Source organism: Somniosus microcephalus, chromosome 4 (assembly GCF_052327205.1).
Source record: "Somniosus microcephalus isolate GS21.2 chromosome 4, FLI_Smic_1.0, whole genome shotgun sequence".
NCBI lineage: Eukaryota > Metazoa > Chordata > Chondrichthyes > Squaliformes > Somniosidae > Somniosus > Somniosus microcephalus.
This window is the reverse complement of record NC_140990.1, coordinates 148267852-148412030: the sequence shown is the minus strand read 5'-3', so window position 1 is coordinate 148412030 and position 144179 is coordinate 148267852.

The window sequence follows — 144179 nt, the reverse complement described above, 5'->3', positions numbered from 1 at the left end:
CACAGGGTTGGAATCCCCATTTACAGTCCCAAGGTTGGAATATCCATTCACATTCCCAGGGTTGGAATACCCATTTACAGCCCTAGTTTTGGAATCCCCATGTACAGTTCCAGAGTTGGAAACCCCATTTACAGTGCCAGGGTTAGAATCCCCATGTACTGTCCCGACGTTGGAATCCCCCTGTACACTCTTATGGCAGGAAACCCCATGTACAGTTCCAGGTTTGGAAACTGCATGTATCGTCTCAGGGTCAGAATCCACATGTACAGTCCCAGGGTTGGAATCCCAATGTATAATCCCAGGTTTGGAATCCCCACGTACATTCCTAGGGCTGGAATCTCCATGTATTTTCACAGGGCCGGCAACACCATGTACAGTCCCAGGACTGGAATCCCCATGTACATTCCCAGGGTTGGAAGCCCCATGTACAGTCCCAGGGTTAGAATCACCACCTACACTCCCAGTGTTGAAATCCGCTTGTACAGTCCCAGGGTTGGAATCGTCATGTATAGACCGATGGTTAGAATCCCCAGGTACAGCCTCAGGGCTGGAATCCCCATGTACAGTCCAAGGGTTGGAATCCCCATGTACAGTCCCAGAGTTGGAATCCCATTGTCAGTCCCAGGGTTGGAATTCCAAATGTACAGTACAAGCGTTAGAATGCCGATGTACACACCCAGTGCTAGAATCCCCATGTACAGTCCCAGGGCTGCAATCCCCATGTACATTCCCAGGGCTGTAATCCCCATTTACAGTCCCAGGGCTGGAATCCCCATGTAAAGTCCCAGGGCTGGAATTTCCATGTACAGTCCCAGGGTTGGTGTCTGCATGTACTGTCCCAGGGTTAGAATCCCCATGTGCACGCCCAGGGTTGTAATCCACATTTACATTCCCAGCGCTGGAATACTCATGTGCAGTCCCAGGGTTGGAATCCCCTTGTGCAGTCCCAGGGCTGGAATCGCCATGTACAGTCCCAGGGTTAGAATCCCCATGTACAGTCCCAGGGCTGGAATCCCAATGTACATTCCTAGGGCTGGAATTCCCATGTACATTCCCAGGGCTGTAATCCCCATGTACAGTCCCAGGGCTGGAATCCCCATGTCCAGTCCCAGGGCTGGAATCTCCATGTACAGTCCCAGGGTTGGTATCCGCATATACTGTCACAGGTTTAGAATCCCCATGTGCACGCCCAGGGTTGGAATCCTCATTTACAGACCCAGGGCTGGAATAATTATGTGCAGTCCCAGGGTTGGAATCCCCATGTGAAGGCCCAGGGCTGGAATCGCCTTGTCCAGTCCCAGGGTTAGAATCCCCATGTACAGTGTCAGGGCTGGCATCTCCAGTTACAGTCCCAGGGCTGGAATCCGCATGTACAGTCCCAGGGTTGGAATCCCAATGTACAGTCCCAGGGTTGAAATCCCAATGTACAGTCCGAGGGTTGAAATCCCCATGTACAGTCCCAGGTTTGGAATGTCCAGGTATACTCCCAGGGCTGGAATCTCCAATGCATTCCCAGGGTTAGAATCCCCATGTGCAGTCCCAGGGCTGGATTCCTCATGTAGAGTGCCAGGGTTTGAATCCCCAAGTACAGTCCCACGGCTGGATTCCCCAGGTACAGTCCCAGGGTAAGAAACCCCATGTACAGTCCCCGAGTAGGAATCCTCAAATACAATCCCAGGGTTAGAATCACCATGTGCATTCCCAGTGTTAGAATCACAATGTAAAATCCCAGGTTTGGAATCCCCACGTACATTCCCAGGGCTGGAATCCCCATGTACAGTCAGAGGGCTGGCAAACCCATGTACAGTCCCAGGGCTGGAATCCCCATGTACAGTCCCAGGGCTGGAATCCCCATGTACAGTCCCAGGGTTGGAATCCCCATGTACAATCCAAGGGTTAAAATCCCCACCTACACTCCCAGTGTTGAAGTCCGCTTGTGCAGTCCCAGGGCTGGAATCCGCTTTTTCACTCCCAGGATTTGAATCCCCATGTACAGTCCGAGGGCTGGAATCCCCATGTACAATCCCAGGGTTGGAATCCCCAAGTACAGTCCCAGGGTTGGATTCCCCATATACAGTCCCACGGTTGGAATCGTCATGTACAGACCCAGAGTTGATATCCCCATGTACAGACCCAGAGTTGATATCCCCATGTACAGTACAAGGGTTGGAATCCCCAAGTACATTCCCAGGGTTTGATTCCCCATGTACAGTCCCAGGGTTCGAATGGTCATGTACAGACCAAAGGATAGATTCCCCAGGTACAGTCCCAGGGCTGAAATCCCCATGTGCCGTCCCACGGCTGGAATCCCCATGTAAAGTCCCAGGGTTCTAACCCCATGTACAGACCCAGAGTTGGTATCCCCAGACCAAAGGATAGAATCCCCATGTACAGTCCCAGGGCTGGAATACCCATGTACATTCCCAGGGCTGGAATCCCCATGTAGAGTCCCAGGGCTGGAATCCATATGTACAGTCCCAGGGCTGGAATCCCCATGTACAGTCCCAGGGTTGGGATCCCCATGTACAGTCCCACGGCTGGATTTCCCTATGTACAGTCCCAGGGTTTGAATCGCCAGGTACAGTCCCAGGGCTGGAATCCCCATGTGGAGTCGCAGGTTGGAATCCCCATGTACAGTTCTAGGAGTTGGAATCCCCATGTACAGTCCCAGGGTTGGAATCCCCATGTACAGTCCCAGAGTTGGAATCCACATGTACAGTCTCAGGGCTGGAATCCCCATATGCAGTCCCAGGGCTAGAATCCACATGTACAGTCCAAGTTTTGGAATCCCCATGTACAGACCCAGAGTTGGAATCCCATTGTACAGTCCCAGTGCTGGAATCCCCATGTACAGTCCCAAGTTTGGTATTTCAAATTTACAGTCCCAGGGTTGGAATCACCATGTACAGTACAAGGGTTGGAATCCCCATGTACACTCCCAGTGCTAGAATCCCCATTTACAGCCCCAGGGCTGGAATCCCCATGTACAGTCCCAGGGCTGGAATCCCCATGGACATTCCCAGGGCTGGCATCTCCAGCTCCAGTCCCAGGGCTGGAATCCGCATGTACATTCCCAGGGTTAGAATCCCCATGTACAGTCCAAGGGTTGAAATCCCAATGTATAGTCCCAGGGTTGGAATCCCCATGTACAGTCCCAGGTTTGGAATTTCCAGGTAGAGTCCCAGGGCTGGAATCTCCAAGTACAGACCCAGAGTTAGAATCGCCATGTTCAGTCCCAGGGCTGGATTCCCCATGTACAATCCCAGGGTTTGAATCCACAGGTACAGCCCCAGGGCTGGAATCCCCAGGTACAGTCCCAGGGTTAGATTCCCCTTGTACAGTCCCCGAGTTGGTATCCCCATATAAAGTCACAGGGTTGGAAGCCCCATGTACAGTCCCAGGGTTAGAATCACCACCTACACTCCCAGTGTTGAAATCCGCTTGTACAGTCCCAGGGTTGGAATCGTCATGTATAGACCGATGGTTAGAATCCCCAGGTACAGTCTCAGGGCTGGAATCCCCATGTGCAGTCCCAGGGCTGGAATACCCATGTACAGTCCAAGGGTTGGAATCCCCATGTACAGACCCAGAGTTGGAATCCCATTGTCAGTCCCATGGTTGGAATTCCAAATGTACAGTCCCAGGGTTGGAATCCCCATGTACAGTACAAGGGTTAGAATGCCCATGTACACACCCAGTGCTAGAATCCCCATGTACAGTCCCAGGGCTGCAATCCCCATGTACAGTCCCAGGGCTGGAATCCCCATGTAAAGTCCCAGGGCTGGAATTTCCATGTACAGTCCCAGGGTTGGTGTCCGCATGTACTGTCCCAGGGTTAGAATCCCCATGTGCACGCCCAGGGTTGGAATCCACATTTACATTCCCAGCGCTGGAATACTCATGTGCAGTCCCAGGGTTGGAATCCCCTTGTGCAGTCCCAGGGCTGGAATCGCCATGTACAGTCCCAGGGTTAGAATCCCCATGTACAGTCCCAGGGCTGGAATCCCAATGTACATTCCTAGGGCTGGAATTCCCATGTACATTCCCAGGGCTGTAATCCCCATGTACAGTCCCAGGGCTGGAATCCCCATGTCCTGTCCCAGGGCTGGAATCTCCATGTACAGTCCCAGGGTTGGTATCCGCATATACTGTCACAGGGTTAGAATCCCCATGTGCACGCCCAGGGTTGAAATCCTCATTTACAGACCCAGGGCTGGAATAGTTATGTGCAGTCCCAGGGTTGGAATCCCCATGTGAAGGCCCAGGGCTGGAATCGCCATGTCCAGTCCCAGGGTTAGAATCCCCATGTACAGTGTCAGGGCTGGCATCTCCAGTTACAGTCCCAGGGCTGGAATCCACATGTACAGTCCCAGGGTTGGAATCCCAATGTACAGTCCCAGGGTTGAAATCCCAATGTACAGTCCGAGGGTTGAAATCCCCATGTACAGTCCCAGGTTTGGAATGTCCAGGTACACTCCCAGGGCTGGAATCTCCAATGCATTCCCAGGGTTAGAATCCCCATGTGCAGTCCCAGGGCTGGATTCCTCATGTAGAGTGCCAGGGTTTGAATCCCCAAGTACAGTCCCACGGCTGGATTCCCCAGGTACAGTCCCAGGGTTAGAAACCCCATGTACAGTCCCCGAGTAGGAATCCTCATATACAATCCCAGGGTTAGAATCACCATGTGCATTCCCAGTGTTAGAATCACAATGTAAAATCCCAGGTTTGGAATCCCCACGTACATTCCCAGGGCTGGAATCCCCATGTACAGTCAGAGGGCTGGCAAACCCATGTACAGTCCCAGGGCTGGAATCCCCATGTACAGTCCCAGGGCTGGAATCCCCATGTACAGTCCCAGGGTTGGAATCCCCATGTACAATCCCAGGGTTAAAATCCCCGCCTACACTCCCAGTGTTGAAATCCGCTTGTGCAGTCCCAGGGCTGGAAACCGCTTTTTCAGTCCCAGGATTTGAATCCCCATGTACAGTCCCAGGGCTGGAATCCCCATGTACAATCCCAGGGTTGGAATCCCCAAGTACATTCCCAGGGTTGGATTCCCCATGTACAGTCCCAGGGTTGGAATGGTCATGTACAGACCAAAGGATAGATTCCCCAGGTACAGTCCCAGGGCTGAAATCCCCATGTGCCGTCCCAGGGCTGGAATCCCCATGTAAAGTCCCAGGGTTCTAATCCCCATGTACAGACCCAGAGTTGGTATCCCCAGACCAAAGGATAGAATCCCCATGTACAGTCCCAGGGCTGGAATACCCATGTACATTCCCAGGGCTGGAATTCCCATCAACATTCCCAGGGCTGTAATCCCCATGTAGAGTCCCAGGGCTGGAATCCATATGTACAGTCCCAGGGCTGGAATCCCCATGTACAGTCCCAGGGTTGGGATCCCCATGTACAGTCCCACGGCTGGATTTCCCTATGTACATTCCCAGGGTTTGAATCCCCAGGTACAGTCCCAGGGCTGGAATCCCCATGTGGAGTCGCAGGTTGGAATCCCCATGTACAGTTCTAGGAGTTGGAATCCCCATGTACAGTCCCAGGGTTGGAATCCCCATGTACAGTCCCAGAGTTGGAATCCACATGTACAGTCTCAGGGCTGGAAACCCCATGTGCAGTCCCAGGGCTAGAATCCACATGTACAGTCCAAGTTTTGGAATCCCCATGTACAGACCCAGAGTTGGAATCCCATTGTACAGTCCCAGTGCTGGAATCCCCATGTACAGTCCCAAGTTTGGTATTTCAAATTTACAGTCCCAGGGTTGGAATCACTATGTACAGTACAAGGGCTGGAATCCCCATGTACAGTCCCAGGGCTGGAATCCCCAGGGACATTCCCAGGGCTGGCATCTCCAGCTCCAGTCCCAGGGCTGGAATCCGCATGTACATTCCCAGGGTTGGAATCCCCATGTACAGTCCAAGGGTTGAAATCCCAATGTGTAGTCCCAGGGTTGGAATCCCCATGTACAGTCCCAGGTTTGGAATTTCCAGGTACAGTCCCAGGGCTGGAATCTCCAAGTACAGACCCAGAGTTAGAATCGCCATGTTCAGTCCCAGGGCTGGATTCCCCATGTACAATCCCAGGGTTTGAATCCACAGGTACAGCCCCAGGGCTGGAATCCCCAGGTACAGTCCCAGGGTTAGATTCCCCTTGTACAGTCCCCGAGTTGGTAACCCAATATAAAGTCCCAGGGTTGGAAGCCCCATGTACAGTCCCAGGGTTAGAATCACCACCTGCACTCCCAGTGTTGAAATCCGCTTGTACAGTCCCAGGGTTGGAATCGTCATGTATAGACCGATGGTTAGAATCCCCAGGTACAGTCTCAGGGCTGGAATCCCCATGTGCAGTCCCACGGCTGGAATCCCCATGTACAGTCCAAGGGTTGGAATCCCCATGTACAGACCCAGAGTTGGAATCCCATTGTCAGTCCCAGGGTTGGAATTCCAAATGTACAGTCCCAGGGTTGGAATCCCCATGTACAGTCCCAGGGTTGGAATCCCCATGTACAGTACAAGGGTTAGAATGCCCATTTACACACCCAGTGCTAGAATCCCCATGTACAGTCCCAGGGCTGCAATTCCCATGTACATTCCCAGGGCTCGAATACCCATGTACATTCCCAGGGCTGTAATCCCCATTTACAGACCCAGGGCTGGAATCCCCATGTAAAGTCCCAGGGCTGGAATTTCCATGTACAGTCCCAGGGTTGGTGTCCGCATGTACTGTCCCAGGGTTAGAATCCCCATGTGCACGCCCAGGGTTGTAATCCACATTTACATTCCCAGCGCTGGAATACTCATGTGCAGTCCCAGGGTTGGAAGCCCCTTGTGCAGTCCCAGGGCTGGAATCGCCATGTACAGTCCCAGGGTTAGAATCCCCATGTACAGTCCCAGGGCTGGAATCCCAATGTACATTCCTAGGGCTGGAATTCCCATGTACATTCCCAGGGCTGTAATCCCCATGTACAGTCCCAGGGCTGGAATCCCCATGTCCAGTCCCAGGGTTGGAATCTCCATGTACAGTCCCAGGGTTGGTATCCGCATATACTGTCACAGGGTTAGAATCCCCATGTGCACGCCCAGGGTTGGAATCCTCATTTACAGACCCAGGGCTGGAATAGTTATGTGCAGTCCCAGGGTTGGAATCCCCATGTGAAGGCCCAGGGCTGGAATCGCCATGTCCAGTCCCAGGGTTAGAATCCCCATGTACAGTGTCAGGGCTGGCATCTCCAGTTACACTCCCAGGGCTGGAATCCGCATGTACAGTCCCAGGGTTGGAATCCCAATGTACAGTCCCAGGGTTGAAATCCCAATGTACAGTCCGAGGGTTGAAATCCCCATGTACAGTCCCAGGTTTGGAATGTCCAGGTACACTCCCAGGGCTGGAATCTCCAATGCATTCCCAGGGTTAGAATCCCCATGTGCAGTCCCAGGGCTGGATTCCTCATGTAGAGTGCCAGGGTTTGAATCCCCAAGTACAGTTCCACGGCTGGATTCCCCAGGTACAGTCCCAGGGTTAGAAACCCCATGTACAGTCCCCGAGTAGGAATCCTCATATACAATTAGAGGGTTAGAATCACCATGTGCATTCCCAGTGTTAGAATCCCAATGTAAAATCCCAGGTTTGGAATCCCCACGTACATTCCCAGGGCTGGAATCCCCATGTACAGTCAGAGGGCTGGCAAACCCATGTACAGTCCCAGGGCTGGAATCCCCATGTACAGTCCCAGGGCTGGAATCCCCATGTACAGTCCCAGGGTTGGAATCCCCATGTACAATCCCAGGGTTAAAATCCCCACCTACACTCCCAGTGTTGAAATCCGCTTGTGCAGTCCCAGGGCTGGAATCCGCTTTTTCAGTCCCAGGATTTGAATCCCCATATAAAGTCCCAGGGTTGGAATCCCCATGTACAGTCCCAGGGTTGGAATCCCCATGTACAGTCCCAGGTTTCGAATTCCCATGTACAGTAACAGGGTTGGAATTCCCATGTACAGTCCCAGGGTTGGAATCCCCATGTACAGTCCAAGTGTTGGAATCCCCATGTACAGTCCCAGCGTTGGAATCCCCATGCACAGTCCCAGAGTTGTAATCCCCATGTACATCCCCAGGTTTGGAATCCCTATTTACACTCCCAGGATTGGAATCCCCATGTACAGTCCCAGGGCGGGAATCTGCATGTACAGTCCCAGAGCAGGAATCCCCATATACAGTTCCAATGCTGGAATCCCCATGTTCATTCCCAGGGCTGGAATTCCCAATGCACATTCCCAGGGCTGGAATCCCCCTCTCCAGTCCCAGGGCTGGAAACCCCATGTGCAGTCCCAGGGATGGAATCTGCATGTACAGTCCCAGGGCTGGAATCCCCATCTACAGTCCCATGGCTGGAATCCCCATGTGCAGTCCCAGGTTAGGGATTCCGATGTACAGTCCAAGGGTTAGAATCCCCATGGGCAGTCCCAGGGTTGGAATCCCTATTTACAGACCCAGGTTTGGAATCCCCATGTGCAGTCCCAGGGCTGCAATCCCCATGTACAGTCCCAGGGTTGGAATCCCCATTTACAGCCCCGGTTTTGGAATTCCCATGTACAGTTCCAGGGTTGAAATCCCCGCATACAGTGATAGGGGTGGAATCCACTTGTACAGTCCCAGGGTTGGAATCCCCATGTACAGTCCCAGGGTTGGAATCCCCATGTACAGTCCCAGGGTTGGAATCCCCATGTACAGTCCCAGGGTTGGAATCCCCATGTACATTCCCAGGGTTGGAATCCCCATGTACAGTCCCAAAGTTGGAATCCCCATGTACAGTCCCAGTGTTGGAATCCCCATGAACAGGCCCAGGGTTGGAATCCGCTTGTATAGTCCCTAAGTTGGAATCCCCATGTACAGTCCCAGGGCGTGAATCTCGTAGACAGTCTCAGAGTGGGAATCCCCATGTCAAGTTCCAGGGCTGGAATCCCGACTTACAGTCCCAGGTTTGAAAACCCCTTGTACAGTCCCAGGTCTGGAAACCTCATGTAAAGTCCGAGGGCTGGAATCCCCATATACATTCCCAGGTTTGGAATCCCCATGTACAGTCACAGGTATGGAATCCCCATTAACAGTCCCAAGGTTGGAATATCCATTCACAGTCCCAGGGTTGGAATATCCATTTACAGCCCTAGTTTTGGAATCCCCATGTACAGTTCCAGGGATGGAATCCCCATGTACAGTGGGAGGGTTAGAATCCCCATGTACTGTCCCAATGTTGGAATCCCCCTGTACACTCCCAGGGCTGGAATCCCCATGTACAGTCCCAGGGCTGTAATTCCCATTTATAGTCCCAGGGTTAGAATCCCAATGTACAGTCTTATGGTGGGAAACCCCATGTACAGTCCCAGGTTTGGAAACTGCATGTATAGTTTCAGGGTCAGAATCCACATGTACAGTCCCAGGGTTGGAATCCCAATGTAAAATCCCAGGTTTGGAAACCCACATACATTCCCAGGGCTGGAATCACCATGTAATTTCCCAGGGCTGGCAACACCATGTAAAGTCCCAGGGCTGGAATCCCCATGTACAGTCCCAGGGTTGGAAGCCCCATGAACAGTCCCAGGCTTAGGATCACCACCTACACTCCCAGTGTTGAGATCCGCTTGTACAGTCCCAGGGCTGGAATCTGCTTGTACAGTCACAGGGTTTAAATCCCCATGTACAGTCCCAGGGCTGGAATCCCCATGTACAACACCAGTGCTGGAATCCCCAAGTACAGTCCCAGGGTTGGAATCGTCATGTATAGATCCAGGGTTAGAATCCCCAGGTACAGTCTCAGGGCTGGAATCCACATGTGCAGTGCCAGGGCTGGAATCCCCATGTACAGTCCCAGGTTTCGAATTCCCATGTACAGTAACAGGGTTGGAATTCCCATGTACAGTCCCAGGGTTGGAATCCCCATGTACAGTCCAAGTGTTGGAATCCCCATGTAGAGTCCCAGGGTTGGAATCCCCATGCACAGTCCCAGAGTTGTAATCCCCATGTACAACCCCAGGTTTGGAATCCCTATTTACACTCCCAGGGTTGGAATCCCCATGTACAGTCCCAGGGCGGTAATCTGCATGTACAGTCCCAGAGCAGGAATCCCCATATACAGTTCCAATGCTGGAATCCCCATGTTCATTCCCAGGGCTGGAATTCCCAATGCACATTCCCAGGGCTGGAATCCCCCTCTCCAGTCCCAGGGCTGGAAACCCCATGTGCAGTCCCAGGGATGGAATCTGCATGTACAGTCCCAGGGCTGGAATCACCATGTACAGTCCCAGGGCTGGAATCCCCATGTACAGTCCCACGGCTGGAATCCCCATGTACAGTCCCAGGTTAGGGATCCCGATGTACAGTCCAAGGGTTAGAATTCCCATGGGCAGTCCCAGGGTTGGAATCCCTATTTACCGTCCCAGGTTTGGAATCCCCATGTGCAGTCCCAGGGCTGCAATACCCATGTACAGTCCCAGGGTTGGAATCCCCATTTACAGCCCCGGTTTTGGAATTCCCATGTACAGTTCCAGGGTTGAAATCCCCGCATACAGTGATGGGGCTGGAATCCACTTGTACAGTCCCAGGGTTGGAATCCCCATGTTCAGTCCCAGGGTTGGAATCCCCATGTACAGTCCCAGGGTTGGAATCCCCATGTACAGTCCCAGGGTTGGAATCCCCATGTACATTCCCAGGGTTGGAATCCCCATGTACAGTCCCAAAGTTGGAATCCCCATGTACAGTCCCAGTGTTGGAATCCCCATGAACAGGCCCAGGGTTGGAATCCGCTTGGATAGTCACAGGGTTGGAATCCCCATGTACAGTCCCAGGGCGTGAATCTCCATAGACAGTCTCAGAGTGGGAATCCCCATGTAAAGTTCCGGGGCTGGAATCCCAACTTATAGTCCCAGGTTTGAAAACCCCTTGTACAGTCCCAGGGCTGGGAACCTCATGTAAAGTCCGAGGGCTGGAATCCCCATATACATTCCCAGGGTTGGAATCCCCATGTACAGTCACAGGTATGGAATCCCCATTTACAGTCCCAAGGTTGGAATATCCATTCACAGTCCCAGGGTTGGAATATCCATTTACAGCCCTAGTTTTGGAATCCCCATGTACAGTTCCAGGGATGGAATCCCCATGTACAGTGGGAGGGTTAGAATCCCCATGTACTGTCCCAATGTTGGAATCCCCCTGTACACTCCCAGGGCTGGAATCCCCATGTACAGTCCCAGGGCTGTAATCCCCATTTATAGTCCCAGGGTTAGAATCCCAATGTACAGTCTTATGGTGGGAAACCCCATGTACAGTCCCAGGTTTGGAAACTGCATGTATAGTTTCAGGGTCAGAATCCACATGTACAGTCCCAGGGTTGGAATCCCAATGTAAAATCCCAGGTTTGGAAACCCACATACATTCCCAGGGCTGGAATCACCATGTAATTTCCCAGGGCTGGCAACACCATGTAAAGTCCCAGGGCTGGAATCCCCATGTACAGTCCCAGGGTTGGAAGCCCCATGAACAGTCCCAGGCTTAGGATCACCACCTACACTCCCAGTGTTGAGATCCGCTTGTACAGTCCCAGGGCTGGAATCTGCTTGTACAGTCACAGGGTTTAAATCCCCATGTACAGTCCCAGGGCTGGAATCCCCATGTACAACACCAGTGCTGGAATCCCCAAGTACAGTCCCAGGGTTGGAATCGTCATGTATAGATCCAGGGTTAGAATCCCCAGGTACAGTCTCAGGGCTGGAATCCACATGTGCAGTGCCAGGGCTGGAATCCCCATGTACAGTCCCAGGTTTCGAATTCCCATGTACAGTAACAGGGTTGGAATTCCCATGTACAGTCCCAGGGTTGGAATCCCCATGTACAGTCCAAGTGTTGGAATCCCCATGTAGAGTCCCAGGGTTGGAATCCCCATGCACAGTCCCAGAGTTGTAATCCCCATGTACAACCCCAGGTTTGGAATCCCTATTTACACTCCCAGGGTTGGAATCCCCATGTACAGTCCCAGGGCGGTAATCTGCATGTACAGTCCCAGAGCAGGAATCCCCATATACAGTTCCAATGCTGGAATCCCCATGTTCATTCCCAGGGCTGGAATTCCCAATGCACATTCCCAGGGCTGGAATCCCCCTCTCCAGTCCCAGGGCTGGAAACCCCATGTGCAGTCCCAGGGATGGAATCTGCATGTACAGTCCCAGGGCTGGAATCACCATGTACAGTCCCAGGGCTGGAATCCCCATGTACAGTCCCACGGCTGGAATCCCCATGTACAGTCCCAGGTTAGGGATCCCGATGTACAGTCCAAGGGTTAGAATTCCCATGGGCAGTCCCAGGGTTGGAATCCCTATTTACCGTCCCAGGTTTGGAATCCCCATGTGCAGTCCCAGGGCTGCAATACCCATGTACAGTCCCAGGGTTGGAATCCCCATTTACAGCCCCGGTTTTGGAATTCCCATGTACAGTTCCAGGGTTGAAATCCCCGCATACAGTGATGGGGCTGGAATCCACTTGTACAGTCCCAGGGTTGGAATCCCCATGTTCAGTCCCAGGGTTGGAATCCCCATGTACAGTCCCAGGGTTGGAATCCCCATGTACAGTCCCAGGGTTGGAATCCCCATGTACATTCCCAGGGTTGGAATCCCCATGTACAGTCCCAAAGTTGGAATCCCCATGTACAGTCCCAGTGTTAGAATCCCCATGAACAGGCCCAGGGTTGGAATCCGCTTGGATAGTCACAGGGTTGGAATCCCCATGTACAGTCCCAGGGCGTGAATCTCCATAGACAGTCTCAGAGTGGGAATCCCCATGTAAAGTTCCAGGGCTGGAATCCCAACTTATAGTCCCAGGTTTGAAAACCCCTTGTACAGTCCCAGGGCTGGGAACCTCATGTAAAGTCCGAGGGCTGGAATCCCCATATACATTCCCAGGGTTGGAATCCCCATGTACAGTCACAGGTATGGAATCCCCATTTACAGTCCCAAGGTTGGAATATCCATTCACAGTCCCAGGGTTGGAATATCCATTTACAGCCCTAGTTTTGGAATCCCCATGAACAGTTCCAGGGATGGAATCCCCATGTACAGTCGGAGGGTTAGAATCCCCATGTACTGTCCCAATGTTGGAATCCCCCTGTACACTCCCAGGGCTGGAATCCCCATGTACAGTCCCAGGGCTGTAATCCCCATTTATAGTCCCAGGGTTAGAATCCCAATGTACAGTCTTATGGTGGGAAACCCCATGTACAGTCCCAGGTTTGGAAACTGCATGTATAGTTTCAGGGTCAGAATCCACATGTACAGTCCCAGGGTTGGAATCCCAATGTAAAATCCCAGGTTTGGAATCCCACATACATTCCCAGGGCTGGAATCACCATGTAATTTCCCAGGGCTGGCAACACCATGTAAAGTCCCAGGGCTGGAATCCCCATGTACAGTCCCAGGGTTGGAAGCCCCATGTACAGTCCCAGGCTTAGAATCACCACCTACACTCCCAGTGTTGAGATCTGCTTGTACAGTCCCAGGGCTGGAATCTGCTTGTACAGTCACAGGGTTTAAACCCCCATGTACAGTCCCAGGGCTGGAATCCCCATGTACAATACCAGTGCTGGAATCCCCATGTACAATACCAGTGCTGGAATCCCCAAGTACAGTCCCAGGGTTGGAATTGTCATGTATAGATCCAGGGTTAGAATCCCCAGGTACAGTCTCAGGGCTGGAATCCACATGTGCAGTGCCAGGGCTGGAATCCCCATGTACAGTCCCAGGGTTGGAATCCCCATGTACAGACCCAGAGTTGGAATCCCATTGTCAGTCCCAGGGTTGGAATCCCCATGTACAGTCCCAGGGTTGGAATTCCAAATGTACAGTCCCAGGGTTGGAATCCCCATGTACATTCCCAGGGCTGGAATTCCCATGTACATTCCCAGGGCTGTAATCCCCATGTACAGTCCCAGGGTTGGAATTCCCATGTACAGTCACAGGGCTGGAATCTCCATGTACAGTCCCAGGGTTGGTATCCGCATGTACTGTCCCAGGGTTAGAATCCCCATGTGCACGCCCAGGGTTGGAATCCACATTTACATTCCAAGGGCTGGAATACTCATGTGCAGTCCCAGGGTTGGAATCCCCATGTGCAGTCCAAGGGCTGGAATCGCCATGTACAGTCCCAGGGTTAGAATCCCCATGTGCAGTCCCAGGGCTCGCATCTCCAGTTACAGTCCCAGGGCTGGAATCCGCATGTACAGTCCCAGGGTTGGAATCCAAATGTACAGTTCCAGGGTTGAAATCCCAATGTACAGTCACAGTGTTGGAATCCCCATTTACAGTCCCAGGTTTGGAATGTCCAGGTACTGTCCCAGGGCTGGAAGCTCCAATGCAGTCCCAGAGGTAGAATCCCCATGTGCAGTCACAGGGCTGGTTTCCCCAAGTAGAACCCAAGGGTTTGAATCCACAGGTTCAGTCCCACGGCTGGAATCGCCAGGATCAGTTCCAGGGTTAGAATCCCCATGCACAGTCCCCGAGTTGGAATCCCCATATACAGTCCCAGGGTTAGAATCCCCATGTGCATTCCCAGTGTTAGAATCCCAATGTAAAATCCCAGGTTTGGAATCCCCACGTACATTCACAGGGCTGGAATCCACATGTACAGTCCCAGGGTTGGAATCCCCATGTACATTCCCAGGGATAGAATCCCCACCTAAACTCGCAGTGTTAAAATCCGCTTGTGCAGTCCCAGGGATGGAATCTGCTTTTACAGTCCCAGGGTTTGAATCCCCATGTACATTCCCAGGGCTGGAATCCCCATGTACAATCCCAGGGTTGGAATTCCCAAGGACAGGCCCAGGGTTGGAATCCCCATGTAAAGTCCCAGGGTTGGAATCGTCATGTACAGACCAAGGGATAGAATCCCCAGGAACAGTCTCAGGGCTGGAATCCCCATCTGCAGCCCCAGGGCTGGAATCCCCCATGTACAGTCCCAGTGTTGGAATCCCCATGTACAGTCCCAAGTTTGGTATTCCAAATATATAGTCCCAGAGTTGGAATCCCCATGTACAGTACAAGGGTTGGAATCCCCATGTACACTCCCAGTGCTAAAATCCCCATGTGCAGTCCCAGGGCTGGAATTCCCATGTACATTCCCAGGGCTGAAATTCCCATGTACATTCCCAGGGCTGTAATCCCCATGTACAGTCCCAGGGCTGGAATCCCCATGTACATTCCCAGGGCTGGAATCCCCATGTACAGTCCCAGGTTTGGGATCCCCATGTACAGTCCCAGGGTTAGAATCCCCATGTGCAGTCCCAGGGTTGGAATCCACATTTACAGTCCCAGGGTTGGAATAATCATGTACAGTCCCAGGGTTGGAATCCCCATGTTAAGCCCCAGCGCTGGAATCGCCATGTACAGTCCCAGGGTTAGAATCCCCATGTACAATCGCAGGGCTGGCATCTCCAGGTACAGTCCCAGTGCAGGAATCCGCATGTACAGTCCCAGGTTTGGAATCCCCATGTGCAGTCCCAGGGTTGAAAACCCAATGTAAAGTCCCAGGGTTAGAATTCCCATGTGCAGTCCCAGGGTTGGAATCCACATTTACATTCCCAGGGTTGGAATAATCATGTACAGTCCCAGGGTTGGAATCCCCATGTTAAGTCCCAGCGCTGGAATCGCCATGTACAGTCCCAGGGTTAGAATCCCCATGTACAATCGCAGGGATGGCATCTCCAGGTACAGTCCCAGTGCAGAAATCCGCATGTACAGTCCCAGGTTTGGAGTCCCCATGTACAGCCCCAGGGTTGAAATCCCAATGTACAGTCCCAGGGTTGGAACATCCAAGTACAGTCCCAGGGTTAGAATCCCCATGTGCAGTCCCCGGGCTGGATTCCCCATGTACATTCCCAGCGTATGAATCCCCATGTACAGTCCCAGGGTTGGAATCCACATGTACAGCCGCAGGGTTGGAATCCCAATGTAAAATCCCAGGTTTGGAATCCCCACGTACATTACCAGGGCTGGAATCCCCATGTATTTTACCAGGGCTGGCAAGACCATGTACAGTCCCAGGGCTGGAATCCCCATGTACAGTCGCAGGGTTGGAAGCGCCATGTAAACTCCCAGGGTTAGAATCAGCACCTACACTCCCAGTGTTGAAATCCGCTTGTGCAGTCCCAGGGCTGGAATCTCCTTGTACAGTCACAGGGTTTGAATCCCCATGTAAAATCCCAGGGCTGGAATCCCCATGTACAATCACAGTGCTGGAATCCCCAAGTACAGTCCCTGGGTTGGAATCCCCATGTACAGTCCCAGGGTTGGAAATGTCATGTATAGACCCAGGTTTAGAATCCCTAAGGTACAGTCTCAGGGCTGGAATCCCCATGTGCAGTCCCAGGGCTGGATTCCCCATGTACAGTCCCAGGGTTTGAATCCCCATGTAAAGTCCCAGGGTTGGAATCCCCATGTACAGTCCCAAAGTTGGAATCCCCATGTACAGTCCCAGGGTTGGAATCCCCATGAACAGGCCCAGGGTTGGAATCCGCTTGTACAGTCCCAGGGTTGGAATCCCCATGTACAGTCCCAGGGCGGGAATCTCCATAGACAGTCCCAGAGTGGGAATCCCCATGTACAGTTCCAGGGCTGGAACCCCCATGTACCTTCCCAGGCTGGAATCCCCATGTACCTTCCCAGGGCTGGAATCCCCATGTACATTATCGGGCCGGAATCCCGACTTACAGTCCCAGGTTTGAAAACCCCTTGTACAGACCCAGGGCTGGAAACCCCATGTAAAGTCCCAGGGCTGTAATCCCCAAATACATTCCCAGGGTTGGAATCCCCATGTACAGACCCAGAGTTGGAATCCCCATGTACAGTCGCAGGGTTGTAATCCACATTTACAGTCCCAAGTTTGGAATATCCATTCACAGTCCCAGGGTTGGAATATCCATTTACAGCCCTAGTTTTGGAATCCCCATGTAAAGTTCCAGGGTTGGAATCCCCATGTACAGTGCCAGTGTAAGAATCCCCATGTACTGTCCCAACGTTGGAATCCCCCTGTACAGTCCCAGGGCTGGAATCCCCATTTACAGTCCCAGGGTTAGAATTCCAATGTACAGTCTTATGGCAGGAAAACCCATGTACAGTCCCAGGTTTGGAAACTGCATGTATAGTCTCAGGGTCAGAATCCAAATGTACAGTCCCAGGGTTGGAATCCCAATGTAAAATCCCATGCTTGGAATGCCCACGTACAATCCCAGGGCTGGAACCCCCATGTATATCCCCAGGGCTGGCAACACCATGCACAGTCCCAGGGTTGGAAGCGCCATGTACAGTCCCAGGGTTAGAATCACCACCTACACTCCCAGTGTTGAAATCCGCTTGTACAGTCCCAGGGCTGGAATCTGCTTGTACAGTCACAGGGTTTGAATCCCCATGTACAGTCCCAGGGCTGGAATCCCCATGTACAATCCCAGGGTTGGAAACCCCATGTACAGTCCCAGGGTTGGAATCGTCATATATAGACCCAGGTTTAGAATCCCCAGGTACAGTCTCAGGGCTGGAATCCCCATGTGCAGTCCCAGGGCTGGAATCCCCATGTACAGTCCCAGGGTTGGAATCCCCATGTACAGACCAAGAGTTGGAATCCCATTGTCATTCCCAGGGTTGGAATCCCCATGTAGAGTCCCAGGGTTGGAATTCCAAATGTACAGTACAAGGGTTAGAATGCCCATGTACATACACAGTGCTAGAATCCTCATGTACAGGCCCAGGGCTGGAATCCCCATGTACATTCCAAGGGCTGGAATTCCCATGTACATTCCCAGGGCTGTAATACCCATGTACAGTCCAAGGGCTGGAATCCCCATGTACAGTCCCAGGGCTGGAATCTCCAAATACAGTCCCAGGGTTGGTATCCACATGTACTGTCCCAGGGTTAGAATCCCCATGTGCACGCCCAGGGTTGGAATCCACATGTGCAGTCCCAGGGATGGAATCGCCATGTACAGTCCCAGGGTTAGAATCCCCATGTACAGCCCCATGGCTCGCATTTCCAGTTACAGTCCCAGGGCTGGAATCCGCATGTTCAGTCGCAGGGTTGGAATCCCAATGTACAGTCCCAGGGTTGAAATCCCAATGTACAGTCCTAGGGTTGGAATCCCCATGTACAGTCCCAGGTTTGGAATGTCCAGGTACAGCCCCAGGGCTGGAATCTCCAATACAGTCACAGGGCTGGTTTCCCCATGTAGAGTCCAAGGGTTTCAATCCACAGGTACAGTCCCAGGGCTGGAATCCCCAGGTACAGTCCCAGGGTTAGAATCCCCATGTACAGTCCCCGAGTTGGAATCCCCATATACAGTCCCAGGGTTAGAATCACCATGTGCATTCCCAGGGTTAGAATCCCAATGTAAAATCCCAGGTTTGGAATCCCCACGTACATTCCCAGGGCTGGAATCCCCATGTACAGTCCCAGGGTTGGAATCCCCATGTACAGTCCCAGGGTTAGAAACCCCACCTACACTCCCAGTGTTGAAATCCGCTTGTGCAGTCCCAGGGATGGTATCCCCATGTACAATCCCAGGGTTGTAATGCCCAAGGACAGGCCCAGGGTTGGAATCCCCATGTACAGTCCCAGGGTTGGAATCGTCATGTATAGACCCAGGTTTAGAATCCCCAGGTACAGTCTCAGGGCTGGTATCCCCATGTGCAGTCCCAGGGCTGGAATCCCCATGTACAGTCCCAGGGTTGGAATCCCCATGTACAGACCAAGAGTTGGAATCCCATTGTCATTCCCAGGGTTGGAATCCCCATGTACAGTCCCAGGGTTGGAATCCCCATGTACAGTACAAGGGTTAGAATGCCCATGTACACACCCAGTGCTAGAATCCTCATGTACAGTCCCAGGGCTGGAATCCCCATGGACATTCCCAGGGCTGGAATTCCCATGTACATTCCCAGGGCTGTAATACCCATGTACAGTCCCAGGGCTGGAATCCCCATGTACAGTCCCAGGGCTGGTATCTCCAAATACAGTCCCAGGGTTGGTATCCACATGTACTGTCCCAGGGTTAGAATCCCCATGTGCACGCCCAGGGTTGGAATCCACATTTACCGTCCCAGGGCTGGAATACTCATGTGCAGTCCCAGGGTTGGAATCCCCATGTGCTGTCCCAGGGATGGAATCGCCATGTACAGTCCCAGGGTTAGAATCCCCATGTACAGTCCCATGGCTCGCATTTCCAGTTACAGTTCCAGGGCTGGAATCCGCATGTTCAGTCGCAGGGTTAGAATCCCAATGTACAGTCCCAGGGTTGAAATCCCAATGTACAGTCCCAGGGTTGGAATCCCCATGTACAGTCCCAGATTTGGAATGTCCAGGTACAGCCCCAGGGCTGGAATCTCCAATACAGTCACAGGGCTGGTTTCCCCATGTAGAGTCCAAGGGTTTCAATCCACAGGTACAGTCCCAGGGCTGGAATCCCCATATACAGTCCCAGGGTTAGAACAACCATGTGCATTCCCAGGGTTAGAATCCCAATGTAAAATCCCAGGTTTGGAATCCCCACGTACATTCCCAGGGCTGGAATCCCCATATACAGTCCCAGGGTTGGAATCCCCATGTAAAGTCCCAGGGTTAGAAACCCCACCTACACTCCCAGTGTTGAAAACCGCTTGTGCAGTCCCAGGGATGGAATCTGCTTTTACAGTCCCAGGGTTTGAATCCCCATGTACAGTCCCAGGGCTGGAATCCCCATGTACAATGCCAGGGTTGGAATGCCCAAGGACAGGCCCAGGGTTGGAATCCCCATGTAAAGTCCCAGGGTTGGAATCGTCATGTATAGACCCAGGTTTAGAATCCCCAGGTACAGTCTCAGGGCTGGAATCCCCATGTGCAGTCCCAGGGCTGGAATCCCCATGTACAGTCCCAGGGTTGGAATCCCTATGTACAGGCCAAGAGTTGGAATCCCATTTTCATTCCCAGGGTTGGATTCCCCATGTACAGTCCCAGGGTTGGAATCCCCATGTACCGTACAAGGGTTAGAATGCCCATGTACACACCCAGTGCAAGACTCCTCATGTACAGTCCCAGGGCTGGAATCCCCATGTACATTCCCAGGGCTGGAATTCCCATGTACATTCCCAGGGCTGTAATACCCATGTACAGTCCCAGGGCTGGAATCCCCATGTACAGTCCCAGGGTTGGAATCCCCATGTACAGACCAAGAGTTGGAATCCCATTGTCATTCCCAGGGTTGGAATCCCCATGTAGAGTCCCAGGGTTGGAATTCCAAATGTACAGTACAAGGGTTAGAATGCCCATGTACATACACAGTGCTAGAATCCTCATGTACAGGCCCAGGGCTGGAATCCCCATGTACATTCCAAGGGCTGGAATTCCCATGTACATTCCCAGGGCTGTAATACCCATGTACAGTCCAAGGGCTGGAATCCCCATGTACAGTCCCAGGGCTGGAATCTCCAAATACAGTCCCAGGGTTGGTATCCACATGTACTGTCCCAGGGTTAGAATCCCCATGTGCACGCCCAGGGTTGGAATCCACATGTGCAGTCCCAGGGATGGAATCGCCATGTACAGTCCCAGGGTTAGAATCCCCATTTACAGCCCCATGGCTCGCATTTCCAGTTACAGTCCCAGGGCTGGAATCCGCATGTTCAGTCGCAGGGTTGGAATCCCAATGTACAGTCCCAGGGTTGAAATCCCAATGTACAGTCCTAGGGTTGGAATCCCCATGTACAGTCCCAGGTTTGGAATGTCCAGGTACAGCCCCAGGGCTGGAATCTCCAATACAGTCACAGGGCTGGTTTCCCCATGTAGAGTCCAAGGGTTTCAATCCACAGGTACAGTCCCAGGGCTGGAATCCCCAGGTACAGTCCCAGGGTTAGAATCCCCATGTACAGTCCCCGAGTTGGAATCCCCATATACAGTCCCAGGGTTAGAATCACCATGTGCATTCCCAGGGTTAGAATCCCAATGTAAAATCCCAGGTTTGGAATCCCCACGTACATTCCCAGGGCTGGAATCCCCATGTACAGTCCCAGGGTTGGAATCCCCATGTACAGTACCAGGGTTAGAAACCCCACCTACACTCCCAGTGTTGAAATCCGCTTGTGCAGTCCCAGGGATGGAATCCCCATGTACAATCCCAGGGTTGTAATGCCCAAGGACAGGCCCAGGGTTGGAATCCCCATGTACAGTCCCAGGGTTGGAATCGTCATGTATAGACCCAGGTTTAGAATCCCCAGGTACAGTCTCAGGGCTGGTATCCCCATGTGCAGTCCCAGGGCTGGAATCCCCATGTACAGTCGCAGGGTTGGAATCCCCATGTACAGACCAAGAGTTGGAATCCCATTGTCATTCCCAGGGTTGGAATCCCCATGTACAGTCCCAGGGTTGGAATCCCCATGTACAGTACAAGGGTTAGAATGCCCATGTACATACCCAGTGCTAGAATCCTCATGTACAGTCCCAGGGCTGGAATCCCCATGGACATTCCCAGGGCTGGAATTCCCATGTACATTCCCAGGGCTGTAATACCCATGTACAGTCCCAGGGCTGGAATCCCCATGTACAGTCCCAGGGCTGGTATCTCCAAATACAGTCCCAGGGTTGGTATCCACATGTACTGTCCCAGGGTTAGAATCCCCATGTGCACGCCCAGGGTTGGAATCCACATTTACCTTCCCAGGGCTGGAATACTCATGTGCAATCCCAGGGTTGGAATCCCCATGTGCTGTCCCAGGGATGGAATCGCCATGTACAGTCCCAGGGTTAGAATCCCCATGTACAGTCCCATGGCTCGCATTTCCAGTTACAGTTCCAGGGCTGGAATCCGCATGTTCAGTCGCAGGGTTAGAATCCCAATGTACAGTCCCAGGGTTGAAATCCCAATGTACAGTCCCAGGGTTGGAATCCCCATGTACAGTCCCAGATTTGGAATGTCCAGGTACAGCCCCAGGGCTGGAATCTCCAATACAGTCACAGGGCTGGTTTCCCCATGTAGAGTCCAAGGGTTTCAATCCACAGGTACAGTCCCAGGGCTGGAATCCCCATATACAGTCCCAGGGTTAGAACAACCATGTGCATTCCCAGGGTTAGAATCCCAATGTAAAATCCCAGGTTTGGAATCCCCACGTACATTCCCAGGGCTGGAATCCCCATATACAGTCCCAGGGTTGGAATCCCCATGTAAAGTCCCAGGGTTAGAAACCCCACCTACACTCCCAGTGTTGAAAACCGCTTGTGCAGTCCCAGGGATGGAATCTGCTTTTACAGTCCCAGGGTTTGAATCCCCATGTACAGTCCCAGGGCTGGAATCCCCATGTACAATGCCAGGGTTGGAATGCCCAAGGACAGGCCCAGGGTTGGAATCCCCATGTAAAGTCCCAGGGTTGGAATCGTCATGTATAGACCCAGGTTTAGAATCCCCAGGTACAGTCTCAGGGCTGGAATCCCCATGTGCAGTCCCAGGGCTGGAATCCCCATGTACAGTCCCAGGGTTGGAATCCCTATGTACAGGCCAAGAGTTGGAATCCCATTTTCATTCCCAGGGTTGGAATCCCCATGTACAGTCCCAGGGTTGGAATTCCAAAAGTACAGTCCCAGGGTTGGAATCCCCATGTACCGTACAAGGGTTAGAATGCCCATGTACACACCCAGTGCAAGACTCCTCATGTACAGTCCCAGGGCTGGAATCCCCATGTACATTCCCAGGGCTGGAATTCCCATGTACATTCCCAGGGCTGTAATACCCATGTACAGTCCCAGGGCTGGAATCCCCATGTACAGACCCAGGGCTGGAATCTCCAAATACAGTCCCAGGGTTGGTATCCGCATGTACTGTCCCAGGGTTAGAATCCCCATGTCACGCCCAGGGTTGGAATACACATTTACAGTCCCAGGGCTGGAATACTCATGTGCAGTCCCAGGGTTGGAATCCCCATGTGCAGTCCCAGGGCTGGAATCGCCATTTACAGTCCCAGGGTTAGAATCCACATGCACAGTCCCATGGCTCGCATTTCCAGTTACAGGCCCAGGGCTGGAATCCGCATGTTCAGTCCCAGGGTTGGAATCCCAATGTACAGTCCCAGGGTTGGAATCCCAATGTACAGTCCCAGGGTTGAAATCCCAATGTACAGTCCCAGGTATGGAATCCCCATGTACAGCCCCAGGTTTGGAATGTCCAGGTACAGCCCCAGGGCTGGAATCTCCAATACAGTCACAGGGCTGGTTTCCCCATGTAGAGTCCAAGGGTTTCAATCCACAGGTACAGTCCCAGGGCTGGGATCACCAGGTACAATCCCAGGGTTAGAATCCTCATGTACAGTCCCCGAGTTGGAATCCCCATATACAGTCCCAGGGTTAGAATCACCATGTGCATTCCCAGGGTTAGAATCCCGATGTAAAATCCCAGGTTTGGAATCCCCACGTACATTCCCAGGGCTGGAATCCCCATGTACCGTCCCAGGGTTGGAATCCCCATGTACAGTCCCAGGGTTAGAAACCTCACCTACACTCCCAGTGTTGAAATCCGCTTGTGCAGTCCCAGGGATGGAATCTGCTTTTACAGTCCGAGGGTTTGAATCCCCATGTACAGTCCCAGGGCTGGAATCGTCATGTACAGACCAAGGGATAGAATCCCCAGGAGCAATCTCAGGGCTGGAATCTCCATGTGCAGTCCCAGGGCTGAAATCCCCATGTACAGTCCCAGGGACAGGCCCAGGGTTGGAATCCCCATGTACAGTCCCAGGGTAGGAATCGTCATGTACAGACCAAGGGATAGAATCCCCAGGAACAATCTCAGGGCTGGAATCCCCATGTGCAGTCCCAGGGCTGAAATCCCCATGTACAGTCCCAGGGTTGGAATCCCCATGTACAGTCCCAAGTTTGGTATTCCAAATGTACAGTCACAGGGTTGGAATACCCATGTACAGTACAAGGGTTGGAATCCCCATGTACACTCCCAGTGCTAGAATCCCCATGTACAGTCCCAGGTTTGGAATCCCCATGTACAATCCCAGGTTTGGAATCCCTATGAACAGTCCCAGGGTTGAACTCCACAGATACAGTCCCAGGATTGGAATCCCCATGTACACTCCTAGGGTTGGAATCCCCATGCACAATCCCAGGGCGGGAATCTCCATGTACTGTCCCAGAGCGGGAATCCCCATGTAGAGTTCCAGGGCTGGAATCCCCATGTACATTCCCAGGGCTGGAATCTCCATGCACATTCCCAGGGCTGGAATCCCCATGTACAGTCCCAGGGCTGGAAACCCCATGTGCAGTCCCAGGGCTGGAATCCGCATGTACAGTCCCGGGGCTGGAATCCGCTTGTACACTCCCAGGTTTTGAATCCCCATGTACAGTACCAGGACTGAAATTGCCATGTACAGTCCACAGGGTTGGAATATCCATGTACAATCCCAGGGCTGGAATCCATATGTACAGTCCCAGTGTTGGAATCTCCATGTACATTCCCAGTGCTGGAATCCCCATGTGCAGTCACAGGGTTGGAATCACCATGTACAGTCCCAGGGTTGGAATCCCGACTTACAGTCTCAGGGTTGAAATCCCCATGTACAGTCCCAGGGCTGGAATCCCCATGTGCAGTCCCAGCGCTTGAAACCCCATATACAGTCCCAGGGTTTGAATTCCCATGCACAGACCCAGTGTTGGAATCCCCATGTACAGTCCCAGGGTTGGAATCCCCACTTGCAGTCCCAGGTTTGGAATCCCCATATACAATCCCAGGTTTAGAATCCCCATGTACTGTCCCAGGGGTTGGAATCCTGTTTTACTATACCAGTATTAGAATCCACATGTACAGTCCCAGATTTAGAATCCCAATGTAAAATCCCAGGGTAAGAGTCATCATGAACAGTCCCAACGATAGAATCCCCATGTACAGTCCCAGGGCTGGAATCCGCATGAACAGTCCCAGGGCTGGAATCCCCATGTACAGTCCCAGGGTTGGAATCCCCATGTACAGTCCCAGGGTTATAATCCCAATGTTCATTCTCAGGTCTGGAAACCTCTTGTACAGTCCCAGGGTTAGCATCCCCACCTACAGTCCCAGGGTTGAAATCCGCTTGTACAGTCCCAGGGCTGGAATCTGCTTTTACAGTCCCAGGGTTTGATTCCCCATTTACAGTCCCAGGGTTTGAATCCCCATGTACAGTCCTAGTGTTTGAATCCCCATGTACAGTCCCAGGGTTGGAATCCCCATGTGCAGTCCAAGGGCTGGAATCCCGAAATACAGTCCCAGGGCTGGAATCCCCATGCACAGTCCCAGGGTTGGAATCCCCATGTACATTCCCAGGGTTAGAATCCCCACCTACAGTCCCAGGGTTGAAATCCGCTTGTACAGTCCCAAGGTTGGAATCTGCTTGTACATTCCCAGGGTTTGAATCCCCATGTACAGTCCCAGAGTTGGAATTCCCAGATAAAGTCCCAGGGCTGGAATCACCATGTACAGCCCCAGGGTTTGAATCCCCTGGTAGAGTGTCAATGCTGGAATCCGCCTGTACACTCCCAGGATTTGAATCCCCAAGTACAGTCCCACGGCTGGAATCCCCAAGTACAGTCCCAGGGTTGGAATCCCCAGGTACAGTCCCAGGTTTGGAATATCCATGTACTGTCCCAGGGTTGGAATCCCCATGTACAGTCCCAGGATTGGAATCCCCATGTACAGTCCCAGGGTTGGAATCCCCATGTACAGTCCCAGGGTTGGAATCCCCATGTACCGTCCCAGACCTTGAATCCCCATGTATTGTCCCAGGGTTGGAATCCCGATGTACAGTCCCAGGGTTGGAATCCCCATGTGCAGTCGAATGGCTGGAATCCCCATGTACAACCTCAGGGTTATAGACATAGAAGATAGGAGCAGGAGTAGGCCATTCGGCCCTCCGAGCCTGCTCCGCCATTCAATGTTATCATGGCTGATCATCCAAATTCAGCACCCTGTCCCTGTCTTTTCACCATATCCCTTGATCCCTTTTGCCTCAAGAAATATATCCAAATCTTTCTTGAATATATTTAATGAACTGGCCTCTACCTCCCTCTGTGGCAGAGAATTCCACAGGTTCACCACTCTCTGGGTGAAGAAATTCCTCCTCATTTCAGTCCTAAATGGCTTACCCCTTATCCTTAGAATATGTCCCCTGGTTCTGGACTCCCCGACCATCAGAAACATCCTTCCTGCATCTAGTCTGTCCAGACCTGACAGAATTTTATAGGTTTCGATGAGATCCCCTCTCAATCTTCTAAACTCCAGTGAGTATAAGCCCCATCGACACAATCTCTCCTCATACGTCATTCCTGCCATCCCAGGTATCAGCCTGGTGAATCTTCGCTGCACTCTCTCCATGGCAAGAACCTCCATCCTCAGGTAAGGTGACCAAAACTGTGCACAATACTCAAGGTGCGGTCTCACCAAGGCCCTATACAACTGTAGCAAGACATCCTTGTACCTGTAGTCGAACCCTCTTGCTACGAAGGCCAACATACCATTTGCCTTCTTAACCGCCTGCTGCATCTGCATGCTTACCTTCAGCGACTGGTGCACAAGGACATCCAGGTCTCTTTGCACTTCCCCTTCTCCCAATCTATTGCCATTCAAATAATAATCTGCCTTCCTGTTTTTGCCACCAAAGTGGATAACCTCACATTTATCCACATGATAGTGCATTTGCCATGTTTCTGCCCAATCACCCAACCTGTCCAAATCGTACTGGAGTTTCCCGACACCCTCCTCGCAGCTTACCCTCCCACCCAGCTTTGTGTCATCTGCAAATTTGGAGATATTACATCCAATTCCCTCGTCCAGATCATTAATATATATTGTGACCAGCTGAGGTCCCAGGACCGATCCTTGCGGTACCCCTCTAGTCACTGCCTGCCACTCGGAAAACCACCCGTTTATTCCAACTCTTTGCTTTCTGTCCGCCAACCAGTTCTCTATCCAAGTCAATGCTGTATTGATTTGTATGTGGGTTCAATGACGACACATTCATGAAAGAGATGTCTTTTTATCTAACGTATGTTCAACTCTGTTAACAGCATTACAGGAGACACCATCTTAGAGATCCATCTAAAACGAAACTAAAACTAAACTGCTTGTCTCTCACATGCCCTTTGCTGTTCAGGCATAAATAATCAATCAGGCAAATATGCTGGTAAGGCATAAATAATCAAACAGCCAAATACCATCACTATTTGCTGATATCATTACATCTCCCTTTCTTAAAACAAAAGCATTTTACTTTTATCTAACAACATGTTTTCTTTGTATTACTCTGCATTTTACCTGTAACACTTAATGAACTTACATTATCATTATCATTATCAAGGTTTTTTAACCTTGTTTTGTGTATTCACATGAAATATGTAAGTACACTAGAACTTGAAGAAAGAATAAGATAACATTACTTCCTTCTATAACAAGATCCCTGAAACTTGCTCAATGAGTGTATCAGGAGGCTTCACGTGTCTTGAGGATTTTCTGGTTGATTGTCCTTGAATCTGAGTTGTTGCCTCAGATGATGATTTCTCAGCTGTGTGATCAGGTTGTTCAACAGTATCAGTCTTTTGACCTGCATTGGCTGGTCCCATGAGAAGATCCCGACGATTTCTTCACAGAACAGCACCCTCATCTGTCTGAATGGTGTATGATCTTGGTTGAACTTCACTCAGGACAGTTCCCTTCTGAGTCCATATGTTTGTTTTGTCTTTGAACCTTACTTGGTCACCAGTGTGGAGTTCAGGTAGGTTTTGTGTTCCTCTGTCATAGTAGTACTTTTGCTTTTCTTTCTGTTGTTCTTTGAACTTCCTCACTTTCTCCCCCTCTTTTGTTTTCAGGAGGTTCTCCGGGATGGGTAGGTTTGACCTTAGCAGACGTCCCATAAGGAGTTGGGCTGGTGACATACCACACTCGAGCGGCGTTGTGCGGTATACAAGCATGCTCTGGTAGAAGTCAGTTCCACTGTCTTTTGCCTTGTACATCAGTCTTTTCACTGTCTGGACCGATTATTCCACTAGTCCATTGGACTGTGGAAAGTGAGGACTTGACGTTCTGTGGACAAAGTCCCACTCTTTGACAAAGTGTCGGAAACTTGCATTGTAAAACTGGGGTCCGTTGTCTGTGAAGACCTCGCTTGCCACGCCATGTCTGGAGAATATGGCTTTCATACATGTTATCACAGCATCTGCAGTGGTGGTGTACAGTGTACAAACCTCTGGATACAGGGAGTAATAGTCTGTGACTAAAAGATAGTCCTTCCCTTGACATACGAATAGGTCAGCGCCTACCTTCTGGTAAGGTCTGTCTGGCGCTGGGTGTGGCTTAATGGTTCTACCGGATTGCTTGCTCGATATTTCAGGCATATTGTGCAGTTTGACACTTCATTTGTCACATCTTGGTTGATTCGTGGCCAGTACATCACCTCTCGTGCTCTTTTCTTACACTTTTCGATTCCCAGATGTCCTCCATGGATCCTTTTTAGCATCTCTTTTCTCAGACTCTTTGGGATAACTATTTTACTTCCTTTGTAGATGATGTCTTCGACCACTGATAGTTCCGCCCTGCAGTTCCAGTACTCTGCCATGTCAGGTGAGCAGTCTTGCTTCATGTTGGGCCATCCATCCAAGATGCTTTTCCTCAGTCGTCTCAGTGTTTCATCTTTGTTTGTCTCAGTCTTTATGAGCTCCATTTTTGCATCTGCTATGGGCAGTGCACTTGTGATCATGTCCATGTAGGCGTTCACTTTTTCATCCATTTTGGTGTGTACGGGCTCTCTTGGGTCTACAGCTCTGGACAACGTTTCTGCTGTATACAGCAGCTTAACCGGTGTGTACGCAACTTTCAGTGTATAGCGTTGCAGCCTGATCATCATTCTTTGTATTCTAAGCGGACAGCTATTTAGTGGCTTTTGGAACAATGCAATCAAGGGCTTATGGTCAGTCTCTACACTGATTGCTTGTCCTGACACAAACTGGTGAAATCTTTCACAGGCGTATGTGATGCTGAGCAGCTCCTTTGCTATTTGAGCATATCGCGTCTCCACGTCTGTCATTGAGCACGATGCATATGCAATAGGTTGCCAGTAGTCATATTTTTGCAGAACAACGGCACCGAGCCCACTCTGTGATGTATCTGATGATATCTTGATGGGTCTCGCTGGGTCATAAAACCTCAGAACTGGTTCCTCTGTGAGCAGTTTCTTTAGATCGCTCCATGACTTCTCATGCTCATGATTCCATTCCCATTCTATTATCTTTTCAGTTAGTCTTCTCAGTGGCGCCATCTTTTATGAGAGTTTGGATATGAATTTACCCATGTAGTTGATCATTCCATTAAACCTCTGCACGTCCTTTTTGCATTGTGGCTTTGGCATATTCTCAATGGCGGACATCTTTCTGGGATCTGGTCTGATGCCCTCACCGCTAAGGATATCTCCCACGAATTTCAGTTCTGTCACCCCGAGCTGGCATTTCTCTCTATTCAGCTTCAGGTTTGATTTCCTTGTTGCTTCCAGCACTTTGTTCAGTCTCTCGTCATGCTCAGTTCTCGTGGTTCCCCATACTATGATGTCATCCATTGATGTATCAACTCCCTCCAGGTGCTCATAGATCATATGGATAGTTTTGTGATACACTTCAGGAGCTGAGGCAATGCCAAATGGTAACCTTAGGAATCTGTATCTGCCAAATGGACTGTTGAACGTGCACAGTCTTGAACTTGCCTCGTCCAGTTTCGTCTGCCAAAATCCTGATGATGCATCTAACTTGCTGAAATACTTTGCATTTGCAAACTGTGCCATGATTTCCTCACGTGTAGGAAGCTTGAAGTGCTCTCCCTTTATTGCTCTGTTTAGATCTCTTGGATCCAGGCAAATTCTGAGCTTTCCATTCTTTTTGTCCACAACGACGAGGGAACTCACCCACTCAGTTGGCTCATCTATCTTCTGAATCACGTTCAGGCTTTCCATCCTGTCCAACTCTGCCTTCAGTTGCTTTTGAAGAGCAAACGGAACTTTTCTGCATGGATGTATGACCGTTGGCATACTTTTATCTACTCTGATCGTGTGTTCTCCTGGAAGGCAGCCTAGACCCTGAAATAGGTCGTTGTACTCTTTCATGAGTTCATCATAGACTGTCTCTCCTTTGCTTTCCACAAAGAGGACTCTCTTTACCAGGTTCAGTCTCTCACAGGCTATTAAACCTAGTATGGCCTGCACATCCTTTGGCACCACGATAAATGCTAGCGTGTGCTCTCTGTCCTTGTGTGTCACTTTGACGATGCATCTTCCTTTCACTGGTATATTAGTACCTGAGTATCCTGTCACTTTCACTTTTATTCCATGTAACTTTGGTCTGGGTCTAATTTTCTTAAAATCAGTCTCTGATATCACCTTAACTTGTGCTCCAGTATCCAATTAAAATGGAATGTGTATGTCATTCACTTTTAGTGTCAACATCCAGTCTCTTTTTTCTTTTTTGTTTTCAGACACAACATCTACATAGAACTCCTCTATCTCACTTTCATCTATTGCATGGACCTTGCTTTTTTGTGCTTGGTTCTTGCAGCAACGGGCATAATGGTTGTTTTTGTTGCAACTATTGCATGTTTTACCATATGCTGGACACTTTTATGGTGGATGCTGTGTACCGCATCGACTACATGACTTTTGATTGCCCCTTTCATTTTTGTTCACTGGCCACGCCTCTTTTTTCACATTGGCGCTCTTTTTGTTAAACGGTTTGTGTCCGTTCTTACTCACTGCATCCACATTGCAGCTACTGTCACTGAACAGCTCCTTTGCCTGCAACTTCACAGTCTCTGTAGCCCTACACAGTGCTATGGCTTTTCCCAGGTCTAGATCTTGCTCTCTTAGCAGTCTTTCCCTTAGACCATTATCTGGAATACCACACACCAGTCTGTCTTTTATCAGCGAGTCTGTCAGTCCCCCAAATTCACATGTTTTGCTTCGGTTTCTCAGTTTAGTCACATACTGATCAATAGTCTCTCCCGTTTCCTGTACACATGTGAAGAATCTGTGCCTCTCAAACGTCACATTACGTTTAGGTATGCAGTAGGCCTCAAGCTGTTCCTTTATTTTATCCAGCTTCATTTTGTCTCCATTAGCAGCGAATGTGAAGTTATTATACACCTCCAGCGCTTCATCACTCACGACATGCAAGAACACTGACGCTTTCATTTTATCACTTTTCTTGTCAGCTCCGATTGCTGATAAATACAACTCCAAACGTTGTTTGAACATTCTCCAATTTTCAGCCACATTACCTGTCAACTGAAGCTTCACCGATGAGTGTAAACCTACCGTTTTTTCACTTCGTTAGCTATTCTCCAATGGTAAGTAACGATGTTCTCTTTTGGCTTGCTAATATGTGGAGAGCTGATTTAACTTCAGATTTTTCCTCTTCATCTCTTTCAATCACTTCTGACTTCTGACGCCATGTATTGATTTCTATGTGGGTTCAATGACGACACATTCATGAAAGAGTTGTCTTTTCATCTAAAGTATGTTCAAATCTGTTAACAGCATTACAGGAGACACCATCATAGAGATCCATCTAAAACGAAACTAAAACTAAACTGCTTGACTCTCACATGCCCTCTGCTGGTCAGGCATAAATAATCAATCAGGCAAATATGCTGGTAAGGCATAAATAATCAAACAGGCAAATACCATCACTATTTGCTGATATCATTACAAATACCTTGCCCCCAATTCCATGTGCCTTAATTTTGCGCGCTAATCTCTTAGGTGGGACCTCATCGAAAGCCTTCTGAAAGTCCAAATACTCCACATCCACTGGTTCTCCTTTATCTATGTTCCCCATGTACAGTCCCAGGGTTAGAATTCCCATGTGCAGTCCCAGGGCAGGAATCCCCAGGTACAATCCCAGGTTTGGAATCCCCAGGTACAGTCCCAGGGATAGAATCCCCATGTATAGTCCCAGGGTTGGAATCCCATTTACAGCCCAATTTTGGAATCCTCATGTATAGTCCCAGGGTTGGAATCACCACGTACAGTTCCAGGGTTGAAACACCCACGTACAGTTCCAGGGCTGGAATCCGCTTGTGCAGTCCCAGGGCTGGAATCGCCATGTACAATCCCAGGTTTGTAATCCCCATGTACAGTCCCAGGGCTGGAAACACCAGATACATTCCCAGGGCTGGAATCTCCCGGAACAGTCCCAGGGTTAGAGTCCCCATGTGCAGTCCCAGGGCTTGAATCTCCATGTACAGTCCAAGGGTTTGAATCCACAGGTACATTCCCAGGGCTGGAATCCCCAGGTACAGTCCCAGGGTTAAAATCCCCATGTACAGTCCCCCAGTTGGTATCCCCATGTACAGTCCCAGGGTTAGAATCCCCATGTACAGTCCCAGGACTGGAATCACCATGTACATTCTTCAGGGTTAGAATATCCATGTACAGTCCCAGGTTTGGAATATCCATGTACAATCCCAGGGCTGGAATCCCCATGTACAGTCCCAGGGTTGGAATCACCATGTCCAGTCCCAGGGTTGGAATCCCCATGTACAGTCCCAGGCCTGGAAACACCAGATACATTCCCAGGGCTGGAATCTCCAGGAACATTCCCAGGGTTAGAGTCCCCATGTGCAGTCCCAGGGCTTGAATCTCCATGTACAGTCCAAGGGTTTGAATCCACAGGTACATTCCCAGGGCTGGAATCCCCAGGTACAGTCCCAGGGTTAAAATCCCCATGTACAGTCCCCCAGTTGGTATCCCCATGTACAGTCCCAGGGTTAGAATCCCCATGTACAGTCCCAGGACTGGAATCACCATGTACATTCTTCAGGGTTAGAATATCCATGTACAGTCCCAGGTTTGGAATATCCATGTACAATCCCAGGGCTGGAATCCCCATGTACAGTCCCAGGGTTGGAATCACCATGTCCAGTCCCAGGGTTGGAATCCCCATGTACAGTCCCAGGCCTGGAAACACCAGATACATTCCCAGGGCTGGAATCTCCAGGAACATTCCCAGGGTTAGAGTCCCCATGTGCAGTCCCAGGGCTTGAATCCCCATGTACAGCCCAAGGGTTTGAATCCCCAGGTACATTCCCAGGGCTGGAATCCCCAGGTACAGTCCCAGCGTTAAAATCCCCATGTACAGCCCCCAGGTGGTATCCCCATGTACAGTCCCAGCGTTAGAATCCCCATGTACAGTCCCAGGACTGGTATCCGCTTGTACACTCCCAGGGTTTGAATCCCCATATACAGTCCCAGGACTGGAATCACCATGTATATTCCTCAGGGTTAGAATACCCATGTACAGTCCCAGGTTTGGAATATCCATGTAAAATCCCAGGGTTGGAATCCCCATGTACAGTCCCAGGGATGGAATCACCATGTCCATTCCCAGGGTTGGAATCCCCATGTACAGTCCCAGGGTTGAATTCCCCATGTACAGTCCCAGGATTGGAATCCCCATGTACAGTCCCAGGGTTGGAATCCCCATGTACATTCCCAGGGTTGGAATCCCCATGTACAGTCCCAGGGTTGGAAACCCCATGAACAGGCCCAGGCTTGGAAAACGCTTGTACAGTCCTAGGGTTGGAATCCCCATGCACAGTTCCAGGGTGGGAATCTCCATGGACAGTCCCAGAGTGGGAATACCCATGTACAGTTCCAGGGCTGGAATCCCCATGTACCTTCCCAGGGCTGGAATCCCCATGTACATTCCCAGGGCTGGAATCCTGACTTACATTCCCAGGGTTGAAATCCCCTAGTACAGTCCTAGGGATGGAGTCCCCATGTACAGTCCCATGGCTGGAATCCCCATATACATTCCCAGGGTAGGAATCCACATGTACAGACCCATGGTTGGAATCCCCATGTACAGTCGCAGGTTTGGAATATCCATGTACAGTCGCAGGGTTGGAATCCCCATATACAGTCCCAGGGTTGGAATCCCCGTGTACAGATGCAGGGTTGAAATCCCCATGTACAGTCGCAGGGTTGGAATCCCCATTTACAGTCCCAGGGTTGGAATACACAAGTACATTCCCAGGGTTGGAATCCCCATGTACAGTCCCAGGGCTGGAATATGCTTGGACTGTCCCAAGGTTGGAATACCCATGTACAGTCCCAGGGCTGGAATCGCCATGTACAATCCCAGGGTTGGAATACACAAGTACATTCCCAGGGTTGGAATCCCCATTTACAGTCCCGGTTTTGGAATCCCCATGTACAGTTCCAGGGTTGAAATCACCACGTACAGTCACAGGGCTGGAATCCTCTTGTACAGTCCCAAAGTTGGAATCCCCATGTACATTCCCAGTGTTGGAAAACACATGTACAGTCCCAGGGTTGGAATCCCCATGTACAGTCCTAGGGTTGTAATCCCCGTGTAGAGTCCCAGCATTGGAATCCCCATGTACATTCTCAGGGTTGGAATCCCCATGTACAGTCCCAGGGTGGGAATCTCCATGTACAGCCCCAGGGTAAGAATCACCATGTACAGTCCCAGGGTTGGAATCCCCATGTACAGTCCAGGCCTGGAAACACCAGATACATTCCCAGGGCTGGAATCTCCAGGAACATTCCCAGGGTTAGAGTCCCCATGTGCAGTCCCAGGGCTTGTATCCCCATGTACAGCCCAAGGGTTTGAATCCCCAGGTACATTCCCAGGGCTGGAATCCCCAGGTACAGTTCCAGGTTTAAAATCCCCATGTACAGTCCCCCAGTTGGTATCCCCATGTACAGTCCCGGCGTTAGAATCCCCATGTACAGTCCCAGGACTGGCATCCGCATGTACACTCCCAGGGTTTGAAACCCCATATACAGTCCCAGGACTGGAATCACCATGTATATTCCTCAGAGTTAGAATACCCATGTACAGTCCCAGGTTTGGAATATCCATGTACAATCCCAGGGTTGGAATCCCCATGTACAGTCCCAGGGATGGAATCACCATGTCCATTCCCAGGGTTGGAATCCCCATGTACAGTCCCAGGGTTGTATTCCCCATGTACAGTCCCAGGATTGGAATCCCCATGTACAGTCCCAGGGTTGGAATCCCCATGTACATTCCCAGGGTTGGAATCCCCATGTACAGTCCCAGGGTTGGAAACCCCATGAACAGGCCCAGGCTTGGAAAACGCTTGTACAGTCCTAGGGTTGGAATCCCCATGCACAGTTCCAGGGTGGGAATCTCCATGGACAGTCCCAGAGTGGGAATACCCATGTACAGTTCCAGGGCTGGAATCCCCATGTACCTTTCCAGGGCTGGAATCCCCATGTACATTCCCAGGGCTGGAATCCTGACTTACATTCCCAGGGTTGAAATCCCCTAGTACAGTCCTAGGGATGGAGTCCCCATGTACAGTCCCATGGCTGGAATCCCCATATACATTCCCAGGGTAGGAATCCACATGTACAGACCCATGGTTGGAATCCCCATGTACAGTCGCAGGTTTGGAATATCCATGTACAGTCGCAGGGTTGGAATCCCCATATACAGTCCCAGGGTTGGAATCCCCGTGTACAGATGCAGGGTTGAAATCCCCATGTACAGTCGCAGGGTTGGAATCCCCATTTACAGTCCCAGGGTTGGAATACACAAGTACATTCCCAGGGTTGGAATCCCCATGTACAGTCCCAGGGCTGGAATATGCTTGGACTGTCCCAAGGTTGGAATACCCATGTACAGTCCCAGGGCTGGAATCGCCATGTACAATCCCAGGGTTGGAATACACAAGTACATTCCCAGGGTTGGAATCCCCATTTACAGTCCCAGGGTTGGAATCCACATGTACAGACCCAGAGTTGCAATATCATTGTACAGTCCCAGGGTTGGAATGCACATGTACAGACCCAGGGTTGGAATTCCAAATGTACAGTCCCAGGGTTGGAATCCTCTTGTAAAGTACAAGGGTTGGAATCCCCATGTACACTCCCAGTGCTAGAAACCCCATGTACAGTCCCAGGGCTGGAATCCCCATGTACATTCCCAGGGCTGGAATTCTCATGTACAGCCCCAGGGCTGTAATCCCCATGTACTGTCCCAGGGCTGGAATCCCCATGTATAGTCCCAGGGCTGGAATCCCCATGTATATTCCCAGGGTTGGGAGCCCCATGTACAGTCCCAGCGTTAGAATCCCCAGGTGCAGTCCGAGGGTTGGAATCAACATTTACAGTCCCAGGGTTGGAATAATCATGTACAATCCCAGAGCTGGCATCTCCAGGTACAGTCCCAGGGCTGGAATCCGCATGTACAGTCCTAGGTTTGGAATCCCCATGTACAGTCCCAGAGTTGAAAACCCAATGTATAGTCCCAGGGTTGGAATCCCCATGTGCAGTCCCAGGTTTGGAATGTACAGGTACACTCCCAGGGCTGGAATCTCCAAGTACAGTCCAAGGGTTAGAATCCCCATGTGCAGTCCCAGGGCTGGATTCCCCATGTACAGTCCCAGGGTTTGAATCCTCAGGTACAGTCCCAGGGCTGGAATCCCCAGGGATAGTCCCAGGGTTTGAACCCCCATGTACAGTCCCTGAGTTGGAATCCCCATATACAGTCCCAGGGTTGGAATTCCCATGTATAGACCCAGCGTTGGAATCCCCATGTACAGTCCCAGGGTTGGAATCCCCATGTACACTCCCAGGGCTGGAATCCGCATGTACAGTCCCAGGTTTGGAAACCCCATGTACAGTCCCAGGGCTGGAATCCCCATGTACAGTCCCACGGCTGGAAGCCCCATGTACAGTCCCAGGGCTGGCATCTCCATGTACAGTCCCAGGTTTAGAATCACCATGTGCAGTCCCAGGGCTAGATTCCCCATGTACAGTCCCAGGGTTGGAATCCCCATTTACAGCCCCGGTTTTGGAATCCCCATGTACAGTTCCAGGGTTGGTATCCACATGTACAGACCCAGAGTTGGAATATCATTGTACAGTCCCAGGGTTGGAATGCACATGTACGGACCCAGGGTTGGAATTCCAAATGTACAGTCCCAGGGTTGGAATCCTCTTGTAAAGTACAAGGGTTGGATTCCCCATGTACACTCCCAGTGCTAGAAACCCCATGTACAGTCCCAGGGCTGGAATCCTCATGTACATTCCCAGGGCTGGAATTCTCATGTACAGCCCCAGGGCTGTAATCCCCATGTACTGTCCCAGGGCTGGGATCCCCATGTATAGTCCCAGGGCTGGAATCCCCATGTATATTCCCAGGGTTGGAATCCCCATTTACAGCCCCGGTTTTGGAATCCCCATGTACAGTTCCAGGGTTGAAATCACCACGTACAATCACAGGGCTGGAATCCTCTTGTACAGTCCCAAAGTTGGAATCCCCATGTACATTCCCAGTGTTGGAAAACACATGTACAGTCCCAGGGTTGGAATCCCCATGTACAGTCCCAGGGTTGTAATCCCCGTGTAGAGTCCCAGCGTTGGAATCCCCATGTACATTCTCAGGGTTGGAATCCCCATGTACAGTCCCAGGGTTGGAATCTCCATGTCCAGCCCCAGGTTAAGAATCACCATGTACAGTCCCAGGGTTGGAATCCCCATGTACAGTCCCAGGCCTGGAAACACCAGATACATTCCCAGGGCTGGAATCTCCAGGAACATTCCCAGGGTTAGAGTCCCCATGTGCAGTCCCAGGGCTTGAATCCCCATGTACAGCCCAAGGGTTTGAATCTCCAGGTACATTCCCAGGGCTGGAATCCCCAGGTACAGTCCCAGGGTTAAAATCCCCATGTACAGTCGCAGGGTTGGAATATCCATGTAAAGTCGCAGGGTTGGAATCCCCATATACAGTCCCAGGGTTGGAATCCCCGTGTACAGATGCAGGGTTGAAATCCCCATGTACAGTCGCAGGGTTGGAATCCCCATTTACAGTCCCAGGGTTGGAATACACAAGTACATTCCCAGGGTTGGAATCCCCATGTGCAGTCCCAGGGCTGGAATATGCTTGGACTGTCCCAAGGTTGGAATACCCATGTACAGTCCCAGGGCTGGAATCGCCATGTACAATCCCAGGGTTGGAATACACAAGTACATTCCCAGGGTTGGAATCCCCATGTACAGTCCCAGGGATGGAATCCGCATGTGCAGTCCCAGGGCTGGAATCCCCATGTACAGTCCCAGGGTTGGAATCCACATGTACAGACCCAGAGTTGCAATGTCATTGTACAGTCCCAGGGTTGGAATGCACATGTACAGACCCAGGGTTGGAATTCCAAATGTACAGTCCCAGGGTTGGAATCCTCTTGAAAAGTACAAGGGCTGGAATCCCCATGTACACTCCCAGTGCTAGAAACCCCATGTACATTCCAAGGGCTGGAATCCCCATGTACATTCCCAGGGCTGGAATTCTCATGTACAGCCCCAGGGCTGTAGTCCCCATGTACTGTCCCAGGGCTGGAATCCCCATGTATAGTCCCAGGACTGGAATCCCCATGTATATTCCCAGGGTTGGGAGCCCCATGTACAGTCCCAGCGTTAGAATCCCCAGGTGCAGTCCGAGGGTTGGAATCAACATTTACAGTCCCAGGGTTGGAATAATCATGTACAATCCCAGAGCTGGCATCTCCAGGTACAGTCCCAGGGCTGGAATCCGCATGTACAGTCCTAGGTTTGGAATCCCCATGTACAGTCCCAGAGTTGAAAACCCAATGTATAGTCCCAGGGTTGGAATCCCCATGTGCAGTCCCAGGTTTGGAATGTACAGGTACATTCCCAGGGCTGGAATCTCCAAGTACAGTCCAAGGGTTAGAATCCCCATGTGCAGTCCCAGGGCTGGATTCCCCATGTACAGTCCCAGGGTTTGAATCCCCAGGTACAGTCCCAGGGCTGGAATCCCCAGGTATAGTCCCAGGGTTTGAACCCCCATGTACAGTCCCCGAGTTGGAATCCCCATATACAGTCCCAGGGTTGGAATTCCCATGTATAGACCCAGCGTTGGAATCCCCATGTACAGTCCCAGGGTTGGAATCCCCATGTACACTCCCAGGGCTGGAATCCGCATGTACAGTCCCAGGTTTGGAAACCCCATGTACAGTCCCAGGGCTGGAATCCCCATGTACAGTCCCACGGCTGGAAGCCCCATGTACAGTCCCACGGCTGGAATCCCCATGTACAGTCCCACGGCTGGAAGCCCCATGTACAGTCCCAGGGCTGGCATCTCCAGGTACAGTCCCAGGTTTAGAATCACCATGTGCAGTCCCAGGGCTAGATTCCCCATGTACAGTCCCAGGGTTGGAATCCCCATTTACAGCCCCGGTTTTGGAATCCCCATGTACAGTTCCAGGGTTGGTATCCACATGTACAGACCCAGAGTTGGAATATCATTGTACAGTCCCAGGGTTGGAATGCACATGTACAGACCCAGGGTTGGAATTCCAAATGTACAGTCCCAGGGTTGGAACCCTTTTGTAAAGTACAAGGGTTGGAATCCCCATGTACACTCCCAGTGCTAGAAACCCCATGTACAGTCCCAGGGCTGGAATCCTCATGTACATTCCCAGGGCTGGAATTCTCATGTACAGCCCCAGGCTGTAATCCCCATGAACTGTCCCAGGGCTGGGATCCCCATGTATAGTCCCAGGGCTGGAATCAACATGTATATTCCCAGGGTTGGAATCCCCATTTACAGCCCCGGTTTTGGAATCCCCATGTACAGTTCCAGGGTTGAAATCACCACGTACAGTCACAGGGCTGGAATCCTCTTGTACAGTCCCAAAGTTGGAATCCCCATGTACATTCCCAGTGTTGGAAAACACATGTACAGTCCCAGGGTTGGAATCCCCATGTACAGTCCTAGGGTTGTAATCCCCGTGTAGAGTCCCAGCATTGGAATCCCCATGTACATTCTCAGGGTTGGAATCCCCATGTACAGTCCCAGGGTGGGAATCTCCATGTACAGCCCCAGGGTAAGAATCACCATGTACAGTCCCAGGGTTGGAATCCCCATGTACAGTCCAGGCCTGGAAACACCAGATACATTCCCAGGGCTGGAATCTCCAGGAACATTCCCAGGGTTAGAGTCCCCATGTGCAGTCCCAGGGCTTGTATCCCCATGTACAGCCCAAGGGTTTGAATCCCCAGGTACATTCCCAGGGCTGGAATCCCCAGGTACAGTCCCAGGGTTAAAATCCCCATGTACAGTCCCCCAGTTGGTATCCCCATGTACAGTCCCGGCGTTAGAATCCCCATGTACAGTCCCAGGACTGGCATCCGCATGTACACTCCCAGGGTTTGAAACCCCATATACAGTCCCAGGACTGGAATCACCATGTATATTCCTCAGGGTTAGAATACCCATGTACAGTCCCAGGTTTGGAATATCCATGTACAATCCCAGGGTTGGAATCCCCATGTACAGTCCCAGGGATGGAATCACCATGTCCATTCCCAGGGTTGGAATCCCCATGTACAGTCCCAGGGTTGTATTCCCCATGTACAGTCCCAGGATTGGAATCCCCATGTACAGTCCCAGGGTTGGAATCCCCATGTACATTCCCAGGGTTGGAATCCCCATGTACAGTCCCAGGGTTGGAAACCCCATGAACAGGCCCAGGCTTGGAAAACGCTTGTACAGTCCTAGGGTTGGAATCCCCATGCACAGTTCCAGGGTGGGAATCTCCATGGACAGTCCCAGAGTGGGAATACCCATGTACAGTTCCAGGGCTGGAATCCCCATGTACCTTCCCAGGGCTGGAATCCCCATGTACATTCCCAGGGCTGGAATCCTGACTTACATTCCCAGGGTTGAAATCCCCTAGTACAGTCCTAGGGATGGAGTCCCCATGTACAGTCCCATGGCTGGAATCCCCATATACATTCCCAGGGTAGGAATCCACATGTACAGACCCATGGTTGGAATCCCCATGTACAGTCGCAGGTTTGGAATATCCATGTACAGTCGCAGGGTTGGAATCCCCATATACAGTCCCAGGGTTGGAATCCCCGTGTACAGATGCAGGGTTGAAATCCCCATGTACAGTCGCAGGGTTGGAATCCCCATTTACAGTCCCAGGGTTGGAATACACAAGTACATTCCCAGGGTTGGAATCCCCATGTACAGTCCCAGGGCTGGAATATGCTTGGACTGTCCCAAGGTTGGAATACCCATGTACAGTCCCAGGGCTGGAATCGCCATGTACAATCCCAGGGTTGGAATACACAAGTACATTCCCAGGGTTGGAATCCCCATTTACAGTCCCAGGGTTGGAATCCACATGTACAGACCCAGAGTTGCAATATCATTGTACAGTCCCAGGGTTGGAATGCACATGTACAGACCCAGGGTTGGAATTCCAAATGTACAGTCCCAGGGTTGGAATCCTCTTGTAAAGTACAAGGGTTGGAATCCCCATGTACACTCCCAGTGCTAGAAACCCCATGTACAGTCCCAGGGCTGGAATCCCCATGTACATTCCCAGGGCTGGAATTCTCATGTACAGCCCCAGGGCTGTAATCCCCATGTACTTTCCCAGGGCTGGAATCCCCATGTATAGTCCCAGGGCTGGAATCCCCATGTATATTCCCAGGGTTGGGAGCCCCATGTACAGTCCCAGCGTTAGAATCCCCAGGTGCAGTCCGAGGGTTGGAATCAACATTTACAGTCCCAGGGTTGGAATAATCATGTACAATCCCAGAGCTGGCATCTCCAGGTACAGTCCCAGGGCTGGAATCCGCATGTACAGTCCTAGGTTTGGAATCCCCATGTACAGTCCCAGAGTTGAAAACCCAATGTATAGTCCCAGGGTTGGAATCCCCATGTGCAGTCCCAGGTTTGGAATGTACAGGTACACTCCCAGGGCTGGAATCTCCAAGTACAGTCCAAGGGTTAGAATCCCCATGTGCAGTCCCAGGGCTGGATTCCCCATGTACAGTCCCAGGGTTTGAATCCTCAGGTACAGTCCCAGGGCTGGAATCCCCAGGGATAGTCCCAGGGTTTGAACCCCCATGTACAGTCCCTGAGTTGGAATCCCCATATACAGTCCCAGGGTTGGAATTCCCATGTATAGACCCAGCGTTGGAATCCCCATGTACAGTCCCAGGGTTGGAATCCCCATGTACACTCCCAGGGCTGGAATCCGCATGTACAGTCCCAGGTTTGGAAACCCCATGTACAGTCCCAGGGCTGGAATCCCCATGTACAGTCCCACGGCTGGAAGCCCCATGTACAGTCCCAGGGCTGGCATCTCCATGTACAGTCCCAGGTTTAGAATCACCATGTGCAGTCCCAGGGCTAGATTCCCCATGTACAGTCCCAGGGTTGGAATCCCCATTTACAGCCCCGGTTTTGGAATCCCCATGTACAGTTCCAGGGTTGGTATCCACATGTACAGACCCAGAGTTGGAATATCATTGTACAGTCCCAGGGTTGGAATGCACATGTACGGACCCAGGGTTGGAATTCCAAATGTACAGTCCCAGGGTTGGAATCCTCTTGTAAAGTACAAGGGTTGGATTCCCCATGTACACTCCCAGTGCTAGAAACCCCATGTACAGTCCCAGGGCTGGAATCCTCATGTACATTCCCAGGGCTGGAATTCTCATGTACAGCCCCAGGGCTGTAATCCCCATGTACTGTCCCAGGGCTGGGATCCCCATGTATAGTCCCAGGGCTGGAATCCCCATGTATATTCCCAGGGTTGGAATCCCCATGTACAGTCCCAGGGATGGAATCCGCATTTGCAGTCCCAGGGCTGGAATCCCCATGTACAGTCCCAGGGTTGGAATGCACATGTACAGACCCAGGGTTGGGATTCCAAATGTACAGTCTCAGGGTTGGAATCCTCTTGTAAAGTACAAGGGTTGGAATCCCCATGTACACTCCCAGTGCTAGAAACCCCATGTACATTCCCAGGGCTGGAATCCCCATGTACATTCCCAGGGCTGGAAATCTCATGTACAGCCCCAGGGCTGTAATCCCCATGTACTGTCCCAGGGCTGGAATCCCCATGTATAGTCCCAGGGCTGGAATCCCCATGTATATTCCCAGGGTTGGGAGCCCCATGTACAGTCCCAGCGTTAGAATCCCCAGGTGCAGTCCGAGGGTTGGAATCAACATTTACAGTCCCAGGGTTGGAATAATCATGTACAATCCCAGAGCTGGCATCTCCAGGTACAGTCCCAGGGCTGGAATCCGCATGTACAGTCTTAGATTTGGAATCCCCATGTACAGTCCCAGATTTGAAAACCCAATGTATAGTCCCAGGGTTGGAATCCCCATGTGCAGTCCCAGGTTTGGAATGTACAGGTACATTCCCAGGGCTGGAATCTCCAAGTACAGTCCAAGGGTTAGAATCCCCATGTGCAGTCCCAGGGCTGGATTCCCCATGTACAGTCCCAGGGTTTGCATCCCCAGGTACAGTCCCAGGGCTGGAATCCCCAGGTATATTCCCAGGGTTTGAACCCCCATGTACAGTCCCCGAGTTGGAATCCCCATATACAGTCCCAGGGTTGGAATTCCCATGTATAGACCCAGCGTTGGAATCCCCATGTACAGTCCCAGGGCTGGAATCCCCATGTACACTCCCAGGGCTGGAATCCGCATGTACAGTCCCAGGTTTGGAAACCCCATGTACAGTTCCAGGGCTGGAATCCCCATGTACAGTCCCACGGCTGGAAGCCCCATGTACAGTCCCAGGGCTGGCATCTCCAGGTACAGTCCCAGGTTTAGAATCACCATGTGCAATCCCAGGGCTAGATTCCCCATCTACAGTCCCAGGGTTGGAATCCCCATTTACAGCCCCGGTTTTGGAATCCCCATGTACAGTTCCAGGGTTGGTATCCACATGTACAGACCCAGAGTTGGAATATCATTGTACAGTCCCAGGGTTGGAATGCACATGTACAGACCCAGGGTTGGAATTCCAAATGTACAGTCCCAGGGTTGGAATCCTCTTGTAAAGTACAAGGGTTGGAATCCCCATGTACACTCCCAGTGCTAGAAACCCCATGTACAGTCCCAGGGCTGGAATCCTCATGTACATTCCCAGGGCTGGAATTCTCATGTACAGTCCCAGGGCTGGAATCCCCATGTATATTCCCAGGGTTGGAATCCCCATTTACAGCCCCGGTTTTGGAATCCCCATGTACAGTTCCAGGGTTGAAATCACCACGTACAATCACAGGGCTGGAATCCTCTTGTACAGTCCCAAAGTTGGAATCCCCATGTACATTCCCAGTGTTGGAAAACACATATACAGTCCCAGGGTTGGAATCCCCATGTACAGTCCCAGGGTTGTAATCCCCGTGTAGAGTCCCAGCGTTGGAATCCCCATGTACATTCTCAGGGTTGGAATCCCCATGTACAGTCCCAGGGTTGGAATCCACATGTACATTCCCAGGGTTGTAATCCCTATGTACACTCCAAGGTTTGCAATCCCCATGTACAGTTCCAGGGCGGGAAATTCCATGTACAGTCCCAGAGCGGGAATCCCCATGTACAGTTCCAGGGCTGGAATCCCCATGTACATTCCAAGGGCTGGAATCCCCATGCACATTCCCACGGCTGGAATCACCATGTATAGTGCCAGGGCTGGAAAGCCCATGTGCAGTCCCAGGGCTGGAATCTACATGTACAGTCCCATGGCTGGAATCCCCATGTACAGTCCCAGGGCTGGAATGCCCATGTACAGTCCCACGACTGGAATCCCCATGTACAGTCCCAGGTTAGGAATCCCCATATACATTCCCAGGGTTAGAATCCCCATATGCATTCCCAGGTCTGTAATCCCCATGTATAGTCCCAGTGTAAGAATACCCAGGTACAGTCCCAGTGCTGGCATCTCCAGGTACAGTCCCAGGGTTAGAAACACCATGTGCAGTCCGAGGGCTGGAATCCCCATGTACAGTCCCAGGGTTGAAATCCCCATTTGCAGCCCCAGTTTTGGAATCCCCATGTACAGTTCCAGGCTTGAAATCCCCACGTACATTCACAGGGCTGGAATCGACTGGTACAGTCCCAGGGTTTGTATCCCCATGTCCAGTCCCAGGTTTGTAATGCCCATGTACAAACCCAGGGTTGGAATCCCCATGTAAATTCTCAGGGTTGGAATCCCAATGTACAATCCCAGGGCTGGAATCGCCTTGTACCGTCCCAGGGGTGGAATCAACATGTACAGTCCCCAGGGGTGGAATATCCATGTACAATCCCAGAGCTGGAATCCTGATGTACATTCCCAGGTTTGGAATCTCCTTGTCCAGTCCCAGGGCTGGAATCCCCATGTGCAGTCCCAGGGATGGAATCCCCATGTACAGTCCCAGGTTTGGAATCCCGACTTACAGTCTCAGGGTTGAAATCCCCATGTACAGTCCCAGGGCTGGAATACCCATGTTCAGGCCCAGGGCTGGAATCGCCTTGTACAGTCCCATGGTTAGAATCCCCATGCACAGTCCCAGGGCTGGCATCTCCATGTACAGTTCCAGGGTTGAAATCCCAATGTACAGTCCCAGGGCTGGAATCCCCATGTACAGTCCCAGGTTTGGAATTTCCAGGTACAGTCCCAGGGCTGGAATCTCCAAGTACAGTCCCAGTGTTTAATCCCCAGGTACAGTCCCAGGGCTGGAACCCCCAGGTACAGTCCCAGGGTTAGAATCCCCATGTACAGTCCCCGACTTGGAATCCCCATATAAAGTCCCAGGGTTGGAATCCCCATGTACAGTCCCAGGGTTGGAATCCCCATGTACAGTCACAGGTTTGGAATCCCCATGTACACTCTCAGGGTTGGAATCCCCATGCACAGTCCCAGGGCGGGAATCTCCATGTACAGCCCAGAGCGGGAATCCCCATCTACAGTTCCAGGGCTGGAATTCCCATGTACTTTCCCAGGGTTGGAATCCCCATGCACATTCCCAGGGCTGGAATCCCCCTGTACAGTTCCAGGGCTGGAAAACTCATGTGCAGTCCCAGGGCTGGAATCCGCATGTACAGTCCCAGGGCTGGAATCCCCATGTACAGTCCCAGGGCTGGAATCCCCATGTACAGTCCCACGGCTGGAATCCCCATGTACAGTCCCAGGGTAGGGATCCCCAAGTACAGTCCCAGGGTTAGAATCCCCATGGGCAGTCCCAGGGTTGGAATCCCCATTTACAGCCCCAGGATTGGATTTCCCATGTGCAGTCCCAGGTTTGGAATCACCATATGCTGTCCCAGGGCTGGAATCCCCATGTATAATCCCAGTGTTAGTTTCCCAGGGCTGGCATCTCCAGTTAAAGTCCCAGGGTTAGAATCACCCCATGTGCAGTCCCAGGGCTGGAATCCCCATGTACAGTCCCAGGTTTGGAATCCCCATTTACAACCCCAGTTTTGGAATCCCCATGTACAGTTCCAGGGTTGAGATCCCCACGTACAGTCACAGGGCTGGAATACAATTGTACATTCACAGGGTTGGAATCCCCATGTACAGTCCCAGGGTTGGAATCCCCATGTACATTCAAGGGTTGGAATCCCCATGTACAGTCCAAGGGTTGGAATCCCCACGTACAGTCCCAGTTTTGGAATCCCCATGTACAGTCCCAGGGTTTGAATCCCCATGTACAGTCCCAGGGTTGGAATCCCTATGTACACTCCCAGGGTTGCAATCCCCATGTATACTCCCAGGGCAGGAATCTCCATGTACATTCCCAGAGTGGGAATCCCCATGTACAGTTCCAGGGCTGGAAACCCCATGTACATTCCCAGGGCTGGAATCCCCATGCACATTCCCAGGACTGGAATCCCCATGTACAGTCACAGGGCTGGAAACCCCATGCACAGTCCCAGGGCTGGAATCCACATGTACAGTCCCAGGGCTGGAATCCTCATGTACAGTCCCAGGGCTGGAATCCCCATGTACAGTCCCACGGCTGGAATCCCCATGTGCAGTCCCAGGTTTGGAATCCCCTTATGCAGTCCCAGGGCTGGAATCCCCATGTATAGTCCCAGTGTTAGAATTCCCATGTACATTTCCAGGGCTGGCATCTCCAGGTACAGTCCCAGGGTTAGAATCACCATGTGCAGTCCGAGGGCTGGAATTCCCATGTACAGTCCCATGGTTGGAATCCCCATTTACAGCCCCGGTTTTGGAATCTCCATGTACAGTCCAAGGGTTGAAATCCCCATGTACAGTCCCAGGGCTGGAATCCCCATATACACTCCCAGGGCTGGAATGCCCATATACATTCCCAGGGTTGGAATCCCCATGTACAGCCCCAGGGTTGGAATCCCCATGTACCATCGCAGGTTTGGAATCCCCATGTACAATCCCAGGGTTTGAATCCGCATGTACAGTCCCAGGGATGGAATCCGCATTTACTGTCCCAGGGTTGGAATCCCCATGTGCAGTCCCAGGTTTGGAATCCCCTTATGCAGTCCCAGGGCTGGAATCCCCATGTATAGTCCCAGTGTTAGAATTCCCATGTACAGTTCCAGGGCTGGCATCTCCAGGTACAGTCTCAGGGTTAGAATCACCATGTGCAGTCCGAGGGCTGGAATTCCCACGTACAGTCCCATGTTTGTAATCCCCATTTACAGCCCCGGTTTTGGAATCCCCATGTACAGTTCCAGGGTTGCAATCCCCACGTACAGTCACAGGGCTGGAATCCACTTGTACATTCCCAGGGCTGGAATCCCCATGTGCAATCCCCAGTGTTGGAATATCCATGTACAATCCCAGAGCTGGCATCCCGATGTACAGTCCCAGGGTTGGAATCTCCTTGTACAGTCAAAGGGCTGGAATCCCCATGTGCAGTCCCAGGGTTGGAATCCCCATGTACAGTCCCAGGGTTGGATTCCCGACTTACAGTCCCAGGGCTGAAATCCCCATGTACCGTCCCAGGGCTAAAATCCCCATGTACACTCCCAGGGCTGGAAACCCCATATACAGTCCCAGGGTTGTAATCCCCATGTACAGTCCCAGGGTTTGAATCCTCATGTACAGTCCCAGGGATGGAATCCCCATGTACAGTCCCAGAGTTGGAATCTCCATGTACAGTTCCAGGGCTGGAATTCCCCATGTACATTCACAGGGCTGGAATTCCCCATGTACATTCCCAGGGCTCGAATCCCCATGCACATTCCCAGGGCTGGAATCCCCATGTCGAGTCCCAGTGTTAGAATTCCCATGTACATTTCCAGGGCTGGCATCTCCAGGTACAGTCCCAGGGTTAGAATCACCATGTGCTGTCCGAGGGCTGGAATTCCCATGTACAGTCCCATGGTTGGAATCCCCATTTACAGCCCCGGTTTTGGAATTTCCATGTACAGTCCAAGGGTTGAAATCCCCATGTAGAGTCCCAGGGCTGGAATCCCCATATACAGTCCCAGGGCTGGAATGCCCATATACATTCCCAGGGTTGGAATCCCCATGTACAGCCCCAGGGTTGGAATCCCCATGTACCATCGCAGGTTTGGAATCCCCATGTACAATCCCAGGGTTTGAATCCGCATGTACAGTCCCAGGGATGGAATCCGCATTTACTGTCCCAGGGTTGGAATCCCCATGTGCAGTCCCAGGTTTGGAATCCCCTTATGCAGTCCCAGGGCTGGAATCCCCATGTATAGTCCCAGTGTTAGAATTCCCATGTACAGTTCCAGGGCTGGCATCTCCAGGTACAGTCTCAGGGTTAGAATCACCATGTGCAGTCCGAGGGCTGGAATTCCCATGTACAGTCCCATGTTTGGAATCACCATTTACAGCCCCGGTTTTGGAATCCCCATGTACAGTTCCAGGGTTGCAATCCCCACGTACAGTCACAGGGCTGGAATCCACTTGTACATTCCCAGGGCTGGAATCCCCATGTACAATCCCCAGTGTTGGAATATCCATGTACAATCCCAGAGCTGGCATCCCGATGTACAGTCCCAGGGTTGGAATCTCCTTGTACAGTCAAAGGGCTGGAATCCCCATGTGCAGTCCCAGGGTTGGAAACCCCATATACAGTCCCAGGTTTAGAATCCCCATGTACTGTCCCAGGGGTTGGAATCCTGATTTACAATACCAGGTTTGGAATCCACATGTACAGCCCCAGGGTTAGAATCCCAATATAAAATCCCAGGGTTAGAGTCATCATGAACAGTCCCAGCGATATAATCCCCATGTACAGTCCCAGGGCTGGAATCCCCATGTACTGTCCCAGGGTTGGAATCCCCATGTACAGCCCCAGTGTTAGGATCACAATGTAAAGTCCCAGGGTTAGAACCCCAATGTAAAATCACAGGTTTGGAATCCCCATATACATTCCAAGGGCTGGCTGCTCCATGTACAGTCCCAGGGTTAGAATCACAATGTGCAGCCCCAGGGCTGGAATCCCCAGGTGCAGTCCCAGGGTTAGAATCCCCATGTAAATTCCCAGGGCTGGAATCCCCAGGTGCAGTCACAGGGTTAGAATCCCAACGTACAGTCACAGGGCTGGAATCCCCATGTGCAGTCCCAGGTTTGGAATCACCATGTGCAGCCCCAGGGCTGGAATCCCCATGTATAGTCCCAGAGTTATAATCCCCATGTACAGTCTCAGGGCTGGCATCTCCAGGTACAGTCCCAGGATTAGAATCACCATGTGCAGTCCCAGGGCTGGAATCCCCAGGTCCAGTCCCAGCATTAGTATCCCCATATACAGTCCCAGGGTTGGAATCTCCATTTGCAGCCCCAGTTTTGGAATCCCCACATACAGTTCCAGGGTTGAAATCCCCACGTACACTCACAGGGCTGGAATCCACTTGTACAGTCCCGGGGTTTCAATCCCCATGTACAGTCCCAGGGCTGTAATGGCCATGTACAGTCCCAGGTTTGGAATGCCCATGTAGAATCCCACGGCTGGAATCCCCATGTACAGCCTTGGGATTGGAATCCCCATGTACAGTCCCAAAGTTGGAATCTCCACGTACAGTCCCAGGGTTGGAATATCCATGTACAGCCGCAGGGCTCGAATCCCCAGGTACATTCCCCAGGGTTGGAATATCCATATACAACCCCAGAGCTGGAATCCCCATGTACAGTCCCAGGGTTGGAATCCCCATGTACTCTCCCAGGGCTGGAATCCCCACTTACAGTCCCAGGGTTGGAATCCCCATGTACAGTCCCAGGGTTGGAATCCCCATATACTGTCGCAGGGTTGGAATATCCATGTACATTCGCAGGTTTAGAATCCCCATTTACAGTCCTAGGGTTGGAATCCCCATTGACAGTCCGAGGGTTGGAGTATCCATTTACAGTCCGAGTGTTGGAATCCCCATGTACAGTCCCAGGGTTGGAATCCCCAGTTACATTGCCAGGTTTAGAATCCCCATATACAGTCCCAGGTTTGGAATCCTCACGTACAGTCCCAGGGTTGGAATCCCCACTTACAGTCCCGGGGTGGAATCCCCATGTACAGTCCCAGGCTTAGAATCCCCATGTACTGTCCCAGGGGTTGGAATCTTGATTTAAATTACCAGGGTTAGAATCCCCATGTACAGTCCCAGGGCTGGGATCCCCATGTACAGCCCCAGGGCTGGAATCCCCATATACAGTCCCAGGTTTGGAAACCCAAAGTACAGTCCCAAGGTTGGAATTCCCATCTACAGTCCCAGAGCGGGAATATCCATGTAGAGTCCTAGAGTGGGAATCCCCATGTACAGTTCCTGGGCTGGAATCCCCATGTACATTCCCAGGGCTGGAATCCCCATGTACAGTCCCACGGCTGGAATCCCCATGTACAGTCCGAGGGTTGGGATCCCCATGAACAGTCCCAGGGTTAGAATCCCCATGGGCAGTCCCATGGTTGGAATCCCCATTTACATTCCCAGGGTTGGGATCCCCATGTGCAGTCCCAGGGCTGTAATCCCCATGTATAGTCCCAGAGTTAGAATCCCTATGTACAGTCTCAGGGCTGGCATCTCCAGGTACAGTCTCAGGGTTAGAATCACCATGTGCAGTACCAGGGCTGGAATCCCCAGGTGCAGTCTCAGCGTTAGAATCCACATATACAGTCCCAGGGTTGGAATCCCCATTTACAACCCCAGTTTCAGAAACCCCTTGTACATTTTCAGGGTTGAAATCCCCACGTACAATCACAGGGCTGGAATCCACTTGTACAGTCCCAGGATTTGAAGCCCCATGTACAGTCCCAGGGCTGCAATGGCCATGTATAGTCCCAGATATGGAATGCCCATGTACAATCCCAGGGTTGGAACCCCCATGTAAAGTCTTGGGGTTGGAATCCCCATGTACAGTTCCATTGTTAAAATCCCCACGTACACTCACAGGGCTGGAAGCCACTTGTACACTCCCAGGGCTGGATCCCCAAGTACAGTCCCAGGGTTGGAATCCCTAGGTACAATCCAAGGGCTGGAATCACTATGTACAGTCCCAGGGTTTGAATCCCCAGGAAGAGTCCCAGGGGTGGAATCCGCCTGTACACTCCCAGGATTTGAATCCCCATGTAGAGTCCCTGGACTGGAATCACCATGTACAGTCCCCAGGGTTGGAATATCGATGTACAGTCCCATGTTTGGAATATCCATGTACAGTACCAGTGTTGAAATCCCCATGTACAGTCCCAGGGTTGGAATCCCCATGTTCAGTCCCAGGGTTGGAATCCCCATGTACAGACCCAGAGTTGGAATCCCATTGTACAGTCCCAGGGTTGGCATACGCATGTACAGTCCCAGGGTTGGCATCCCGATGTACAGTCCCAGGGTTGGAATCCCCATGTACATTCCCAGGGTGCGAATCCGCATGAACAGTCCCAGAGCTAGAATCCCCATGTACTGTCCCAGGGGTTGGAACACTGATTTACAATACCAGGGTTAGAATCCACATGTACAGTCCCATTGTTGGAATCACCATGTGCAGTCTCAGAGCTGGAATCCCCAGGTGCAGTCCCAGGGTTAGAATACCCATGTACAGCCCCAGAGTTTGGATCCCCATTTACAGCACCAGTTTTGGAATCCACTTGTACATTCCTAGGGTTTGAATCCCCATGTACAGTCCCAGGGATGTAATGGCCATGTACAGTCTTAGGTTTGGAAAGCCCATGTACAGTCCCAGGGCTGGAACCCCCATGTACAGTCCCAGGGCTGGAATCCTCATGTACAGTCCCAGGGTTGGAATCCCCATGTACAGAAACCTGGGTTGGAATCCCCTTGTGCAGTCCCAGGGTTGGAAACCTCATGAACATTACCAGGATTGGAATCCCCATTTACAGTCCCAGGTTTGGAATCCCCTTGTACAGTCCCAGGTTTAGAATCCCGATGTACTGTCGCAGGGGTTGGAATCCTGATTTAAATACCAGGGTTAGAATCCACATGTACATTGCCCGGGTTAGAAGTCCCAATGTAAATTCCGAGTGTTAGAGTCATCCTGAACAGTCCCAGCGATAGAATCCCCATGTACAGTCCTAGGGCTGGAATCCCCATGTACATTCCCAGGGCTGGAATCCCCATGTGCAGTCCCAGGGTTGGAGTCACCATGTACAGTCCCAGGGTTAGAATCCCAATGTACAGTCTCAGGTCTGGAAACCCCATATAAAGTCCCAGGGTTGGAAACCGCATGTACAGTCCCAGGGTTAGAATCCACATGTGCAGTCCCAGGCTTAGAATCCCAATGTAAAATTCCAGGGTTGGAATCCCTGTGCGCAGTCCCAGGGTTGGAATCCCCACTTACAGTCCGAGGATTGGAATCCCCATATAAAGTCCCAGGGCTGGAATCCGCCTGTACACTCCCAGGATTTCAATCCCCATGTACAGTCCCAGGGCTGGAATCCCCAAGTACAGTCCCAGGGTTGGAATCCCCAGGTACAGTCCCAGGTTTGGAATATCCATGTCCTGTCCCAGGGTTGGAATCCCCATATACAGTCCCAGGATTGGAATCCCGCTGTACTGTCCCAGGGTTGGAATCCCGATGTACAGTCCCAGGGTTGGAATCCCCATGTACAGTCCCAGTGTTGGAATCCCCATGTACAGTCCCAGGGCTAGAATCCCCATGTACAGTCCCAGGGCTGGAATTCACATGTACATTCCCAGGGCTGGAATTCCCATGTACATTCCCAGGGCTGGAATCCCCATGTACAGTCCCACGGCTGGAATCCCCATGTACATACCCACGGCTGAAATCCCCATGTACTGACCCAGGGTTTAACTCCCCAATACAGTCCCTTGTTGTTTGTGATCTACATAAATGATTTGGATGAGAGTGTAAAAGGTATGATCAGCAAGTTCGCAGATGACACGAAAATTGGTGGGGTGGTCAATTGCGAGGAGGAAAGCCTTAGGCTACAGGACGATATAAACGGGTTGGTCAGATGGGCGGAAAAGTGGCAAATGGAATTTAACCCTGAAAAGTGCGAGGTGATGCATTTTGGACGGACAAATAAGGCAAGGGAATACACAATGAGTGGTAGGACCCTAGGAAGTACAGAGGGTCAGAGGGACCTTGGTGTACATGTACATAGATCCCTGAAGGCAGCGGAACAGGTAGATAAGGTGGTTAAAAAGGCATATGGGATACTTGCCTTCATTAGCCGAGGCATAGAATATAAGAGCAGGGAGGTTATGATGGAGCTGTACAAAACGCTGGTGAGGCCACAGCTGGAGTACTGTGTGCAGTTCTGGTCACCTCACTATAGGAAGGATGTGATTGCTTTGGAGAGGGTGCAGAGAAGATTCACCAGGATGCTACCTGGGATGGAGCGCCACAGCTATGAAGAAAGACTAAACAGGCTGGGGTTGTTTTCCTTGGAGCAAAGAAGGCTGAGGGGGGACCTGATTGAGGTATACAAAATGATGAGGGGCATAGATAGGGTAGACAAAGAGGAACTTTTCCCCTTAGTAGGGGGGTCAATAACAAGGGGGCATAGATTCAGGGTAAGGGGCAGGAGATTTAGAGGGGATTTGAGGAGGAACTTTTTCACCCAGAGGGTGGTTGGAATGTGGAACTCAATGCCCAAAAGGGTGGTAGAGGCAGGAACCCTCACAACATTCAAGAAGCATTTGGATGAGGACTTGGAATGCCATTGCATACAAGGCTATGGACCAAATGCTGGAAAATGGGATTAGACTGGACAGGGATGGATGGGCGGCGCAGACACGATGGGCCGAAGGGCCTCTTTCTGTGCTGTAAAACTCTATGACTCTATGACTCTATGACAGTCGGAGGGCTGGCATCCCCATGTACAGCCTCAGGGGTAGAATCCCCATGTACAGTCCCAGGGCTGGCATCTCAAGGTACAGTCCCAGGGTTTGAATCCCAAAGTACAGTCCCAGGGCTGGAATCCCCAGCTACAGTCCCAGGGCTGGAATCCCCATGTACAATCCCAGGGTTTGAATCCCAATGTACAGTCCGAGGGCTGGAATCCCCGTGTACAGTCCCAGGTTTGGAATATCCATGTACAATCCCAGGGTTGGAATCCCCATGTACAGTACCAGGTTTAGAATCCTCATGTACAGTCCCCGAGTTGGAATCCCCATGTACAGTCCCAGGGTTGGAATCCCCACTTACATTCCCAGGGTTGGAATCCCCATGTACAATCCCAGGTTTAGAAACCCCATTTACTGTCCCAGGGTTTGGAATCCTGATTTACAATACCAGGGTTAGAATCTACATGTACAGTCCCAGGGTTAGAATCCCAAAGTACAGTCTCAGGTCTGGAAAACCCATGTACAGTCCCAGGTTTGGAAACCGCATGTACATTCCCAGGGTTAGAATCGACATGTACAGGCCCAGGGTTAGAATCCCAATGTAAAATCACAGGGTTGGAATCCCTATGCACAGTCCCAGGGTTGGAATCCCCACCTACAGTCCAAGGGTTGGAATCCCCATGTACAGTCCCAGGGCTGGAATCCCCATGTACAGTCCCAGGTTTGGAATCCCCATGTACAGTCCCAGGGTTAGAATCCCGACCGAAACTCCCAGAATTGAAATCTGCTTGTACAGTCCCAGGGCTGGAATCTGCTTGTACAGTCCCAGGCTTTGAACCCCCATGTATAGTCTCAGTATTTGAATCCCCATGTACAGTATTAGGTTTGGAATCCCCAAGTACAGTCCCAGGGTTGGAAACCCCATGTACAGTCCCAGGGCTGTAATCCCCAAGTACAGTCGCAGGGTTGGAATCCCCAGGTACAGTTCCAGGGCTGGAATTCGCCTGCACACTCCCAGGATTTGAATCCCCATGTACAGTCCCAGGGCTGGAATCCCCAAGCACAGTCCCAGGGTTGGAATCCCCAGATACAGTCCCAGGTTTGGAATATCCATGTCGAGTCCCAGGGTTGGAACCCGCATGTACAGTCCCAGGATTGGAATCCCGATGTACAGTCCCAGGGTTGGAATCCCCATTTACAGTCCCAGGGAAGAAATGCCCATGTACAGTCCCAGGGCTAGAATCCCCATGTACTGTCCCAGGCTTGGAATCCCGATGTACAGTCCCAGGTTTGGATTCCCCATGTACAGTCCCAGGGTTGGAATCCCCAAGTATAGTCCCAGGGCTAGAATCCCCATGTACAGTCCCAGGGCTGGAATTCCTATGTACATTCCCAGGGCTGGAATTCCCATGTACATTCCCAGGGCTGTAATCCCCATGTACAGTCCGAGGGCTGGAATCCCCATGTACATTCCCAGGGCTTGAATCCCCATGTACTATCCCAGGGTTAGAATCCCCACGTACAGTCGGAGGGCTGGCATCCCCATGTACAGCCTCAGGGGCAGAATCCCCATGTACAGTCCCAGGGCTGGCATCTCCAGGTACAGTCACAGCGTTTGAATCCCAATGAACAGTCCCAGGGCTGGAATCCCCAGGTGCAGTCCCAGGGCTGGAATCCCCATGCACATTCCCAGGGTTTGAATCCCGATGTGCAGTCCCAGGGCTGGAATCCCCATATACAGACCCAGGGTTGGAATCCCCATGTGCAGTCGCAGGTTTGGAATATCCATTTACAGTCCTAGTGTTGGAATCCCCATGTACAGTTCCAGAGTTGGAATACTCATGTACAGTCCCAGGGTTGGAATCCCCATTTGCATTGCCAGGGTTAGAATCCCCATGTACAGTCCCAGGGTTGGAATCCTCATGTACAGTCCCAGGTTTGGAATCCCCATGTACAGTCCCAGGGTTGGCATCCCCATGTGCAGTGCCAGGGTTAGCATCCCAATGTGCAGTCCCAGTGTTAGAATCTCCATGTGCAGTCCCAGGGTTGGAATCCCCTTTTACAATCCCAGGGTTGGAATACCCATTTACAGTCTCAGTATTTGAATCGCCATGTACAGTCCCAGGTTATGAATCCCCAAGTACAGTCCCAGGGTTGGAAACCCCATGTACAGTCCCAGGGCTGTAATCCCCAAGTACAGTCGCAGGGTTGGAATCCCCAGGTACAGTTCCAGGGCTGGAATTCGCCTGTACTCTCCCAGGATTTGAATCCCCATGTACAGTCCCAGGGCTGGAATCCCCAAGTACAGTCCCAGGGTTGGAAGCCCCAGGTACAATCCCAGGTTTGGAATATCCATGTCGAGTCCCAGGGTTGGAATCCACATGTACAGTCCCAGGATTGGAATCCCGATGTACAGTCCCAGGTTTGGAATCCCCATCTACAGTCCCAGGGAAGGAATGCCAATGTACAGTCCCAGGGCTAGAATCCCCATGTACTGTCCCAGGCTTGGAATCCCGATGTACAGTCCCAGGTTTGGATTCCCCATGCACAGTCACAGGGTTGGAATCCCCAAGTACAGTCCCAGGGCTAGAATCCCCATGTACAGTCCCAGGGCTGGAATTCCTATGTACATTCCCAGGGCTGGAATTCCCATGTACATTCCCAGGGCTGTAATTCCCATGTACAGTCCGAGGGCTGGAATCCCCATGTACATTCCCAGGGCTTGAATCCCCATGTACTATCCCAGGGTTAGAATCCCCACGTACAGTCGGAGGGCTGGCATCCCCATGTACAGCCTCAGGGGCAGAATCCCCATGTACAGTCCCAGGGCTGGCATCTCCAGGTACAGTCACTGCGTTTGAATCCCAATGAACAGTCCCAGGGCTGGAATCCCCAGGTGCAGTCCCAGGGCTGGAATCCCCATGCACATTCCCAGGGTTTGAATCCCGATGTACAGTCCCAGGGCTGGAATCCCCATATACAGGCCCAGGGTTGGAATCCCCATGTACAGTCGCAGGTCTGGAATATCCATTTACAGTCCTAGTGTTGGAATCCCCATGTACAGTTCCAGGGTTGGAATACTCATGTACAGTCCCAGGGTTGGAATCTCCATTTGCATTGCCAGGGTTAGAATCCCCATGTACAGCCCCAGGGTTGGAATCCTCATGTACAGTCCCAGTGTTGGAATCCCCATTTACAGTCCCAATTTTGGAATCCCCATGTACAGACCCAGGTTTAGAATCGCCATGTACAGTCCTAGGTCTGGAAAACCTATGTACAGTCCCAGGGTTGGAAACCGCACATACAGTCCCAGGGTATGAAGCCACATGTTCACTCGCAGGGTTATAATCCACATGTTCAGTTCCAGGGTTAGAATCCCAATGTAAAATCACAGGGTTGGAATCCCCATGTACAGTCCCAGGGTTGGAATCCCCACCAAAAGTCACAGGGCTAGCATCCCAATATACAGTCCCAGGGCTGGAATCCCCATATACAGTACCAGATTTGTAATCCCCATGTACAGTCCCAGGGTTAGAATCCACACCTACAGTCCAAGGGTTGAAATCCACTTGAACAGTCCCAGGGCAGGAATCTGCTTGTACAGACCCAGGGTTTGAATCCCCATGTACAGTCCCAGGGTTTGAATCCCTGTGTACAGTCCCAGGGTTTGGATCCCCTTGTACAGTCCCAGGGCTGGATCCCCAAGTAGAGTCCCAGGGTTGGAATCCCCAGGTACAGTCCCAGGGCTGGAATCACCATGTACAGTCCCAGGCTTTGAATCCCCAGGTACAGTCCCAGGGGTGGAATCCGCCTGTACTCTCCCAGGATTTGAATCCCCAGGACTGGAATCACCATGTACAGTCCCCAGGGTTGGAATATCCATGTACAGTCCCAGGTTTGGAATATCCATGTACAGTCCCAGGGTTGAAATGCCCATGTAAAGTCCCAGGATTGGAATCCCCATGTACAGTCCCAGGGTTGGAATACGCATGTACTGTCCCAGGGTTGGAATCCCGATATACAGTCCCAGGGCTGGAATCCCGATGTACATTCCCAGGGTGCGAATCCCCATGTACAGTCCCAGAGCTAGAATCCCCATGTACTGTCCCGGGGTTGGAATCCTGATTTACAATACCAGGGCTAGAAATCACATGTTCAGTCCCAGGGTTAGAATCTCCATGTACATCCCAGGGCAGAAATCTCCATGTGCAGTCCCAGGATTAGAATCACCATGTGCAGCCTAAGGGCTGGAATCCGCAGGTGCAGTCCCAGGCTAGGATCCCCCCATGTACAGCCCCAGGGTTTGGATCCCCATTTAAAGCCCCAGTTTTGGAATCCACTTGTACATTCCCAGGGTTTGAATCCCCATGTACAGTCCCCGGGCTGTAATGGCCATGTACAGTCTCAGGTTTGGAATGCCCATGTACGTTCGCAGGGTTGGAATCTCCATGTACAGTCCTCCGGCTGGAATCCACTTGTACACTCCCAGGTTTTGAATCCCCATGTACACTCCCAGGACTGGAATCCCCATGTACAGTCCCAAGGGTTGGAATATCCATGTACAACCCAAGGGCTGGAACACATATGTACAGTCCCAGGGTTGGAATCTCCATGTACATTCCCAGGGCTGGAATCTCCATGTGCAGTCCCAGGGTTGGAATCCCCATGCACAGTCCCAGGGTTGGAATCCCGACTTACAGTCTCATGGTGGAAATCCCCATGTACAGTCCCAGGGCTGGATTCCCCATGTACAGTCCCAGGGCTGGAATCCCCATACACAGTCCCAGGGTTGGAATCCCCATGTACAGAAACCTGGGTGGGAATCCCCATGTGCAGTCCCAGAGTTGGAAACCTCATGTACAGTCCCAGGATTGGAATTCCCATTTACAGTCCCAGGTTTGGAATCCCCTTGTACAGTCCCAGGTTTAGAATCCCGATGTACTGTCCCAGGGGTTGGAATCCTGATTTACAATGCCAGGGTTAGAATCCACATGTACAGTGCCAGGGTTAGAATTCACAATGTAAAATCCGAGTGTTGGATTCATCATGAACAGTCCCAGCGATAGAATCCCCATGTACAATCCTAGGACTGGAATCCCCATTTACATTCCCAGGGCTGGAATCCCCATGTGCAGTCCCAGGGCTGCAATCCCCATTTACATTCCCAGGGTTTGAATCCCAATGTACTGTCCCAGGGTTAGAATCCCCACCTACAGTCCCAGAGTTGAAATCCACTTGTACAGTCCCAGGGCTGGAATCTGCTTGTACAGTCCCAGGCTTTGAATCCCCATGTACAGTCTCAATGTTTGAATCCACATGAACAGTCCCAGGTTTTGAATCCCCAAGTACAGTCCCAGGGTTGGAAACCCCATGTACAGTCCCAGGGCTGTAATCCCCAAGTACAGTCCCAGGGTTGGAATCCCCAGGTACTGTCCCAGGGTTGGAAACCCCATGTACAGTCCCAGGGCTGTAATGGCCATGTTCAGTCTCAGGTTTGGAATGCCAATGTACATTCCCAGGGTTGGAATCTCCATGTACAGTCCCCCGGCTGGAATCCGCTTGTACACTCCCAGGTTTTGAATCCCCATGTACACTCCCAGGACTGGAATCCCCATGTACAGTCCCAAGGGTTGGAATATCCATGTACAAACCAGGGGCTGGAATCCATATGTACAGTCCCAGGGCTGGAATCCCCATGTACAGTCCCAGGGCTGGAATCCCCATATACAGTCCCAGGATTGGAATCCCCATGTACAGAAACCTGGATTGGAATCCCCATGTGCAGTCCCAGGGTTGGAAACCTCATGTACAGTCCCAGGATTGGAATCCACTTGTACAGTCCCAGGTTTAGAATCCCGATGTACTGTCCCAAGGGTTCGAATCCTGATTTACAATACCAGGGTTAGAATCCACATGTACAGTGCCAGGGTTAGAATTCCCAATGTAAAATCCGAGTGTTTGAGTCATCATGAACAGTCACAGCGATAGAATCCCCATGTACAGTCCTAGGGCTGGAATCCCCATGTACATTGCCAGGGCTGGAATCCCCATGTGCAGTCCCAGGGTTGGAATCACCATGTACAGTCCCAGGGTTGGAATCACCATGTACAGTCCCAGGGTTAGAATCCCCATGTGCAGTCCCAGGGTTGGAATCACCATGTACAGTCCCAGGGTTAGAATCCCAATGTACAGTCTCAGGTCTGGAAACCCCATGTACAGTCCCAGGGTTGGAAACCGCATGTACAGTCCCAGGGTTAGAATCCACATGTGCAGTCCCAGGGTTAGAATCCCAATGTAAAATTCCAGGGTTGGAATGCCTGTGCACAGTCCCAGGGTTGGAATCCCCACCTACAGTCCTTGGGTTGGAATCCCCATGTACAGTCCCAGGGCTGGAATCCCCATGTACAGTCCCAGGGTTGGAATGCCCATGTACAGTCCCAGGGTTGGAATCCCCACCTACAGTCCTAGGGTTGGAATCCCCATGTACAGTCCCAGGGCTGGAATCCCCATGTACAGTCCCTGGGTTGGAATGCCCATGTACAGTCCCAGGGACAGAATCCCCACCTACAGTCCCAGGGTTGAAATCCGCTTGTACAGACCCAGGGCTGGAATCTACTTGTACAGTCCCAGGGTTTGAATCCCCATGTACAGTCCCAGTGTTGGAATCCCCATGTACAGTCCCAGGGCTAGAATCCCCATGTACAGTCCCAGGGCTGGAATTCACATGTACATTCCCAGGGCTGGAATTCCCATGTACATTCCCAGGGCTGGAATCCCCATGTACAGTCCCACGGCTGGAATCCCCATGTACATACCCACGGCTGAAATCCCCATGTACTGACCCAGGGTTTAACTCCCCAATACAGTCCCTTGTTGTTTGTGATCTACATAAATGATTTGGATGAGAATGTAAAAGGTATGATCAGCAAGTTCGCAGATGACACGAAAATTGGTGGGGTGGTCAATTGCGAGGAGGAAAGCCTTAGGCTACAGGACGATATAAACGGGTTGGTCAGATGGGCGGAAAAGTGGCAAATGGAATTTAACCCTGAAAAGTGCGAGGTGATGCATTTTGGACGGACAAATAAGGCAAGGGAATACACAATGAGTGGTAGGACCCTAGGAAGTACAGAGGGTCAGAGGGACCTTGGTGTACATGTACATAGATCCCTGAAGGCAGCGGAACAGGTAGATAAGGTGGTTAAAAAGGCATATGGGATACTTGCCTTCATTAGCCGAGGCATAGAATATAAGAGCAGGGAGGTTATGATGGAGCTGTACAAAACGCTGGTGAGGCCACAGCTGGAGTACTGTGTGCAGTTCTGGTCACCTCACTATAGGAAGGATGTGATTGCTTTGGAGAGGGTGCAGAGAAGATTCACCAGGATGCTACCTGGGATGGAGCGCCACAGCTATGAAGAAAGACTAAACAGGCTGGGGTTGTTTTCCTTGGAGCAAAGAAGGCTGAGGGGGGACCTGATTGAGGTATACAAAATGATGAGGGGCATAGATAGGGTAGACAAAGAGGAACTTTTCCCCTTAGTAGGGGGGTCAATAACAAGGGGGCATAGATTCAGGGTAAGGGGCAGGAGATTTAGAGGGGATTTGAGGAGGAACTTTTTCACCCAGAGGGTGGTTGGAATGTGGAACTCAATGCCCAAAAGGGTGGTAGAGGCAGGAACCCTCACAACATTCAAGAAGCATTTGGATGAGCACTTGGAATGCCATTGCATACAAGGCTATGGACCAAATGCTGGAAAATGGGATTAGACTGGACAGGGATGGATGGGCGGCGCAGACACGATGGGCCGAAGGGCCTCTTTCTGTGCTGTAAAACTCTATGACTCTATGACTCTATGACAGTCGGAGGGCTGGCATCCCCATGTACAGCCTCAGGGGTAGAATCCCCATGTACAGTCCCAGGGCTGGCATCTCAAGGTACAGTCCCAGGGTTTGAATCCCAAAGTACAGTCCCAGGGCTGGAATCCCCAGCTACAGTCCCAGGGCTGGAATCCCCATGTACAATCCCAGGGTTTGAATCCCAATGTACAGTCCGAGGGCTGGAATCCCCATGTACAGTCCCAGGTTTGGAATATCCATGTACAATCCCAGGGTTGGAATCCCCATGTACAGTACCAGGTTTAGAATCCTCATGTACAGTCCCCGAGTTGGAATCCCCATGTACAGTCCCAGGGTTGGAATCCCCACTTACATTCCCAGGGTTGGAATCCCCATGTACAATCCCAGGTTTAGAAACCCCATTTACTGTCCCAGGGTTTGGAATCCTGATTTACAATACCAGGGTTAGAATCTACATGTACAGTCCCAGGGTTAGAATCCCAAAGTACAGTCTCAGGTCTGGAAAACCCATGTACAGTCCCAGGTTTGGAAACCGCATGTACATTCCCAGGGTTAGAATCGACATGTACAGGCCCAGGGTTAGAATCCCAATGTAAAACCACAGGGTTGGAATCCCTATGCACAGTCCCAGGGTTGGAATCCCCACCTACAGTCCAAGGGTTGGAATCCCCATGTACAGTCCCAGGGCTGGAATCCCCATGTACAGTCCCAGGTTTGGAATCCCCATGTACAGTCCCAGGGTTAGAATCCCTACCGAAACTCCCAGAATTGAAATCTGCTTGTACAGTCCCAGGGCTGGAATCTGCTTGTACAGTCCCAGGCTTTGAACCCCCATGTATAGTCTCAGTATTTGAATCCCCATGTACAGTCCCAGGTTTTGAATCCCCAAGTACAGTCCCAGGGTTGGAATCCTCATGTACAGTCCCAGGTTTGGAATCCCCATGTACAGTCCCAGGGTTGGCATCCCCATGTGCAGTGCCAGGGTTAGCATCCCAATGTGCAGTCCCAGTGTTAGAATCTCCATGTGCAGTCCCAGGGTTGGAATCCCCTTTTACAATCCCAGGGTTGGAATACCCATTTACAGTCTCAGTATTTGAATCCCCATGTACAGTCCCAGGTTATGAATCCCCAAGTACAGTCCCAGGGTTGGAAACCCCATGCACAGTCCCAGGGCTGTAATCCCCAAGTACAGTCGCAGGGTTGGAATCCCCAGGTACAGTTCCAGGGCTGGAATTCGCCTGTACTCTCCCAGGATTTGAATCCCCATGTACAGTCCCAGGGCTGGAATCCCCAAGTACAGTCCCAGGGTTGGAAGCCCCAGGTACAATCCCAGGTTTGGAATATCCATGTCGAGTCCCAGGGTTGGAATCCACATGTACAGTCCCAGGATTGGAATCCCGATGTACAGTCCCAGGTTTGGAATCCCCATCTACAGTCCCAGGGAAGGAATGCCCATATACAGTCCCAGGGCTAGAATCCCCATGTACTGTCCCAGGCTTGGAATCCCGATGTACAGTCCCAGGTTTGGATTCCCCATGCACAGTCACAGGGTTGGAATCCCCAAGTACAGTCCCAGGGCTAGAATCCCCATGTACAGTCTCAGGGCTGGAATTCCTATGTACATTCCCAGGGCTGGAATTCCCATGTACATTCCCAGGGCTGTAATTCCCATGTACAGTCCGAGGGCTGGAATCCCCATGTACATTCCCAGGGCTTGAATCCCCATGTACTATCCCAGGGTTAGAATCCCCACGTACAGTCGGAGGGCTGGCATCTCCATGTACAGCCTCAGGGGCAGAATCCCCATGTACAGTCCCAGGGCTGGCATCTCCAGGTACAGTCACTGCGTTTGAATCCCAATGAACAGTCCCAGGGCTGGAATCCCCAGGTGCAGTCCCAGGGCTGGAATCCCCATGCACATTCCCAGGGTTTGAATCCCGATGTACAGTCCCAGGGCTGGAATCCCCATATACAGGCCCAGGGTTGGAATCCCCATGTACAGTCGCAGGTTTGGAATATCCATTTACAGTCCTAGTGTTGGAATCCCCATGTACAGTTCCAGGGTTGGAATACTCATGTACAGTCCCAGGGTTGGAATCTCCATTTGCATTGCCAGGGTTAGAATCCCCATGTACAGCCCCAGGGTTGGAATCCTCATGTACAGTCCCAGTGTTGGAATCCCCATTTACAGTCCCAATTTTGGAATCCCCATGTACAGACCCAGGTTTAGAATCGCCATGTACAGTCCTAGGTCTGGAAAACCTATGTACAGTCCCAGGGTTGGAAACCGCACATACAGTCCCAGGGTTTGAAGCCACATGTTCAGTCCCAGGGTTATAATCCACATGTTCAGTTCCAGGGTTAGAATCCCAATGTAAAATCACAGGGTTGGAATCCCCATGTACAGTCCCAGGGTTGGAATCCCCACCAACAGTCACAGGGCTAGCATCCCAATATACAGTCCCAGGGCTGGAATCCCCATATACAGTACCAGATTTGTAATCCCCATGTACAGTCCCAGGGTTAGAATCCACACCTACAGTCCAAGGGTTGAAATCCACTTGAACAGTCCCAGGGCTGGAATCTGCTTGTACAGACCCAGGGTTTGAATCCCCATGTACAGTCCCAGGGTTTGAATCCCTGTGTACAGTCCCAGGGTTTGGATCCCCAAGTAGAGTCCCAGGGTTGGAATCCCCAGGTACAGTCCCAGGGCTGGAATCACCATGTACAGTCCCAGGCTTTGAATCCCCAGGTACAGTCCCAGGGGTGGAATCCGCCTGTACTCTCCCAGGATTTGAATCCCCAGGACTGGAATCACCATGTACAGTCCCCAGGGTTGGAATATCCATGTACAGTCCCAGGTTTGGAATATCCATGTACAGTCTCAGGGTTGAAATGCCCATGTAAAGTCCCAGGATTGGAATCCCCATGTACAGTCCCAGGGTTGGAATACGCATGTACTGTCCCAGGGTTGGAATCCCGATATACAGTCCCAGGGCTGGAATCCCGATGTACATTCCCAGGGTGCGAATCCCCATGTACAGTCCCAGAGCTAGAATCCCCATGTACTGTCCCGGGGTTGGAATCCTGATTTACAATACCAGGGCTAGAAATCACATGTTCAGTCCCAGGGTTAGAATCTCCATGTACATCCCAGGGCAGAAATCTCCATGTGCAGTCCAAGGATTAGAATCACCATGTGCAGCCTAAGGGCTGGAATCCGCAGGTGCAGTCCCAGGCTTAGAATCCCCCCATGTACAGCCCCAGGGTTTGGATCCCCATTTAAAGCCCCAGTTTTGGAATCCACTTGTACATTCCCAGGGTTTGAATCCCCATGTACAGTCCCCGGGCTGTAATGGCCATGTACAGTCTCAGGTTTGGAATGCCCATGTACGTTCGCAGGGTTGGAATCTCCATGTACAGTCCTCCGGCTGGAATCCACTTGTACACTCCCAGGTTTTGAATCCCCATGTACACTCCCAGGACTGGAATCCCCATGTACAGTCCCAAGGGTTGGAATATCCATGTACAACCCAAGGGCTGGAACACATATGTACAGTCCCAGGGTTGGAATCTCCATGTACATTCCCAGGGCTGGAATCTCCATGTGCAGTCCCAGGGTTGGAATCCCCATGCACAGTCCCAGGGTTGGAATCCCGACTTACAGTCTCATGGTGGAAATCCCCATGTACAGTCCCAGGGCTGGATTCCCCATGTACAGTCCCAGGGCTGGAATCCCCATACACAGTCCCAGGGTTGGAATCCCCATGTACAGAAACCTGGGTGGGAATCCCCATGTGCAGTCCCAGAGTTGGAAACCTCATGTACAGTCCCAGGATTGGAATTCCCAATTACAGTCCCAGGTTTGGAATCCCCTTGTACAGTCCCAGGTTTAGAATCCCGATGTACTGTCCCAGGGGTTGGAATCCTGATTTACAATGCCAGGGTTAGAATCCACATGTACAGTGCCAGGGTTAGAATTCCCAATGTAAAATCCGAGTGTTGGAGTCATCATGAACAGTCCCAGCGATAGAATCCCCATGTACAATCCTAGGACTGGAATCCCCATTTACATTCCCAGGGCTGGAATCCCCATGTGCAGTCCCAGGGCTGGAATCCCCATTTACATTCCCAGGGTTTGAATCCCAATGTACAGTCCCAGGGCTGGAATCACCATATACAGTCCCAGGTTTGGAATCCCCATGTACTGTCCCAGGGTTAGAATCCCCACCTACAGTCCCAGAGTTGAAATCCACCTGTACAGTCCCAGGGCTGGAATCTGCTTGTACAGTCCCAGGCTTTGAATCCCCATGTACAGTCTCAATGTTTGAATCCACATGAACAGTCCCAGGTTTTGAATCCCCAAGTACAGTCCCAGGGTTGGAAACCCCATGTACAGTCCCAGGGCTGTAATCCCCAAGTACAGTCCCAGGGTTGGAATCCCCAGGTACTGTCCCAGGGTTGGAAACCCCATGTACAGTCCCAGGGCTGTAATGGCCATGTTCAGTCTCAGGTTTGGAATGCCAATGTACATTCCCAGGGTTGGAATCTCCATGTACAGTCCCCCGGCTGGAATCCGCTTGTACACTCCCAGGTTTTGAATCCCCATGTACACTCCCAGGACTGGAATCCCCATGTACAGTCCCAAGGGTTGGAATATCCATGTACAAACCAGAGGCTGGAATCCATATGTACAGTCCCAGGGCTGGAATCCCCATGTACAGTCCCAGGGCTGGAATCCCCATATACAGTCCCAGGATTGGAATCCCCATGTACAGAAACCTGGATTGGAATCCCCATGTGCAGTCCCAGGGTTGGAAACCTCATGTACAGTCCCAGGATTGGAATCCCCATTTACAGTCCCAGGTTTGGAATCCACTTGTACAGTCCCAGGTTTAGAATCCCGATGTACTGTCCCAAGGGTTGGAATCCTGATTTACAATACCAGGGTTAGAATCCACATGTACAGTGCCAGGGATAGAATTCCCAATGTAAAATCCGAGTGTTTGAGTCATCATGAACAGTCCCAGCGATAGAATCCCCATGTACAGTCCTATGGCTGGAATCCCCATGTACATTGCCAGGGCTGGAATCCCCATGTGCAGTCCCAGGGTTGGAATCACCATGTACAGTCCCAGGGTTAGAATCCCCATGTGCAGTCCCAGGGTTGGAATCACCATGTACAGTCCCAGGGTTAGAATCCCAATGTACAGTCTCAGGTCTGGAAACCCCATGTACAGTCCCAGGGTTGGAAACCGCATGTACAGTCCCAGGGTTAGAATCCACATGTGCAGTCCCAGGGTTAGAATCCCAATGTAAAATTCCAGGGTTGGAATGCCTGTGCACAGTCCCAGGGTTGGAATCCCCACCTACAGTCCTAGGGTTGGAATCCCCATGTACAGTCCCAGGGCTGGAATCCCCATGTACAGTCCCAGGGTTGGAATGCCCATGTACAGTCCCAGGGACAGAATCCCCACCTACAGTCCCAGGGTTGAAATCCGCTTGTACAGGCCCAGGGCTGGAATCTACTTGTACAGTCCCAGGGTTTGAATCCCCATGTACAGTCCCAGGGATTGAATCCCCATGTCGAGTCCCAGGGTTGGAATCCCCATGTACAGTCATAGGGCTGTAATCCCCAAGTACATTCCCAGGGTTGGAATCCCCATGTACAGTCCCAGGGCTGGAATCCGCCTTTCCACTCCCAGGATTTGAATCTCCATTTACAGTCCAAGGGCTGGAATCCCCAAGTACAGTCCCAGGGTTGGAACCCCAGGTACAGTCCCTGTTTTGGAATATCCATGTACAGTCCCAGGGTTGGAATCTCCATGTACAGTCCCCCGGCTGGAATCCGCTTCTACACTCCCAGGTTTTGAATCCCCATGTACACTCCGAGGACTGGAATCCCCATGTACAGTCCCAAGGGTTGGAATATCCATGTACAAACCAGGGGCTGGAATCCATATGTGCAGTCCCAGGGTTGGAATCTCCATGTACATTCCCAGGGCTGGAATCTCCATGTGCAGCCCCAGGGTTGAAATCCCCATGCACAGTCCCAGGGTTGGAATCCCGAATGACAGTCTCATGGTTGAAATCCCCATGTACAGTCCCAGGGCTGGAATCCCCATGTACAGTCCCAGGTTTGGAATCCACTTGTACAGTCCCAGGTTTAGAATCCCAATGTACTGTCCCAAGGGTTGGAATCCTGATTTACAATACCAGGGTTAGAATCCACATGTACAGTGCCAGGGTTAGAATTCCCAATGTAAAATCCGAGTGTTTGAGTCATCATGAACAGTCACAGCGATAGAATCCCCATGTACAGTCCTAGGTCTGGAATCCCCATGTACATTGCCAGGGCTGGAATCCCCATGTGCAGTCCCAGGGTTGGAATCACCATGTACAGTCCCAGGGTTAGAATCCCAATTTACAGTCTCAGTTCTGGAAACCCCATGTACAGTCCCAGGGTTGGAAACCGCATGTACAGTCCCAGGGTTAGAATCCACATGTGCAGTCCCAGGGTTAGAATCCCAACGTAAAATTCCAGGGTTGGAATGCCTGTGCACAGTCCCAGGGTTGGAATCCCCACCTACAGTCCTAGGGTTGGAATCCCCATGTACAGTCCCAGGGTTGGAATGCCCATGTACATTCCCAGGGACCGAATCCCCACCTACAGTCCCAGGGTTGAAATCTGCTTGTACAGACCCAGGGCTGGAATCTACTTGTACAGTCCCAGGGTTAGAATCCCAACGTAAATTTCCAGGGTTGGAATGCCTGTGCACAGTCCCAGGGTTGGAATCCCCACCTACAGTCCTAGGGTTGGAATCCCCATGTACAGTCCCAGGGCTGGAATCCCCATGTACAGTCCCAGGGTTGGAATGCCCATGTACATTCCCAGGGACAGAATCCCAACCTACAGTCCCAGGGTTGAAATCCGCTTGTACAGACCCAGGGCTGGAATCTACTTGTACAGTCCCAGGGTTTGAATCCCCATGTACAGTCCCAGGGATTGAATCCCCATGTAGAGTCCCAGGGTTGGAATCCCCATGTACAGTCCTAGGGCTGTAATCCCCAAGTACAGTCCCAGGGTTGGAATCCCCATGTACATTCCCAGGGCTGGAATCCGGCTGTACACTCCCAGGATTTGAATCTCCATTTACAGTCCCAGGGCTGGAATCCCCAAGTACAGTCCCAGGGTTGGAATCCCCAGGTACAGTCCCAGGTTCGGAATATCCATGTACAGTCCAAGGGTTGGAAATCCCATGTACAGTCCCAGGATTGGAATCCCCATTTACATTCCCAGGGCTGGAATTCCCATGTACAGTCCCAGGGCTGGAATCCCCATGTACTATCCCAGGGCTGGAATCCCCAAGCACAGTCGGAGGGCTGGCATCCCCATGTACAGCCTCAGGGGTAGAATCACCATGTACAGTCCCAGGGCTGGCATCTCCAGGTACAGTCAAAGTGTTTGAATCCCAATGTACATTCCCAGGGCTGGAATCCCCAGGTGCAGTCCCAGGGCTGGAATCCCCATGTACAGTCCCAGGGTTTGAATCCCAAAGTACAATCCCAGGGCTGGTATGCCCATGTACAGTCCCAGGTTTGGAATTTCCATGTACAATCCCAGGGTTGGAATCCCAATGTACAGTCCCAGGGTTGGAATCCCCATGTACACTGCCAGCATTGGAATCCCCATGACCAGTCCCAGTTTTAGAATCAGCATGTACAGTCCCAAAGTTAGAAACACCATGTACAGTCCCAGGGTTGGAATCCCCATGTACCGTCCAAGGTTTAGTATCAACATGTACAGTCCCAGGGTTAGAATCCCCATGTACAGTCCCAGGGTTGGAATCCCCATGTACAGTCACAGGGCTGGAATCCCCATGTACAGTCCCAGGTCTGGAATCCCCACTTAAATTCCCAGGGTTGGAATTCCCAAGTACAGCCCCAGGGTTGAAATTCTCATATACAGATACAGGGCTGGAAACCCCATGTACAGTCCCAGGGCTGGAATCATAATGTACAGTTTCATGGCTGGAACCCCCATGTACTGTCCCAGGGGTTGGAATCCTCAATTACAGTCCGAGGGTTGGAAACCCCATGTACAGTCCCAGGGTTGGAATCTCCATGTACATTCCCAGGTCTGGAATCTCCATGTGCAGCCCCAGGGTTGAAAGCCCCATGCACAATCCCAGGGTTGGAATCCCGAATAACAGTCTCATGGTTGAAATCCCCATGTACAGTCCCAGGGCTGGAATCCCCATGTACAGTCCCAGGGCTGGAATCCGCCTGTACACTCCCAGGGTTTGAATCTCCATTTACAGTCCCAGGGCTGGAATCCCCAAGTACAGTCCCAGGGTTAGAATCCCCATGTACAGTCCCAGGATTGGAATCCCCATTTACATTCCAGGGCTGGAATTCCCATGTACAGTCCCAGGGCTGGAATTCCCATGTACAGTCCCAGGGTTTGAAACCCCATGTACAGTCCCAGGGTTGGAAACTCCTTGTACAGTCCCAGGGAAGTAATCCCCAAGTACAGTCCCAGGGTTGGAATCCCCAAGTACAGTCCCAGGGCTGGAATCTGCCTGTACACTCCCAGGATTTGAATCCCCATGTACAGTCCCAGGGCTGGAATCCCCAAGTACAGTCCCAGGATAGGAATCCCCATGTGCAGTCCCAGGGTTGGAATCCCCACGTGCTGTCGAATGGCTGGAATCCGCATGTACAGTCCCAGGGCTGGAATCCTCAGGTGCAATGCAAGTGTTGGAATCCCCAGGTACAATCCCAGGGTTAGAATCCCCATGCACAGTCCCAGTGTTGGAATCCCCATTTACAGCCCAATTTTGGAATCCCCATGTACAGTCCCAGGGTTGGAATCCCCACGTACAGTTCCACGGTTGAAAACCCCACGTACATTCCCAGGGCTGGAATCCGCTTTTACAGTCCCAGTGCTGGAATCGCCATGTACAGACTCAAGGCTGGAATCCCCATGTACAGTCCCAGGCATGGAATCCCCATGAACAGTCCCACGGCTGGAATCCCCATGTACAGTCCCAGTGTTAGAATCCCCATGCACAGTTACAGGGCTGGAATCCCCAGGGACAGTCGCAGCGTTCGAATCCCCATGTACACTCCGAGTGTTGGAATCCCCATGCACAGTCCCAGGGTTGGAATCCTCATGTACAGTCACAGGGTTAGAATCCCCATGCACAGTCCCAGGGCTGGAATCCCCATGTACAATCCCACGGTTGGAATCCCTATGTACAGTCCCAGGGTTGGAATCCCCATTTGAAGTCACCGGGTTCGAATCCCCGTGTACAGTCCCATGGTTTGAATCCCCATTTGCAGTCCCAGGGTTGGTATCCCCATGTGCAGTCCCAGCATTAGTATCATCATGAACATTCTCAGGGTTGGAATACCCATGTACAGTCCCAGAGTTAGAATACCCATGTACAGTCCCAGGTTAGAATCCCCAACTACAGTCCCAGGGTTGGAATCATCATGAGCAGTCCAAGGTTTAGATTACCCATCTACAATCCCAGGTTTGGTAAAGCCATGTACAGTCCCAGGGTTAGAATCCCAATGTAAAATCCCAGGGTTGTTATCCCCATGTACAGTCCCAAAGTTGGAACACCATGTACAGTCCCAGGGCTGGAATGCCCATGTACAGTCCCAGGGTTGGAATCCCCATGTACAAGTCCCAGGGTTGGAATCCCCATGTACAGTCCTAGGGTTAGAATCCCCATGTACAGTCCCAAGTTTGGAATCCCCATGTATAGACCCAGGGTTAGAATCCCCATATACCATCCCAGGTTTGCCAGCCACATGTACACTCCCAGGGTTGGAATCCCCATGTACAGTGCCAGCATTGGAATCCCCATGTACAGTCCCAAGGTTAGAATACCCATGTACAGTCCCAGGTTAGAATCCCCAAGTACAGTCCCAGGGTTGGAATCATCATGAACAGTCCCAGGTTTTGAATCCACCTGTACAGTCCCAGGGTTAGATTTCCAATGATAAATCCCAGGGGTCTTAGCCCCATGTACAGTCCCAAAGTTGGAATCCCATGTACACTCCCAGGTCTGGAATCCCCAAGTACAGTCCCAGCGTTCTAATACCTATGTAGAGTCCCAGGTTTGGAATCCCCATGTACAGACCCAGTGTTGGAAATTCCATGTACAGTCCCAGGGTTAGAATACCCATGTACAGTCCCAGGGTTATAATCCCAATGTACAATCCCAGGGTTGGAATCCCCATGTAAAGTCCCAGCGTTAGAATCCCCACGTACAGTCCCAGGGTTCGAAGCCCATGCACAGTCCCAGTGTTGGAATATCAATGTAGTCCCAGGGTTGGAATCCCCAGGTACAGTCCCAGGGTTGGAATCCCCATGTACAGTCCCAGGGTTGGAATCCCCATTTACAGTCCCAGCGTTAGAATCCCAATCTATAGTCCCAGAATGAGAATCCCCATGTACAGTCCCAGGGATGATTCCCCATGTACAGTCGCAGGGTTGGAATTCCCATGTACAGCCTCAGGGTTCGAATCCCCATGTACAGTCCCAGGGTTGAAATCCCCATATATAGTTCCAGGGCTGGAATCCCCATGTACAGTCCCAGGGTTAAATCCTCATGTACACTCCCAGTATTGGAATCCCCATGTACTGCCCCAGGGTTGGAATCCCCATGTACAGTTCCAGGGCTGGAATCCCCATGCACAGTTACAGAGCTGGAATCCCCATGTACAGTCCCAGGGTTCGAATCCCCATGTACATGACGAGTGTTGGAATCCCCATGCACAGTCCCAGGGTTGGAATCCTCATGCACAGTCACAGTGTTAGAATCCGCATGCACAGTCCCAGGGTTGGAATCCCCAATTACAGTCCCAGGGTTCGAATCCCCATTTGCAGTCCCATGGTTTGAATCCGCATTTACAACCCCAGGGCTGGAATCACCATGTACAGTCCCAGGGTTTGAATCCCCATGCACAATCCCAGCGTTAGAATCATCATGAACAGTCCCAGGGTTGTAATCACCATGTACAGTCCCAGGGTTAGAACCCCATGTACAGTCCCAAGTTAGAATCCCCAATACAGTCCCAGGGTTGGAATCATCATGAACAGTCCCAGCTTTAGAATCCCCATGTATATTCCCATGGTTGGAATCCCCATGTACAGTCCCAGGGTTGGAATCCCCAAGTACAGTCCCAGGGTTAGAATCCCCATGTACAGTCCCAAGGTTGGATTCCCCATATACAGTCCCAGGGTTGGAATTCTCATGGATAGCCTCAGGGTTCGAATCCCCATATACAGTCCCAGGGTTGGAATCCCCATATACAGTTCCAGGGCTGGAATCCCCATGTACAATCGCAGGGATGGAATCCCCAGGTTCTCTCCCTGTATTGGAATCCCCATGTACAGCCCCAGGGTTGGAATCCACATATGCAGTTCCAGGGCTGGAATCCCCATGCAAAGTTACAGGGCTGGAGTCCCCAGGGAAAGTCTCAGGGTTGGTATCCCCATGTACAGTCCCAGGTTTGGAATCCCCATGTACAGTCCCAGGGTTGGAATCTCCATTTACAGTCCCATGGATTGAATCCCCATTTACAGCCCCAGGGTTGGAATCACCATGTACAGTCCCAGGGTTGGAATACCCATGTTGAGTCCTAGGTTTTGAATCCCCATGTACAATCCCAGGGTTGGAATCCCCATGTACTGTCCCAGAGTTAGAATCATCATGAACAGTCCCAGGGTTGGAATCCCCATGTACAGTCCCAGGGATAGAATACCCATGTAAAGTCCCAGGTTAGAATCCCCAAGTACAGTCCCAGGGTTGGAATCATCATGAACAGTCCCAGGTTTTGAATCCACATGTACAGTCCCAGAGTTAGATTTCCAATGTAAAATCCCAGGGTTCTTATCCCCATGTACAGTCCCAAAGTTGGAATCCCATGTACAATCCCAGGTCTGGAATCCCCAAGTACAGTCCCAGCGTTCAAATACCCATGTACAGTCCTAGTGTTGGAATCCCCATGTACAGCCCGAGGGTTGGAATCCCCATGTACAGTTCCAGGGCTGGAATTCCCATGCACGGCCACAGGGCTGGAATCCCCAGGGACAGTCCCAGGGTTTGAATCCCCATTTACAGCCCCAGGGCTGGAATCCCAATCTACAGTCTCAGGGCTGGAATCCCCATGTACTGTCCCAGCATTGGAATCCTCATGTACAGTCCCAGTTTTTGATTCCCCATGTAAAGTCCCAGGTTTAGAATCACCATGTACAGTGCCAGGGTAGGTATCAGCATGTACAGTCCCAGGGTTGGAATCCCCATGTACAGTCTCAGGGTTAGAATCCCCACGGGCAGTCCCAGGGTTGGAATCCCCATGTACAGTCCCAGGGCTGGAATTCCCATGTAAAGTCCCAGGGTTGGAATCACCACGTACAGTCACAGGGTTGGAATGCCCATGGACAGTCCCAGGGTTGGAATCCCCATGCACAGTGCCAGCATTGGAATCCCCATGTACAGTCCCAGGGTTGGAATCCCCATGTACAGTCCCAGTTTTAGAATCACGATGTACAGTCCCAAAGTTAGAAACACCATGTCGAGTCCCAGGGTTGGAATCCCCATGTACAGTCCAAGGTTTGGTATCAACATGTACAGTCCCAGGGTTAGAATCCCCATGTACAGTCCCAGGGTTGGAATCCCCATGTACAGTCACAGGGCTGGAATTCCCATGTACAGTCCCAGTTTTAGAATCACCATGTACAGTCTCAAGGTTAGAAAAACCATGTACAGTCCCAGGGATGGAATCCCCATGTACAGTCCAAGGTTTAGTATCAACCTGTACAGTCCCAGGGTTAGAATCCCCATTTACAGTCCCAGTGTTGGAATCCCCATGTACAGTCCCAGGGCTGGAATCCCCATGTACAGTCCCAGGTCTGGAATCCCCATATAGACTCCCAGGGTTGGAATCCTCTTATACAGTCCTTTGGCTGGAATCCCCATGTACAGTCCCAGGGTTGGAATATCAATGCACTGTCCCAGGGTTGGAATCCCCATGTAGAGTCCCAGGTCTGGAATCCCCATGTACATTCCCAGCGTTGGAATACCCATGTACAGTCCCAGGGTTGGAATCCCCATGTACAGTCCCATGGTTGGAAGTTCCATGTACAGTCCCAGGGTTAGAATCCCCATGTACAGTCCAAGGGTTATAATCCCAATGCACAATTCCAGGGTTGGAATCCCCATGTACATGCCCAGCGTTAGAATACCTATGTGCAGTCCCAGGGTTCGAAGCCCATGTACAGTCCCAGTGATAGAATCCCCAAGTACATTCCCAGGGTTAATATCCCCATATACAGTTTCACGGCTGGAATCCCCGTGTCTGATCCCAGGGTTAGAATCCTCATGTACAGTCCCTGGGTTGGAATCCCCATGGACAGTCACAGGGCTGGAGTCCCCAGGGATTGTCCCAGGGTTCGAATCCCCATGTACACTCCCAATTTTGGAATCCCCATGCACAGTCCCAGGGTTGGAATCCTCATTTAAAGTCACAGGGTTGGAATGCCCATGCACAGTCCCAGCTTTGGAATTCCCATTTACACTCCAAGTTTTTGAATCCCCATGTATACTCACAGGGTTTAAATCCCTATGTACAGCCCCAGGTTTGGAAGTACCATGTACAGTCCCAGGTTTAGAATCCCCATGTACAGTTCCAGGTTTAAAATCCCCACGTACGGTCCCAGTGTTGAAATCCCCACATACAGTCCCAGGGTTGCAATCCACTTATGCAGCCCCAGGGTTGGAATCCCCATGTAAAGTCCCAGAGTTGGAATCTCCATGTACACTCCCAGGGTTGGAATCCCCTATTACAATCCCAGGTTTGGAATCCCCATTTACAGTCCCAGGGTTGGTATCCCCATGTACGGTCCCAGGAATGAAATCCCCATGTAAGTTCCCAGGGTTGAAATCCCCATGTACAGTCCCAGTGTTGGAATCCGCTGATACAGTCCCAGGGTTAGAATCCCCATGTAGAGTCCCAGGGATGGAATCCTCATGTACAGTGCCAGGTTTAGAATCCCCAGGTTCAGTCCCAGGTCTGGAATCCCCAGGTACACTCCCAGGGATAGAATCCCCATGTACAGTCCCAGCGTTGGAATACCCATGTACAGTCCCAGGGTTGGAATCCCCATGTACAGTCCCATGGTTGGAAATTCCATGTACAGTCCCAGGGTTTAGAATCCCCATGTACAGTCCAAGGGTTATAATCCCAAAGCACAATTCCAGGGTTGGAATCCCCATGTACACGCCCAGCGTTAGAATACCTATGTGCAGTCCCAGGGTTCGAAGCCCATGTACAGTCCCAGTGATAGAATCCCCAAGTACATTCCCAGGGTTAATATCCCCAAATACAGTTTCAGGGCTGGAATCCCCATGTACATTCCCAGGGTTGGAATCCCATGTACAGTCCCAGTGTTAGAATCCCCAAGTACATTCCCAGGGTTAATATCCCCATATACAGTTTCACGGCTGGAATCCCCGTGTACGATCCCAGGGTTAGAATCCTCATGTACAGTCCCTGGGTTGGGATCCCCATGGACAGTCACAGGGCTGGAGTCCCCAGGGATTGTCCCAGGGTTCGAATCCCCATGTACACTCCCAATTTTGGAATCCCCATGCACAGTCCCAGGGTTGGAATCCTCATTTAAAGTCACAGGGTTGGAATGCCCATGCACAGTCCCAGCTTTGGATTCCCCATTTACACTCCAAGTTTTTGAATCCCCATGTATACTCACAGGGTTTAAATCCCTATGTACAGCCCCAGGTTTGGAAGTACCATGTACAGTCCCAGGTTTAGAATCCCCATGTACAGTTCCAGGTTTAAAATCCCCACGTACGGTCCCAGTGTTGAAATCCCCACATACAGTCCCAGGGTTGCAATCCACTTATGCAGTCCCAGGGTTGGATTCCCCATGTACAGTCCCAGTGTTGGAATTTCAATGTACAGTCCCAGGGTTGGAATCCACAGGTACAGTCCCAGGGTTGGAATCCCCATGTAAAGTCCCAGAGTTGGAATCTCCATTTACAGTCCCAGCGTTAGAATCCCAATCTATAGTCCCAGAATTAGAATCCCCGTGTACAGTCCCAGGGTTGAATACCCATATACAGTTCCAGGGTTGGAATCCCCATGTACCGTCCCAGGATTGGCACCCCCATGTACAGTCCCAGGGTTTGAATGCCCATGTGCAGTCCCAGGGTGAGAATCCCCATGTACCATCCCAGGTTTGGCACCTCCAAGTACAGTCCCAGAGTTGGAATCCCCATGTACAGTCCCAGGGTTAGAATCCCCATGTACAGTGCTAGCATTGGAAACCCCAAGTACAGTCCCAGGGTTGGAATCCACATGTAGAGTCCCAGGTTTAGAATCACCATGTAAAGTTCCAGGGTAACAATCACGATGTACAGTCCCAGGGTTCAAATCCCCATGTACAGTCACAGGTTCAGAATCACCATGTACAGTCCCAGGGTAAGAATCCACATATACAGTCCCAGGGTTAGAATCCCCATGTACAGTCCCAGGGTTGGAATCCCCATGTAGAGTCCCAGGTCTGGAATCTCCATGTACAGTCCCAGCTTTGGAATTCCCATGTACATTCCCATGGTTGGAATACCCATGTACATTCCCAGGGTTGGAATCCCCATGTACAGTCCCAGGGTTAGAATCCCCATGTACAGTCCCAGTGTTAGAATCCCCAAGTACATTCCCAGGGTTAAAATCCCCATATACAGTTTTAGGGCTGGATTCCCCATGTACGGTCCCAGGGTAAGAATCCTCATGTACAGTCCCAGTGTTGGAATCACCATGTACCGCCCCAGGGCTGGAATCCCCATGGACAGTCACAGGGCTGGAGTCCCCAGGGATTGTCCCAGGGTTCGAATCCCCATGTACACTCCCAGTTTTGGAATTCCCATGCACAGTCCCAGGGTTGGAATCCTCATTTAAAGTCACAGCGTTGGAATCCCCATGCACAATCCCAGTTTTGGAATCGCCATTTACACTCCAAGTTTTCAAATCCCCATATATACTCACAGGGTTTAAATCCCCATGTACAGTCCCAGGGTTGGATTCCCCATGTACGGTCCCAGGGTTGAAATCCCCACGTACAGTCCCAGGGTTGCAATCCGCTTATGCAGTCCCAGGGTTGGATTCCCATGTACAGTCCCAGTTTTGGAATATCAATGTACAGTCCCAGGGTTGGAATCCCCAGGTACAGTCACAGGGTTGGAATCCCCATGTACAGTCCCAGAGTTGGATTCCCCATTTACAGTCCCAGCGTTAGAATCTCAATCTATAGTCCCAGAATTAGAATCCCCATGTACAGTCCCAGGGTTGGATGCCCCATGGACAGTCCCAGGGTTGGAATTCCCATGTCCAGTCTCAGGTTTCGAAACCCCATGTACAGTCCCAGGGTTGGAATCCCCATATACAGTTCCAGGGTTGGAAGATCCATGTACAGTCCCAGGTTTAGAATCCTTATGTACAGTCCTAGGGTTGGAATCCCCATGTACAGCCCCAATTTTGGAATCCCCATGTACAGTTCCAGGGCTGGAATCCCCATGCACAGTCACAGGGCTGGAATCCCCAGGGACAGTCCCAGTGTTCGAATCCCCAGGTACACTCCCAGTGTTGGAATCCCCATGCACAGTCCCAGTGTTGGAATCCGCATGTACAGTCCCAGGGTTTGAATCCCCATTAACAGCCCTAGGGCTGGAATCCCAATGTTCAGTCTCAGGGCTGGAATCCCCATGTATCGTCCCAGGGTTAGAATCACCATGTACAGTCCAGGGCTGGAATTCCAAAGTACAGTCTCATGCCTGGAATCACCATGTACTGTCCCAACATTCGAATCCCCATGTAGAGCCCCAGGGTTGGAATCGCCATGTAAAGTCCCAACATTGGAATACCCATGTACAGTTCCAGTTTTAGATTCCCCATGTAAAGTCCCAGGTTTAGAATCACCATGTACAGTGCCAGGTTAGGAATCAGCATTTACAGTCCCAGGGTTTGGAATACCCATGTACAGTCTCAGGGTTAGAATCCCCACGGACAGTCCCAGGGTTGGAATACCCATGTACATTCCCGGGGCTGAAATCCCCATGTACAGTCCCAGGGTTGGAATCCCCATGTACAGTCCCAGGGTTGGAATCCCCATGTACAGTCCCAGGGTTGGAATCCCCATGTACAGTCCCAGCATTTGGTTCCCCAAGTACAGTCCCAGTGTTAGAATCCCCAAGTACAGTCCCAGGGCTGGAATCCCCATGTACAGTCCCACGGCCGGAATCCCCATGTACAGTCCCAGGGTTAGAATCACCATGTACAGTCCAGGGCTGGAATTCCAATGTAAAGTCTCGGGGCTGGAATCCCCATGTCCTCTCCCAGCATTCGAATCCTCATGTAGAGTCCCAGGTTTGGAATCCCCACGTACAATCCCAGTGTTAGAATCCCCATGGACATTCCCAAGATTGGAATTCCCATTTACAGGCCCAAGGTTGGAATCCTCATGTACAGTGCCAGCATTGGAAACCCCATGTACAGTCCCAGGGTTGGAGTCCCCATGTACAGTCCCAGGTTTAGAATCATCATTTAAATTTCCAGGGTTAAAATCACCATGTACAGTCCCAGGGTTGAAATCCCCATGTACAGTCCCAGGTTCAGAATCACTATGTACAGTCCCAGGGTAAGAATCCACATATAGTGTCCCAGGGTTAGAATCCCCATGTACAGTCCCAGGGCTGGACTCCCCATGTACAGTCCCAGGTCTGGAATCCCCATATAGACTCCCAGGGTTGGAATCCTCTTATACAGTCCTTTGGCTGGAATCCCCATGTACAGTCCCAGGGTTGGAATATCAATGCACTGTCCCAGGGTTGGAATCCCCATGTAGAGTCCCAGGTCTGGAATCCCCATGTACAGTCCCAGCGTTGGAATACCCATGTACAGTCCCAGGGTTGGAATCCCCATGTACAGTCCCATGGTTGGAAGTTCCATGTACAGTCCCAGGGTTAGAATCCCCATGTACAGTCCAAGGGTTATAATCCCAATGCACAATTCCAGGGTTGGAATCCCCATGTACATGCCCAGCGTTAGAATACCTATGTGCAGTCCCAGGGTTCGAAGCCCATGTACAGTCCCAGTGATAGAATCCCCAAGTACATTCCCAGGGTTAATATCCCCATATACAGTTTCACGGCTGGAATCCCCGTGTCTGATCCCAGGGTTAGAATCCTCATGTACAGTCCCTGGGTTGGAATCCCCATGGACAGTCACAGGGCTGGAGTCCCCAGGGATTGTCCCAGGGTTCGAATCCCCATGTACACTCCCAATTTTGGAATCCCCATGCACAGTCCCAGGGTTGGAATCCTCATTTAAAGTCACAGGGTTGGAATGCCCATGCACAGTCCCAGCTTTGGAATCCCCATTTACACTCCAAGTTTTTGAATCCCCATGTATACTCACAGGGTTTAAATCCCTATGTACAGCCCCAGGTTTGGAAGTACCATGTACAGTCCCAGGTTTAGAATCCCCATGTACAGTTCCAGGTTTAAAATCCCCACGTACGGTCCCAGTGTTGAAATCCCCACATACAGTCCCAGGGTTGCAATCCACTTATGCAGCCCCAGGGTTGGAATCCCCATGTAAAGTCCCAGAGTTGGAATCTCCATGTACACTCCCAGGGTTGGAATCCCCTATTACAATCCCAGGTTTGGAATCCCCATTTACAGTCCCAGGGTTGGTATCCCCATGTACGGTCCCAGGAATGAAATCCCCATGTAAGTTCCCAGGGTTGAAATCCCCATGTACAGTCCCAGTGTTGGAATCCGCTGATACAGTCCCAGGGTTAGAATCCCCATGTAGAGTCCCAGGGATGGAATCCTCATGTACAGTGCCAGGTTTAGAATCCCCAGGTTCAGTCCCAGGTCTGGAATCCCCAGGTACACTCCCAGGGATAGAATCCCCATGTACAGTCCCAGCGTTGGAATACCCATGTACAGTCCCAGGGTTGGAATCCCCATGTACAGTCCCATGGTTGGAAATTCCATGTACAGTCCCAGGGTTTAGAATCCCCATGTACAGTCCAAGGGTTATAATCCCAAAGCACAATTCCAGGGTTGGAATCCCCATGTACACGCCCAGCGTTAGAATACCTATGTGCAGTCCCAGGGTTCGAAGCCCATGTACAGTCCCAGTGATAGAATCCCCAAGTACATTCCCAGGGTTAATATCCCCAAATACAGTTTCAGGGCTGGAATCCCCATGTACATTCCCAGGGTTGGAATCCCATGTACAGTCCCAGTGTTAGAATCCCCAAGTACATTCCCAGGGTTAATATCCCCATATACAGTTTCACGGCTGGAATCCCCGTGTACGATCCCAGGGTTAGAATCCTCATGTACAGTCCCTGGGTTGGGATCCCCATGGACAGTCACAGGGCTGGAGTCCCCAGGGATTGTCCCAGGGTTCGAATCCCCATGTACACTCCCAATTTTGGAATCCCCATGCACAGTCCCAGGGTTGGAATCCTCATTTAAAGTCACAGGGTTGGAATGCCCATGCACAGTCCCAGCTTTGGATTCCCCATTTACACTCCAAGTTTTTGAATCCCCATGTATACTCACAGGGTTTAAATCCCTATGTACAGCCCCAGGTTTGGAAGTACCATGTACAGTCCCAGGTTTAGAATCCCCATGTACAGTTCCAGGTTTAAAATTCCCACGTACAGTCCCAGTGTTGAAATCCCCACATACAGTCCCAGGGTTGCAATCCACTTATGCAGTCCCAGGGTTGGATTCCCCATGTACAGTCCCAGTGTTGGAATTTCAATGTACAGTCCCAGGGTTGGAATCCACAGGTACAGTCCCAGGGTTGGAATCCCCATGTAAAGTCCCAGAGTTGGAATCTCCATTTACAGTCCCAGCGTTAGAATCCCAATCTATAGTCCCAGAATTAGAATCCCCGTGTACAGTCCCAGGGTTGAATACCCATATACAGTTCCAGGGTTGGAATCCCCATGTACCGTCCCAGGATTGGCACCCCCATGTACAGTCCCAGGGTTTGAATGCCCATGTGCAGTCCCAGGGTGAGAATCCCCAAGTACCATCCCAGGTTTGGCACCTCCAAGTACAGTCCCAGAGTTGGAATCCCCATGTACAGTCCCAGGGTTAGAATCCCCATGTACAGTGCTAGCATTGGAAACCCCAAGTACAGTCCCAGGGTTGGAATCCACATGTAGAGTCCCAGGTTTAGAATCACCATGTAAAGTTCCAGGGTAACAATCACGATGTACAGTCCCAGGGTTCAAATCCCCATGTACAGTCACAGGTTCAGAATCACCATGTACAGTCCCAGGGTAAGAATCCACATATACAGTCCCAGGGTTAGAATCCCCATGTACAGTCCCAGGGTTGGAATCCCCATGTAGAGTCCCAGGTCTGGAATCTCCATGTACAATCCCAGCTTTGGAATTCCCATGTACATTCCCATGGTTGGAATACACATGTACATTCCCAGGGTTGGAATCCCCATGTACAGTCCCAGGGTTAGAATCCCCATGTACAGTCCCAGTGTTAGAATCCCCAAGTACATTCCCAGGGTTAAAATCCCCATATACAGTTTTAGGGCTGGATTCCCCATGTACGGTCCCAGGGTAAGAATCCTCATGTACAGTCCCAGTGTTGGAATCACCATGTACCGCCCCAGGGCTGGAATCCCCATGGACAGTCACAGGGCTGGAGTCCCCAGGGATTGTCCCAGGGTTCGAATCCCCATGTACACTCCCAGTTTTGGAATTCCCATGCACAGTCCCAGGGTTGGAATCCTCATTTAAAGTCACAGCGTTGGAATGCCCATGCACAATCCCAGTTTTGGAATCGCCATTTACACTCCAAGTTTTCAAATCCCCATATATACTCACAGGGTTTAAATCCCCATGTACAGTCCCAGGGTTGGATTCCCCATGTACGGTCCCAGGGTTGAAATCCCCACGTACAGTCCCAGGGTTGCAATCCGCTTATGCAGTCCCAGGGTTGGATTCCCATGTACAGTCCCAGTTTTGGAATATCAATGTACAGTCCCAGGGTTGGAATCCCCAGGTACAGTCACAGGGTTGGAATCCCCATGTACAGTCCCAGAGTTGGAATCCCCATTTACAGTCCCAGCGTTAGAATCTCAATCTATAGTCCCAGAATTAGAATCCCCATGTACAGTCCCAGGGATGGATGCCCCATGGACAGTCCCAGGGTTGGAATTCCCATGTCCAGTCTCAGGTTTCGAAACCCCATGTACAGTCCCAGGTTTGGAATCCCCATATACAGTTCCAGGGTTGGAAGATCCATGTACAGTCCCAGGTTTAGAATCCTTATGTACAGTCCTAGGGTTGGAATCCCCATGTACAGCCCCAATTTTGGAATCCCCATGTACAGTCCCAGGTTTGGAATCCCCATATACAGTTCCAGGGTTGGAAGATCCATGTACAGTCCCAGGTTTAGAATCCTTATGTACAGTCCTAGGGTTGGAATCCCCATGTACAGCCCCAATTTTGGAATCCCCATGTACAGTTCCAGGGCTGGAATCCCCATGCACAGTCACAGGGCTGGAATCCCCAGGGACAGTCCCAGTGTTCGAATCCCCAGGTACACTCCCAGTGTTGGAATCCCCATGCACAGTCCCAGTGTTGGAATCCGCATGTACAGTCCCAGGGTTTGAATCCCCATTAACAGCCCTAGGGCTGGAATCCCAATGTTCAGTCTCAGGGCTGGAATCCCCATGTATCGTCCCAGGGTTAGAATCACCATGTACAGTCCAGGGCTGGAATTCCAAAGTACAGTCTCATGCCTGGAATCACCATGTACTGTCCCAACATTCGAATCCCCATGTAGAGCCCCAGGGTTGGAATCGCCATGTAAAGTCCCAGCATTGGAATACCCATGTACAGTTCCAGTTTTAGATTCCCCATGTAAAGTCCCAGGTTTAGAATCACCATGTACAGTGCCAGGTTAGGAATCAGCATTTACAGTCCCAGGGTTTGGAATACCCATGTACAGTCTCAGGGTTAGAATCCCCACGGACAGTCCCAGGGTTGGAATACCCATGTACATTCCCAGGGCTGAAATCCCCATGTACAGTCCCAGGGTTGGAATCCCCATGTACAGTCCCAGGGTTGGAATCCCCATGTACAATCCCAGCATTTGGTTCCCCAAGTACAGTCCCAGGGTTAGAATCCCCAAGTACAGTCCCAGGGCTGGAATCCCCATGTACTGTCCCACGGCCGGAATCCCCATGTACAGTCCCAGGGTTAGAATCACCATGTACAGTCCAGGGCTGGAATTCCAATGTAAAGTCTCGGGGCTGGAATCCCCATGTCCTGTCCCAGCATTCGAATCCTCATGTAGAGTCCCAGGTTTGGAATCCCCACGTACAATCCCAGTGTTAGAATCCCCATGTACATTCCCAAGATTGGAATTCCCATTTACAGGCCCAAGGTTGGAATCCTCATGTACAGTGCCAGCATTGGAAACCCCATGTACAGTCCCAGGGTTGGAGTCCCCATGTACAGTCCCAGGTTTAGAATCATCATTTAAATTTCCAGGGTTAAAATCACCATGTACAGTCCCAGGTTTGAAATCCCCATGTACAGTCCCAGGTTCAGAATCACTATGTACAGTCCCAGGGTAAGAATCCACATATAGTGTCCCAGGGTTAGAATCCCCATGTACAGTCCCAGGGCTGGACTCCCCATGTACAGTCCCAGGTCTGGAATCCCCATATAGACTCCCAGGGTTGGAATCCTCTTATACAGTCCTTTGGCTGGAATCCCCATGTACAGTCCCAGGGTTGGAATATCAATGCACTGTCCCAGGGTTGGAATCCCCATGTAGAGTCCCAGGTCTGGAATCCCCATGTACAGTCCCAGCGTTGGAATACCCATGTACAGTCCCAGGGTTGGAATCCCCATGTACAGTCCCATGGTTGGAAGTTCCATGTACAGTCCCAGGGTTAGAATCCCCATGTACAGTCCAAGGGTTATAATCCCAATGCACAATTCCAGGGTTGGAATCCCCATGTACATGCCCAGCGTTAGAATACCTATGTGCAGTCCCAGGGTTCGAAGCCCATGTACAGTCCCAGTGATAGAATCCCCAAGTACATTCCCAGGGTTAATATCCCCATATACAGTTTCACGGCTGGAATCCCCGTGTATGATCCCAGGGTTAGAATCCTCATGTACAGTCCCTGGGTTGGAATCCCCATGGACAGTCACAGGGCTGGAGTCCCCAGGGATTGTCCCAGGGTTCGAATCCCCATGTACACTCCCAATTTTGGAATCCCCATGCACAGTCCCAGGGTTGGAATCCTCATTTAAAGTCACAGGGTTGGAATGCCCATGCACAGTCCCAGCTTTGGAATCCCCATCTACACTCCAAGTTTTTGAATCCCCATGTATACTCACAGGGTTTAAATCCCTATGTACAGCCCCAGGTTTGGAAGTACCATGTACAGTCCCAGGTTTAGAATCCCCATGTACAGTTCCAGGTTTAAAATCCCCACGTACGGTCCCAGTGTTGAAATCCCCACATACAGTCCCAGGGTTGCAATCCACTTATGCAGCCCCAGGGTTGGAATCCCCATGTAAAGTCCCAGAGTTGGAATCTCCATGTACACTCCCAGGGTTGGAATCCCCAATTACAATCCCAGGTTTGGAATCCCCATTTACAGTCCCAGGGTTGGTATCCCCATGTATGGTCCCAGGAATGAAATCCCCATGTAAGTTCCCAGGGTTGAAATCCCCATGTACAGTCCCAGTGTTGGAATCCGCTGATACAGTCCCAGGGTTAGAATCCCCATGTAGAGTCCCAGGGATGGAATCCTCATGTACAGTGCCAGGTTTAGAATCCCCAGGTTCAGTCCCAGGTCTGGAATCCCCAGGTACACTCCCAGGGATAGAATCCCCATGTACTGTCCCAGGGTTGGAAGCCCCATGTACAGTCCCAGGGTTGGAATCCCCATGTACAGCCCCAGGGCTGGAGTCCCCATGTACAATCCCAGGGTAAAAATCTCCATGTACAGTCCCAGGGTTGGAATCCCAATGTACAGTCCCAGGCTTAGAATCCCCATGTACAGTCCCAGGGTTAGTATCCCCAAGTACAGTCCCAGGATTGAAATCCCCATATACAGTTCCAGTGCTGGAATCCCCATGTAAAGCCCCAGGTTTGGAATGCCCATGTAAAGCCCGAGGTTTGGAATCCCCATGTACAGTCACAGCGCTGGAACCCCCAGGAGCAGTCCCAGGGATCGAATCCCTATGTACTCTCCCAGTTTTGGAACCAACATTCACAGTCCCAGGGTTAGATTCCCCATGTACAGTCTCAGGGTTAGAATCCACAATTTCAGTCCCAGGGTTGAAATCCTCATGTACAGTCTCAGGCTTGGAACCCTCATGTACAGTCACAGGGCTGGAGTCCGCATGCACAGTTCCAGGGTTGGAATCCCCATTTCCACTACAAGTGCTGGAATCCCCATGTACAGTCCCAGGGTTGGTATCCCCATGTGCAGTCCCAGTGTTAGAGTCCCCATGTGCAGTCCCAGGGCTAGAATATCCATGTGCATTCCCAGGGTTGGAATACCCATTTACAATCCCAGGGTTGGAATCCCGATTTACAGTCCCAGGTTTGGAATCCCCTTATATGGTCCCAGGGTTGAAATCCCCATGTACAGTCCCAGGGTTGAAATCCCCACGTACAGTCCCAGGGTTGGAATCCGCTTATACAGTCCCAGTGTTAGAATTCCCATGTACAGCCCCAGCTTTGGAATCCCCATGTTCAGTCCCAGGGTTGGAATCCCAATGTACAGTCATAGGTTTGGAATCCCCATGTACAGTCCCAGGGTTGAAATCCCCATGTACAGTCCCTGAGCAGGAATCCCCATGTACAGTCCCAGGGTTAGCATCTCCATGTACAGTCCCAGGGTTGGAACACAATTAACAGTCCCAGGGTTGGTATCCCCATGTATAGTCCCAGGGTTAGTATCCCCATGTACAGTCCCAGGGTTAGAATCCCCAAGTACAGTCCCAGGGATGAAATCCCCATATACAGTCACAGGGCTGGAATCCCCAGGGACAGTCCCAGGGTTCGAATCCCCATGTGCAGTCCCAGGGTTAGAATCCCCAAGTACAGTCCCAGGGTTGAAATCCTCTTGTACAGTCCCAGGCTTGGAATTCTCATGTACAGTCACAGGGCTGGAGTCCGCATGCACTGTCCCAGGGTTGGAATACTCATTTGCACTACAAGTGTTGGAATCCCCATGTACAGTCCCAGGGTTTGAAGCCCCAGGTACAGCCCCAGGGTTGGAATCATCTTGTGCAATCCCAGGGTTTGAATCCCCATGTGCAGTCCCAAGGTTGAAATCCCCACGTACGGTCCCAGGTTTGAAATCTCCACGCACAGTCCCAGGGTTGCAATCCGCTTATGCAGTCCCAGGGTTAGAATCCCCATGTACAGTCCCAGGGCTGGATTCCCCATGTACAGTCCCAGAGTTGGAATCCCCAGGTACAGTCCCAGGGCTGGAATCCCCAGGTACAGTCCCAGGGCTGGAATCCCCATGTACAGTCCCAGGTTTGGAATCCTCAGGTACAGTCCCAGGGCTGAAATCCCCATGTACAGTCCCAGCATTGGAAGCCCCATGTACAGCCTCAGGTTTGGAATCTCCATGTGAAGTCTCAGGGTTAGAATCCCCATGTACAGTCCCAGGGTTGGAAACCCCAGGTACAGTCCCTGGGTTAGAATGCCCTTGTACAGTCCCAGCATTGGAAGCCCCATGTACAGTCCCATGTTTGGTATCCACATGTACAGTCCCAGTGTTAGAATACCCATGTACGGTCCCAGGGTTGAAATCCCCACGTATAGTCCCAGGGTTGGAATCTGCTTCTACAGTCCCAGGGTTTGAATCCCCATGTACAGTCCCAGGGCTGGTAACGCCGTGTACAGTCCCAGGGCTGGAAACCCCATGTACAGTCCCAGTGCTGGAATCCCCATGTACAGTCCCAGGGTTGGAATATCAATGTACAGTCCCAGGCTTGGAACCCCCAGGTGCAACCCCAGGGTTAGAATCCCCATGTGCAGTCCCAGTGTTGGAATTCCCAAGAACAGGCCCAGTGCTGGAACCTGCTATTACAGTCCCAGGGTTTGGAACTCCATGTACATTTCCATGGCTGGAATCCCCATGTCCAGTCCCAGGGTTGGTATCCCCATGTACAGTCCCAGGGTTGGAACCCCCATTTACATTTCCATGGCTGGAATCCCCATGTACAGTCCCAGGGTTGGAATCCCCATGTACACTACAAGTGTTGGAATCCCCATGTACATTCACAGGGTTTGAATCCCCTGGTACATCCCCAGGGTTGAAACCTTACCTAGCACAAAGGAAGTTGCTTGTGGTTGTTGGAGGTCATTCATCTCAATCACATGAAATCACTGTAGGAGTTCCTCAGGGCAGTGTCCTAGGCCCAACCATCTTCAGCTGTTTCATCAATGACCTTCCCTCCATCATAAGGTCAGAAGTGGGGATGTTCGCTGATGATTGCACACTGTTCAGCACCATTCGAGGCTCGTCAGATACTGACACAGTCCGTGTCCATATGCAGCAAGACCTGGGCAACATTTAGACTTGGACTGACAAGTGGCAAGTAATATTCGCACCACACAAGTGCCAGGTAATGACCATTTCCAACAAGCGAGACTCTAACCATCTCCCCTTGACATTCAATGGCATTACCATCGCTGAATCCCCCACTATCAACACCCTGGGAGTTACAATTGATCAGAAACTGAACTGGACCAGCCATATAAATACTGTGGCTACAAGAGCAGGCCAGAGGGTGGGAATTCTGCGGCGAGTGTCTAACCTCCTGACTCCCCAAAGCATTTCCACCAACTACAAGGCACAAGTCAGGAGTGTGATGGAATACTCTCCACTTGCCTGGATGAGTGCAGCTCCAACAACACTCAAGAAGCTCGACACCATTCAGGATAAAGCAGCCCGCTTGATTGGCACGCCATCCACCACCTTCAACATTCATTCCCTCCACCACCGGCGCACTGTGGCTGCAGTGTGTACCATCTACAAGTTGCTCTGCAGCAACTCGCCAAAGCTCCTTCAACAGCACCTTCCAAGCCGGCGACCTCTACCGCTTAGAAGGACAAGGGCAGCAGACACATGGGAACATCACCACCTACAGGTTCCCTCCAAGCCACACACCATCCTGACTTGGACCTGTATCGCTGTTCCTTCACTGTCGCTGGGCCAAAATCCTGGAACTCACTTCCTAACATCATTGTGGGTGTACCTACAACATATGGACAGCAGCGGTTCAAGAAGGCGGCTCACCGCCATCTACTCAAGGGCAATTAGGGAAGGGCTCTAAATGCAGTCCTAGCCAGCCAGAGACGCCCACATCCCATCAATGAATAATAAAAAAAAAAGCCCAAGGCTGGAATCCCCATGTACAATCCCAGGGTTGGAATCCCTATGTACAGACCCAGGGTTGGAATACCCATGTACAGTCCTAGTGTTCGAATCCCCATCTACAGTCCCAGGGTTGGAGCCCCATGTACAGTCCCTGGGTTAGAATCCCCTTGTACAGTCCCGGCATTGGAATCCCCATGTACAGTCCTAGGGTTGGTATCCGCATGTACAGTCCCAGTGTTATAATACCCATGTATGGTCCCAGGGTTGAAATCCCCACGTATAGTCCCAGGGTTGGAATCAGCTTGTACAGTCACAGGGTTAGAATCCCCAGGTACAGTCCCAGGTCGGGAATCCCCAGGTACAGTCCCAGGGTTGGAATATTAATGTACAGTCCCAGAGTTGGAATCCCCATGTACAGTCCCAGGTCTGGAATCCCCATATACAGTCACAGCATTGTAATCCCCATGTACAGTCCCAGGGTTGGAATCCCCATGTACAGTCCCAGGGTTGGAAACTCCATGTACAATCCCAGGGTTAGAATCCCCATGTACAGACCCAGGGTAAGAATCCCCATGTACAGTCCCAGGGTTATAATCCCAATGTACAATCCCAGGGTTGGAATCCCCATGTACAGTCCCAGCATTAGAATCCCCATGTACAGTCCCAGGGTTGGAAACCCCATGTACAGTCCCAGGGTTGGAAACTCCATGTACAGTCCCAGGGTTAGAATCCCCATGTAAAGTCCCAGGGTAAGAATCCCCATGTACAGTCCCAGGGTTATAATCCCAATGTACAATCCCAGGTTTGGAATCCCCATGTACAGTCCCAGTGTTAGAATCCCCATATACAGTTCTAGGGCTGGAATCCCCATGTACGGTCCCAGGGGTAGAATCTTCATGTACTGCCGCAAGGTTGGAATCCACATGAACAGTCACAGGGCTGGAATCCCCAGGGAGAGTCCCAGTGTCAGATACCCCATGTGCAGTCCCAGGGTTGGAATTGCCTTGTACAGTCCCAGTGCTGGAATCTGCTTTTACAATCCCAGGCTTTGAATCCCCATGTACAGTCCCAGGGTTGGAATCCCCATTTACAATCCCAGGGTTGGAATCCCCAATTACAGTCCCAGGGTTGGAATCCCAATGTACGGTCCCAGGGTTAGAATACCCATATACGGTCCCAGGGTTGGAATCCCCATGTACAGTCCGAGGGATGGAATCCCCATGTACAGTCCCAGGGTTGGAATCCCCATGTACAGTCCCAGGGCTGGAATCCCCATGTACAGTCCCAGGGTTAGAATTCCCAAGTACAGTCCCAGGGTTGAAATCACCATATACAGTTCCAGGGCTGGAATCCCCATGTACAGTGCCAGGGTTGGTGTGGAGATGCCGGAGTTGGACTGGGGTGGACAAATGTAGGAAGTCACACAACACCAGGTTATAGTCCAACAGCTATATTTAAAATCACAAGCTTTCGGAGCGCTGCTCCTTCGTCAGGTGAAGTGGAGAAATGCATAAAGACACAGCTTATATAGTCAGAGAATAATGTCAGATGGTTACAGGTAATCTTTCCTACTTCCATTTATCACACCTCGGGAGAGAGATAATCACAGCAATCAAAGGTGTGAATGGTGTCCAAACAGGTCAGTCAGGAAAACATTACATCAAAGATGTAATTTTTGTAATGTTTTCCTGACTGACCTGTTTGGACACCATTCACACCTTTGATTGCTGTCATTATCTCTCTGCCGAGGTGTGATAAATGGCAGTTGGAAAGATTACCTGTAACCACCTGACATTATTCTCTGACTATATAAGCTGTGTCTTTATGCATTTCTCCACTTCATCTGACGAAGGAGCAGCGCTCCGAAAGCTTGTGATTTCAAATAAAGCTGTTGGACTATAACCTGGTGTTGTGTGACTTCTTACATTAGTCCCAGGGTTAAAACCTCATGTACAGTCCCAGGGTTGGAATCCACAGGTACAGTCCCAGGCTGGAATCCCCAGGTACAGTCCCAGGGCTGGAATCCCCATGTACAGTCCCAGGGTTGGAATCCTCAGGTACAGTCCCAGTGCTGGAATCCCCAGGTACAGTCCCAGGGCTGGAATCCCCATGTACAGTCCCATGTTTGGTATCCGCATGTACAGTCCCAGTGTTAGAATCCCCATGTACAGTCTCAGGGTGGGAATCCTCATGTACAGTCCCAGGTTTGCAATCCCCATGTACAGTCCCAGGGTTAGTATCCCCGTGTACATTCTCAGGGTTTGAATACCCATGTACATTCCCAGGGTTGGAATCCCCATGTACCGTCCCAGGGTTGGAATCCCCATGTACATTCACAGGGCTGGAATCCCCAGGGAGAGACCCAGGGTTCGAAACCCCATGTACACTCCCAGTTTTGGAATCCCCATGCACAATCCCAGGGTTGGAATCATCATGTACAGACACAGGGTTGGAATCCCCATGCACAGTCCCAGGGTTGGAACCCCCATTTTACACTCCCAGTGTTCGAATCCCCATGTACACTCCCAGGGTTTAAAACCCCATGTACATCCCCAGGGTTGGAATCACCATGTACAGTCCCAGGGTTAGAATCCCCATGTGCAGTCCCAGGGTTGGAATATCAATGTACAGTCCCAGGGTTGGAATCCCTATGTACAGTCCCAGGGCTAGAATCCCCTTGTTCAGTCCGAGGGTTGGAATCTTCAGGTACAGTCCCAGTTTCGGAATCCCCATGTACAGTCCCAGGGTTGGAATCTCCATGTGCAGTCCCAGGGTTGGAATTGCCATTTTCAGTCCCAGGGCTGGAATACCCAGGTAGAGTCCCTGGGTTAGAATCCTCTTCTGCAGTCCCAGCATTGGAATCCCAATGTACAGTCCCAGGGTTGGAATCCCCATGTAGTGTCCCAGGGTTGTTATCTGCATGTACATTCCCAGGGTTGTTATCTGCATGTACATTCCCAGGGTTAGAATCCCCATGTATGGAACCATGATTGAATTCCCCTTGTACATTCTCAGTGTTGGACTCCGCTTGTACAGTCCCAGGGTTAGAATCATCACGTACAGTCCCATGGGCTGGAATCCCCATGTACAGTCCCAGGGCTGGAATCTGCTTTTACATTCCCAGGGTTTGAATTCCCATGTACAGTCCCAGGGTAGGAATCCCCAAGTGCAGTCCCACGGATAGAATTCCCATTTACAGTCCCAGGGTTGGAATCCCCATTTAGTCCCAGGGTTGGAATCACCGTTTACAGTCCCAGGGTTGGAATTACCATTAACAGTCCCTGGGTTGGATCCACATTTACAGTCACAGGATTAGATTATCCATGAACAGTCCCAGGTTTGGAATCCCCATTAACAGTCCCAGGGTTGCAATCCCCATGTACAGTCAATGGGCTTGAATCCCCAGGAACAGTCCCACGGTTCGAATCCCTAGGTACACTCCCAGCGTTGGAATTCCCATGCACAGTGGCAGGGTTAGAGTACCCAAGTACAGTCCCAGGGTTAGAATCCCCATGTACAGTCCCAGGGCTGGAATCCCCATGTACAGTCCCAGGGCTGGAATCCCCATGTACAGTCCCAGGGCTGGAATCGCCATGTACAGTCCCAGGGCTGGAATCCCCATGTACAGCATAAGGTCTGGAATCTCCATGTGCAGTCTCAGGGTTGGAATCCCCATGTACAGTCCCAGGGTTGGAATATCCAAGTACAGTCCTTGGGTTAGAATCCCCTTGTACAGTTGGTATCCGCATGTACAGTCCCAGTTTTAGAATCCCCATGTAGAGTCCCAGGGATGGAATCCCCATGTACAGTCCCAGGGTTAGAAACCCCATGTACAGTCCCAATGTTAGAATCCCCAATACAATCCCAGGGTTAAAATCCCCATATACAGCCCCAGAGTTGGAATCCCCATATACCGCCCCAGGATTGGAATCCCCATGTACAGTCACAGGGCTGGAATCCCCAGGGAGAGACCCAGAGTTCGAAATCCCATGTACTCTCCCAGTGTTGGAATCGCCATGCACAGTCCCAGGTTTGGAATCCCCATGTACAGCCCCAGGGTTGGAATCACCATGTACAGTCCCAGGGTTAGAATCCCCATGTACAGTCCCAGGGTTGATATCCCCAAGTACGTTCCCAGGGTTGAAATCCCCACGTAAAGTTCCAGGGTTGGAATCCGCATATGCAGTCCCAGGGTTAGAATTCCCATGGACAGTCACAGGGATGGATTCTCCATGTAAAGTCCCAGGGTTGGAATCTTCAGGTACAGTCCCAGGCTCGCAATCCCCATGTACAGTCCCAGGGTTGTTATCTGCATGTGCATTCCCAGGGTTAGAATCCCCATGTATGGAACCATGATTGAATTCCCCTTGTACATTCTCAGTGTTGGACTCCGCTTGTACAGTCCCAGGGTTAGAATCATCACGTACAGTCCCATGGGCTGGAATCCCCATGTACAGTCCCAGGGCTGGAATCTGCTTTTACATTCCCAGGGTTTGAATTCCCATGTACAGTCCCAGGGTAGGAATCCCCAAGTGCAGTCCCACGGATAGAATTCCCATTTACAGTCCCAGGGTTGGAATCCCCATTTAGTCCCAGGGTTGGAATCATCGTTTACAGTCCCAGGGTTGGAATTACCATTAACAGTCCCTGGGTTGGATCCACATTTACAGTCACAGGGTTAGATTATCCATGAACAGTCCCAGGTTTGGATTACCCATGTACAGCCCCAGGGTTGCAATCCCCATGTACAGTCAATGGGCTTGAATCCCCAGGAACAGTCCCATGGTTCGAATCCCTAGGTACACTCCCAGCGTTGGAATTCCCATGCACAGTGGCAGGGTTAGAGTACCCATGTACAGTCCCAGGGTTAGAATCCCCAAGTACAGTCCCAGGGTTGAAATCCCCATATACAGTTCCAGGGCTGGAATCCCCATGTAGAGTCTCAGGCTCTGAATCCCCAAGTACAGCCCCAGGGTTGGAATCACCATGTACAGCCCCAGGGTTTGAATCCCCATGTACAGCCCCAGGGATATAATCCCCACGTACGGTCCCAGGGTTGAAATGTCCACGTACAGGCCCAGGGTTGGAATCCCCATGTACAGTCCCAGGGCTGGAAACCCCATGTACAGTCCCAGGGCTGGAATCCCCATGTACAGTCCCAGGGTTGGAATCCTCAGGTATAGTCACAGTGCTGGAATCCCCATGTACAGTCCCAGGGTTGGAATCCCCATGTACAGTCCCAGAGCTGGAATCCCCATGTACAGTCCCAGAGCTGGAAACCCCATGTACAGCCTAAGGTTTGGAATCTCCATGTGCAGTCTCAGGGTTGGAATCCCCATGTACAGTCCCAGGGTTGGAATATCCAAGTACAGTCCTTGGGTTAGACTCCCCTTGTACAGTTGGTATCCGCATGTACAGTCCCAGTTTTAGAATCCCCATGTAGAGTCCCAGGGATGGAATCCCCATGTACAGTCCCAGGGTTAGAAACCCCATGTACAGTCCCAATGTTAGAATCCCCAATACAATCCCAGGGTTAAAATCCCCATATACAGCCCCAGAGTTGGAATCCCCATATACCGCCCCAGGATTGGAATCCCCATGTACAGTCACAGGGCTGGAATCCCCAGGGAGAGACCCAGAGTTCGAAATCCCATGTACTCTCCCAGTGTTGGAATCGCCATGCACAGTCCCAGGGTTGGAATCCTCATGTACAGTCACAGGGTTGGAATACCCATGCACAGTCCCAGGGTTGGAATCCCCATGTACAGTCACTGGTTTGGAAACCCCATGTACAGCCCCAGGGTTGGAATCACCATGTACAGTCCCAGGGTTAGAATCCCCATGTACAGTCCCAGGGTTGATATCCCCAAGTACGTTCCCAGGGTTGAAATCCCCACGTAAAGTCCCAGGGTTGGAATCCGCATATGCAGTCCCAGGGTTAGAATTCCCATGGACAGTCACAGGGATGGATTCTCCATGTAAAGTCCCAGGGTTGGAATCTTCAGGTACAGTCCCAGGCTCGCAATCCCCATGTACAGTCCCAGGGTTGGAATCTCCATGTGCAGTCCCAGGGTTGGAATTGCCATTTTCAGTCCCAGGGCTGGAATCCATTGGTACAGTCCTTGGGTTAGAATCCCCTTGTACAGTCCCAGCGTTGGAATCCCAATGTACAGTCCCAGGGTTGCTATCTGCACGTACAGTCCCAGGGTTAGAATCCCCATGTATGGACCCATGGTTGAAATCTCCTTGTACATTCGCAGGGTTGGAATCCGCTTGTACAGTCCCAGGGTTAGAATCCCCATGTACATTCCCAGGGCTGGAAACCCCATGTACAGTCCAGGGCTGGAATCCCCGTGTACAATCCCAGGGCTGGAATCCCCATGTACAGTCACAGGGCTGCAATTCCCATGTACAGTCACAGGGTTGGAATATCAATGCACAGTCACAGGGTTGGAATCCCCATGTGCAGTCCCAGGGTTAGATTCCCCATGTGCAGTCCCAGGGTTGGAATTCCCCCGTACAGTCCCAGTGCTGGAATCTGCTTTTACATTCCCAGGGTTTGAATCCCCATGTACAGACCCAGGGTTGGAATCCCCATGTGCTGTCCCACGGTTGGAATCCCCATTTACAGTCCCAGGGTTGGAATCCCCATTTACAGTCCCAGGGTTTGAATTACCATTAACAGCCCCTGGGTTGGAATCCCCATTTACAGTCTCAGGGTTAGATTTTCCATGAACATTCCAAGTGTTGGAAAACCCATTTACAGTCCCAGGGTTGGAATCCCCATGTAAAGTCTGAGTGTTGGAATCCCCATGTACAGCCACAAGGGTGGAATCCACATGTAAAATCCCGGGGTTGGAATCCCCATGTACAGTCCCAGGGTTGGAAACCCCATGTACAGCCCCAGGGTTGAAATCACCATGTACAATCCCAGGGTTGGAATCCCTATGTAGAGTCCCAGGGTTGGAATACCCATTTACGGTCCCATGGTTGGAATACCCATTTCCGGTCCCAGCGTTCAAATCCCTACATACGGTCCCAGAGTTGTAATGGCCAAGGCTGGAATTCCCATGTACTGTCCCAGGGCTGGAATATCAATGTACAGTCCCAGGGTTGGAATCACCATGTGCAGTCTCAGGGTTAGAATCCCCATGTGCAGTCTCAGGGTTGGAACTCCCAGGTATAGTCCCAGTGCTGGATTCTGCTTTTACATTCCCAGGAATTGAATTCCCATGTACAGTCCCAGGGTTGGAATCCCCATGTGCAGTCCCACGGTTGGAAACCCCATTTACAGTCCCAGGGTTGGAATCCCCATTTAGAGTCCAAGGGTTGGAATCCCCATTTACAGTCCCAGGGTTGGAATGACCATTAAAAGTCCCTGGGTTGGAATCCCCATTTACAGTCACAGGGTTAGATTATCCGTAACCAGTCCAAGGCTGGGAATCCACATTTAAAGTCCCAGGTTTGGACTCCCCATGTACATTCTCAGGGTTGGAATCCCCATGTACAGTCCCAGGGCTGGAATCCCCATGTACATTCCCAGGGTTAGAATCCCCATGCACAGTCCCAGGGTTGGAACACCATTAACAGTCCCAGGGTTGGAATCCCCAAGTACAGTCCCAGGGTTAGAATCCCCAATACAGTCCCAGGGTTGAAATCCCGAAATACAGTTCCAGGGCTGGAATCCCCCTGTACAGCCCCAGGGTTGGAATCCCCATGTACAGTCACAGGGCTGGAATCCCCAGGGACAGTCCCAGGGTTCGAATCCCTATGTACACTCCCAGCGTTGGAATCCCCATGCACAGTCCCATGGTTAGAATCCCCATGTACAGTCCCAGGGTTAAAATCCCCACGTACAGTCAAGGGATGAAATCTCCACGTACAGGTCCAGGGTTGGAATGCGCTTATGCAGTCCCAGGGTTAGAATCCCCATGTACAATTCCAGGTCTGGATTCCCAATGTACAGTCCCAGGGTTGGTATCCCCAGGTACAGTCTCAGGGCTGGAATCCCCAGGTACATTCCCAGGGCTGGAATCCCCATGTGCAGTCACAGGGTTGGAATTCTCATGTACTATCCCAGGGCTGGAATCCCAGTGTATAGTCCCAGGGCTGGAATCGCCATGTACAGACTCAGGATTGGAATCTCCATGTGCAGTCTCAGGGTTGGAATCCCCATGTACAGTCCCAGGGTTGGAATCCCCAGGTACAGTCCCTGGGTTGGAATCCCCAGGTACAGTCCCTGGGTTAGAATCCCCTTTTACAGTCCCGGCATTGGAATCCCCATGTGCAGTCCCAGGGTTGGTATTCGCATGTACAGTCCCAGTGATAGAATCCCCATATACTGTCTCAGGGTTGGAATCCCCATGTACAGTCCCAGGGTTAGAATCCCCATGTACATTCTTAGGGTTGGAATCCACATGTACAGTCCCAGGTTTGAAATCCCCATGAACAGTCCCAGGGTTGGCATCCCCATGTACCGCCCCAGGGTTGTAATCCCCATGTACAGTCACAATGCTGGAATCACCAGGGAGAGTCCCAGGGTTCGAATCCCCATTTACACTCCCAGTGTTGGAATCCGCATGTACAGTCACAGGGTTGGAATCCCAATGCACAGTCCCAGTGTTGGAAGCCCCATGTACAGTCACAGCGTTGGAATCCCCATGTACAGTCCCAGGGTTGGAATCCCCACGTCCAGTCCCAGGGTTGGAATCTGCTTATACAGTCCCAGGGTTAGAATTCCCATGTACAGTCCAGGGTTGGAATCCCCATGTACATTCCCAGGGTTAGAATCCCCATGTACTGTCCCAGGTTTGGAATCCCCATGTGCAGTGCCATGGTTAGCATCCCCCTGTGCAGTCCCATGTGTTAGAATCTCCATGTGCAGTCCCAGGGTTGGAATCCCCACTTACAATCCCAGGGTTGGAATACCCATTTACAGTCCCAGGGTTGGAATCCCCATGTACTGTCCCAGGGTTGAAATCCCCACATACGGTCCCAGGGTTGAAATCCCCATGTACAGTCCCAGGGTTGGAATCTGCTTATACAGTTCCAGGGTTAGAATCCCCATGTAGAGTCCCAGGTCTGGAATCCTCATGTACAGTGCCAGGTTTAGAATCCACAGTTACAGTCCCAGGTCTGGAATCCCCATGTACAGTCCCAGGTTCAGAATCCCCATGTAGATTCCCAGGGCAGAATCCCCATGTTCAGTCCCAGGGTTGGAAACCCCATGTACAGTCCCAGAGTTAGAATCCCCATGTACAGTCCCAGGGTTATAATCCCAATGTACAATCCTAGGGTTGGAATCCCCATGTACAGTCCCAGCATTAGAATTCCCAGGAACAGTCCCAGGGTTGGCATCCCCATGTACCGCCCCAGGTTTGTAATCCCCATGTCCAGTCACAATGCTGGAATCACCAGGGAGAGTCCCAGGGTTCGAATCCCCATGTACATTCCCAGTGTTGTAATCCCCAAGTACAGTCACAGGGTTGGAATCCCAATGCACAGTCCCAGTGTTGGAAGCCCCATGTACAGTCACAGCTTTGGAATCCCAATGCACATTCCCAGGGTTGGAATCCCACGTAGAGTCCCAGGGTTGGAATCCGCTTATGCAGTCCCAGGGTTAGAATCCCCATGTACAGTCCCAGGTTTGGGATCCCCACGTACAGTCCCAGGGTTGGAATCCGCTTATACAGTCCCAGGGTTAGAATCCCCAAGTACAGTCCCAGGGTTGGAATCCCCATGTATATTCCCAGGGTTAGAATCCCCATGTACTGTCCCAGGTTTGCAATCCCCATGTACAGTCCCAGGGTTGGTATCCCCATGTGCAGTGCCAGGGTTAGCATCCCAATGTGCAGTCCCAGTGTTAGAATCTCCATGTGCAGTCCCAGGGTTGGAATCCCCATTTACAATCCCAGGGTTGGAATACCCATTTACAGTCCCAGGGTTGGAATCCCCATGTACGGTCCAAGGGTTGAAATCCCCACATACGGTCCCAGGGTTGAAATCCCCACGTACAGTCCCAGGTTTGTAATATGCTTATACAGTTCCAGGGTTAGAATCCCCATGTAGAGTCCCAGGTCTGGAATCCTCATGTACAGTGCCAGGTTTAGAATCCACAGGTACAGTCCCAGATCTGGAATCCCCAGGTACAGTCCCAGGGTTGGAATATCAATGTACAGTCCCAGGGTTGGAATCCGCATGTACAGTCCCAGGTTCGGAATCCCCATGTAGATTCCCAGGTCAGAATCCCCATGTTCAGTCCCAGGGTTGGAAACCCCATGTACAGTCCCAGGGTTAGAATCCCCATGTACAGTCCCAGGGTTATAATCCCAATGTACAATCCCAGGGTTGGAATCCCCACGTACAGTCCCAGCATTAGAATTCCCATGTACAGACCCAGTGTAGGAAGCCCATGTACAGTCCCACTGTTAGAATCCCCATGTACAGTCCAAGGATGGAATCCACATGTAAAGTCCCAGTGTTGGAAAACCCATGTACAATTCCAGGTTTCGAATCCCCTGTACAGTCCCAGGGTTTAAATCCCCATGTGCAGTGCCAGGGTAAAAATATCCACGTACAGTCCCAGGTTTAAATCCCCTAACACAGTCCCAGGTTTAGAATCCCCATGTAGATCCCCAGGGCTGGAATCCACATGTGCAGTGCCATGTTTAGAATCCACAGGTACAATCCCTGGTCTGGAATCCCCAGGTACAGTCCCAGGGTTAGATTCCCCATGTACAGTCGCAGCTTTGGAATACCTATGTACAGTCCTCGGGTTGGAATGCCCATATACAGTCCCAGGGTTGGAATCCCCATGTGCAGTCCCAGGGTTGGAATCCCCATGTACAGTCCCAGGGCTGGAATCCCCATGTACATTCCCAGGGTTAGAATCCCCATGTACAGTCCCAGGGTTGGAACACCATTGACAGTCCCAGGGTTGGAATCCCCAAGTACAGTCCCAGGGTTAGAATCCCCAATACAGTCCCAGGGTTGAAATCCCGAAATACAGTTCCAGGGCTGGAATCCCCCTGTACAGCCCCAGGGTTGGAATCCCCATGTACAGTCACAGGGCTGGAATCCCCAGGGAGAGTCCCAGGGTTCGAATCTCTATGTACACTCCCAGCGTTGGAATCCCCATGCACAGTCCCATGGTTAGAATCCCCATGTACAGACCCAGGATTAAAATCCCCACGTACAGTCGAGGGATGAAATCTCCACGTACAGGCCCAGGGTTGGAATGCGCTTATGCAGTCCCAGGGTTAGAATCCCCATGTACTGTTCCAGGTCTGGATTCCCAATGTACAGTCCCAGGGTTGGAATCCCCAGGTACAGACTCAGGGCTGGAATCCCCAGGTACATTCCCAGGGCTGGAATCCCCATGTGCAGTCACAGGGTTGGAATTCTCATGTACTATCCCAGGGCTTGAATCCCAGTGTATAGTCCCAGGGCTGGAATCCCCATGTACAGACTCAGGATTGGAATCTCCATGTGCTGTCTCAGGGTTGGAATCCCCATGTACAGTCCCAGGGTTGGAATCCCCAGGTACAGTCCCTGGGTTAGAAACCCCTTTTACAGTCCCGGCATTGGAATCCCCATGTGCAGTCCCAGGATTGGTATCTGCATGTACAGTCCCAGTGATAGAATCCCCATATACTGTCTCAGGGTTGGAATCCCCATGTACAGTCCCAGGGTTAGAATCCCCATGTACATTCTCAGGGTTGGAATCCACATGTACAGTCCCAGGGTTGAAATCCCCATGAACAGTCCCAGGGTTGGCATCCCCATGTACCGCCCCAGGGTTGTAATCCCCATGTACAGTCACAATGCTGGAATCACCAGGGAGAGTCCCAGGGTTCGAATCCCCATTTACACTCCCAGTGTTGGAATCCCCATGTACATTCCCAGGGTTAGAATCCACATGTACTGTCCCAGGTTTGGAATCCCCATGTACAGTCCCAGGGTTGTTATCCCCATGTGCAGTGGCAGGGTTAGCATCCCCCTGTGCAGTCCCAGTGTTAGAATCTCCATGTGCAGTCCCAGGGTTGGAATCCCCACTTTCAATCCCAGGGTTGGAATACCCATTTACAGTCCCAGGGTTGGAATCCCCATGTACTGTCCCAGGGTTGAAATCCCCACATACGGTCCCAGGGTTGAAATCCCCACGTACAGTCCCAGGGTTGGAATCCGCTTACACAGTTCCAGGGTTAGAATCCCCATGTCGAGTCCCAGGTCTGGAATCCTCATGTACAGTGCCAGGTTTAGAATCCACAGTTACAGTCCCAGGTCTGGAATCCCCAGGTACAGTCCCAGGGTTGGAATATCAATGTACAGTCCCAGGGTTGGAATCCCCATGTACAGTCCCAGGTTCAGAATCCCCATGTAGATTCCCAGGGCAGAATCCGCTTGTTCAGTCCCAGGGTTGCAAAGCCCATTTACAGTCCCAGGGTTAGAATCCCCATGTACAGTCCCAGGGTTATAATCCCAATGTACAATCCTAGGGTTGGAATCTCCATGTACAGTCCCAGCATTAGAATTCCCATGTACAGACCCAGGGTTGGAAGCCCATGTACAGTCCCACTGTTAGAATCCCCATGTACAGTCCAGGGTTGGAATCCACATGTAAAGTCCCAGGTTTGGAAAACCCATGTACAATTCCAGGTTTCGAATCCCCTGTATAGTCCCAGGGTTTAAATCCCCATGTGCAGTGCCAGGGTAAAAATATCCACGTGCAGTCCCAGGTTTAAATCCCCTGACAGAGTCCCAGGTTTAGAATCCCTATGTCGATCCCCAGGGCTGGAATCCACATATGCAATGCCATGTTCAGAATCCACTGGTACAATACCTGGTCTGGAATCCCCAGGTACAGTCCCAGGGTTAGATTCCCCATGTACAGTCCCAGCTTTGGAATACCTATGTACAGTCCTCGGGTTGGAATGCCCATATACAGTCCCATGGTTGGAATCCCCATATACAGTCCCAGGTTTGGAATCACCATGTACAGTCCCAGGGCTGATATCCCCATGTACAGTCCCAGGGTTGGAATCCCCATATACAGTCCCAGGGTTGGAACACCATTAATAGTCCCAGGGTTGGAATCCCCATGTACAGACCCAGTGTTATAATCCCCAATACAGTCCCACGGCTGGAATCCTCATGTACAGTCCCAGGGTTGGAATCCCCCTGTGCAGCCCCAAGGTTGGAGTCCCCATGTACGGTCCCAGGGATGATATCCCCATGTACAGGCCCAGGGTTGGAATGCGCTTATGCATTCCCAGGTTTAGAATCCCCATGTACAGTCCCAGGTCTGGATTCCCCATGTACAGTCCCAGGGTTGGAATCCCCAGGTACAGTCCCTGGGTTAGAATCCCCTTTTACAGTCCCGGCATTGGAATCCCCATGTGCAGTCCCAGGGTTGGTATCCGCATGTACAGTCCCAGTGATAGAATCCCCATATACTGTCTCAGGGTTGGAATCCCCATGTACAGTCCCAGGGTTAGAATCCCCATGTACATTCTCAGGGTTGGAATCCACATGTACAGTCCCAGAGTTGGTATCCCCATGTGCAGTGCCAGGGTTAGCATCCCCATGTGCAGTCCCAGTTTTAGAATCTCCATGTGCAGTCCCAGGGTTGGAATCCCAATTTACAATACTAGGGTTGGAATCCCCATTTTGCAGCCCCAGGGTTGGAATCCCCATGTACGGTCCCAGGGTTGAAATCACCACGTATGGTCCCAGGGTTGAAATCCCCACGTACAGTCCCAGGGTTGGAATTCGCCTATACAGTTCCAGGGTTAGAATCCCCATGTAGAGTCCCAGGTCTGGAATCCTCATGTGCAGTGCCAGGTTTAGAATCCCCAGGTACAGTCCCAGGTCTGGAATCCCCAGGTACAGTCCCAGGGTTGGAATATCAATGTACAGTACCAGGGTTGGAATCCCCATGTACAGTCCCAGGTTTGGAATCAACATGTAGTTTCCCAGGTTTGAAACCCCATGTTCAGACCCAGGGTTGGAAACCCCATGTACAGTCGCAGGGTTGGAATCTCCATGTACAGTCCCAGGGTCAGAATCCCCATGTACAGTCCCAGGGTTATAATCCCATTGTACAATCCCAGGGTTGGAATCACCATGTTCAGTCCCAGCATTGGAATCCCCATGTGCAGATCCAGGGTTGGAAGCCCATGTACAGTCCCACTGTTAGAATCCCCATGTACAGTCTCAGGGTTGGAATCCTCATGTGCAGTCCCAGGGTTAGAATCCTCATGTACTGTCCCAGGTAGGAATCCCCATGTACAGTCCCAGGTTTGGAATCCCCATGCACAATCTCAGGGTTAGAATCCCCATGTACAGTCCCAGGGTAAGAATCCCGATGTACAGTCCCAGGGTTGGAATCCCCATGTACAGTCCCGGTGTTGGAATCCCCATGTACAGTCCCAGGGTTGGAATCCGCTTATGCAGTCCCAGGGTTAGAATCCCCATGTACAGTACCAGGGTTGGAAACCCCATGTACAGTCCCAGGGTTAGAATCCCCATGTACAGTCCCAGGTTTGGAATCCCCATGTACAATCCCAGGGTTGGAATCACCATGTACAGTCCCAGCATTGGACTCCCCATGTACAGACCCAGGGTTGGAAGCCCATGTACAGTCCCACTGTTAGAATCCCCATGTACAGTCTTAGGGTTGGAATCCTCATGTACAGTCCCAGGGTTAGAATCCTCATGTACTGTCCCAGGGTAGGAATCCCCATGTACAGCCCCAGGTTTGGAATCCCCATGCACAGTCTCAGGGATAGAATCCTCATGTACAGTCCCAGGATAAGAATCCCGATATACAGTCCCAGGGTTGGAATCCCCATGTACAGTCCCGGTGTTGGAATCCCCATGTACAGTCCCAGGGTTGGAATCCCCATGTACAATCCCATGGCTGCAATCCCCATGTTCATTCCCAGGCTTAGTATCCTCATGTACAGTCCCAGGGTTGGAATCCCCAAGTCCAGTCCCAGGGTTGAAATCCCCATATACAGTTCCAGGGCTGGAATCCCCATGCACAGTCCCAGGGTTAGATTCCTCATGTACAGTCCCAGGGTTGGAATCCCCATGTACAGGCCCAGAGTTGGAATCCCCATGTACAGACACAGGGCTGGAATTCCCAGGGCCAGTCCCAGGGTTCGAATCCCTATGTACACTCCCAGCGTTGGATTCCCCATGCACAGTCCCAGGGTTAGAATCCCCAAGTATTGTCCCAGGGTTGAAATCCCCATATGCAGTTCCAGGGCTGGAATCCCCATGCACAGTCCAAGGGTTGGTATCCGCATGTACAGTCCCAGGATTGGAATCCCCAAGTACAGTCCCAGGGTTAGAATCCCCATGTACATTCTCAGGGTTGGAATCCCCATGTACAGCCCCAGGGTTGAAATCCCCATGAACAGTCCCAGGTTTGGAATCCCCATGAACCCCCAAGGGTTGGAATGCCCATGTACAGTCACAGGGCTGGAATCACCAGGGAGAGTCCCAGGTTTCGAATCCCCATGCACACTCCCAGTGTTGTAATCCCCATGTACAGTCACAGGGTTGGAATTCCAATGCACAGTCCCAGGGTTGGAATCCCCATGTACAGTCCCAGGGTTAGAATCCCCATCTACAGTCCCAGGGTTGAAATCCCCACGTACAGTCCCAGGGTTGGAATCCGCTTATGCAGTCCCAGGATTAGAATCCCAATGTACAGTACCAGCGTTGGAAACCCCATGTACAGTCCCAGGGTTAGAATCCCCATGTACTGTCCCAGGTTTGGAATCCCCATGTACAGTCCCAGTGTTGGTATCCCCATGTGCAGTGCCAGGGATAGCACCCCCATTTGCAGTCCTAGTTTTCAAATCTCGATTTGCAGTCCCAGGGTTTTAATCCCCATTTACAGTCCCAGTGTTGAAATACCCATGTACGGTCCCAGGGTTGAAATCCCCATGTACGGTCCAAGGGTTGAAATCCCCACGTACAGTCATAGAGTCAGAGTCATAGAGTTTTACAGCACAGAAAGAGGCCCTTCGGCCCATCGTGTCTGCGCCGTCCATCAATCACTGTCCAGTCTAATCCCATTTTCCAGCATTTGGTCCATAGCCTTGTATGCAATGGCATTTCAAGTGCTCATCCAAATGCTTCTTGAATGTTGTGAGGTTTCCTGCCTCGACCACCCTTTCAGGCAGCGAGTTCCAGATTCCAACCACCCTCTGGGTGAAAAAGTTCCTCCTCAAATCCCCTCTAAATCTCCTGCCCCTTACCCTGAATCTATGCCCCCTTGTTATTGACCCCCCTACTAAGCGGAAAAGTTCCTCTTTATCTACCCTATCTATACCCCTCATCATTTTGTACACCTCAATCAGGTCCACCCTCAGCCTTCTTTGCTCCAAGGAAAACAACCCCAGCCTGCTTAGTCTTTCTTCATAGCTGAGGCGCTCCATCCCAGGTAACATCCTGGTGAATCTTCTCTGCACCCTCTCCAAAGCAATCACATCCTTCCTACAGTGAGGCGACCAAAACTGCACACAGTACTCCAGCTGTGGCCTCAACAGCGTTTTGTACAGCTCCATCATAACCTCCCTGCTCTTATATTCTATGCCTCGGCTAATGAAGGCAAGTATCCCATATGCCTTTTTAACCACCTTATCTACCTGTTCCACTGCCTTCAGGGATCTATGTACATGTACACCAAGGTCCCTCTGACCCTCTGTACTTCCTAGGGTCCTACCACTCATTGTGTATTCCCTTGCCTTATTTGTCCGTCCAAAATGCATCACCTCGCACTTTTCAGGGTTAAATTCCATTTGCCACTTTTCCGCCCATCTGACCAACCCGTTTATATCGTCCTGTAGCCTGAGGCTTTCCTCCTCGCAATTTACCACCACACCAATTTTTGTGTCATCTGCGAACTTACTGATCATACCTTTTACATTCTCATCCAAATCATTTATGTAGATCACAAACAGCAAGGGACCCAGCACCGATCCCTGAGGCACCCCACTGGACACAGGCTTCCAGTCACAAAAGCAACCTTCGACCATCACCCTCTGCCTCCTGCCACTCAGCCAGTTTAGGATCCAACACGCCAAGGCACCCTGGATTCCATGGGCTCTTACCTTCTTGACCAGTCTCCTATGCGGGACTTTGTTAGAAGCTTTACTGAAGTCCATGTAAACCACATCCACAGTATTTCCCTCATCCACACACCTTGTCACCCCCTCGAAAAATTCAATCAGATTTGTCAGACATGATTTACCCTTGACAAAGCCATGCTGACTATCCCCGATTAATCCTTGCCTCTCCAAGTGGAGACTAATTTTGTCCCTCAGAATTTTTTCAAATAATTTCCCTACCACAGATGTTAGGCTCACTGGCTTGTAATTCCTTGGTTTATCCCTGCTACCCTTCTTGTATAATGGTACTACGTTACCTGTTCTCCAGTCCTCTGGTACATCCCCTGTGGCCAGAGAGGTTCTGAAAATTTGTGTCAGAGCCCCTGCAATATCCTCCTTTGCCTCCTACAGCAGCCTGGGATACATCTCGTCCGGGCCTGGGGATTTATCCACTTTTTGGCCTGCTAAAACCGCTAGTACCTCCTCCCTCTCGATGCTAAAATGTTCAAAAATGTCACAGCCCCGTTGCCCGATTTCTATGTCTACATCGTCTTTCTCCATAGTGAACACAGATGCAAAAAATTCATTTAATACCCCGCCTACATCATCTGGCTCTACACACAGATTGCCACTTTGGTCCCTAATGGGCCCTACCCTTTCCCTGGTTATCCTCTTGCCCTTAATATACTTATAAAACATCTTAGGATTTTCCGTTATTTTGCTCGCCAGTGTTATTTCATGGCCCCTCCTCGCCCTCCTAATTTATTTTATAAGTATGCCCCTGCACTTTTTATACTCCTCTAGGGCTTCCTCCGTCTTTAGTCTTTTGTAACTGCCAAAAGCCCCCCTTTTTCTCCTAATGCATTTTTGTATATCCCTTGTCATCCAAGGTTCCCTTTGCTTGTTGGTCCCACCCTTGACCTTTACAGGAACATGTTGGCATTGTACTCTCTCTGTTTCCCTTCTGAAAGTCTCCCACTGTTTTGATGTGGATTTTCCTATAAGTAGCTGCTCCCAGTCCACTTTGGCCAGATCCTGCCTTATCATATTAAAATCGGCCTTCCCCCAATTTAGAACCCTTATTTCCAGGCCGTCTTTGTCTTTTTCCATGACCACCTTAAATCTCACCGAATTATGGTCACTGTCACCAAAATGCTCTCCTATTGACACTTCCACCACTTGCCCGGCTACATTCCCTAGAATTAGGTCCAGTACCGCCCCCTCTCTTGTAGGACTTTCTACATGTTGGCGCAAAAAGCTCTCCTGGATGCACTTTAAGAATTCTTCACCCTCTAAGCCTTTCACACTCTGACTATCCCAATTAATATTGGGGATGTTGAAATCCCCCACTATTATTACCCTTTTATTTTCGCACTTCTCTGAGATTTGCCTACATATCTGTTCCTCTATCTCCCCCTGACTGTTTGGGGGACTATAGTACACTCCCAGCAAAGTGCTTGCCCCCTTTTTGTTTTTAAGTTCTACCCATATGGCGTCATTAGAGGAACCCACTAATATATCATCCTTCCTTACAGCAGTAATTGACTCCTTAATTAATATTGCAATACACCCTCCCCTTTTACACCCCCCTCTGTCTCGCCTGAAGATTCTATACCCCGGAATATTGAGCTGCCAGTCCTGACCCTCCATCAACCATGTCTCCGTGATAGCAACAATATCGTACTCCCATGTGTTCAACAAAAACTTCAGTTCATCCACCTTATTTGCAAGACTCCTTGCATTAAAATAAATGCCTTCCAGCCTTGCCATATTCCCTTTTGCCTTCACATATTTGCTCTGCCTTCCCAGCTGACTTGTTTTTTCCTCCGTATTTGGCTGTAAATCACCCCCTACTATAGCTCCACTCTGCATCCCATCCCCCTGCCAAGTTAGTTTAACCCCCCCCTAGCAGTGCTAGCAAACCTCCCTGCAACGATATTGGTCCCCCTCTGGTTCAGGTGTCAACCGTCCGACTTGTACAAGTCCCACATTTCCCAGAAGCAGACCCAGTGATCCAGGAAACTAAAGCCCTCCCTCCTGCACCATCCCTTTAGCCACGCATTCATCTGTTCTATCTTCCTATTCCTATACTCATTAGCATTTGGCACCGGGAGTAATCCAGAGACAGGGTCTAGTGCAATATAAACAGAGACAGGGTCTAGTGTAATATAAACAGAGACAGGGTCCAGTGTAATATGAACAGAGATAGGGTCTAGTGTAATATAAACAGAGACAGAGACTCGTGTAAAATAAACAGAGACAGAGTCTAGTGTAATATAAACAGAGACAGGGTCTAGTGTAATATAAACAGAGACAGGGTCTAGTGTAATATAAACAGAGACAGGGTCTAGTGTAATATAAACAGACATAGGGTCTAGTGTAATATAAACAATGACAGGGTCTAGTGTAATATAAAAAGAGACAGGGTCTAGTGCAATATAAACAGTGACAGTGTCTAGTGCAGTATAAACAGAGACAGGGTCTAGTTTAATATAAACAGAGAGAGGGTCTAGTGTAATATAAACAGAGACAGGGTCTAGTGTAATATAAACGGAGACAGGGACCAGTGTAATATAAACAGAGATAGGGTCTAGTGTAATATAAACAGAGACAGGGTCTGGTGTAATATAAATAGAGACAGGGTCTTGTGTAATATAAACAGAGACAGGGTCTAGTGTAATATAAACAGAGACAGGTTCTAGCGTAATATAAACAGAGACAGGGTCTAGTGTATTATAAACAGAGACAGGGTCTAGTGTAATATAAACAGAGACAGGGTCTAGTGTAATATAAACAGAGACAGGTACTAGTTTAATATAAATAGAGACAGGGTCTAGTGTAATATAAACTGAGACAGGGTCAGTGTAATATAAACATAGACAGGGTCTAGTGTAATATGAGCAGAGACAGATTCCACTGCAATATAAATAGTGATAGGGTCTAGTGCAATATAAACAGAGACAGGGTCTAATGTAATATAAACAGAGACAGGTCTAGTGTAATATAAACAGAGACTAGTGTAATATAAACAGTGACAGGGTCTAGTGTAAAATAAACAGAGACAGGGTTCAGTGTAATATAAACAGAGACAGGGTCTTGTGTAATATAAACAGAGACAGGGACTAGTGTAATATAAACAGAGACAGGGTCCAGTGTAATATAAACGGAGACAGGATCTAGTGTAATATTAACAGTGGCAGGGTCTAGTGTGTAATGTTATCAGCAAATAGTGATGGTATTTGCCTGTTTGATTATTTATGCCGTACCAGCATATTTGCCTGATTGATTATTTATGCCTGACCAGCAGAGGGCATGTGAGAGACAAGCAATTTAGTTTTAGTTTCGTTTTAGATGGATCTCTAAGATGGTGTCTCCTGTAATGCTGTTAACTGAGTTGAACATACTTTAGATAAAAAGTCATTCTCTTTCATGAATGTGTCGTCATTGAACCCACATACAAATCAATACATGGTGTCAGAAGTGATTGAAAGAGATGAAGAGGAAAAATCTGAAGTTAAATCAGCTCTCCACATATTAGCAAGCCAAAAGAGAACATCGTTACTTACCATTGGAGAATAGCTAACAAAGTGAAAAAATGGAAGTATTACACCCACCGGCGAAGCTTCAGTTGACAGGTAATGTGGCTGAAAATTGGAGGAGGTTCAAACAACGTTTGGAGTTGTATTTATCAGCAATCGGAGCTGACGAGAAAAGTGATAAATGAAAGCGTCAGTGTTCTTACATGTCGTGGGTGATGAAGCGCTGGAGATGTATAATAACTTCACATTCGCTGCTGATGGAGACAAAATGAAGTTGGATAAAATAATGGAACAGTTTGAGGCCTACTGCATACCTAAAAGTAACATTGACGTTTGAGAGGCACAGATTTTTCACATGTTTACAGAAAACGGGAGAGACTATTGATCAGTATGTGACTGAACTGAGAAACCGAAGCAAAACATGTGAATTTGGGGGACTGACAGACTCGCCGATAAAAGACAGACTGGTGTGTGGTATTCCAGATAATGGCCTAAGGGAAAGGCTGCTAAGAGAGTAAGATCTAGACCTGGGAAAAGCCATAGCACTGTGTAGGGCTACAGAGACTGTGAAGTCGCAGGCAAAGGAGCTGTTCAGTGACAGTAGCTGCAACATGGATGCAGTGAGAAAGAACGGACACAAACCGTTTAACAAAAAGAGCGCCAATGTGAAAAAAGAGGCGTGGCCAGCGAACAAAAATGAAAGGGGCAATCGAAAGTCATGTAGTCAATGCGGTACACAGCATAAACCAAAAAAGTGTCCAGCATATGGTAAAACATGCAATAGTTGCAACAAAAACAACCATTATGCCCGTTGCTGTAAGAACCAAGTGCAACAAAGCAAGGTCCATGCAGTAGATGAAAGCGAGATAGAGGAGTTCTATGTAGATGTTGTGTCTGAAAACAAAAAAGAAAAAAGAGACTGGATGTTGACACTAAAAGTGAATGACATACACATTCCATTTAAATTGGATACTGGAGCACAAGTTAATGTGATATCAGAGGCTGATTTTAAGAAAATTTGACCCAGACCAAAGATACATGGAATAAAAGTGAAAGTGACAGGATACTCATGTACTGATATACCAGTGAAAGGAAGATGCATTGTCAAAGTGACACACAAGGACAGAGAGCACACGCTAGCATTAATCGTGGTGCCAAAGGATGTGCAGGCCATATTAGGTTTAAAAGCCTGTGAGAGACTGAACCTGGTAAAGAGAGTCCTCATTGTGGAAAGCGAAGGAGAAACAGTCTATGATGAACTCATGAAAGAGTACAATGACCTATTTAAGGGTCTAGGCTGCCTTCCAGGGGAACACACGATCAGATTAGATAAAAGTATGGCAACGGTCATACATCCATGCAGAAAAGTTCCGTTTGCTCTTCAAAAGCAACTGAAGGCAGAGTTGGACAGGATGGAAAGCCTGAACGTGATTCAGAAGATAGATTAGCCAACTGAGTGGGTGAGTTCCCTCGTCATTGTGGACAAACAGAATGGAAAGCTCAGAATTTGCCTGGATCCAAGAGATCTAAACAGAGCAATGAAGAGAGAGCACTTCAAGCTTCCTACACGTGAGGAAATCATGGCACAGTTAGCAAATGCAAAGTATTTCAGCAAGTTAGATGCATCATCAGGATTTTGGCAGATGAAATTGGACGAGGCAAGTTCAAGACTGTGCACGTTCAACAGTCCATTTGGCAGATACAGATTCCTAAGGTTACCATTTGGCATTGCCTCAGCTCCTGAAGTGTATCACAATACTATCCAAATGATCTATGAGCATCTGGAGGGAGTTGATACATCAATGGATGACAGCATAGTATGGGGAACCACGAGAACTGAGCATGACGAGAGGCTGAAAAAAGTGCTGGAAGCAACAAGGAAAACAAACCTGAAGCTGAATAGAGAGAAATGCCAGCTCGGGGTGACAGAACTGACATTCGTGGGAGATATCCTTAGCAGTGAGGCCATCAGACCAGATCCCAGAAAGGTGTCTGCCATTGAAAATATGCCAAAGCCACAATGCAAATAGGACGTGCAGAGGTTTATTGGAATGATCAACTACATGGGCAAATTCATATCCAACCTCTCAGAAAATATGGCACCACTGCGATGACTAACTGAAAAGAACATAGAATGGGAATGGATTCATGAGCATGAGAAGTCATGGAGCGATCTAAAGAAACTGATCACAGAGGAACCAGTTCTGAGGTTTTATGACCCAGCGAGTCCCATCAAGATATCATCAGATGCATCACAGAGTGGGCTCGGTGCCGTTCTTCTGCAAAAATATGACTTCTGGCAACCTATTGCGTATGCATCGCGCTCAATGACAGATGCGGAGACGCGATATGCTCAAATAGAAAAGGAGCTGCTCAGCATCACATACGCCTGTGAAAGATTTCACCAGTTTGTGTCAGGACAAGCAATCAGTGTAGAGACTGACCATAAGCCCTTGATTGCATTGTTCCAAAAGCCACTAAATAGCTGTCCGCTTAGAATACAAAGAATGATGATCAGGCTGCAACGCTATACACTGAATGTTGCGTACACACCGGGTAAGCTAATGTATACAGCAGACACGTTGTCCAGAGCTGTTGACCCAAGTGAGCCCGCAAAAACCAAAATGGATGAAAAAGTGAATGCCTACGTGGACATGATCACAAGTGCACGGCCCATAGCAGATGCAAAAATGGAGCTCATAAAGACTGAGACAAATAAAGATGAAACACTGAGATGACTGAGGAAAAGCATCTTAGATGAATGGCCCAACATGAAGCAAGACTGCTCACCTGACATGGCAGAGTACTGGAACTGCAGGGCGGAACTATCAGTGGTCGAAGACATCATCTACAAAGGAAGTAAAATAGTTATCCCAAAGAGTCTGAGAAAAGAGATGCCGAAAAGGATCCATGGAGGACATCTGGGAATCGAAACGTGTAAGAAAAGAGCACGAGAGGTGATGTATTGGCCACGAATCAACCAAGATGTGACAACTGAGGTGTCAAACTGCACAATATGCCTGAAATATCGAGCAAGCAATCCGGTAGAACCACTAAAACCCCACCCAGCGCCAGACAGACCTTATCAGAAGGTAGGCGCTGACCTATTCATATGTCAAGGGAAGGACTATCTTGTAGTCACAGACTATTACTCCCTGTATCCAGAGGTTTGTAGACTGTGCACCACCACTGCAGATGCTGTGATAACATGTATGAAAGCCATATTCTCCAGACATGGCGTGGCAAGCGAGGTCTTCACAGACAACGGACCCCAATTTTACAATGCAAGTTTCCGACACTTTGCCAAAGAGTGGGACTTTGTCCACACGACGTCAAGTCTTCACTTTCCACAGTCCAATGGTCTCGTGGAAAAATCGGTCCAGACAGTGAAAAGACTGATGTACAAGGCAAAAGACAGTGGAACTGACTTCTACCAGAGCATGCTTTTATAACGCACAACGCCGCTCGAGTGTGGTATGTCACCAGCCCAACTCCTTATGGGACGTCTGCTAAGGTCAAACCTACCCATCCCGGAGAACCTCCTGAAAACAAAAGAGGGGGAGAAAGTGAGGAAGTTCAAAGAACAACAGAAAGAAAAGCAAAAGTACTACTATGACAGAGGAACACAAAACCTACTTGAACTCCACACTGGTGACCAAGTAAGGTTCAAAGACAAAACAAACATATGGACTCAGAAGGGGACTGTCCTGAGTGAAGTTCAACCAAGATCATACACCATTCAGAGAGATGAGGGTGCTGTTGTGCGAAGAAATCGTCGGGATCTTCTCATGGGACCAGCCACAGCAAGTCAAAAGACTGATACTGTTGAACAACCTGATCACACAGCAGGTCAAAAGACTGATACTGTTGAACAACCTGATCACACAGCTGAGAAACCATCATCTGAGGCAACAACTCAGATTCAAGGACAATCAATCAGAAAATCCTCAAGACACGTGAAGCCTCCTGAGAGACTCATTGAGCAAGTTTAAGGACTCTTGTTATAGAAGGAAGTGATGTTATCTTATTCTCTCTTCAAGTTCTAGTGTATTTACATATTTCATGTGAACACACAAAACAAGGTTAAAAAACCTTGATAATGATAATGTAAATTCATTAAGTGTTACAGTTATAATGCAGAGCAATACAAAGAAAACATGTTGTTAGATAAAAGTAAAATACTTTTGTTTTAAGAAAGGGAGATGTAATGATATCAGCAAATAGTGAGGGTATTTGCCTGTTTGATTATTTATGCCTTACCAGCATATTTGCCTGATTGATTATTTATGCCTGACCAGCAGAGGGCATGTGAGAGACAAGCAGTTTAGTTTTAGTTTCGTTTTAGATGGATCTCTAAGATTGTGTCTCCTGTAATGCTGTTAACTGAGTTGAAAATACTTTAGATAAAAAGTCATTCTCTTTCATGAATGTGTCGTCATTGAACCCACATACAAATCAATACATGGTGTCAGAAGTGATTGAAAGAGATGAAGAGGAAAAATCTGAAGTTAAATCAGCTCTCCACATATTAGCAAGCCAAAAGAGAACATCGTTACTTACCATTGGAGAATAGCTAACAAAGTGAAAAAATGGAAGTATTACACCCACCGGCGAAGCTTCAGTTGACAGGTAATGTGGCTGAAAATTGGAGGAGGTTCAAACAACGTTTGGAGTTGTATTTATCAGCAATCGGAGCTGATGAGAAAAGTGATAAAATGAAAGCGTCAGTGTTCTTACATGTCGTGGGTGATGAAGTGCTGGAGATGTATAATAACTTCACATTCGCTGCTGATGGAGACAAAATGAAGTTGGATAAAATAATGGAACAGTTTGAGGCCTACTGCATACCTAAACGTAACGTGACGTTTGAGAGGCACAGATTTTTCACATGTGTACAGAAAACGGGAGAGACTATTGATCAGTATGTGACTGAACTGTGAAACCAAAGCAAAACATGTGAATTTGGGGGACTGACAGACTCGCCGATAAAAGACAGACTGGTGTGTGGTATTCCAGATAATGGTCTAAGGGAAAGACTGCTAAGAGAGTAAGATCTAGACCTGGGAAAAGCCATAGCACTGTGTAGGGCTACAGAGACTGTGAAGTCGCAGGCAAAGGAACTGTTCAGTGACCGTAGCTGCAACGTGGATGCAGTGAGAAAGAACGGACACAAACCGTTTAACAAAAAGAGCGCCAATGTGAAAAAAGAGGCGTGGCCAGTGAACAAAAATGAAAGGGGCAATCGAAAGTCATGTAGTCAATGCGGTCCACAGCATAAACCAAAAAAGTGTCCAGCATATGGTAAAACATGCAATAGTTGCAACAAAAACTACCATTATGCCCGTTGCTGTAAGAACCAAGTGCAACAAAGCAAGGTCCATGCAGTAGATGAAAGCGAGATAGAGGAGTTCTATGTAGATGTTGTGTCTGAAAACAAAAAAGAAAAAAGAGACTGGATGTTGACACTAAAAGTGAATGACATACACATTCAATTTCAATTGGATACTGGAGCAAAAGTTAATGTGATATCAGAGACTGATTTTAAGAAAATTTGACCCAGACCAAAGATACATGGAATAAAAGTGAAAGTGACAGGATACTCATGTACTGATATACCAGTGAAAGGAAGATGCATTGTCAAAGTGACACACAAGGACAGAGAGCACACGCTAGCATTAATCGTGGTGCCAAAGGATGTGCAGGCCATATTAGGTTTAAAAGCCTGTGAGAGTCTGAACCTGGTAAAGAGAGTCCTCGTTGTGGAAAGCGAAGGAGAAACAGTCTATGATGAACTCATGAAAGAGTACAATGACCTATTTAAGGGTCTAGGCTGCCTTCCAGGAGAACACACGATCAGAGTAGATAAACGTATGCCAACGGTCATACATCCGTGCAGAAAAGTTCCGTTTGCTCTTCAAAAGCAACTGAAGGCAGAGTTGGACAGGATGGAAAGCCTGAACGTGATTCAGAAGATAGATGAGCCAACTGAGTGGGTGAGTTCCCTCATCATTGTGGACAAACAGAATGAAAAGCTCAGAATTTGCCTGGATCCAAGAGATCTAAACAGAGCAATAAAGAGAGAGCACTTCAAGCTTCCTACACGTGAGGGAATCATGGCACAGTTAGCAAATGCAAAGTATTTCAGCAAGTTAGATGCATCATCAGGATTTTGGCAGATGAAATTGGACGAGGCAAGTTCAAGACTGTGCACGTTCAACAGTCCATTTGGCAGATACAGATTCCTAAGGTTACCATTTGGCATTGCCTCAGCTCCTGAAGTGTATCACAAAACTATCCATATGATCTATGAGCACCTGGAGGGAGTTGATACATCAATGGATGGCATCATAGTAATATAAACAGAGACAGGTTCTAGTGTAATATAAACAGAGACAGGGTCTAGTGTAATATAAAAAGAGATAGGGACTAGTGTAATATAAAGAGAGACAGGGTCTAGTGTAATATAAACAGAGACAGGTTCTAGTTTAATATAAATAGAGACAGGGTCTAGTGTAATATAAACTGAGACAGGGTCAGTGTAACATAAACAGAGACAAGGTCCCGTGTAATTTAAACAGAGACAGGGTCTCGTGCAATATAAACAATCACAGGGTCTAGTGTAATATAAACAGAGACAGGGTCTAGCCTAATATAAACAGAGAAAGGGTCTAGTGTAACATAAACAGAGACAGGGTCTAATGTAATATAAACGGAGACAGTGTCTAGTGCAATATAAACTGAGACAGGGTCTGGTGTAATATAAATGGAGACAGGGTCTAGTGTAATATAAACAGAGACAGGATGTAGTGTAATATAAATAGAGGCAGGATCTAGTGTAATATAATCAGAGACAGGGTCTAGTGTAATATAAACAGAGATAGGATCTAGTGTAATATAAACAGAGACAGAGACTTGTGTAATATAAACAGTGACAGGGTCTAGTGTAATATAAAAAGAGACATGGTCTAGTGTAATATAAATAGAGACAGGGTCTAGTGTAACATAAGCAGATACAGGGTTTAGTGTAAGATTAACAGTGATAGGGTGTAGTGTAATATAAACAGAGACAGGGTCTAGTGTAATATAAACAGAGACAGGTTCTAGTTTAATATAAATAGGGACATGGTCTAGTGTAATATAAACTGAGACAGGGTCATTGTAATATAAACATAGACAGGGTCTCGTGTAATATAAGCAGAGACAGGGTCCAGTGCAATATTAACAGTGACAATGACTAGTGCAATATAATACAGAGACAGGGTCTAATGTAATAAAAACAGAGACAGAGGCTAGTGTAATATAAACAGTGACAGGGTCTAGTATAATATAAACAAAGACAGAGACGAGTGTAATATAAACTATGACAGGGTCTAGTGTAAAATAAGCAGAGACAGGGTCCAGTGTAATATAAACAGAGACAGGGTCTTGTGTAATATAAACAGAGACAGGGACTAGTGTAGTATAAACAGAGGCAGGGTCCAGTGTAATATAAACGAAGACAGGGTCGAGAATAATATAAACAGAGACAGGGCCTAGTGTAATATAAACAGAGACAGGGTCCAGTGTAAGATAAACAGAGACAGGGTCTAGTGTGAAGTAAACAGAGACAGGGTCTCGTGTAATATAAACAAAGACAGGGTCTCGTGTAATATAAACAGAGACAGAGTCCAGTGTAATATAAACAGAGACAGGGTCTAGTGTAATATAAACAGAGACAGGGTCTAGTGTAATATAAACAGATATAGGGTCTAGTGTAATATAAACATTGACATGGTCTAGTGTAATATAAACAATGACAGTGTCTAGTATAATCAAACAGAGACAGGTTCCAATGTTATATAAACAGAGACAGGGTCTCGTGTAATATAAACAGAGACAGGGTTTAGCGTAATATAAACAGAGACACGGTCTAGTGTAATATAAACAGAGATAGGATCTAGTGTAATATAAACTGTGACAGGGCCTAGTGTCGAATAAACAGAGACAGGGTCCAGTGTAATATAAACAGAGACAGGGTCTTGTGTAATATAAACAGAGACAGGGACTAGTGTAATATAAACAGAGACTAGTATAATATAAACAGTGACAGGTCCTAGTGTAATATAAACAGAGACAGATACTCGTATAATATATACTGTGAGAGAGTCTAGCGTAATATAAACGGAGACAGGGTCTAGTGTAATATTAACAGAGGCAGGGTCTATTGTAATATAAATAGAGACAGATTCTAGTGTAATATAAACAATGACAGGGTGTAGTGTAACTAAACAGAGAGAGGGTCCAGTGTAATATAAACAGAGACAGGGTCTAGTGTAATATAAAAAGAGACGGGGTCTAGCGCAATATAAACAGTGACAGGGTCTAGTGTAATATAAACAGAGACAGGGTCTGGCATAATATAAGCAGAGACAGGGTCTAGTGTAATATAAACAGACATAGGTTCTCGTGTAATATAAACAATGACAGGGTCTAGTGTAATTAAACAGAGACAGGGTCCAGTGTAATATAAACAGTGACAGGGTCCAGTGTAATACAAACAGAGACAGGGCCTAGTGCAGTGTAAACAGAGACCGGGTCCAGTTTAATATAAACAGAGACAGGGTCTAGTGTAATATAAACAGAGACAGGGTCTAGTGTAAAATAAACAGAGACAGGGTCTAGTGTAATATAAACAGAGACAGGGTCTAGTGTAAAATAAACAGAGACAGGGTCTAGTGTAATATAAACAGAGACAGGGTCTAGTGTAATATAAACAGAGACAGGGTCTAGTGTAATATAAACAGACATAGGGTCCAGTGTAATATAAACGGAGATAGGCTCTAGTGTTATATAAACAGAGACAGGGTCTAGAGTAATATAAACAGAGACAGGGTCTAGTGTAATATAAACAGACATAGGGTCCAGTGTAATATATACATTGACATGGTCTAGTGTAATATAAACAATGACAGGGACTAGTGCCATTAAAGAGAGACAGGTTACAGTGTAATATAAACAGAGACAGGGTCCAGTGTAAAATAAACAGAGATACGGTCTAGTGTAATATAAACTGTGACAGGGCCTAGTGTAGAATAAAGAGAGATAGGGTCCAGTGTAATATAAACAGAGACAGGGTCTTGTGTAATATAAACAGAGACAGGAAGTAGTGCAATATAAACAGAGACAGAGACTAGTATAATATAAACAGTGACAGGTCCTAGTGTAATATAAACAGAGACAGAGACTAGTATAATATATACTGTGACAGAGTCTAGTGTAATATAAACGGAGACAGGTTCTAGTGTGATATTAACAGAGGCAGGGTCTAGTCTAATATAAATAGAGACAGGTTCTAGTGTAATATAAACAATGACAGGGTCTAGTGTAATTAAACAGAGACAGGGTCCAGTGTAATATAAACAGAGACAGGGTCCAGTGTAATATAAGAAGAGAAGGGGTCTAGTGCAATATAAACAGTGACAGGTTCTAGTGTAATATAAACAGAGGCAGGGTCTAGCATAATATAAACAGAGACAGGGTCTAGTGTAATATAAACAGAGACAGGTCTAGTGTAATATAAACAGAGACAGGGCCTAGTGTAATATAAACAGAGACAAGGTCCAGTGTAATATAAACAGAGGCAGGGTCTAACATAATATAAAGAGAGACAGGGTCCAGTGTAATATAAACAGAGACAGGGTCTAGTGAAATATAAACAGAGACTGGGTCTAGTGTAATATAAACAGAGACAAGGTCCAGTGTAATATAAACAGAGGCAGGGTCTAACATAACATAAACAGAGACAGGGTCTAGTGTAATATAAACAGAGACAGGATCTAGTGTAATATAAACAGAGACAGGGTCTAGTGTAATATAAACAGAGACAGGGTCCAGTGTAATATAAACAGTGATAGGGTCTAGTGTAATATAAACAGAGACAGAGACTAGTGTAATATTAACAGAGACAGAGTCTAGTGTAATATATACAGAGACAGGGTCTAGTGTAATATAAAAAGAGACCGGGTCTAGTGCAATTAAACAGTGACGGGGTCCAGCATAATATAAACAGAGACAGGGTCTCGCGTAATATAAACAGAGACAGGGTCTAGTGTAAAATAAACAGAGACAGGGTCAAGTGTAATATAAACAGAGACAGGGTCTAGTGTAATATAAACAGAGACAGGGTCTAGTGTAATCTAAACAGAGACAGGGTCTAGTGTAATATAAACAGACATAGGGTCTCGTGTAATATAAACAATGACAGGGCCTAGTGTAATTAAACAGAGACAGGGTCCAATGTAATATAAACAGAGACAGGGTCTAGTGTAATATAAGAAGAGACAGGGTCTAGTGCAGTATAAACAGAGACAGGGTCTAGTTTAATATAAACAGAGACAGGGTCTTGTTGTGTATGTAACCTGTTCCACCTTAAGAGAGCTTAAGCCTGTTCCACCTTAAGAGATGTACTACTTTCTCAGGCTGCTGTAGACGTAATACCGGGGGTGAACACACCGGTATATAAGCACTGTGCAGTAATCTTGTATTCAGTGTAGTCCCTACCTCCAACCAGTAAAGACCTGTTTTATTGTTACTGATTAAGTCTGAGTATTAATTACTTGAACAACTCACAGACTTAACACTGGCGACGAGTCAGGTTCTTACCCTGCGGCAGTTATTCCACGGCGGCTTTGTCCACAGACAGGACGTTGAAGAGAGGTTTCAAATCTCACCACCCCACTGGAAGAGACAGGCATTAGGACCCTGAAGCCTCCATCAGCGACTGAAAACTGGAGGACAGAAGACATCCTGCAGCTTCTTTTTCAACCTCGGTGGTGGGTAAGCCAAGCAGCGTTGGCTGCAAAGACAGGGCTGGGGGAAGTCGGAGGTAGAAGGGCCATCGATCGCAATCCCTGATAAGGGCCGCACTCGGGCTGAAAGGCGCAGCGTCGGCAGACACTGAAGGCGCGAGAGCCGCGGTGAAAAGCGCGGGCCATCGATCGCGGCGGAGATAAGGGCCGCACTCGGGGCTGAAGGGAGACGGCGTCGGGGGACGGGTGAAGACCGCCAAGCGTGGGAAAACCGCCATTTTGTGGGCGGAGGACGACGGCAAGAGCGGGAAGCCGCCATCTTGGATAGCAGTAAAAAAAAAAAAAATCTGAGAAATTGCAAATCTGATAAAGTACTACAATGCCTAAACACGGGAATATTAGCAACTTTGATAGTGACATCGAAGATTGGGCCATATATGTTGAACGAGTTAAAAATTATTGTAAGGCCAATAAAATTCGTGAGGCTGATAAAGCACTAACATTATTAAATTTAATGGGTGCGAAGACATACGGGCAATTGAAACACCTGTTATCACCAGGTGAACCGGCGGATAAGACGTTCGATGAGATTGTTACTGTCCTGAAAGATCATCTAAACCCCACGCCGCTGATGCTAGCGGAACGATTTAAATTTTATGACAGAAGGCAGCTACAGCATGAAAGCAATGCTGAATATTTGCTGGAATTGCATAAATTAGCGAAATATTGCCAGTTTGGAACGGGACTGACAGATGCACTACGAGACAAATTTGTGTGTGGTTTATTTAAACAGGATACACAAAAGCGACTGCTCGAGGAGAATGAGCTGACGCTTGAGAAGGCGGTCACTATGGCAGCAGCACACGAAGCCGCAGCGAGAGGCACGGCAGTAATGCAGCTACGGTCACCGGAGCTCAGTGCACACAAATTGGGTGTGAGTTCTGGCAAATGTTATCGTTGTGGAAAGACAACGCATGATCAGAACCAGTGTTGGTTTAAAAACCAAGAATGTAGAACTTGTGGTAGGCTTGGACATATAGCTAGAGTATGCAGGTCAGGGAAGAAGACCAGCAACAAGAAGTCACCGCAAGGAAAATACGCAAAAGTACACAAGGTGGCCGAACAGGAGTCCGATTCAGACGCTAGCAGTAATGAACTGGCTGGCTTAAGCAGTATTGAACTGGCTAGCTTAAGGGTACTCAACGTTGGTAAGGGTGCAGACCTCCAGACAATTTGGGTTACTCTTCAGATAGAAGGAGTCCAAGTAAAAATGGAATTGGACACTGGATCGGCATTGTCGGTCATGAATAAGAAAGATTACAGAAGGTTATTCCAACATATTCCCCTACAGGATACGGAGATTATATTGACAACCTACACGGGGCAGAGAGTGTACCCCATCGGGACAATAAATGTTGCAGTGGCCAACAAGGGCGAAGGAAGTCAAATAATGGACTCATATGTGCTACCGGAGGGAGGTCCACCACTACTAGGCCGGGAGTGGTTTAGAAACATAAATATGGACTGGCATTCGCTAAAAGCCATAAAGAGTGAGAACTCGGTGCAGATAATCAGCCCAGACGCTAGAACTGATGATGGTAAGACCAACCCATGTGCAAAAGACAAAGTTTCAGCACAGAATTCCACTGAGCAACAACAACATAGTTTAACAGAGAGTTCTGAGTCTGTCAAGTCTACTGATATGCACATTCTTGAGGGACACTGGGCTCGAACTCAACTCCATTTCAAACTACAACAGCAATTAGAGCAATTGATTCGCCGTTTTGAGCAAGAGATGAATGAAATAAAAAAGTTCTTTGTTACAGAGTGGGAGAATCTGGAAAGGCAACAGAAGCAACTGATGGAGAAAATGGAGCAGGAGCACACCAACCATCTGCGCGAGGAGGCCGAACGAATCAAAGCTGATTCAGGTTCTGAAGGTGCGTGCCATAATCTGGTGTCAGAAGAGTTAACGGTCAGCCAACTCCTTCATATGCTGAGGGACAAGACTCTGAAATGGGAAAAACTTGAACACGAGCTGCGATCTTCAAAGGAAAAGGGTTCGGAGCTCTCAAAAGTCATTGAGATGGCTGATGTGACGACACAGACTGAAACGACTGCAACAGAGCAGCCATTGGATGCCAAAAGTACGCTGACTCATGTCAATGTAGAACAACAGACCGCTGAAACAGCTGTTCCGGTAGAGGGATTGCATAGTCCGATCAATCAATCTCCAAAGGAAGTTGAAGTATTAAAATCACAAATGAGGTCACTAGTAAACGACTTGCTGAAAGCCCAGAAAAAGCTGGATGCAGAGGTGCACATGAAGAAGTCTCTTCAGGAAAGATGTCTGGATTTGGAACAAGAGCTGGCTAACGTCCAGCTGGGTATGGAGGAAATAGACGACCCTCTCGCTGACCTGTCGGACGACTCCGAATATTACTATGTCCTGTCCTGCCCAACTTGTAACTTCGACTCCCACCATACAGAAATCATGGAGGAGCACCGAAAGTCTACAGAACATCGGGAGAAGGTGGCTCTACTACGAAAAAAGGAGGAAGAGAAGGAGGAACTGCGCATGCAGCTGGCAGCTGTGGCAGCTGACAATGGAGCCCAGAGAGTCTCCAAGAAGAAGAAAAGGAAAAGTAAAAACAGAAGATGACCCATCTGAACCATTATCACCTCTACCAGATCACACACGTGGTCCCTCCGAACGGAGCCAAATCAGTTCGGAAGTTCAAGCTGTTAAATCCATGAAAGGACTATTGAATGAGTAACGTGAACCGACTACACCACAGAGATTGAATCTGTGAACTGTTTTCCGCAGAGACTGAATCTGTGATATGTTACGTTAAACATGAAGTTATATATGTATATATGTTATTACGTTATGTTAAATGGGGGGGTGACTATAAAGCTAAGAAGGGAGGAGTGTTGTGTATGTAACCTGTTCCACCTTAAGAGAGCTTAAGCCTGTTCCACCTTAAGAGATGTACTACTTTCTCAGGCTGCTGTAGACGTAATAGCGGGGGTGAACACACCGGTATATAAGCACTGTGCAGTAATCTTGTATTCAGTGTAGTCCCTACCTCCAACCAGTAAAGACCTGTTTTATTGTTACTGATTAAGTCTGAGTATTAATTATTTGAACAACTCACAGACTTAACAGGTCTAGTGTAATATAAACAGAGACAGGGTCTAGTGTAACATAAACAGAGACAGGGTCTTGTGTAATATAAACAGAGACAGGGTCTAGTGTAATATAAACAGAGACAGGTTCTAGTGTAATATAAACAGAGACAGGGTCTAGTGTATTATAAAAAGAGACCGGGTCTAGTGCAATAAAACAGTGACAGGGTCTAGCGTAATATAAACAGAGACAGGGTCTAGCATAATATAAACAGAGACAGGGTCTAGTGTAATATAAACAGAGACAGGGTCAAGTGTAATATAAACAGAGACAGGGTCAAGTGTAATATAAACAGAGACAGGGTCTAGTGTAATATAATCAGAGACAGGGTCTAGTGTAATATAAACAGAGACAGGTTCGAGAGTAATATATACAGAGACAGGGCCTAGTGTAATATAAACAGAGACATGGTCCAGTGTAAGATAAACAGAGACAGGGTCTAGTGTGAAGTAAACAGAGACAGGGTCTCGTGTAATATAAACAAAGACAGGGTCTAGTGTAATATAAACAGAGACAGAGTCTAGTGTAATATAAACAGAGACAGGGTCGAGAGTAATATAAACAGAGACAGAGCCTAGTGTAATATAAACAGAGACAGGGTCTAGTGTAATATAAACAGAGACAGGGTCGAGAGTAATATAAACAGAGACAGGGTCTAGTGTAATATCAACAGAGACAGGGTCTAGTGTAATATAAACAGAGACAGGGTCTAGTGTAATATAAACAGAGACAGGGTCTAGTGTAATATAAACAGACATAGGGTCTCGTGTAATATAAACAATGACAGGGTCTCGTGTAATTAAACAAAGACAGGGTCCAATGTAATATAAACAGAGACAGGGTCGAGTGTAATATAAAAAGAGGCAGGGTATAGTGCAATATAAACAGTGGCAGGGTCTAGTGTAATATAAACAGAGACAGGGTCTAGTTTAATATAAACAGAGACAGGGTCTAGTGTAATATAAACAGAGACAGGGTCTAGTGTAATATAAACAGAGACAGGTTCCAGTGTAATATAAACAGAGATAGGGTCTAGTGTAATATAAACAGAGACAGGGTCTGGTGTAATATAAACAAATACAGGGTCTAGTGTAATATATACAGAGACAGGGTCTTGTGTAATATAAACAGAGACAGGGTCTAGTGTATTATAAAGAGAGACAGGTTCTAGTTTAATATAAATAGAGACAGGGTCTAGTGTAATATAAACTGAGACAGGGTCAGTGTAACTTAAACAGAGACAGGGTCTAATGTAATATAAACAGAGACAGGGTCTAGTGTAATATAAACTGTGACAGGGTCTAGTGTAAACTAAACAGAGACAGAGACTAGTGTAATATAAACTGTGACAGGGTCTAGTATAAATTAAACAGAGACAGGGTCCAGTGTAATATAAACAGAGACAGGGACTAGTGTAGTATTAACAGAGACAGGGTCCAGTGTAATATAAACGGAGACAGTGTCTAGTGTAATTTTAACAGAGGCAGGGTCTAGTGTAATATAAATAGAGACAGGGTCTAGTGTGAAGTAAACAGAGACAGGGTCTAGTGAAATATAAACAGAGACAGTGTCGAAAGTAATATAAACAGAGACAGGGCCTAGTGTAATATAAACAGAGATATGGTCCAGTGTAAGATAAACAGAGACAGGGTCTAGTGTGAAGTAAACAGAGACAGGGTCTCGTGTAATATAAACAAAGACAGGGTCTAGTGTAATATAAACAGAGACAGAGTCTAGTGAAATATAAACAGAGACAGGGTCTAGTGTAATATAAACAGAGACAGGGTCTAGTGTAATATAAACAGAGACAGGGTCTAGTGTAATATAAACAGACATAGGCCTAGAAATTCAGTTGGGCACGCCAGCCATTAGCGCCTTAGGGGGAGTAGATCTCGAGCGCTAGGCGCTTATCGCCCGGGCGCAGCGCGATCTGTGCCTCTCCCCAACTTCAGGACACATTTAGCGCTGGTGAAAAGTCTTAGCGCGCGCCCTGCTGTGCGCGCAGATCATGACGTCATATAATAGTGCAACGCCCTTTGTGCGCCCCAAACCGGAACTTCACTCGCGCCGGCCCATTGTGCGCCGGGCGTCCCGAGCGACTGTGAAGTGGAACGGTACACAGGCCAGCCGGGCCGGGGGGAGCGCTAATTAAAGGGCACTTACCCAGCAGTATAAAGGCCAGCCATTTTGCAGCATTCACTCTTGTGCAACGGTTTTTTGGACAGAGACCAAGGAGGAGAGTTTACTGGTTTGGACCAACACTTGGACAGGTATTTTTGGCTCAGGCCAGAGATTACCAATTATCTTAGCCTTCATTCAGAGCTCAGTGTTTGCCAGCATATAATGGGGGCTGCATTGGGTGGCAACGCTGAATTTCAGCCTTATGCCAGAAGGGCTTACAGACGCCGTGAGAGAGCGACAGCCCTGGCTAGATGCAGAGGGGGCAACAGGCGTCGCCAACTGAGGCCTTACCCACGCAGGGTATACCGCCAGCAGACCTCCTATCTGACCATGTCTGCCGCGATGTGTGTTAGGAGGCTGCGATTCCGAAGGGAGGTGGTTGCAGACATCTGCCGGCTGCTTCAGAGAGATCTGCAGCTACAGCTGATGCGCAGGACGTCTCTGTCGGTGGCATTGAAGGTGACGGTGGCTCTCAAATTCTATGCCTCCGGCTCCTTCCAATCCGCTACTGGGGACATCGCTAACATCTCCCAGTTCGCCATGCATTGCTGCATCCGCCAGGTGACCAAAGCCCTTTTCAGAAGGAGATATCAATTCATCTCCTTCCCCATGACCCTGGACAAGCAGCAGCAGCGTGCAGTGGGGTTTGCAAGAATAGCAGGCTTCGCCATGGTGCAGGGCGCCATTGACTGCACGCATGTGGCTTTGAGGGCACCTCTTGAGCATGCCAAGGATTACCACAACCGGAAGGGCTACCATTCCCTCAATGTACAGCTGGTGTGTGACCACAGGCAGCGCATCCTAGCTGTCAATGCCCGCTTTCCAGGCAGCAGCCACGATGCCTTTATCCTGCGACAGACAACTGTGGCTCACATGTTCCAGGCACAGCCTCCCCCAAGAGGATGGCTTATCGGGGACAAAGGCTATCCTTTGTGTACCTGGCTCATGACCCCGCTCCACGCGCCCACGACCCCTGCTGAAGAGGCATACAACGAGAGCCATCAAGTGACGAGGAGCCTCATAGAACAAACAATCGGCGTGCTCAAGCAACGGATCCACTGTCTCGTCCGCTCCGGGGGAGCCCTCCAGTATTCGCAGGATCGAGTCTCCCAATTCGTCGTCGTTTGCTGCATGCTGCACAACCTGGCTATCCGCAGGACTCAGGCACTGCCACCTCACGTTGGACCACCACCTCAGGAGGAGGAGCAGGAGGAGCATGAGGACGATGAGGACGAGGAGTACCAGCCCAGGAGGGACGCACAAGGTCCAAGGGCCGCCCGTCGTCGGCTTATTGAATGTCACTTCTAGGCCCCCTGTCAGGGAATGGCTTGTGCCAATGATAGAACATGATTGCAGCCGCTCCGCAAGCCCTCAGCCGGTTAAGGCAACAAACACTTCAAAGATCAAACATGGACAATGTGAATAAATAAAATGCTTTATTGTACAAACTCTGGGCCCTTCCCACATGAAAACCAAAAACAGAGGAAACGGCCAAAAAACACTCAAACACATTACTCGCTCCCACAACCTGGGGAGGATTAACAAAATAGGGCAACTAAAATGGCCGTCATTCTCGGCCTTCGTCCAAAACAAACATCACATCATCGGCCTTCAAAAAACAAACATCCAATTCTCGGCTTCAAGAAACAAACACAAATGGCCACACATTCGACTATATGGCCCGCTAGGCGATGCCTTGGCCATCTTTGGGTGGCCCCTGCCCGCCCTGCTGCTCCACCTCAAAGTAAGGCCATTGCCTGCTGCAAGGCTGGGGGCAGGCTCCTGAGGGGCACATGTCGTGATGGCAGATGCCCTTGGGGGTCGGCCTAGTCGAGGTCTGGGCGTCGAGCGGCCGGCTTTTGATTGCTGCAGCTGTGGCTGGCCAGCATCAGTCGCTGCAGCAGCTCCTGGCAGCTCCACTGGGGGAGTGGCAGTGGCGGCTGGAGGAATGGCGGCAAGCTGGCGGATGGCAGGCGCTCGCTGGTCACCTGAGACACTGGCACTCGCCCGGGCCAGCACTGCAGCATGCGCACCAATCTGCCGAGGGACATACCAATGTGCTGCTGCAGCGCACCGGGTGCCCTGGCGATGCCTGGCTGACACAGCGAGTGTGGGAGCAGTGAGTGCCCGTGTTGACCTGTTCACTGACCGCAGCAGAGCAGCCAGTGACTGGACGGCACCACTAATCACCTGGCCAGTCGCTGAAAGATCTGCCCGGTATTCCACCCGACTGGTGGCCTCTAAGGGCCTGAACTCGGCCACACTCCGAGAGAGGGAATCGATGGACTCAGGCAACCGTGCCACTGCCGCCATGAGCTCCGTGTGCCGGCGCTCCGAGTCCGTGGACAAGTCTTCGAGGCGTTCCATCTCCTCGGCGAAGAGCATCTCCTGACTGGAGGCCGGACTCTCCCTCTGGGGAGAAGGCCGCCGAGCTGGCCGACCCTTCCTGTGTTGCTGGACGCCGCTGGGCCCAGCAAATGGACTCCCCTCCGACCCTTCCCCCCTCTGGGGAGAAGGTCGTTGAGCTTCCACCCTCCTCCCGCGTTTCTGTAGGCCGCTGGTCCCAGGAGCTACATTCCCCTCCGACAGTTCCGCCATGCTCCCCTCCAGGGAAGATGTCTCCCCTAAAGTGACATGGCTTGCCGCGGCTGAGGGCTCCCCTGATGGGCCGCCTTCCTCTTGCTCCTCCTCCTCCTCCTCTTCTGAGGGGCTGTCACTGGCAACTTCAGGGACCTCCTCCTCACCATCTGAAAGCAGGAAGGCACAAGAGTAGCTTTAGAGTGAGGAGAGGGCGTCAGTGCGGGATGCATGAGTGGTGGCATTCAGCGCATTGGTCGGACAGTGGCAAAGGATGTAGATCTGATGCGCAAGTGGGACGAGAGAGGTGCAAAAGGTGATGTCCTTACCATTGCTTCCCAGAACAGGGTCGGCATCTCCACATGCAACGGGCCCAATCACCCGGCCACCCATGAGGCGCTCCACACGATGTTGCAGGTCGGTGAGTGTCTGGATATGGGTTCGTCCTCCCCCGGTCGCAGTCCGGCTCTTGCGATTATTCGCCAGCTTGGCCTGCAAGAGAAAGGACGGCCTCTAAGTACAGTGTGTCGCCGTGATCTTGTGTGCACTGCCTCCCATGGTGGAATAGCCTGGCCAGTGTGTCGCCATGATCTGGTGTGCACTGCCTCCCATGGTGGAATAGCTTGGCCAGTGTGTTCAGTGCAGAATGTGCAATTGATGCTCATGCCTGTGCCATAGCTGCTGGATGAAGGCTGGCCATTAGAGCTTTCAGGTCCCTTTGCCCATAATGTGAGGTGCACATGCAAGGATGAGGAGGTCATTGGTAAGGGTACTCACCCTGACAATGCGTGTGAGGTCATTTAACTTTTTGCGGCAATGGGCACCAGTCCTGGGGATGTCGCTGTTGGCTGACAGCTTGCTGGCGACATGCCTCCAGGCTCTCCTGTAGACGCGGACCGTCGCCTTCTTGCCATTGTCCGGGTACAAAACATGGCGCCTCTTCTCCACAGCAGCAATCAGCACACTCAGATCACGCTCTGAGAAGCGCTGCGCACGTTCACGGGGCTTCTCCATGTCTTCAGGCGCTTTTTGGGTCCAGCAGCAGTGTTCAGGCCTAGCTGGAGGGCTCCACTATCCAGGGTGTGGCAGCAGACACAGTCGACCCTTCCCCCTTAAGAGCTGGCCGGCGCCAGGGTGTCTGCTGTCACTCACGAGATGGCCGCACCTGCACTGAGCCCGGCCTCGGCGCTACCGAGCACCACCTCCAGCTTAGCGCCCAAAGAGATGCGTCCAACAGCAGTTTTAGCGCTCGCCCGAACTAGTAGGGCGAAGCTAATGAATATCGGAGAAGTGGCCTAGATTTTGCGGCGGCCGCAAACTTTAGCGGACGCCCCACTTTAGCGCCCCAAAAGTGGCGTCAATGAATTTCTAGGCCATAGGGGCTAGTGTAATATAAACATTGACATGGTCTAGTGTAATATAAACAATGACAGGGTCTAGTGTAATTAAACAGAGACTGGGTCCAGTGTAATATAAACAGAGACAGGGTCTAGTGTAATATAAAAAGAGACAGGCTCCAGTGCAATATAAGCAGTGACAGGGTCTAGTGTAATATAAACAGAGACAGGGTCTAGCGTAATATAAACAGAGGCAGGGTCTAGTGTAATATAAGCAGAGATAGGGTCTAGTGTAATATAAACAGAGACAGAGACTAGTGTAATATAAACAGTGACAGGGTCTAATGTAATATAAGCAGAGACAGGATCTTGTGTAATATAAACAGGGACAGGGACTTGTGTAGTACAAACAGAGACAGGGTCTAGTGTAATATAAACAATGACAGGGACTAGTGTAATTAAACAGAGACAGGGTCCAGTGTAATATAAACAGAGACACGGCCTAGTGTATTATAAAAAGAGACAGGGTCTAGTGCAATATAAACAGTGACAGGGTCTAGTGTAATATAAACAGAGACAGGTTCGAGTGTAATATAAACAGAGACAGGGTCCAGTGTAAAATAAACAGAGATAGGGTCTCGTGTAATATAAACTGTGAAAGGGCCTAGTGTAGAATAAAGAGAGACAGGGTCCAGTGTAATATAAACAGAGAGAGGGTCTTGTGTAATATAAACAGTGACAGGTCCTAGTGTAATATAAACAGAGACAGAGACTAGTATAATATATACTGTGACAGAGTCTAGTGTAATATAAACGGAGACAGGGTCCAGTGTAATATTAACGGAGACAGGGTTTGGTGTAATATTAACAGAGGCAGGGTCTAGTGTAATATAAATAGAGACAGGTTCTAGTGTAATATAAAAAATGACAGGGTCTAGTGTAATTAAACAGAGACAGGGTCCAGTGTAACATAAACAGAGACAGGGTCTAGTGTAATATAAAAAGAGACGGGGTCTAGTGCAATATAAACAGTGACAGGGTCTAGTGTAATATAAACAGAGGCAGGGTCTAGCATAATATAAACAGAGACAGGGTCTAGTGTAATATAAACAGAGACAGAGTCGAGTGTAATATAAACAGAGACAGGGTCGAGTGCAATATAAACAGAGACAAGGTCCAGTGTAATATAAACAGAGATAGGGTCTAGTGTAATATTAACAGAGACAGAATCTTGTGTAATATAAACAGAGACAGGGTCTAGTGTAATATAAACAGAGACAGGGTCGACAGTAATATAAACAGAGACAGGGCATAGTGTAATATAAACAGAGATATGGTCCAGTGTAAGATAAACAGAGACAGGGTCTAGTGTGAAGTAAACAGAGACAGAGTCTCGTGTAATGTAAACAAAGACAGGGTCTAGTGTAATATAAACAGAGACAGAGTCTTGTGTAATATAAACAGAGACAGGATCTAGTGCAATATAAAGAGTGACATGGTGTAGCGTAATATAAACAGAGACAGGGTCTAGCGTAATATAAACAGAGACAGGGTCAAGTGTAATATTAACAGAGGCAGGGTCAAGTGTAATATAAGCAGTGACAGGGTCTAGTGTAATATAAACAGAGACAGGGTCTAGTGTAATATAAACAGAGACAGCGTCGAGTGTAATATAAACAGAGACCGGGTCTAGTGTAATATAAACAGAGACAGGGTCCAGTGTAATATAAACAGAGACAGGGTCTAGTGTAATATAAACAGAGACAGGGTCCAGTGTAATATAAACAGAGACAGAGACTAGTGTAATTAAACAGAGACAGAGTCTAGTGTAATATAAGCAGAGACAGGGTCTAGTGTAATATAAACAGAGACAGAATCTAGTGCATTATAAACAGTGAGAGGGTCTAGTGTAATATAAACAGAGACAGGGTCTAGCGTAATATAAGCAGAGACAGGGTCTAGTGTAATATAAACAGAGACAGGGTCTAGTGTAATATAAACAGAGACAGCGTCTAGTGTAATATAAACAGAGACAGGGTCTAGTGTAATATAAACAGAGACAGGGTCCAGTGTAATATAAACAGAGACAGGGTCTTGTGTAAAATAAACAGAGACAGGGTCTAGTGTAATATAAACAGAGACAGGGTCTAGTGTAATATAAAAAGAGACAGGGTCCAGTGTAACATAAACAGAGATAGGGTCTAGTGTAATATAAAGAGACACAGAGACTAGTGTAATATAATCAGTGACAGGGACTAATGTAATATAAGCAGAGCCAGGATCTTGTGCAATATAAACAGAGGCAGGGTCTAGCGTAATATAAACAGAAACAGGGTCTAGTGTAATATAAACAGAGATAGGGTCTAGTGTAATATAAACAGAGACAAGGGTCTAGTGTAATATAAACAATGACAGGGCCTAATGTAATTAAACAGAGACAGGGTCCAGTGTATTATAAACAGAGACAGGGTCTAGTGTAATATAAATAGAGACGGGGTCTAGTGCAATATAAACAGTGACAGGGTCTTGTGTAATATAAACAGAGACAGGGTCTAGCGTAATATAAACAGAAACAGGGTCGAGTGTAATATAAACAGAGATAGGGTCTAGTGTAATATAAACAGAGACAGGGTCTGGTGTAATATAAACAGAGACAGGGTCCAGTGTAATATAAACAGAGATAGGGTCTAGTGTAATATAAACAGAGACAGAGACGAGTGTAATATTAACAGAGACAGAGTCTAGTGTAATATAAACAGAGACAGGGTCTAGTGTAATATAAAAAGAGACCGGGTCTAGTGCAATATAAACAGTGACAGGGTCTAGCGTAATATAAACAGAGACAGGGTCTAGCGTAATATAAAAAGAGACAGGGTCTAGTGTAATATAAACAGAGACATTGTCAAGTGTAAGAAAACAGAGACAGGGTCAAGTGTAATATAAACAGAGACAGGGTCTAGTGTAATATAAACAGTTACAGGGTCTAGTGTAATATAAACAGACACAGGGTCTAGTGTAATATAAACAGACACAGGGTCCAGTGTAATATAAACAATGACAGGGTCTAGTGTAATTAACAGAGACAGGGTCCAGTGTAATATAAACAGAGTCAGGGTCTAGTGTAATATAAAAAGAGACAGGGTAAAGTGCAATATAAACAGTGACAGGGTCTAGTGTATTATAAACAGAGACAGGGTCCAGTGCAGTATAAACAGAGACAGGGTTAGTTTAATGTAAACAGAGACAGGGTCGAGTGTAATATAAACAGAGACAGGGTCTAGTGTAATATAAACAGACACAGGGTCTAGTGCAGTGTAAACAGAGACAGGGTCTAGTATAATATAAACAGAGACAGGGTCTAGTGTAATATAAGCAGAGACAGGATCTTGTGTAATATAAACAGAGACAGGGACTTGTGTAGTACAAACAGAGACAGGGTCTAGTGTAATATAAACAGAGACAGGGTCTAGTGTGAAGTAAACAGAGACAGGGTCTAGTGTAATATAAACAATGACAGGGACTAGTGTAATTAAACAGAGACAGGGTCCAGTGTAATATAAACAGAGACACGGTCTAGTGTATGATAAAAAGAGACAGGGTCTAGTGCAATATAAACAGTGACAGGGTCTAGTGTAATATAAACAGAGACAGGTTCTAGTGTAATATAAACAGAGACAGGGTCCAGTGTAAAATAAACAGAGATAGGGTCTCGTGTAATATAAACTGTGAAAGGGCCTAGTGTAGAATAAAGAGAGATAGGGTCCAGTGTAATATAAACAGAGAGAGGGTCTTGTGTAATATAAACAGTGACAGGTCCTAGTGCAATATAAACAGAGACAGAGACTAGTATAATATATACTGTGACAGAGTCTAGTGTAATATAAACGGAGACAGGGTCCAGTGTAAAATAAACAGAGATAGGGTCTCGTGTAATATAAACTGTGAAAGGGCCTAGTGTAGAATAAAGAGAGATAGGGTCCAGTGTAATATAAACAGAGAGAGGGTCTTGTGTAATATAAACAGTGACAGGTCCTAGTGCAATATAAACAGAGACAGAGACTAGTATAATATATACTGTGACAGAGTCCAGTGTAATATTAACGGAGACAGGGTCTAGTGTAATATTAACAGAGGCAGGGTCTAGTGTAATATAAATAGAGACAGGTTCTAGTGTAATATAAACAATGACAGGGTCTAGTGCAATTAAACAGAGACAGGGTCCAGTGTAATATAAACAGAGACAGGGTCTAGTGTAATATAAAAAGAGACGCGGTCTAGTGCAATATAAACAGTGACAGGGTCTAGTGTAATATAAACAGAGGCAGGGTCTAGCATAATATAAACAGAGACAGGGTCTAGTGTAATATAAACAGAGACAGGGTCTAGTGTAATATAAACAGAGACAGGGTCTAGTGTAATATAAACAGAGACAAGGTCCAGTGTAATATAAACAGAGATAGGGTCTAGTGTAATATTAACAGAGACAGAGTCTTGTGTAATATAAACAGAGACAGGGTCTAGCGTAATATAAAAAGAGACAGGGTCTAGTGTAATATAAACAGAGACATTGTCAAGTGTAATATAAACAGAGACAGGGTCTAGTGTAATATAAACAGACACAGGGTCTAGTGTAATATAAACAGACACAGGGTCTAGTGTAATATAAACAATGACATGGTCTAGTGTAATTAAACAGAGACAGGGTCCAGTGTAATATAAACAGAGTCAGGGTCTAGTGTAATATAAAAAGAGACAGGGTAAAGTGCAATATAAACAGTGACAGGGTCTAGTGTATTATAAACAGAGACAGGGTCCAGTGCAGTATAAACAGAGACAGGGTTAGTTTAATGTAAACAGAGACAGGGTCTCGTGTAATATAAACAGAGACAGGGTCTAGTGTAATATAAACAGAGACAGGGTCTAGTGCAGTGTAAACAGAGACAGGGTCTAGTATAATATAAAGAGAGACAGGGTCTAGTGTAATATAAACAGAGGCAGGGTCTAGTGTAATATAAACAGAGACAGGGTATAGTGCAATATAAACAGTGACAGGGTCTAGTGTAATATAAACAGAGACAGGGTCTAGTGCAGTATAAACAGAGACAGGGTCTCGTTTAATATAAACAGAGACAGGGTCTAGTGTAATATAAAAAGAGACAGGGTCTAGTGTAATATAAACAGAGACAGGGTCCAGTGTAATAGAAACAGAGATAGGGTCTCGTGTAATATAAACAGAGACAGGGTCTGGTGTAATATAAACAAATACAGGGTCTAGTGTAATATAAACAGAGACAGGGTCCAGTGTATTATAAACAGAGATAGGGTCTAGTGTAACATAAACAGAGACAGGGTCTGGTGTAATATAAACAAATACAGGGTCTAGTGTAACATAAACAGAGACAGGGTCCAGTGTAATATAAACAGAGATAGGGTCTAGTGTAATATAAACAGAGACAGGATCTTGTGCAATATAAACAGAGGCAGGGACTTGTGTAGTATAAACAGAGACAGGGTCTAGTGTAATATAAATAGAGACAGGGTCTAGTGTGAAGTAAACAGAGACAGGGTCTCGTGTAATATAAACAGAGACAGGTTCTAGTTTAATATAAATAGAGACGTGGACTAGTGTAATATAAACTGAGACAGGGTCAGTGTAATATAAACATAGACAGAGTCTAGTGTAATATAAAGAGAGACAGGGTCTAGTGTAATATAAAGAGAGACAGGGTCTAGCGTAATATAAACAGAGACAGGGTCAAGTGTAATATAAACAGAGACAGGGTCTAGTTTAATATAAACAGAGACAGGGTCCAGTGTAATATAAAAAGAGATAGGATCTAGTGTAATATAAACAGAGACAGGGTCTTGTGTAATAGAAACAGAGGCAGGGACTTGTGTAGTATAAACAGAGACAGGGTCTAGTGTAATATAAACAGAGACAGGGTCTAGTGTGAAGTAAACAGAGACAGGATCTCGTGTAATATAAACAGAGACAGGTTCTAGTTTAATATAAATAGAGACGTGGTCTAGTGTAATATAAACTGAGACAGGGTCAGTGTAATATAAACATAGACAGGGTCTAGTGTAATATAAACAGTGACAGGGTCTAGCGTAATATAAACAGAGACAGGGTCTAGCGTAAGATAAAAAGAGACAGGGTCTAGTGTAATATAAACAGAGACATTGTCAAGTGTAATATAAACAGAGACAGGGTCAAGTGTAATGTAAACAGAGACAGGGTCTTGTGTAATATAAACAGTTACAGGGTCTAGTGTAATATAAACAGACACAGGGTCTAGTGTAATATAAACAGACACAGGGTCTAGTGTAATATAAACAATGACAGGGTCTAGTGTAATTAAACAGAGACAGGGTCCAGTGTAATATAAACAGAGTCAGGGTCTAGTGTAATATAAAAAGAGACAGGGTAAAGTGCAATATAAACAGTGACAGGGTCTAGTGTATTATAAACAGAGACAGGGTCCAGTGCAGTATAAACAGAGACAGGGTTAATTTAATGTAAACAGAGACAGGGTCTAGTGTAATATAAACAGAGACAGGGTCTAGCGTAATATAAACAGAGACAGGGTCTAGTGTAATATAAAGAGAGACAGGGTTAGTTTAATGTAAACAGAGACAGGGTCTAGTGTAATATAAACAGAGGCAGGGACTTGTGTAGTATAAACAGAGACAGGGTCTAGTGTAATATAAACAGAGACAGGGTCTAGTGTGAAGTAAACAGAGACAGGGTCTCGTGTAATATAAACAGAGGCAGGTTCTCGTTTAATATAAATAGAGACGTGGTCTAGTGTAATATAAACTGAGACAGGGTCAGTGTAATATAAACATCGACAGGGTCGAGTGTAATATAAACAAAGACATGGTCTAGTGTAATATAAACAGAGACAGAGTCCAGTGTAATATAAACAGAGACAGGGTCTAGTGTAATATAAACAGGGACAGGGTCTAGTGTAATATAAACAGACATAGGGTCTAGTGTAATATAAACATTGACATGGTCTAGTGTAATATAAACAATGACAGGGTCTAGTGTAATTAAACAGAGACAGGGTCCAGTGTAATATAAACAGAGACAGGGTTTAGTGTAATATAAAAAGAGACAGAATCTAGTGCATTATAAACAGTGAGAGGGTCTAGTGTAATATAAACAGAGACAGGGTCTAGCGTAATATAAACAGAGACAGGGTCTAGTGTAATATAAACAGAGACAGGGTCTAGTGTAATATAAACAGAGACAGGGTCTAGTGTAATATAAACAGAGACAGGGTCTCGTGTAATATAAACAGAGACAGGGTCCAGTGTAATATAAACAGAGGCAGGGTCTAGTGTAAAATAAACAGAGACAGGGTCTAGTGTAATATTAAAAGAGACAGGGTCCAGTGTAATATAAACAGAGATAGGGTCTAGTGTAATATAAACAGAGACAGAGACTAGTGTAATATAAACAGTGACAGGGTCTAATTTAATATAAGCAGAGACAGGATCTTGTGTAATATAAACAGAGGCAGGGACTTGTGTAGTTTAAACAGAGACAGGGTCTAGTGTAATATAAACTGAGACAGGGTCTAGTGTAATATAAACAGAGACAGGGTCTAGTGTAAAATAAAAAGAGACAGGGTCTAGTGCATTATAAACAGTGAGAGGGTGTAGTGTAATATAAACAGAGACAGGATTTAGCGTAATATAAACAGAGACAGGGTCTAGTGTAATATAAACAGAGCCAGGGTCTAGTGTAATATAAACAGAGACAGGGTCTCGTGTAATATAAACAGAGACAGGGTCCAGTGTAATATAAACAGAGACAGGGTCTAGTGTAATATAAACAGAGACAGGGTCTAGTGTAATATAAAAAGAGACACGGTCCAGTGTATTATAAACAGAGATAGGGTCTAGTGTAATATAAACAGAGACAGGATCTTGTGTAATACAAACAGAGGCAGGGACATGTATAGTATTAGCAGAGACAGGGTCTAGTGTAATATAAACAGAGACTGGGTCTAGTGTGAAGTAAACAGAGACCAGGTCTCGTTTAATATAGACAGAGACAGGTTCTAGTTTAATATAAATAGAGACATGGTCTAGTGTAATATAAACTGAGACAGGGTCAGTGTAATATAAACATAGACAGGGTCTAGTGTAATATAAGCAGAGACAGGGTCTAGTGCAATATAAACAGTGACAGGGTCTATTGCAATATAAACCGAGACAGGGTCTAATGTAATATAAACAGAGAGAGAGGCTAGTGTAATATAAACAAAGACAGAGACTAGTGTAATATAAACTATGACAGGGTCTAGTTTAAATAAAATAGAGACAGAGTCCAGTGTAATATAAACAGAGCCAGGGACTGGTGTAATATAAACAGAGACAGGGTCCAGTGTAATGTAAACGGAGACAGGGTCGAGAGTAATATAAACAGAGGCAGGGCCTAGTGTAATATAAACAGAGACAGGGTCTAAGGCGAAGTAAACAGAGACAGGGTCTCATGTAATATAAACAAAGACATGGTCTAGTGTAATATAAACAGAGACAGAGTCTAGTGTAATATAAACAGAGACAGGGTCTAGTGTAATATAAACAGGGACAGGGTCTAGTGTAATATAAACAGACATAGGGTCTAGCGTAATATAAACATTGACATGGTCTTGTGTAATATAAACAATGACAGGGTCCAATGTAATTAAACAGAGACAGGGTCCAGTGTAATATAAACAGAGACAGGGTCTCGTGTAATATAAAAAGAGACAGAACCTAGTGCATTATAAACAGTGAGAGGGTCTAGTGTAATATAAACAGAGACAGGGTCCAGCGTAATATAAGCAGAGACAGGGTCTAGTGTCATATAAACAGAGACAGGGTCTAGTGTAATATAAACAGAGACAGGGTCTAGTGTAATATAAACAGAGACAGGGTCCAGTGTAATATAAACAGAGGCAGCGTCTAGTGTAAAATAAACAGAGACAAGGTCTAGTGTAATATAAAAAGAGACAGGGTCCAGTGTAATATAAAGAGAGATCGGGTCTAGTGTAATATAAACAGAGACAGAGACTAGTGTGATATAAACAGTGACAGGGTCTAATGTAATATAAGCAGAGACTGGATCTTGTGTAATATAAACAGAGACAGGGTCTAGTTTAATATAAACAGAGACAGGGTCTAGTGTAATATAAACAGAGACAGGATCTAGTGTGAAGTAAACAGAGACAGGGTCTCATGTAATATAAACAGAGACAGGGTCTAGTTTAATATAAACAGAGACAGGGTCCAGTGTAATATAAACAGAGACAGGATCTAGTGTGAAGTAAACAGAGACAGGGTCTCGTTTAATATAGACAGAGACAGGTTCTAGTTTAATATAAATAGAGACATGGTCTAGTGTAATATAAACTGAGACAGGGTCAGTGTAATATAAACATAGACAGGGTCTAGTGTAATATAAGCAGAGACAGGGTCTAGTGCAATATAAACAGTGACAGGGTCTAATTTAATATAAACAGAGACAGAGGCTAGTGTAATATAAACAGTGACAGGGTCTAGCATAATATAAACAAAGACAGAGACTAGTGTAATATAAACTATGACAGGGTCTAGTTTAAATAAAACAGAGACAGGGTCCAGTGTAATATAAACAGAGCCAGGGACTGGTGTAATATAAACAGAGACAGGGTCCAGTGTAATGTAAACGGAGACAGGGTCGAGAATAATATAAACAGAGGCAGGGCCTAGTGTAATATAAACAGAGACAGGGTCTAAGGCGAAGTAAACAGAGACAGGGTCTCATGTAATATAAGCAAAGACATGGTCTAGTGTAATATAAACAGAGACAGGGTCTAGAGTAATATAAACAGAGACAGGGTCTGGTGTAAATTAAACAGAGGCAGGGTCTAGTGTAATATAAACAGACATAGGGTCCAGTGTAATATAAACATTGACATGGTCTACTGTAATATAAACAATGACAGGGACTAGTGTAATTAAACAGAGACAGGGTCCAGTGTAATATAAACAGAGACAGGGTCTAGTGTAATATAAAAAGAGACAGGGTCTAGTGCAATATAAACAGTGACAGGGTCTAGTGTAATATAAACAGAGACAGGTTCTAGTGTAATTTAAACAGAGACAGGGTCAAGTGTAAAATAAACAGAGACAGGGACTAGTGTAATATAAACTGTGACAGGGCCTAGTGTAGAATAACAGAGACAGGGTCCAGTGTAATATAAACAGAGACAGGGACTAGTGTAATATAAACAGAGACAGAGACTCGTATAATATAAACAGTGACAGGTCCTAGTGTAATATAAACAGAGACAGAGACTAGTATAATATATACTGTGACAGAGTCTCGTGTAATATAAACAGAGACAGGGTCTAGTGTAATATAAAAAGAGACAGGGTCCAGTGTAATATAAACAGAGACAGGGTTTAGTGTAATATAAAAAGAGACAGGGTCCAGTGAAATATAAACAGAGATAGGGTCTCGTGTAATATAAACAGCGACAGAGACTAGTGTAATATTAACAGAGACAGAGTCTAGTGCAATATAAACAGTGACAGGGTCTAGCGTAATATAAACAGAGATAGGGTCTAGTGTAATATAAACAGAGGCAGAGACTAGTGTAATATTAACAGAGACAGAGTCTAGTGTAATATAAACAGAGACAGGGTCTAGTGTAATATAAGCAGAGACAGGGTCTAGTGCAATCTAAACAGTGACGGGGTCTAGTGCAATATATACAGAGACAGGGTCCAATGTAATATAATCAGAGACAGAGGCTAGTGTAATATAAACAATGACAGGGTCTAGTATAATATAAACAAAGACAGAGACTAGTGCAATATAAACTATGACAGCATCTAGTTTAAATAAAACAGAGACAGGGTCCAGTGTAATATAAGCAGAGCCAGGGACTGGTGTAATATAATCAGAGACAGGGTCCAGTGTAATAAAAACGGAGACAGGGTCGAGAATAATATAAACAGAGACAGGGCCTAGTGTAATATAAACAGAGACAGGGTCTAGTGCGAAGTAAACAGAGACAGGGTCTCATGTAATATAAACAAAGACAGGGTCTAGTGTAATATAAACAGAGACAGAGTCTAGTGTAATATATACAGAGAGAGGGTCTAGTGTAATATAAACAGGGACAGGGTCTAGTGTAATATAAACAGACATAGGGTCCAGTGTAATATAAACATTGACATGGTCTAGTGTAATATAAACAATGACAGGGTCTAGTGTAATTAAACAGAGACAGAGTCTAGTGTAATATAAACTGTGACAGGGTCTAGTGAAATATAAACTGAGACAGGGTCCAGTATAATATAAACAGAGACAGGGTCTTGCGTAATATAAACAGAGACAGAGTCTAGTGTAATATAAACAGAGACAGGGTCTAGTGTAATATAAAAAGGGACAGAATCTAGTGCATTATAAACAGTGAGAGGGTCTAGTGTAATATAAACAGAGACAGGGTCCAGCGTAACATAAGCAGAGACAGGGCCTAGTGTAATATAAACAGAGACAGGGTCGAGTGTAATATAAACAGAGACAGGGTCTAGTGTAATATAAACAGAGACAGGGTCTAGTGTAAAATAAACAGAGACAGGATCTAGTGTAATATAAAAAGAGACAGGGTCCAGTGTAATATAAACAGAGATAGGGTCTAGTGTAATATAAAGAGACACAGAGACTAGTGAAATATATTCAGCGACAGGGTCTAATGTAATTAAACAGAGACAGGGTCCAGTGTATTATAAACAGAGACAGGGTCCAGTGTAATATAAATAGAGACAGGGTCTAGTGCAATATAAACAGTGACAGGGTCTAGTGTAATATAAACAGAGACAGAGACGAGTGTAATATTAACAGAGACAGAGTCTAGTGTAATATAAACAGAGACAGGGTCTAGTGTAATATAAAAAGAGACCGGGTCTAGTGCAATATAAACAGTGACAGGGTCTAGCGTAATATAAACAGAGACAGGGTCTAGCGTAATATAAACAGAGACAGGGTCTAGTGTAATATAAACAGAGACATTGTCAAGTGTAATATAAACAGAGACAGGGTCAAGTGTAATATAAACAGAGACAGGGTCTAGTGTATTATAAACAGAGACAGGGTCTAGTGCAGTATAAACAGAGACAGGGTTAGTTTAATATAAACAGAGACAGGTTCTAGTGTAATATAAACAGAGACAGGGTCTAGTGTAATATAAACAGAGACAGGGTCTAGTGCAGTGTAAACAGAGACAGGGTCTAGTATAATATAAACAGAGACAGGGTCTAGTGTAATATAAACAGTGACAGGGTCGAGTGTAATATAAACAGAGACAGGTATTGTGCAATATAAACAGTGACAGGGTCTAGTGTAATATAAACAGAGACAGGGTCTAGTGCAGTATAAACAGAGACAGGGTCTAGTTTAATATAAACAGAGACAGGGTCTAGTGTAATATAAACAGAGACAGGGTCTGGTGTAATATAAACAAATACAGGGTCTTGTGTAATATAAACAGAGACAGGGTCCAGTGTAATATAAACAGAGACAGGGTCTAGTGTAATATAAACAGAGACAGGGTCTAGTGTAATATAAAAAGAGACATGGTCCAGTGTAATATAAACAGAGATAGGGTCTAGTGTAATATAAACAGAGACAGGATCTTGTGTAATATAAACAGAGGCAGGGACTTGTGTAGTATAAACAGAGACAGGTTCTAGTTTAATATAAATAGAGACATGGTCTAGTGTAATATAAACTGAGACAGGGTCAGTGTAATATAAACATAGACAGGGTCTAGTGTAATATAAGCAGAGACAGGGTCTAGTGTAATATAAACAGTGACAGGGTCTAGTGCAATATAAACAGAGACAGGGTCTAATGTAATATAAACAGAGACAGAGGCTAGTGTAATATAATCAGTGACAGGGTCTAGTATAATATAAACAAAGACAGAGACTAGTGTAATATAAACTATGACAGGGTCTAGTTTAAATAAAACAGAGACAGTGTAGGGGGTTTCTCTTGCTCTTTCTGGTCTCCTGCCAGGCTTCGTGCAATAATTACCCTTGAGTGGTTCGACCCACTCCCCCTACGGTTCTAGACCTTGGACTTAGGTGCAGAGAACAATAGTGCAGAGAAAGAACTCAATAGACCAGGTTGAATAGCACGAAATAGATGCTTTTATTTTAAACAGTTTGAAGCATTACAAAATACATGTCATCGGCACAGATTAAAGTTACTACAATCATGCACAAATTTATGAACTTGACTCTATGGAAATGGGGAACACACGGCACATCGTAAAAGGGGAAACACATTACGATTTCCCTTAACTCCCTCCCCTATACCTAAACTAAGTTTCGACCTGGGGAACTTGGGATCATGCTCACCACTCTCGAAATCGCGAGAAAGGGGGGGTTCGCAGCCTTTTTGGCACCGCTTTCCGTCGTCACGTGGATTTGGAAACTTCTGGCGCAGTCGATATTCTCTCCTCCCTCGAGGCGGTGGGGTAGACCCAGCCTCGATGAGCGCTCGTTAAGGTTGAGATCCACTAGGTCGATTTGGGTTCATGGAGCAGACCCAGATGCAGGCTATGCACTTGGGAGAATCTTGTGGCCTAGATCACCAGTCCTCCAGAGGGTTTCTTCTCCGTCGGCCTGGGTCGTCGATGATCTCCCGACCCCAGTACCCGGGCCACCCTCGTCGTCTTCTCGTCGTGGCCGAGCCTTGTTTGGCTGAACACCGACCACGTTGTCCTTTTACCGAAACCGTCCGTCTTTAAAAAGACGAAAACGTTTTCATCGATCTGCCGAAGTGGAAGAGGCGCCGATCCGGGCACCGTCCGCCCTTCGTTCGTTCCTTGTAGAAGAAAGTTCTTGAAGAAATGGAAGCCTGAAGTCGCCCAACAAGAAGCCGT